Source organism: Nesoenas mayeri, assembly GCF_963082525.1.
Source record: "Nesoenas mayeri genome assembly, chromosome: 25".
Lineage (NCBI taxonomy): Eukaryota > Metazoa > Chordata > Aves > Columbiformes > Columbidae > Nesoenas > Nesoenas mayeri.
In genome coordinates, this window is record NC_137549.1 from 5731207 (window position 1) to 5868934 (window position 137728).

Here is a 137728-nt window from a genome sequence, read left to right on the forward strand (position 1 = left end):
GGGCTGGGGGCACGGGACAGACAGACCAGCCCATCCTATTTACACAGGTCAGCTTTTAATTCGGAATACTGTCTGCAATATCCTCAGTACATACATACAGTGATGGGGGACCGGGCACCCCAGGACCTGGCGCGATTCTCCACATGGGGGTTGAGAGCAGAGCTGGGCTGGGGGGCGCGAACCCGGGGCCGTGGGGAGATGCTGGTGCTGCTGGTGCTCCTGGCACGTCCAGCGCTCGGGAGTGGGGGGATGTGCTGCGTATTGGGACTGTGTCCCCTTTTCTGCAGCCCCCGCAGCGGGAACCAGGGTGGGCACGTCCCAACCCAGTGCATGTTCCTGGGGACCCCTCGCATGTCCCCATGTCCTCCCGCGAGTCCCCAGAGCCACTCGTGATGTCCCCACTCCCCCCCCGTGCATCCCTGCCTTCCTGCAGTGTCCCCAGAGCCCCGTGCCTGCCCCGGCAGCCCCCCCAGGGCGCTGGGATGTAGGAGCAGGAGCATCCCCGGTGCTTTGGGGCTGGGATCCCCATGCTCGTGGGCGTAATCCAGTCCTGGGTGGACTCGTGTCCACAGCACATGGGGACAGGTGGGGACAGGCTCCTTCACCCCGGGGTGGGGAGCTGCGGGGGGATGAGGGGTCCCAAACCCTTCGCTGGGGGTCGGGCACCCCGGTGCCAGCTCAGCACCCTGTCCCCACCAGGGCAGCTCCCCAGCCCGGTGACGTGACCCTGCGAGTGGCCTCCCGGGACGAGCCCACGTCCTCCCGCGCCTTTTCCACCCAACACTCCAGCAGCTTAATGAGGAGCCTCGAGCAGCACAAATGGGGGGGGTCCCAGCCCCGTTGCCCCACAAAGCCTCTCCCACCACACGTCCCTTCCCGTTCCTAATAAATGAGCAGCGATTGCCGGCAGAGCCGCGTGTTGGTGCCGAACTGTAGCATGGAGATCTGGTGCAGGGACACGGTTCCAGTTCAACCTCTGCCTGGGGCAGGTGAGCGGGCTGGGGGGACATGGCCCCTACTCCCCTTGTCCTGGGATGTCCATCAGCAGGACACGGGCACCAAGCGTCACCCCAGTTCGAGCCATCAGCGCCCAGCGGGTCCCGCCAGCTCTGCCTGGTCCGTGGTGCTGGGACCCGCGGTTCTCCGGAGCAGCAACACCCCAGCCGGGGTGGGGGTGACACGCTGGTCCCCAAGTGTCCCGCATCGCTGTCCTCCCCTGGCACAGTCCAGGCTGGCGCCTGTGGGGGTCGCGGGACCCTCAAGCTTGGATTTTCTCCACCGCTTTCTCGGCCACCGCTGTCACCGCCATGGGGCTGGGGACGTAGTTGAAGGGGGTGACGCGGGCGGCTCTGCTCGGGGAGCCGTGCCGGCTGGCGGGGAAGGTGCCGGCGGGCGCCTCGTGGCCAAAGGAGATGGGCAGGGTGGCCTTGGTGGGAGCTTCACCGTCTCCGGCGGCGCGGGGGGGTCCCTGGCGCGTCTCCAGCGTGGGCGAGGTGCTGGAGTTGGTCTTGGCGGTGGCGAAGTCCTCGGTCTGCACCACGGCATCGCTGGTCTTCCTGGGGCTGCCGGGACGCTCCTCCTCGCCGGCGCCCGCCAGCGGCAGGGCGGACGAGGGCAGCGTGCTCTTGAGGATGTGGGGGATGTCTTCATCTCGGATCCTGCGCCAGGTGCCCTTCATCATCACCACGGGTGGCTTGGCCGGCTGCTCGCTGGGTACCGGCTCCGTTTGCTGCCGCCGCCGCGCCGAAGCCTCGGAGCGGGCGGAGAGGACGGAGGACGGGCTGCCCGTCCGCCGCGCCACGCTGATGTTGGGCGACGATGAGTATCGCTTGAAGGGCTCGGGCGCGGGGATGCTGCTCTTCACTGGCAGCCGTGACGGGCTCTCCGAGCTGGTCCTCCGCGGCGGCTTCACCCCGGTGGGGACTTTGCCACCAGGCTGGGCCCTGGGGACAAGGGACCGCGGGCTGGGGGCCGCTGGTTTGACTGCCTTGAGCTCCTCGCAGCGGGAGGAGCAGAGGAAGACGGCGGGGAGGGCGGCGCGGCGGCGCGGCGGGGACGCCCGGCGAGGCAGCGATGCCGCCGGGGCTGCGGGGTTGAGCTCGGCGCGGTGCCGCAGCAGCAGGCTGGAGGATTCCTTGATGAAGGTGAGCTGGCGCAGGAAGCCGGAGCGATCCGAGTCGCTGCCGCTGGAGCGGGTGGATGACATCCGCACCAGGTTGAGCCGCCGGCCCGGCCCCCCGCCCTGCGCCTTGTCATCACCCCCCTGCTCCTCCAGCACCGGCATGGCCCCCCGGCCCGGCAGCACCTTCCTGCTGGGCTTCTGCATGAAGGGGATGCGCACGGGCGACTTCTGTGTCTTGGACTGCCGGGGAGCCGGGGATTTGGGGGCCGGGGCTCTGCCTGGGGGTCCCGGTGGGGATGATGAGCCGCCCACCTTGCTCGCGGCTGGGGGGCCCTGCTTGGCGAGCTGGGAGGGCGACGGCAGCTTCTTGGGGCCGTGCTGGGAGGGGGTGGAGGTGCGGGAGGAGCCCGAGGACGGGGGCCCCTTGCCGATGCGGGCGGGCGGCGTGGTGCTCCGCTTGGGCAGCGCCAGCTCCCCGCTGTCGGGGGGTTTGCCCAGCCGGTGCAGGCTCCGCGACCGCTGCTGGCTCAGCGACAGGTTCTTGGCCGGCGGCGCCGCGGGCTTGGCCACGGGGCTTTTCTTGGGGGTGGCCCGCGGGCTGGGGGCGTCCTTGGCCAGGCTGGGCATGTAGATGACGGTCCTGCCGCGGAAAACCACGGGCAGGTTGGGCACCGGCTTGGTGGGCGCCGGGCTCCGCTCCGCCCTGGCGCTGCCGCGGCCGGCGGGACGGGCACCCGGCGCGTCCTTCCTCTCCGGGCGGCTCTTGCCGTGTTCCCTCCTGGCCGTGTCCCGTCCGGCTGCGCTGCCGGCTCGCGGCTTCTCCTGCCGGCCCAGCGAGAGCTGCAGCGTGGAGCCCACCGAGAGCCCCGACACGAAGGAGAGGATGGAGTCGGACTCGGAGGAAGGCTCCCGCGAGAGGGAGGCGGCAGCCTGGTGCAGCCAGGTGACGATGGAGTTGGCTCCCTCCTGGATGGCCTGCCACTCCACGCTGTCCAGGTCGGAGCCGCGGTCGGAGCCGGCGTCCTCGCCGGGGTGGTGCTTCACCTCCGCATTCCGCTCTCTCCCGCCGGCGCCCGGCGGCTTCTGCTTGCGTTCCGCCATCCTGCGGCGAGCCGCCGGCCGCCGGCGCTTGGGCATGGCCGAGCCGATGCACTTCTGCAGCAGGTCATCCTCCGAGTTGAGGGTGCGGGAGCTGGGAGAGCCCCCCCGCGCCTGCCCCACCGCCGGCCGCGGCCGGGGGGCTTTGCCGCAGGGCTGGCCCCGCTCCTCGCCGCCGGAGAGGTTGGCGTCGCTCAGGGAGCTCATGGACGAGCTGAGGGAGTCGCATGGCGGCGTCTCGTCGGCGATGAGGTTGTTCTGCGGTTTGGCTTTCACTGGCCGGGGACCCAGCTCGGGGTCCCTGTTGGGGACAGAGCCCCCGCAGCGCTCCCCCCGGCTGGGCTGGGCTCTGCCGCCGGTCCCCCCTCTGCCCGCCGCGGGCAGCTCGTCCCAGTCCTGCTCGTAGAAGCAGTAGACGGCTTCCTCGGTCGGCGTGGTGTGGCACAGCGACTGGAAGGCCACCCCGTCCTCCTGGGGAGCGTCCTTCCTCCCGGGGGTCCTGCCGGTGCCCCCCACCTCCAGCTCCAGGCTGGCTCTGCTCTTTCGGGGGGGTTGGCCCCGCTTGCCCTCCCCGCCCTGCCCGCGGCACGCCGAGCTCAGCCGGGCGGGCGCCGAGCTGCCGGAGGCGGCTCTCCTGGCCGGGATGGCGCCGGTGCCCCCCGCCTCGCGCTGTCCCTCAGGCAGGACCCCCGTCCCCGCGGCGCAGGGGCGCTCGGCCTCCTCGGGGGCCGGGTAGCGCAGGGTCTCGTCGCTCAGCGAGGCGGCGCTGGAGAAGTTGCCGGGGGTCCCGTCGGCCGAGTCGGTGAAGGAGTCGTCGTCCCTGAAGAGGTCGCGGGCGCTGGCGCGCAGGTGCTTGGGGACGGCGGGGTGCGCGTGGGCCGGCACCAGCATGTAGACGGGGACGTGCACCGGCTTCTTGGTCTGGGGGTGCAGGACCTGGCCGGCGAGCAGGGAGCTCCGGACCTTGCGGAAGCGGGAGGGCATGGCGGAGCTGATGCATTCCTTCAGGATCTCGATGTCGTCGTCGTCGGGGGGCTCCGGGGGGTCTGCCTGCCGCCGGCCCTCCAGGTACCGCTCCTCCCGCCGCTCCTCCCGCTTCTCGTGAGCCGCGAAATTCAGGCTGTTCCTCTCCGGGAAGGTGGGGATCAGCTTGAGCTCCACGTCCTTCTGCACGTAGTGCTCGTGGAGCGGCAGCGCGCTCAGGCTGGAGGCGCACGAGAAGTTCTCGTTGGGTTTCTCCACCGTGAAGTAAACCATGGAGTCCAGGTCCTGGGGCAGCTGGAAACGCTCCTTGAAGTCGGTGATCTCCATGAACTTCTTGACGTTGTTCTCCCACTGGATGTTGAACTGGCTGGTCTCCTTCTCCGCCTGGCAGCCCAGCTCAAAGAGGGGGGTCTTGCTGCGGCTGGGGGGCATGGTCTGGCCCGGGCTGTCGGGCAGCTCGCTGGGGCTGACGGTGCCGCTGATCATCTCGCTGCACGGGTCGCTCTGGATGGAGCTGGCGATGGACGGGCTCTCGAAGCTGCCCAGGGAGCTGACGGAGCTGCAGCGGCTCATCACCAGCGGGGTCTCCTGGATGTAGTTCTCCGAGGAGCTCGAGGGCGTCAGGTCCTCCTGGCGCGATGGGGACGATTCCCGCAGGAAAACCTTGTCCCGCTTCGGGAAGGGGATGGTGATGGGTTGGGAAATGCCCACCGGCGTGGCTGGGGCCAGCTCCGCCGCCTTCTCCTTCTCCTGCCTCCCGTCCTCCCCTTCCCCGTCACCTTCCTCCATCTCCAGGATCTCCAGGGAGGAGTCGCTGTCCAGGTCGTTCTCGCTGTGGCTCTGTCCGTCCAGCACATTGTCGGCCGAGGAGAGGGAGGAGAGGGAGCTGCAGCGGGAGAAGCAGATGGGGGTGTCCTCCACCGAGTATTTCTGCACCGATTCCTGCTCCGCCGCAGCCGGTGCCTGGGCCGGCAGCTTCTCTGGGATCTTGCTCAAGCTCTCGGCCGTCTGCAGCAGCGCGGGGGGCAGCCAGGCTTGCTTTCGGCCCAGGAGGTGGCCAGCGCCGGTGGCCGCACCGCTCTTGGCCAGGGTCTCGAGCAGGGGAACGTGCTGATAGGACGGGGAGAGCTTGATGGTGCGGACCTGGGGGTCGGTGGCCAACTTAGTGCCCACCTCCCTCTTCCACTCGGGCTCCTTCTCCAGCGCCGCGGGGCTGGGGAATGTCACCGTCTTCTTGGCCCGTTCGGGCAGTTCTCGCTGCTCCGGCTTGTCCGGCTCGGCCGTGTCCCTGCCCCTGGGCACGGGGGGATCCCTCCGCTCCGGTTTGCTGCCCAGGATGCTCTTGAGGTCGAGGCGGCTCGGGCGCTTCTGGTAGCGCTGCAGCTCGTCGCGGCAGTCCAGGAAGGCGGCTTTGCTGCAGGGCTTCATGTGTTCCTTGGTGCAGTAGCCGTCGCTGGTGCTGCCGCTGTTGAGGCTGTCGTTGGACAGGCTGGTGTAGGCGGTTTTCAGCCGCAGCAGCGCCTGTGCCCGGCTCAGGCTCTCCCGCTTGGCGAAGCCGCCGGCGTCCGAGAGGCGACACGGCGAGCAGGACTGCGCCCGCGCCTCGTGCGCCTCCTCGAGGCCGTACTGCCAGTCCAGCCCGTGGTCCTCCGAGCTGAGGCTGAAGCTGTCGTCCGAGGACGTGTGCATGGTCGAGATGTCCTCCACCAGCTTGTCGATCTTGGCCACCGTGCTGGAGATCTTGTTGGCCAGCTTCTCGGCGGCCAGCGAGACGTCGTCCTCTGGCAGCGGCAGCTTCTTGGGCTCGGAGGCTTTGGCGCTGCCGTCCTTCTCCGGCTCCGGGCATCGCCGCTGCGCCAGCGCCCGCGGCAGCGCCTGGCCCTGCAGGAACGAGGAGCTGAGGAACATGGAGAGGACGGAGGCGCTGGCCGTCTCCACGCCGGTGGAGATGTTGGGCACCTCGTCGTCGTCGAAGCAGCCGGAGTCGGAGGCGTAATCCTTCACCAGGCTCTCCATGTGCCGCGGCGGCTTCTTGGCGCCCTGGCTCTTCAGGCTCTGCTTCTCCATGGTGTCAAAAGTCTCAGCCAAGTGCTTGGCATCCAGCTCGGCCTCCAGCGCCTTCTGCTTGCGCATGTAGAGCGAGGGCATGCAGGAGCCCGGCGACACTACGGCCGCGTCCTTGTACTTGGGGGGCCGGTTGGTGAGCAGGTTGCGCAGCGCGGCCGCGCTGCCCATGGCGATCATCTTGTGCTTGGAGTGGATGAGGTTGCGCAGCATGCTGACCGCCCCCAGGTCCCACAGCAGCTCCTGGTCGCGGGGGCTGCGGGCGGACAGGTTCCAGAGGGTCCCGCAGGCGTTGCTGACGATGGTGAGGCTGTGCGAGCGCAGGTGCTGCAGCAGCGTCTGCAGGCAGTTGTGGTCCCGCAGCACCTGCCTGCGGGACAGAGGGACACGGGACAACCCGCCAAAAATTACAGCTGGGAGATCAAACGGTGGAAATCAATAGCCCCCCACAGCTATCTTTTTCCCCTGAAAATAAGACCTACCCCAAAAATAAGACCTGTGTTGAAAATATTACCTACCTCAAAAATAAGACCTACCCCCAAAATAAGACCTACCACAAAAATAAAACGTGTGTTGAAAATATTACCTACCTCAAAAATAAGACATATCCCAAAAATAAGTCCTACGACAAAAATAAGACCTACTCTCAAAATAAGATCTATGTTGAAAATATTACCTACCTCAAAAATAAGACCTACCACGAAAATAATACCTATCCCCAAAATAATACCTACCCTGAAAATAAGACCTACTCCAAAAATAAGCCTTACCATGACTTTTCAGGATTTTTGAGGATGCTTGAAATATAAGCTCTACTCCAAAAATAAGCCCGAGTTACAGTTCATTTTAAAAAAGTTAATTTAAATAGTGTATTATTGTAATCAACCACTTCTTTGACATGCTTAAAAATCTCGGCTCTCGCTGTAAATATTGTTAAAGCAATTAATAAAACTAAGAACAATACAATTGGCATGATTTCTCTGATAATCTGGACAATAGCTTAGTAGTTACATTTGTTTTTTCACTGGCTTTTTGTGCCAATTAAGGCTACACGACTGCAGAGTGAGCCTTTGCTTAATTAACAAAAGGTAGCTTAATTAATCTTTTCTTAGTAAAACCATCTTGAAGAGACACAGACAAGCTTGGGGCAGAGGTGGTTTGCCCAAAGGCGTCTGTTGTTGTAAATGGGGGGTGAGGCTCTATGAGCTGCGCTGTATCGCCACAGCGGCTCCGAAACTCCGTCCTAGCGGAGCACTGAACTGAAATCGGTGTGGAATGTGGCTTTTCAGACAAAAGCCACCGTTTTCTGTTGAGATCGGGCGCCGTCCCTCTAGCGGATTGTTAAAGGTTGGACTCAGGGATCGTAAAGGTCTTTTCCAACCAAAATGATTCGATGGTTCTATGGTCGCTGTTGGATTTCAGCAGATAGCAGCGTGTCTTATTAAAGAACCTGGACCTGTAGCTGCGCAGGAATTCTTTCTCCAGCCAAACCCACCTCTTGTCACCTAACAAATGAATACTCAGAAAAAGGGGTATGACCCAGCGCCCCCCGGCCGTGGGGACGGTCCCCGCGGGTCCCTGACCTGTAATCCTCGCGCGTGGCGATGAGGCTAGAGACGTTGCGCAGGATGCCGCCGCCGCTCTCGATGATGGCCAGCGAGTTGCTCTGGCACTTGTAGGTGAGGGTGCTCACCAGGAAGGCCAGGGCGCCCTCCACCCCGCAGATGGCCGCCTTGTTCTCGGTGCTGTGCGCCGACAGGTTCCACAGCGCGCTCAGGACGCTCTTCAGCGTGGATTCCTGCCAAAGAACCACACAGAGTCCTGAGCCGGAAGGGACCCACCAAGATCATCGAGTCCAGCTCCTGTCCCTGCATATGACAAGCCCACAGTTCGCACCGTGCGATCCTCGTCAATAAAGGTGGATCACTATTGTATTATCCTCCTGGCAGTTTAGCTTTAGTCCATCATAAGGCCTGTCCTTTCTGCTTGAACAAGGCTGCCTACTGCTTCTTTCCTTCAAATTAACAAATCCCTAACAGTAATAAAAGCCCTTCCATTGGCATCTAAGCTATCTTTGGTAAAGTGTTTTTTTATTAATTGCTTTAATTTAAAACAGTTACTTTCATCTTGACACTCTTGAATTTCAACTCGAGTCCACTGATCTTGCAGCACTCTGGTCCATCACAATAAAACTCTCCCTTAAGCTGAGCTGGGCTCCGATGAGCCATGCAGTGTGCTACAGCCTTCTTGGAAGCTTGGAAGCTGTTTTCTCGCCTGAGCACTCCAGGTGCAGGGAGGGGGACATGCAGAGCTCTCACCTCCCCCAGTTTGACCACCCCGTGTCCGTCCGTCCGTCCGTGCCCCCGCGGCGCTGCTCACCTTGCCGGCGCGCAGGGCGCAGCGCGTCAGCCCGGTGACGCTGCCCACCTCCCGCAGCACCTTCTTGCTGTTGATGTCCGCCCGCCACGAGAGGTTCCTCAGGATGCTGGAGACCACCTAGGGGGGCATAGCGGGGCGGGTGGGTGTGGGGACCGTCCCCATGCCTGTCCCCCCGCCCCGGGGAGCCCCGGCACCCACCTGGTGCAGCTCCTCGCTGTCGGAGCCCAGCTGAGCCACGATGGCCTCCATGCAGCCACGGCGGGAGCACAGCGTCGCCTGCGGGAGGATGAGGATGGTGACGGTGACGCCGCATCCCCCCAGGTCCCACTCCCCACACTGCAGCCCCCCCTGACCTTGTTGACCACGTCTCCAAAGGTGAGGTTGGTGAGGGCCATCCCCGCGTAGCGCCGCAGCGCCAGGTTCAGCGGGTCGCTCGTCATCTTGTGCATCTCATAGTCCACCTGCAGCAGCTCGGCCACCGCCTGCAGCCCGCCTGTGGGGTGGGACGGGGTGACGCGGTCAGGGACGCCCCGCCGGGGATGCCGGCCACGCCACGGGGATGGCGCCCCCTCCCCGCGCTCACCCAGCTCGTTCATGGCGCGCCGGTACTCCTCGTCGAAGGAAAGCTTCATGATGGCGCAGGTGGCCTGGCAGATCTGGGGCTCGATGGGCACCGGTGCTGCAGGGAGAATCACGGAGTCCAACCATAACCCATCCCAGCACTGCCCCATGTCCTGAGAACCTCGTGTCCGTCTGTCCAGCCCTCCAGGGATGGTGACTCCAGCACTGCCCTGGGCAGCCTGTTCAATGCCCCACAGCCCTTTGGGGAAGAAATTGTTCCCACATCCAACCTCAACCTCCCCTGGTGCAACTTGAGGCCGTTTCCTCACTAAACCCCCCAGGTCCCTCAGCCGCTCCATCACCCTTGTGCTCCAGCCCCTCACCAGCTCCGTTCCCCCTCTCAACCTGCTCCAGCATCTCAAGGGCGTGAGGGGCCCAAAACCACCCCAGGATTTGAGGTCTGGCCTCCCCAGGTCCCAGCACAGGGACGGTCGCTGCCCTGGTCCCGCTGGCCACACCACTGCTGGTACCAGCCAGGATGCCGGTGGCCCCTGGGCACAGGTGGCTCCCGTCTGGCCCCACGTGTGCGCACACCGGTCACCCTGCCCCCCGTACCCGCGGTGCCTCGGCCCCCGTCCCGGCCCCGCAGCCAGTCCCAGCAGGTCTCGGCGTAGGAGCGGATCTGCTCCAGCACGTGCAGCACCCGCATCTCCTTCTTGGCCTGGCCCTCGTCGGGCTGCGAGAAGACGATGTTGTGGAGGGCGGCGTTGGCGCGCATGCGGGCATCCTTGGCGCCGGCGGGGCCGTCGGCGGGGCCGGGCTCGCCGTCCGAGCCGTGCAGGATCTGGATGAGCAGGGGCAGGCAGCCCGAGCGGCGCATGGCCAGGCAGCTCTCCTGCGAGCTGGACATGGCCAGCAGCGTGCGCGACATGTCCTCCTTGTCCCGCGTGGCCAGCATGGACAGGAGCCAGAACACCACCTCCACCTGCGGGACGGGGTCGGGGAGTCACGCGCGGTCACCCCCTCCCCGTGCAGCCCCCTGAGTTGTGGCTGCCCCTCACCTTGCCGCCCCCCTCCTCGGGGTGGGTCGGGGGGTCCAGGCTGCCGTCCCCATCCACACCGGGCGCCTTCCCACAGAGCTGCAAAGGGGGGAAATGGGGGGCAGGTTGCAACACACCACCCTCACCCCCCTGCCCAGCACCTTCCCGGTTTCCAGGAACCCCCCCATGCCGTTAAACCCGGCAGCGCTTCCCAGTTGGTGCAATTGCTCCCGTCAGCGCCAGGCTTGTGTTTTTCAGCTGGAATTGGGGTGGTCGGGGGGTCCCACAGCAGCAGGGGACAGTGCCGGGGCTGGGCACACAGCGCTGGTTGTGTGGGTTGGTGATGGGGGGGCATGCGGGGTGGGGCGATGGAGGGGCTGGGGGTGACGGAGGGGACATTGGTGATGGAGGAGACACGGGTGCTGGAGGGGATGGGGTGACAGAGGAGATGGGGTGACGGAGGGGTGGTGGGTGACAGAGGTGGCGGGGGAGCGGGGGCGGGGGGCGGTGCTGGCGGGGTGCCCGCCCTGGCAGATGCCGCGGGAGCCACCGCGGCCACCCGCTGCGCGCCATGGCCTACTTCCCGTCTCCATGGCAACTGCCCATTTCACGGTGCCCGAGCCACACAAAGCGCTGGCTGTGCCGCGCTGGCTGTGCCGCGACAGGGACAGGATGGGGACAATGGTGAGGGGGCTGCGACGGGCCCCCTTCTCCCCTCCCCAGACTCCTGCACCCCCCAGGGTGGCCCCTGGCCCAGGGGGGCTCAGCTCTGGCCCCGCTACCTGCGGCTCCGGCTGCTGCGCCTTGTCCTGCGCCTCCATCAGCTCTTTGTCAATCTGCTCCAGCCGGGACGCCCGGATCTGTGGGGACAAAGTGGGTGTTGGGACCCCTAGAACCTGGGGTGAAGGTGCACGGGGCTGGGGGCAAGGGTGCAAAGATGTGCGGTTGAGGGTGCAAAGCACAGGAGCAAAGAGCTGCGTGAGAAGGTGCAAATTGCTGGTGCAAGGAGCTGATTGCAAGGGTGCAAAGAGCTGGATGTGAGGGTCCAAATTGCTGGTGCAAGGGTGCAAAGAGCTGGATGTGAGGGTCCAAATTGCTGGTGCAAGAGTGTAAGTGGCTGATTGCAAGGGTGCAAATCGCTGGTGCAAGGGTGCACAGACCTGATGGCAAAGGTGCAAAGGGCTGGGTGTGAGGGTGCAGGGCGCTGGGTGTGAGGGCGCAGGGCGCTGGGTGTGAGGGTGCACAGGGCTGGAGAGGGCGGGATGGGGTGGGAGGGCAGCTGGACCCCCAGCGCAGGACAGGGGCAGTGAGAAGGGTCAGGACCTGCGCCCGCTGCACCATCTCGTCGGCGGTGCCGAATCGTTCCTCCATCAGCGCGCGGATGTGCTGCGCCTCGAACTCCAGCTGCTGCCGGATGAGATCCATCTGCATGGAGAACTGGGGGGGACACGAGCCGGGAGAACAGCGTGAGGGGGTCAGGTCCTGCCCGCGGCCCGGCTGGGGGTGCCAGAGTGGCCCCACTCACCGTCTCGACGTGGGGCAGCTCGTCCAGACGCGTGGCCAAGCTCTGCAGCTGCGCGTAGTACCAAACCTTCTCCTTCTCCTCCTTCTCGATCTCCCCCAGCAGGAAGCACCTGGGGAGTTGGGGAGCCCTGTCAGCACAGCCCTGACCCCCCCAGCCCCAGGTGTCCCCCCCGGGTGTCACCTCTCCCGGTCCAGCTCCTCCAGCAGCCGGAGGGTGGCCCTGTCCAGGTCCCCGGGGTCCCGCTGGGCTGCGGGTGGCCCTGGACCGTCCTCAATGCTGCGTCCGGCTCCGGCCACCTCCGGCGGGAACTTGAGGTTGTAGAGGCTGGTGATGTCCATCTGCAGGGCTGCGGATGGGGACAGCGGCGTGAGGGAGGGGCTCAGCATGGGGACACCCCCACCCTGCCTGGGTACCCACCTTTCAGCTGGTCCAGCACCTCGGTCTGCCCCGAGGACACCATCACCCGCGCCTCCTGCTCCAGCTTGCCCTGGAGATGCTTCAGGACCTCCTGGAACGGGGACGGAGCGTTGGGTGCGCCCGTTCCCGCAGCCCCAGCACGGGGGCCGCGTGTCCCCCCCCAGGTTTGTCCCCACCTTCATGTCCGAGGTCTCATTCTCCAGCTTGCAGAGGTGGCTGGAGTTGTCCTGCAGCTCGCGCCGGAGGTGGCTGTTCTCCTTCCTCAGCGCCTCCACCTGCTGCACCAGCTGCTCGTACGAGGCGATGGAGCCGGACATCTTCACCCGCTGCAGCGCCTGTGGGGGGACGGGCGGGCAGCACCCGGGGTGCTCCCCGCAGCCCCCCCGCGTAGCCCAGGGGACCCCGACATCCGCACTCCCCAGGGAAGGGACGGGATGTGCCAGCACGAGCTGGTGCCTCCAACGCCCCCCAGAAGGGCCGTCCCAGCGCGGGGTGGGTATCAGCCCCGGCCCCCCAGCCCCTGCCTGGTTTCCATCGTCCGCGGCAGCTCCGCTCTCCGCTCCCTTTGTCTCGCTTTTGTCTTTTCTGAAGCATCTCCCGCTCTGCTCCCCCCGAGCAGGGGCAGCCCCGGCCCCCCCAGCAGCGCCCCCAGCCCCGCTCCATCCCCCCAGCCCTTCTGTCCCCCGGGCCGGCCCTGCACCCCCAAACCTCCTCCTCGCCGCAACACCCGCCCCTCGCACCTGCTGGGGCTGGGGGGGCACACACAGGCATGGGGGCTCAGGATGAGGATGGGGACCCCTCGTCAGCACCCCAGCAGGTCGGGCTCGCGGCCGCGATGGCCCCGCGTCGCCTTCATCAGCGCCACGTGTGCGCACGAGTGTGCGTGCAAAGGGGGCACACGGTGGGGGTGCACGGCGGGGGTGGGGTCCCTTATTGCCCCGCCCCTCTGCACCCCCATTTCAGCTCGTCCCTCCCCGTGTCCCCCACAGCGCTGGGGTGGGATGGGGCCCGTCCCCCCACTGCAGTGGGTCAGGGACAATTAGAGCGGCAGAGATTGACCCCCCCGGCACTGCCAGTGTCCCCATCACCCGCAGCTGCTCCCTGGGATCGCTCTGCCTCCCCTGGGGGGGCCTGCACCCCCACAGCCAGCACAGAGACCCCACCAGGCAGTGGTGGGACCCCAGACCCTCTCCAGGTCCCCACAATGTCCTTCCCACCCCAGGAGTCATCCTGACCCTCCCAAAACCTGCTCCCTCATCCCTGTAAACCCCCCCCCCCCCCTCCTATCCCCAGGGGTGTGTCCCCCCTCCCCACCGCCCCGCTCTGCCCACGCTGCGCTGCCACAGGGAGACAAAGACCCCAAGGTGCAAATCCCCCCCTCCCACTGCCCTGACGGCAAATAACCCCCCCCAGGAGGAAAATAACCCCCAGCAGGGCTGGGGACAGGGATGCGGGAGGAGGGAGTAAGTGGTGGGAGGTGGCGGAAGGATGGGGGGCATGGGGGATGAGGGATGCAGGACACGGGCTGCAGGATGGACAATGAGGGATGAGGGAGGGTGGGTGAGGGCTGCGGGATGAAGGATGCAGGATGAGGATGCTCGGCAGGGCCTCCCGTTGCTACGGTGACCGCGGATGGGGCAGCGCAGGCGGGTCCACGGCCCTTCCCCAGCACCCACCAGACACGGGGGGGTCGGCACAGCCGGGTGAGGAGAAAAGCCGGGGGGGGTCCCAGGTCTGCAGGGCAGCACATCCCCCACCCCCCGGCACCCCAAACCTCTCAGCGCCGACTGAGCTGCTCGGAGAGGGGGGGCTGGGGGTTGATGTGGGGGGGTGCGAGCTCTGTCCCCCCGGGTGCCCGGGCAGGGACACCGAGCGCAGCGGCCGCAGCAGCGCTGGGATCCGCAGCCTGCGGGGAGGGGCTGGCGCGGCCACACCTGCATTTGCAAAGCGTCTAGACATGGCGGGGAGGGGGGGGCCGGGGCTGCAGGAAGGGGGGGCCGGGGCTGCAGCTCCGCTCCCACAGCCCCTGGCACCGCGGGGGTCACTGTCCCACGGGACGCGGTGTCCCCTCAGGGCTGCCGGGGCTGCAGGGCCGTGGGGACACCCGGGGGAGATTCGGTGGCTCGGGATCCCGGGGACCGGCTCCTGTGACACCCACCAGCTGCCCCCCCCATGCTCAGGGCACCCCAGACTGGCCGAGGCCGCCGGTGGGTCCTGCCAGGGCAGGTGCTGCAGCAGATCTGTGGGTGGAGGAGCAGCATCTGTGCTGCCCACCGCACCCCGCTGTGCTGCATCGTGCTGCCCGCTGCACCGCGCTGCTCACTGCACCGCACTGCTCACTGCACCACACTGCACTGGCACTGCTCACTGCACCGCACTGCCCGCTGCACCGCAGAGTTCACTGCATCATGCTGCCCACTGCACTGCACCTCACTGCATCGTGCTGCCCACTGCACTGCACTGCCCACCACATCGTGCCGCTTTGTCTGGGGCCACCTCGGCCATGCAGAGCAGGGCAGGGCTGGGGCAGCAGCCGTGCACCCCCCGCACCCCTCGGCTCCCTCCGGCCCGGTGGGGGCACTGGGGATGGGACAGGGCTGGGGACAGGGACCATGGTCGGCCCCAGCACTGCAGCATCAACCCGGCGCAGCCGCCTCCGACAGAAGCCACATCTGAGCCCCCGACCGGCTGCGCCTCCCGGAGCCCCCGGGGACATTAAACAAACAGCGTGTTGTTGTCACCAGCTCCCGCCGATCGACCCGGCGGCCCCGGGGACCCGCGACCACAGCAAACCCACCCCAGGGAGCTCCAGGCCGACCCCGCGCAGCCCCCGGGCCGGGGAGCGGTGGGGCCGAGGGCACCTGGGGGTCCAACCCGCAGCGGGGCGGGGGGAGATGCTGCCACCCCAGCGGGGCCCCCCCCACCCCCTGCCCACGGGATGGGATGCGATGGGGATGCAGATGAGGATGGGGACGGTCGCTGCTGCCTCCCCGCCTGGGGGCTCCCGGTGGAGCCCCCGCATTGTCCGGCCTTTGTCCCCGCGGTCGGGGGTAGGGGACGTGGGGGCCAGATTCTGACAGACCCTCCCGACCCCCCCACATCCCCCGGTTCCCGCCGGCATCCCCCGGTTCCCCCCCGATCCCCGGGATGGAGCCGCGCCCGCCGCATGACGGCGGATCCAGCGCAGCCAGGGCCGGGGCACCGGTCGCCGCGGGGCGGGGGGCTCAGATCGGGGCCCCCCGGTCGCATCCACCCTCTCCCGCACCCCGGCACCGCACCCCGACCCCCCCCCGGCCCGTGGGGTCCCTCCACCCCCGCCGCGCAGCCCCCCCGCTCCCCTCCACCCGCGGCCGGAGCCGCCGGGAGCCCCGGGGGTCGGGGGGGGACCGGGGGATGCCCGGGGGATGCCGGGGGGTGCGGGGGGTGCAGGGGCAGGTGCGGCCGTACCTCATCCCCGGCGGCGCGGAGCGCGGAGCTGAGCGCGGAGCTGAGCGCGGAGCCGGCGCGGCCGCGAGCAGCCGCATCCCGCCCCCGCCCCCCCCGCCGCTCCCGGTCGGGATTTTCCAGCGGCGCCGCGGCCGCGAGAGGCGGCGGGGGGGGGTCTTGGGGGGCTCCTGTGCGAGGCTACGGGAGAAGGGCCCCCCACTCCCTACCCCTCTCTCCCCAGACCGTTGGGGCTGCAGGATCTGCCCCTTCGCCCCAAATCTGCCCCCCCCGAGCCCCCGGGGCTGTCGCCGTGCCCAGGGGATCAGTCCCGGGGTGGCCGCATTCTGCCCGGTGCGGGGGGAGCCCGGGGTGAGCGGGACCCCTGGCTGATCAACCCCCACGGCCAGTCCCCCCACCCAGCTCCGGGGACACGGAGCAGGGTCTGGTGGACACGACCGGGGCTGGACTCGAGTTCTGCCCGTGGCTGTGACCTCTGATCGGTGCCACACACACACCGAGGCCACCGCCACCCACCTCCTGGCCGGGGCGCCACCCTCCCGGGGGCTCCCCGGGGACACAGGGCAGGGTTGGGGTGCTCAGAGCGCCCCAGGCAGGCAGCAGCCCCGGCCCTGTCCCCCCAAACCCCCGGCAGCGGGAGCTGCACAGGGACCATCAAGGTCACGCTGCTTAAACAAAAGAGCCCCAGTGCCCGGTGCCAGGAGACCTTGTCTGAAGGACAACAGCCCTGGCCGTGCCACAGCACCCCAGGGACTGTGTGACAACCCCTGTGCCAGCAACACGGACAAGCCACAACTGTGTGGTGACCCTGGCACATCCCGAAGTCCCAGACGCAGCCCCTACTGTCCCCTCCCCTCCATGAGCAGCCACAGTCCACTGGACCACAGCCCGGGCACCAGTGCAAGCCCGGCAGGGCACCAGTGCCGAGGCCGTTTGGTCCCAGTAGAACCAGGATGAGACCATGGCCGCGTCCCTGCGTCACCACCCGCCCGAAGGTCACGAGGTTTCCCCAGTGCAGCTCGTGCCAACACCCATCACCACAACGCAGGGAGCGCCGGGGCAGGGCTGCGGTGTCCAACACCCATCACCACAACGCAGGGAGCGCCGGGGCAGGGCTGCGGTGTCCAACACCCATCACCACAACGCGGGGAGCGCCGGGGCAGGGCTGCGGTGTCCAACATCCATCACCACAACGCGGGGAGCGCCGGGGCAGGGCTGCAGTGTCCGTGTGGGCACGGCAGCCGCGGTGACAGCGCAGAGGAAAAGCAGAGGACAAGTGTGGCAGGAGCAGCAGGATGGTGACAACCAGCCCCTCCACCTGGGGTCCTGGGGACACAGCACGGAGGCTTTCGCAGAAGACATGGCCTGAAAGGCTCCTCAGGGCTGGGGACACCCCTGGATCCAGCGTGGCTGCCCCTGTCACCCCCCAGCACCCACAGCTGCTCTCAGCTCAGACTGGATCACCCCCTTGGATCACCCAACATCGATCACCTACCTCATCCAGACCAGCAGCTTCTCCCCTGGAGCCGCGTAGGGAAACAGCCGCGACCCACCAGCTCCACCTCCCCGAAGAGCCGACAGCCCCCAAACCCCCTTCGGAACCCCAAATTTGAGATGAGAAAATCCTGGTTTGGGATCTCGCTGCCCCTGGCACCTGCCCCCAGCACAGGGGCTGGTTCCACAGCGGGGGGAACCCCCCACCAGTGACTGGTGTCACCTCCGCGTCCCTGGCCGTGCCCGAAGTGCCACAAACAGTCGGGCAGAAGGAAGCGCCTGTCACCCAGCACAGAGACAGGTGGTAGAAATTCCTTTATTTACAGGGAAAACGCTCCCCGGGCGCCTCACTTGAGCGGGATGAAGCGGGAGGAGTGGGTGGCGCCGATGCCGGGCCGGCCGTGCTTCACCGGCTTGTAGGTGATGGAGAATTCCCCCAGGTAGTGACCGATCATCTCGGGCTGGAAGAGAACAGAGACGCATGCTGCAGCGGGCGGGGGGCACAGACCCACGGCCCCCCAGCCCCCTGCCGAGGGCTGGCGCCCGTCACAGTCCTCACCCTGCGCCGGCAGAGGCCCCGGCGCTGCTGGTTTCCTGGCAATGCTGCACATGGAGCAACCCAGAGAGAGGACACACAAGCCTCAGGGGCCCTTCGCTGCACTTTCAGGTGGGATTTAACACCAGGTACAAGCAGAAAATGCCATTTAATCCCCCCAGAGGTGTCGGGTGGCACCGCCCCGCAGGTTATTCCACTCCCAGGAAACCTCACGGGTCTGTTTCGTGGCTAAAGGGCGGGCGGCAAGCCAGGGCAGCACAGAACACCGCGCACCTGCTCGCAACTGCCGCGCTATTTCATCGCTTCAGAGCTGCGCTGACGCCTCGAGATCCCCCCACGAGCAGCCCCTGCCCAGCACGGCCACCCTGCGGTGTCCCTGGGGCCAGGTCGGCTCCAAGCAGGAGCCTCAAGCTCCCCCACACACGCAGGGCAGAAGGTTATACCAAATGTTAAAAAATAATGCAAACGCCTTGAGGACGCTCAGCTCGGGAGCTGCTGCAACGCCTCACCTTGATCTCCACCTGGTTGAAGGTTTTGCCGTTGTAGACGCCGACCATGCTGCCCACCATCTCGGGGAGGATGATCATGTCGCGCAGGTGGGTCTTCACCACCTCCGGCTTCTCCATGGGCGGCGCCTCCTTCTTGGCCTTGCGCAGGCGCTTCAGCAGCGAGTGCTGCTTGCGGCGCAGCCCGCGGTTGAGCCGCCGGCGCTGCCGGGCGCTGTACAGCTGCATCAGCTGCTCGCTGGGAGGGATGGAGAGAGTGAGGCCAGAGCGCGGAGCTCCCTGGGGACCTCCAGGGTTACCAACCCAGCGACATTAAATCACACAATCATTTTGGTTGGAAAAAACCTTTAAGATCGTGGAGTCCAACCGTTCATGCACCCCCAGCACTGCCCCATGTCCTGAGAACCTCATGTCCGTCTGTCCAGCCCTCCAGGGATGGTGACTCCAGCACTGCCCTGGGCAGCCTGTTCAATGCCCCACAGCCCTTTGGGGAAGAAATTGTTCCCAGATCCAACCTCAACCTCCCCTGGCGCAACTTGAGGCCGTTTCCTCTGCTCCTGGCGCTTGTTCCTGGGGAGCAGAGCCCGACCCCCCTGGCTCCAAGCTCCTTTCAGGCAGTTCAGAGATCACAAGGTCTCCCCTCAGCTCCTGTTCTCCAGCTGAGCCCCCAGGTCCCCCAGCCGCTCCATCACATTGTGCTCCAGCCTGACACCGAACAGCGCAGACGAGCAGCGGCAGCACCACCCAGCCCGCGGGTTCTCGCGGTCTCACCGCAGCCCGAGCAGCCCCAGCGCTTACTAGGACATGTCGAGGAGCTGGTCCAGGTCCACCCCTCTGTAGGTGAATTTCCGGAAGGTTCGTTTCTTCTTCTGCTCCACCTCCGCCTGCAGCCGGGAACCAGGGAGGGAGTGTCAGGCCCGTCGGGCTCCCCGGGGAGGCCGCAGCCCCCGCTCCTTCCCGCCGCCAGGCCCAGCCCTGGGGAACCGGCCTCCCGCCGCGCTGCGGCCTAGTCCGGCCGTGCCAACCACGGCCCCGGCAGAGCCGAGGGGACGCCGATCCCCCAGCCCCCAGGGAAGAGGAGGCGCCGCTCTCCGCGACAGCGGCGCCCCCGGCCCCGGGCAGCCGTCCCCCGCGGCGGATGGAGCCCGATTTGAGTCCCCGCCACCCCCTCCCCTACCCACCATCTTGGCCGGGTCTCCTCGGAAAAGGCCGCGCTTAGGCCGGAAACGGCAGATGTCGCGAGAGGACGGAAGGGGCGGAAGCCCCGCCCCCCTGCAGCCTCTGCCAGAACTTCCGCCCTCACTTGCCTTAAAGGGGCAGGAAAGCGCTACTTTGGGACAGGGGCCTGTTCTCCCCGCTAAACCTGCTCCTCCTCCTCCAGGGCAGAGCGCAGCATCCTCCCTGTGCACCCTCAGCCTGAAGTGCGGAGCAGGGAGGGAGAAGGACCCAGAACCCGAGGCAGAGCACCAGGAGCAGGGGGTGGCACAGCAAAGCTGCTCCTTCCCCCTGCCCCAAGGTGGGACCCGACAGCAGCAGTCAGGGGGGGATCCCAGCGTCACCTTCCTGGCGCAACGATGCAGTCCTGCAGTCACACGTCCTCCAGAGATAGCCCTTCACCTTCCCTGCCACCCAGAGCAGAGCGTGGAGCAAGGACAGGTGCTGCAGACGCGGCCAGCGCGGAGGACGGACACCAAAGCTGCCCCACGGTGACACGCAGCTGCTGCACAAGGTGGCTCCTGCATCCCGAGGACACGGCTCTCCGGGTGACGCAGCCGAGGCGGAGCAGGCAAGCGCCGGCTCATCCCTCAGCACAGGCCGAAGCAGTTTGTCCCGGGCAGAGGCGAGTTTCGGTCAGGCCCGCGCTGAGCTGGACAAGCTGGTTCTGCACAGGCGTCCGGCTCCAAAACCTCTTACCCAAGAGGAGCTGGGCAGATGGCAGCGCAGCGACGACAGGCTCTGTCTGTTCCACGGGTTTGTGCTGCACCACTTTCCACGGTGCATTTCAGAGCAATAAATGACAAACCAAAGCTCAGCGAGGAGCCCAAGGGGGTGCACCACATCCCAGTGTCACCCGCACAAAGGGCTGCGGAGCAGCTCCCGGCACAACCCAAACGAACCACAGAAACACCCACCCTGAGCTACTCCAAGTCCCGATCTGCACAGTAAGATGCTCGTAAATCTGTGTTCTACCCACTTGATGCTGCTCTCAGCAGTTACAGAGAAAACCTCAAAGGGGGACAGCGATGGAGGAGAGGCGGTGAGAACACGTGTCCTGCATCAGGGCAGAAACAGGACTTGCGATCACAGCACCAGGAAAATCACCTCTGGATTTCAAAAGCGGGGAAAGAGAAACAAGACGTCCTCTCCGATACCTACACGTGCCCCCGGTAGCTGGTCAGAACGCGGCTTCACAGCACCCGGAAGCCTCGAGGTCAGAGACAGAGCAGCGCCCAACATCACCGCGACCCCCACGCCAAATCCGCTCCCGGCCAGAGCCGCCAGCACCGGGGCGGCCGCTCAGCGCCCGGAGCGCTCGCAGCGTTACCAACTCCACTCCGGCGCCGGCAGCGCCCCGGTCCACCGCAGCCCAGCCTAAGCCTGCACGCTGGCATCAAGACGTGAGTTTCAAGGCTGCCAATCAATTTCTCACGAAAACACAAATTCACAAGAAACTTTTTTCTCAAAATAAAAAAAATAATTAAAAAAATAAAATAAAATAAAATGGAGACAGGCTTGTGTTTCTAATCCAAATGTACTTCTCTTTATTCAAACCAGGGGTAATCACTGGTTAGTGCAAAACGCACCTAAATCTTTTTGCCTGAGGGAAATCTACATCTTAACAAGGCCTCCGTTAACCCCGAACGAAATCCACAGAGGATTTGAAAGCGTTTGAAGCGCAGATCTAAGGCTGCGCCTCCTAAGTGACTCCGTGCGTCGACACGTCTGCACCTGCCTCGTTACCAGTTCGACACCAGCGGGTAACAACAGCAAAATACACTCAGTAGATTTCTTTGAACTCCCAGAGTTTCTGAACCAGCCGCCCCACCACTGCAGTCGGGAGCGAGGGGGCCGCCGCTCGCCCTCACCGCCACCAGTGCTAACGGAAACCCTGCTTTAAATTAAAAAATAAGCCAGCATACATAGTAGAAAATTTCTCTTAAAAATTTCACAATCTGTAAATGTATATATTTTTTTTTTTCTTTTAAACATAAAAGTTTACAATATACGGTAAAACAAAGGCTCAGGAAAATAATTTCAAAAAAAAGAAACCTGAAGTTTTGAATTAAAGCTGAAGACATTTTTAAAACCCTGTAGTTTGAACCAGTGACATTTTCTTTATTTGTGCTGATGGGTTAGAGAAAGGAAAATGTTTAAAAACTGCAGTCCAAACACCCACAGCTTTGCCTTCAGAAGCCACCTTCCCCCAGCCCACCCCCCAAAAAAACCAAAGAAAAGGTGTTGTTACGTTTTTCTGCCATCAAGTATGTGATTGTCACAAGTTCAGAAGTCTGGGATTCCTGGGCTCGCCGGCTGCAGCTGCTCCGCGCGGACAGAGCGGACGCTAGCGCCGGTACGGGTGAAATCCTTGCACGTTGTGGTTCTGTCCTCGGCCGAAGCCGCTGCCGCCGGCCGGGGGGCCGCTGGACGGCTGCACCGAGGGGCCTCCGTAGGGAGGGGGCTGCTGGCTGGGGTCAGAGAATCCTTGTCCGAAACCACTCAAGTCTTGTCCATACCCTGGAGAGAGGGGAAAAGGCAGCGTCAGCTCCCGGCCCCGTAGCACGCACCACGGCGGCGCAAAGTCCAAACCCCACGCTGCTCCCGCCCCCCATGCGCGGCCCTGGGAGCAAACGCCTCGGCGAACATGGGAGGGTGAGCAGCTGCTGTCACCTCCCCGCATGGGAGAACAGGCCGAAGGCAGCGCTGAGGTTTTGCTTTCGGGGTAACCCTGCCCAGGCTGGCAGTTGTGCAGACGTGAAGCGGCTTGCAGCTCTGCTGCCAGCTCCTCCTCAGTTGGTTTGTTTTGGGTTGGGTTTATTGCCTAAAAACCAGTACTGTCAGGTTCAGCAGAGATGAAGGTGGAGCAAGGAGGTTTTTCCTGCGGTCTCCCAGCTCCCGTCCTGCAGCCACCGCGCTGGGCGTGCAGAGCCAGCGTGCAGAGCCAGCGTGCAGTCACGGCCTCACCAGCTGCCCTGGATGGGGAAGCACCTCCTGCACCAGAGAGACACTGGAGAAGACAACCTCCCACTCCCCTCCAAAAAACACACCACTGTTGCCTGAATATATGTTTTAATTAACTAACCAGCCTCTATTTCAATACTCAATTAAAAAAATGTAAATTTAAACATAAGGGGCAAAGTTGGCAAAGCAGAAGCCAGAAGGTTGTGATTACTGTCCCCGTTCTCCCTCCTAATGGAACCCTGGGTCCAAAGTCGTCCTTGGAAAGAACAAACACCCTGCCCCGAACTCTCGCTGGCCAGCCAGGCTACAGCGGATTTGTTGCAAGTTGAAAACACAAAGGTCCATTTGATTTCATTCTCCCTCAGCTGGAGGAACTCGAGCAGCGAGGCCGCGATGTGGCCAAGGAAGAGCCGGGCGGCTCAGAACAAACCCAATCTGGGGCTACGGAGAAAGGGTGAAGACAAAAGATACGCTGGAATTCCTGCTGCCAGCAGGCAAGACAACGAGATGTAAATTAAGGACACTGAGAAATTTAATAAAGGTTCCTGTAATTAAATACAACTCTTAATCATAATAGTGGCATCAGTGCAAGCCTCTGCTATGAAAGATGGTATTAAGAATCCTAATTACTAAGTACGTTTCTGCAGTTCTGCTTCTCTCTATGCAGGCTTAAAGCAGGCTTAGCTCTCTTAATCCAAAACAAAGTCTCTTAGCATGTCTTCAGTATTTCAATTTCAAGCTCTGCCCGTCTCTCAGGACTTGCTACCACTAATGAGCATTAAAACACATCTATCGCAGGCCTCTATTAGCTCAAAATGCTAATCCAGTCATTTTTTCAGACAGAGATAAGCAGGCAACCCGAAATACACTTTAACTGTTTGCCAAGGGGTGAGGCTCAGAGTGGAGGGGGAAATCAAGCTGTTCTCGCTGTACTCTGCAGCGTTCCAGCATTAAGTGGTGGAAACCACAGTTCTGCATTTGTTTATCACAAAGGAAACCTACAGCATAAACCTGACCAGCCAGCCATTTCAGCACCCATTGATCTCCCCCCGCTTTCCCGATCCCCCGACTCTGCGCTCCGCGCCGTGCTGAGCACGCCGGGTCACATCAGAGCCTGAGCTCAGCTCGACCAGAGGATGAAACCTCAGCAAACAGCAGCGTCATTAACACCTCGGCTGCGAGTTCTCACTTCAGCCAGCTGATACACGTCTGAAGACAATTTCACAGCGTACAGGCAATATTTTAGAGTAGATTACGAAAACACCCTCCAGCTAGAACGCTGCGTGAGCGCTGGCGAACTGTTTCTGAACACTGACTTTCTCCCGCAAGTGTCAAAGAAAGGCAGGAGGGGGAGACACACAAAGCTGAGTTTATTCCCCGGGTGGTTACTTACCAAACTGACTATAGGGGAATTCTGGCTGAGCCGTTGGGGGTTTGCTCATGTCCTGAGTTGCCTGAGACGGCGGCGGTGGCGGCGGGAAGGCGAGCGGGGCTGCCCCCGGCGTGGCGGGCGGAGGGGGGACTCCAGGAGGGGCAAACTGGTCAGGCGGAGGAGGTGGAGCACCGTAACCAAAACCTGTGCCAAAAGACACCATAAACACCATCAGGACTTCCTGCATGGCTTGAGCATGATAGAATTAAAAAAGAAATACTTATACGTCTATTAAACCCAAAGTGTTTGTGAATTCACATGCACACTTGAGATGTGAGGAAGCAGCCGCATTACTCAAGGTCTCAGGAGGAAAAGGTACCCAAGATATCCCAAACAAATGGGATCGTCACAGCAGAACGAGCGACTCCAGCTAACTGGGTGCTGTTCTCTGCCTTCTTTTTTAAAGCAGGTTTGTGACCAGACTTTGGAAAAGGTGGCCTGAGAGGTTAGGTACTGAAATCCTATTATATTTCCAGTGCCAGCAGTGACCTTAATTCCTTAAGCTCCTCTGAAAATCCCAGCCTGCGTCTGGCCCAGGTCACCGCGCAGCCATCTCTAACTTTTCTCTCAGTAATAAGGGTACACGATAAATCTAAATTAATTCAGCGACACAGATGTAGAGCAGAGAACATAACAAATGATTCTTGCACCCCAGAAGGAAGGAAACCCAAGTCACTGGCAAAAATACTTACAGCTCAGAATACACCATTTAGGCAAAACTTCTAAGGATGTTTTGGGAAAAAACATCCAGAGAAATAGGAGCAAAAGGCAGGAAGGGAAGTGGGTGACTTACTGAAGGGCGGAGGGGTGCCATAGCCCTGCGGAAATCCCTGCGGAGGGGGGAAGCCTCCGGGAGGGGTAGAGACGATGTAGGAGGTGAAGGGTGGCGGTGGCGGCGGCGCTCCTCTGCCCGGGGGCGGCGGGCCGTACCCCCCTAGAATCACACAGACAACAACAACCAAAGCGGCTTCAGGAGGAAAAGCTGCTGCTTAAGTCAGCATCCTCTAGATGGGGTAAAGCTGTTGGATATTTTCACATTTCAGACACAGTCTCAGCTGTCTGTGAATTCTTACTTTGGGAAATATTTGTCCTCCAATGTCCCTACTGTAAATAATTGCGGTTTAGAATGTAATTCCTTGATAACGAATTAGCGTGGTTGCCAACAGCAGGCTGTACGTCAGCTCCCATGACTGGTTTGGTAAGAACACACTATCTTCTCCTTCGTCCTTTCAGGACAAATTCAACCAAGCTCTTAAATGTAGGTTAAATACTACAGGAATCCACAAAATCACTGTTAATTCTTAAAGAACCTGCCCCCTGGCTCAGTGGCGTTTTTCTTTTACAAGTGGTCCCACATACCGTACTTACCAATTGCCTGTCCAGCTGGCACCCACATCCCTAGAACAGAACAAAAAAGCGACTTATACGGGCACTGAAGCTGTGTGCTGTGAAACAGGAACGACCACAGGCAGCCCCTCCTGCTCTGGCACGGGCTGGGGACCCTCCCACTGTCCCTTACAGATCTATTTTTATGGGCCTTGCTCTATTTCTGAGCCTGTAATTCTGAAAAGACTCAATCATTCAGCAAATAACGCACAGAGGAGACGCCAGTCCCCAAACTCGTGTCAGATGGAGCGTTCAAGAACTGCGAGAAACTACCCTAGTATAATGAAAACCCACTGAGAACCGCAGCAGACTACACATCCAAAGCATTTTTAATACGCTACCAGGTTCATCCGAGTTATTTTTCACATTCTTGAACCATAAAAAACCATCATCTTCTGCATTTGTTACAGCATTAAGATTGAAAGATAAATGCATTTATGTTTTCCATTAATCTTTCCAGTAGATCAGATATCGTTTTCTCGACAAATAACCACATTGAAAAATAATCTACTTTCTCAATTTGCGCAGTTGCAGATTAGCACATCTGGGCAGAATGTCAAAGCCTCAGCTGCGGCTTTCAAGTTAATAAGCACCATGGGGAAACGAGCAATCCCCGCGCCGAGGTACCATCTATTGTAGGCAGAGATGAAGCCGTGACGCTCCCTCCAGCCCCCCAGGTGAAAATTTCTCATCTATCAGAGCAAGCAAGTTCTGTTCTGTCAAACGCAACTCAATTATAGCACCGGATTTCTGCAGAAGTTATCGAAACTGTCTTTGGATGAACTCAGCATATTTATCCCGTCTTTGAAATCTTGTGGGGGTTACAGCCATCAAACCCAAAACACACGGCTGCTCCTTCCAGCCCTGAAGGCTTCAAGCTAAATCAAGAAAATTAGATGCAGTAAGTGCTCCCCGGCACCACTGCCAGCCCCATAGCTGCTTGTTATTTTTCCAGACTACATTAAGCAATAAAATCCAAAGACAAGACCATCTGTTTTTCCCTCATCCCTTTCAAATTTTCCTTTGAAACTGCCTCATCCTTGAAAACCTGGATTTCAACACCATTATTTTGTTAGGGTCTCACGCAGGCACAATCCCACAGCTTGAGCTTTCTCAGCGTTACCAAAACCCAGGTCAGTTCTGTTTGGGGAGAGGCAGAACCAAAGGGTCCAGGTGACGCTCTGCTCGGGACACGTGATGGACTCTGCACAACCCACCGTCTCCTGCACCGCGAAACAAAGGGTTTGGGGCAAACGGGTGAAGGAACAACCTCAGCACACTCGGGGAGGCCTGATGCGTGGCACTTTAGCGCTGCTATCCGTAATCCAGCAGGGCCATCCCAGAATGTCAGGGGTTGAAGGGACCTCAAAGCTCACCCAGTGCAATCCCCCCATGGAGCAGGAACACCCAGATGAGGTTACACAGGAAGGTGTCCAGGCAGGTTGGAATGTCTGCAGAGAAGGAGACTCCACAACCCCCTGGGCAGCCTGGGCCAGGCTCTGCCACTCTCACCCCCAACAAGTTGCTTCTCATCTTTAAGCAGAACCTCCTGTGTTCCCATTTGCACCCACTGCCCCTTGGCACGCGCTGGTACGCCCGAACTGGGGGCGCTCGGTACCTTGCGGGCCGTATCCCTGCTGCCAGGTCGGCGGGGGCTGCCCTGCCCAGCCGTTGGCAGCGCTCGGCATGATGCGGCTTCCCCACTGGCTGGCGCCGGCCGGCCCGGGCGTTTGGCTTTTGCTATCGCGGGGTTCTGCGCGTTTCACCTCCACCTAAACAAACAGAGGGAGCGTTCAGGAGAGGTGGGGCGGGCCAGGGAGCCCCCCTGCCCCTCACACACACCCTTCGTTACGCTTAAGACTACACTTAGCATCTTATGACTTACGGCTAAGTACTTAATTATTAAACTTAAGGCCAGTAATTTAAAATGTTTCTCAGGTACAGTATATACGATGGTAAGACATTACGAGTCCTACTGTTGAGGTATTTCATGTAAAGCACATCCTACAAATCACTGTTCCATCATAGCACAGTATTCAATGGCTTTAATCTTAAAACAGCAGTACCCTCTTACAACGGCTCTTCACTTAAAACGAGCAGAATCTTAAGCCATTTATATACTAATTTAACACTTAAGGCATGAGTTACAAAGACGACATTTTCAGTAAAAAACCTTGGAGTAAAGAGCCCGCTCTGAAAAAGGGTACTAATGCTTTAACCGTTCCAACGTGTTCGGGGTTCGTTTGAGTTACAGTTTAAACCCACCCCAGCTAACTGCAATTTCAGCTCTGCTCATACCTGAGAAACACACAGTCGTTTGGTTCGGTTTTTGTTTGCTCGTTTTTAAACTTAGGTTTTTATTTAAATGTCTAATGGAAGATAAAGACTTACCTTCCCCAGGCTAACGCTTAAAGAATCTCAATTAACTCAAACAATGTCAGAGGGAATGGATGTGATAAGAGAATCTTACATTACATCTAACAAAAAAGTAAACAAACATGCAAGTAATAAAAATGGACAGTTGAGTCAATAAGAAGCAAATCTTCATACTGTGTTAAGTCAGTGACAAAAGCCCTCCTGTTCTTAAAATTAGTAAGCCACAGCGATTAACTTATTTTATTCAAAGATAAAGTGTCCTAGTGTTCCGAGCCATCGAGTAAGTGCATTTGACCTACTTAAAATAAGCTGCACATTCAATATAAACCTCTCTCTCTCTCAAAAAAAAATCCACTTTCTGATTTAATGAAACACTCTCAGCCCTCATGCATGCTGAATTAAAGCCTTTCTTATTTTATGATTAATTTTAATGGGTGCCAGAGTACAAAGAAAATAAATCTCAATCATCAATGGGCCTGAGTAGTATGGAAAATACAGTATTCAGAATTCTTCCTGCCATGTCTTAAAGCCCATTCATGTCAGAGAACAAACAGGAAACAGGCGCCAGGCAAGGACACCCCCTAATGCCCCAAGGACAGCAGACATGACAGCCACCAAATCCCCTCCAGAGGCACCGGGGGAGCCTTCAAAGGGCCCCAATTAATGAGTCTTAACACATCTGCCGCAGGGGACGCAGTCACTGCTTACAGAAGCACAGTCCTCCTTGCAATCTTCATTTTTTTTCCCTTTCAACAACATATGGATTCGTTTCAGCAATACCTTTTTAATTACCAAAAAAAAGAAAGCGATACCATTTTTAGAGCGGGCATTAGAGAGAGCGGAGTATCCGGAGCTCATTAATCTATGTGGAAGAATCCCATTAATTTTTCAGCGAACTGCCAAAGCGAGGACTGAAAAATCCCCGCGCGATGCTCCGAGCGAGGTGAAAACTCCCCACCTGTCTAAAGCCCGGTTGACACCAAGAAATGAGGCGTCTCCATCGCTCCGAGCTGAAAGAACAGCCAATATTTCTGCTTTTTATGTCATTGAAAGGGAAAAAACAACAAAAGCAAAGCAGCTGCACTGCCCTGTGCTCCCATTTCCAGCTCCTCTGTGGCACAGCTGCCTGTTTGCAAGGTTTGGGGCAGTTCAAGGCAATTCCAAGGAGAGATGTGGCATGTAGGTAATTCAGATCCACACCGGCGCACGTTTTCTGCTCACAAACGGGCACAAAACTGCGCAGGGAGGAAAGTGGAGGGAGCAGGAACTGGTGCTCGTGATCACACCAACACTCTGCATTCAGCAGCAGACCAGCCCGCCCCCCCACCCCAAACAGTCCACAGGAATCAAATCATCATATACTGCATCATTAACCAAATCCCACTGATATCAAGAATATATCCCCTGCTAGCTAAAGAAATGCTTATGAAACATCAGCTCATTGAATGACTTTAGAAGACAATGCAAAATGATACAACGTAATAATTTCAACTAAGGGACAGTATCTTTGTGTTTCTATTCACTCTGAAAATCGCAGTTTAAACGCTTTAAAAATTGTGGATATTATAGGGTAAAGCTTGCAAGGACTCTACATTTACAAGAATTTCCTGTGGTTATTTTTCATTAAGAACCTGTTATTTTCTCTGTATAAAACTTGGGTGTCCTGCAACAATTTACTTTGCATCTATGTTGTTTTTCCACAGGTACAAACATGTTCCTTGCTGAGAAACATCAAAGTGAGCACAAAAATCCCTCCCTATCAAACACTCGTTTGCTGACAACACAGTATGAAGATGAAACAACCAGAGGTCACTTAACTGCATTGTGGTTAAATACTATATAGAGTACGTGGGTTTGTATCAAAGTTTCACAGTAAGTGACCCAATTTTTTTAAAAACCAATCCTTCACGATGTTTTTATGGGTTTTTTTCCTCTCTTTTCAGCTTTAAGATCATATAAAGGAGATTGTCTCGCACCACCTCAAAATTGGAGTATCAAATAGACATCTGAAGGAGTGGTAACTTAAACCAAGCCTTGAACAACTCCGATTTCATTGGGATTCTGGTTTTTGAACAACTACCTCCCGTCCTTGCACCCCCGAGCGCTCCAAACCGAGGTCGGCGCCGTTAATCCGGTGTGGTGTTAAGCTCTGCCCCCCAGGTCTGTCAGCACAAGGCCTCGCCCAAAGAAACCAGCCCAGCCTAAGGCCTCAGGCCTTGCAGATCTGCGGCTCTTCTCCAAATCCCAGCCCCAAACTCGCTGCCTCTCTCGCCCCTTCAAGCCACTCCGAAGACTTTCCCCACCTTCATGGATAAAGCCTCGAATTTGGATGCGCACGCTGTCCCGCCTGAAGCTGAATGAGCTCTTCAATTTGACTCGCCAGTGAAATCGCGAGTTGCCCAAGACTTGGTTCTTTCTTAAGGTAAAATAAAACTACAACTACACACTTTTTTGCCCATGATGTCGTGAAAATGCATGTTGACAGCCTGGTCCACTGATTGTTCGTCCTCGAAAGTAATAAATCCAAAACCTAGCCAACGACGAAGAGTGAATCAAGGTAGCAGGGTGTTGTGACACAAAACAGGATGATGAACAGTATTAGGGGCGGACCAAGGGTTCAAGCAGGGGTTTCAGATAACGGAGACTTGTGTTAAAGTTTCAAAAGAAGTCAATCTGAGAAATTGCAATGGATACTTCCTGGAATTAGGCAATTAATGCCTCATCTTGATTTCAAACATGCAACTTAAACTGAGATTTTTAACTATCTTTTAATTTGATTTTATTCCTAACCCACCTACCAGGAAATGGAAAAAAAGTGCTATATAGTCATAAATACAACTGTGCCACAGGATTGAAACCAAAATACTTGTGGGACAGCAGATTAAAGTCAAGCAACTTTGCTGCTCCTATCTTTGATCCAGCCTAGGTTCCCAAGGAAAACGTCTTCTGTCCCTGTTCCCCAAAGCTGCAAAGCAACTTCCTCCCATCCCTTTCCCCGTCTTCCAATTAGGGAATATTTTCCGTGGAAAATAAGAAAGTCGTCTTTGAAATGTAGCTGTTAAAGCATGAGAAATTTTACCACTCCGTGGATGAATGAGAAGCTTCAGAAGCTGACAACCTAGATCAGAGGTTCTCAAGTTTCCCACACCTTAGCAAAGCACATCGTGGCTGTTACTCCTGCCAGCTACAGCAGTGCTGCTTAGAGCGCGACACTTGTCGTCACGTCCCTTCGTCTGTTTTATTCCTTCTAATTTTCTGCTGCTTTGCTCTTGAAAAATCCACACGATACTTTCCAGTCCCTCTTTTTGCCCACGACAGCGCTAAGTGCCGCAGGTCCCTTTGATGTGACCACAGCCCTCGGTGGTGGCGGCTCAGCCGAATGCAGCAGCTTATGAACAAGGGAACCTACAGGTCCAACGCCTGCAGAAGACGCCAGAAAACAGGCAAAGCCCCAGGACTAAAGGGCTTCTTGGGGTCACGCTCTGAGAACCACTGCGCTCAGGTTGTAGCTGCCGATACTGCCGAGAGAGTGGCAAAATCGTGGTTAATGCCACCGAACACGGAGGCTGGTTCATGCCATCAACCACTCGCTGCCGCTGTGACAACCCGGTCCCGGGAAGGTCAGGACACATGCAGTACGTAAACTGTGCCATTCTTTGGATTAGCTAAGGGGAGAGCAATCAAAATTAGAAAGAAAAACAAGGTGCGGCATCAAAAGCATATGGAACATGGATGCATTTCTGCTTTTCTGAAACCCAAGATTTCCCCCTTGGTTTGCATTTTGCTTTGCAGCTAGTGCTGACAGCAGCCATATATTGCTCTAAAGCGTTAAACAGAAATACAGTATCTATAACAGTTAGTGTCTCTCTGAGCTTATCCAACTGGGTTGGGTAAGCCCAAAGAGGCCTATTGTAGAAAAAGTTTATATATATAAAAAAAATACACAAAGATACAGGCCAAAATAGATTCCAGCAGGTCAAATTCTGCTGTCAGCAACAAGAGCAAAAGACATCACTAAAATAAACTTAAAATAAAAAGGAAAAAACTTAGCATTTCCCACACACAAGAGACTGGCAGTATAAACGAAGTTTGGTTGAGCTGTGATGAAAGCAGCCTCAAAGCTGAGAGCAGCATTTCATCACAATATATTTGTCTGAGGTTAACTAGAAATCTAAGTATTAGAGGCAAAAGAAAAGTAGTTGTATTTAAGTGACACGCTCAGTGTTACAGCCTTTATCTAAGCAGGCGTGGGGAAGAAAAGGGATGGACACCATCGACAGCAGAAGGCTGCTCCTTCAACTAGATTCCAAGGCTGAAGGAGGGGAACGGACCGTGGTGGGGATGGGGCTTGGAAGGGGAGAAGGAAAGAGAGGAAGAGGTCACCGAGGAAGCCAGAAACAGGAAAATGAAAAGGGCCAAACGCCACAAGATAGGGACCAGGGAAGAAATCAGAACACAGCACACAGCAAAACTCCACCAACATTAAATTTTAAATACGCTAAAAGGGATGAGGTCCGGCAGCTGTATTTTCTGAAGGACAGGACTCTATTGAAGACTGAAGAAACTAATTGCATTTAGCAGGAACCCAAGAGGACCAGGGAACAGAGCAAGGATGCTGGTTCACAGCCAAGGGGAGGATGAGAACAAACACAGCAAGAACCTGTAAATTACTTCCCAGCTGTTGGTTTAGCCAGGAATTGAAAGCAGCAGCAGCAGAGACTGCAACAAAGCCACTGTTTCTTTTAAGATGTAAGGAGGCTGCGCTTCTGCTTGGGACTCTGCAACGAACGGGGATGAAAGCAGAGCGGGGAGGGACTGCGAGGAGCCGGGATGACTCGAGTGCTCAAAGACGCGCCGGCAGCTCCTCAAGGACATCGCTGCGCTCTGCCGCCAGCCCAGGCTGCTTCCCAGCAGGAGCTGGAGCCTGGCGGATGCTGCGGGGATTACAACACGGAGAATTCTTCCCTCCTCCTACCAGCAAACTAGTACAGAATCCCAAAATGTCAGGGGTTGGAAGGGACCTGGAAAGCTCATCCAGTGCAACCCCCCCATGGAGCAGGAACACCCAGATGAGGTTACACAGGAAGGTGTCCAGGCGGGTTGGAATGTCTGCACAGAAGGAGACTCCACAATCCCCTGGGCAGCCTGGGCCAGGCTCTGCCACCTTCACCCCAAACAAGTTTCTTCTCAGATTTCAGTGGAACCTCTTGTGTTCCAGTTTGCACCCACTGCCCCTTGTCCTGTCCCTGGTTGTCACCAGCAGAGCCTGGCTCCATCCTCCTGACACTGCCCCTTTCCATATTGATCCCCGTGAATGAGTCCCCCCTCAGTGTCCTCTTGTCCAGCTCCAGAGCCCCAGCTCCCTCAGCCTTTCCTCACACGGGAGATGCTCCACTCCCTCCAGCATCTTGGTGGCTGCGCTGGACTCTCTCCAGCAGTTCCCTGTCCTGCTGGAACTGAGGGGCCACAACTGGACACAAGATTCCCGCTCATCCAGCCCGCACTCCCTCAGTTCAGCTGTGAGGATGCTGTGGGGACTGTGTCAATGCCTCACTCAAGCCAAGGGAGATCACGTCCACCGCTCTGCCATCATCCATCCATCTTGTTATGTCCTCATAAAAGTCAATGAGGTTGGTCAAGCACGACTTCCCCTTGGTGAAGCCATGTTGGTTGCTCCTAATGACCCTCTTATCCCTGATATGCCTTGAGATGGCACCAGTAACGTGCAGTAAGGGATCTGCTCCAAACACGAGGATAACAAAGGTAACGGAAGAAGGTGAAATTCAGAATGATACAAGCAGAAGATGGCAGCGAAGCGGCTTTTTGAATGTTGTAAATACAGCTCTCACGTTAGAGGACGGGGACGGAGCCAGCAGGGCCCTGTGCCACAGAACACAGGTCAGAAGGGAAGAAGGAATGTGCTGTGATCAGGAGAACCCACCGCAGGCTCCCAGCCTTCCCCAGGGATTCACAAGGCCAGTTTTGGAGATGACAGTTAGTTACCACGCTACGGAAAATAATGTAACAGAGCAAATGAAAGCCAGCGCAACAGGATTCAAGAACACTGAAGAAGTCAGATGAACTAAGGGAGAAAGTATTCGGATGGAGACAGAGAGGTTCCCAAAACTGGACACATCTGCCCTTCTGCTTCAAGCTACCACCAGGGAAGGGGACCCAGAAGCCTCATTTTGGTATAGCTTTAAGCCGAGAAGCCATTAATTGAGACCATGATTAATCCAGACCAGGTAGGATGTTTTAGTACCTTTTGCTCAGAGGCTGCAAGGCTGGGATTAAATACTTCAAAGATATAGATGATACAATAATTACTGAAATATTTCAGAACTTCAGCCCCAAATTGTGCTCAGATGCCCGTATCTTAGTCTCCACTGCCTCCTCTATTGAAAACCAGATGCTCTGGAGCATTTATATAGATGAATTTATGTCCTACTTAAATAAAAGGTATCTGTTGAAAGAAGATTAAGATAGCTACAGCAAGAAAACAAAACAAAAAAACAAATATATTGAAACTTCGTTTACACTCCAATAAAAGACAAAGCCCGTCCCTCCTCTGACTGTCGAACTGGCCTGTACCTCTGTGATAAATTATCACCTAGAGAGAAGAAATCTAAAGAGATATCGTTAATCACAGTCAAACAATTCACAGAGAGAAAAGAAAAAAAAGAAAAAAGAACTTACTTAACATTACCGTACTTTACTATGAAACACTTAAATATGTCACTAAGGATGTATGTCTAAATTAAAAATAAAACTAAGACTTAACAGCTTAATAAATATGAAGTGAAGAATATATTTCTTAATAATGAGTCAGAAGAGAAATGAAAGTTCAGATGGCAAACTATTCTCGAGCATGTAGAACATGCTACAAGGTGGTCAGTGCGACTGAGCTCCGGTATTTAAAATATTGCCTCTTAATTGTCAAACAGATGGCGGATGCAATGGAAGGTGGATGACATGAGACTTGCTTCGTATTTTGACCAAAGGTTCATCGCATTGGTAAACAGCCTAGTGATGCTTCCAGCTTTGTTTGGGTTTTATTAAAAAAGCCATCTAGCATACAGGGATTATATGTCCCAATCAAAAACTATATATTTCAGAATCACAGAATGGACTGGGTTGGAAAAGCCCTCAGAGATCATCCAGTCCAATCCTTGGTCCAACTCCAGCCCACTGACTAGATCAGGGCACTAAGTGCCATGGCCAATCTCAGTTTCAAAACCTCCAGGGCCGGTGAGTCCAGCCCCTCCCTGGGCAGCCATTCCAATGCCTGACCACTCTCTGCACAGAATTGCTTTCTAATCTCCAGCCTCAATTTCCCCTGGCAGAGTTGAAGCCCATGGCCCCTTGTCCTATTGCTGATGCCTGGGAGAAGAGCCCAATCCTCCCCTGGCTAGAACTGCCCTTCAGGTAGTTCTAGAGAGTGCTGAGCTCAGCTCTAAGCCTCCTCTTCTCCAGACTAAACAAGCCCAGCTCCCTCAGCCTCTCCCCATAGGGCTTGTGTTCAAGTCCCTTCCCCAGTCTTGTTGCTCTTCTCTGGCCCCGCTCCAGCACTTCAATCTCTTTCCTGACCTGAGGGGCCCAGCACTGAACACAATACTCCAGGTGTGGCCTCCCCAATGCAGAGCACAGGGGAAGGATCACTGCCCTTGTCCTGCTGACCACGCTGGTTTGGATACAGGACAGGACGCCATTGGCCTTCTTGGCCACCTGGGCACACTGTTGGCTCATGCTGAGCTTCCTGTCCATTAGTCCCCCAGGTCCCTTTCTGCCTGACTGCTCTGCAGCCACTCTGTGCCCAGCCTGGAGCTGCAGGGGGTTGTTGTGGCCAAAGTGCAGCACCCGGCACTTGGCCTTGTTGAACTTTAGCCCATTGGAATGGGCCCATTTTTCCAGTCTCTCCAGATCCCTCTGCAGAGCCTCCTGCCTTCCAGCAGCTCCACGCTCCCTCCCAGCTTGGTGTCATGAGCAAATCTGCTGATGATGGTCTCAATCCCCTCATCTAAATCATCAATAAAGATGCTGAACAGGACCCTGCAGCCAGTTCTTAACCAGAGAGTGCACTTGTCCAATCCACGGGCTCCCAGCTTTTGCAGGAGTATATGATGGGAGACAGTGTCAAAGGCTTTGCTGAAGTCCAGATAGACCGCATCTGCAGCTTTCCCCTCATGCACCAGGTGGGTCACCTGATCATCAAAGGATATCAGGTTGGCCAGACAGGACCTGCCCCTCCTAAACCCATGCTGGCTGGGGCTGAGCCCTCGTCCATCCTGAAGGTGCTGATTGCATTCAGGATGATCTGCTCCATAACCCTGCCAGGCACCGAGGCCAGGCTGACAGGCCTGGAGTTGCCAGGGTTGGCTTTGCAGCCCTTTTTGTGGATTGGGGTAACATTCACCAATTTCCAACCGTATGGGACCTCCGCAGTGAGCCGGGACTGTTGGGAGATGATGGAGAGCGGCTTGGCGAGCTCTTCTGCCAGCTCCCTCATCACCCTAGGATGGATCCCGTCTGGTCCCACAGACTTGTGAGGACCCAGATGGCTCAGTAAGTCACCAGCTATTTCCTCCTGGAATACAAGGGGGCTATTTGGCTTCCTATCTCTGTCAACCACCTCCAGAGGCCAGTTGTCCTGAGGGCCACCTGTCTCACTGGTAAAAACTGAGGCAAAGTAGGTATTAAGAACCTCAGCTGAGGGCTGGATTAGCTCAGGAAGTCTTCTATCGATGTCCCTCACCCTGGCCCCAGAAAGGCAGCAGACCTCCCCGTGGGATGGGATAATTATTTTGTGTCCTTTTTTCTTTAATTTTAAATGAAGCCATTTAACCAAAACAAAAAGCACATAATGGATGGATTCTGTTCTGTTCTCAGGTTCAGACACACTCTGAACTGGAGCACCCCCCATGCAATTACAGACATCGACATACCTTTCATGTGCAACAGGAGGAAACTCTGCCTTTCCCCCCATAGCACCTTAAGCCACAGGAGTGGCTCGAGAATCAAATTTAATTCAATAACTAGCAAAAGAAAAGAAAAAAATCCACAAATGAACATGAAACATCTGACCTTAAATGCACAGATACCAACTAAAGCTGCAGATGAAGAGTCTAAACTTGAAGTGGTATTTGCCCAGTGAATTATTCTTTTTCCTGAGGCAACGTAGAAAAAACCAAAAAGTCTACCTTTTGTGATGGTGTGAAATAGTTTGCCATCTGACTATAGGAGAGTATGAAGAAATTTCAAGGACAAACTAGATCAGCCTTTACCTCGGGGCCTCTGTTTCTCTGCGTCATAGATCATGACAACTTCAGTGACCTGGAAGAGAGAAGGGAAATTCTACTCACTCTGTGACCAGCGGGCGGCACCCCCAGCACCACCAGCACCCCCGGCCGCTGCACCAAGCGCAATCCCAGGCTGGATGCAACACAAACCAACTGGGGATATTGCTCTTCAGGAGAGTTTAAGAAAAGCCTGAGCTCATCTGTTCTGAAAAGCTGCTACACTGTGGCCTTTAAGGTCTCATCACAGTTAAGGTTTTAATCCAGCGTTATGGGCGCTACACTGTTTATAGCCTCACTATAGCCTATAAAAAAAACCCCCAAAGGTTTCTGTTTTTCAACATACTATTCATCAGTGCAGCTTCTTAAAAGATTATTTTTTCCATTTTTAAACGTTTTCACTCTCAACATGAAAAGCAGCTTTAACTGCAAACACATTAAAGAATTTCCACAGCTTCTCTGAATTACTTACTTGGATATCAGTGTGGCACAGAGCACCAGTTAGAGACGGATGCTGTAAATAGCATTACAAAAACCGCCTAAGTTACGCGAGATCAGCATCAGTGTGACTTACAAAAAAGGAGATGGAAAACGCAAGCCATTCAAGGGCTTAAAGGTTTTCATCCGAATAAGCATCACTGTGGCCACAAAACATATAGAAGAACCCCAATTTCTATACTATTGTTAAAGCTCTACTACTTACTTTAAAAAGCACTTACACTTAATGGCTGTTGCCTTCTACATTTGGTGGAATCAGCTCCACAGCTGTGGAACATGCTCCCCCATTTTTATTTACAAGTCTACTGCAGCCTTTCAAACTAAAGAAACAGTTGTTAGCCATTGCCTTTTATATATTTTAAATATTATCTTAATCAAATTTTAAATACTGTACTGCTGATAAACTTAGAGATCTTAGAGAAAGGTGATTTAAAATAAATAAATCAAAAGGCACTAAGTGCCACTCAAAGATGGCAAGTTCATGTTAGCTGGCACAGTCCTGGATTTAACTCCAGCAATCTTGAAGTTTCTCAAACTAGTTCACAGCTGAGGTGAATAGTTAGTTCAGCTCAGCAATTCACCACCTTGAAGCGGTAACAATAGTTGGGATAAATGGAAATTAAAACTACGAAAAAAACATCAGAAGATACAGTCATTTCAGTCCAACGTTATAAACTGAAATAACACCAGGTGCATTAACATGAGTAGCAGTTTGTCTCTAGGATGGAGGGTTTGGGGACAACTGAATTCAGTTGATTGTAGATGATGACTTAAGCAGCAAATAAGTTACATATCAGAGCAATAGATTTTGATAGACACCGCGATACATTTCAGGATGATGAACGTTTACTACAGTTCATCACAAAATGCTTCAGTATGTCCCTAGAGCAGTTTGTCTAAATTAACCCCAAATTTGACAGCTAGACAAAACCCGAGCAAAGGCAGCGGGGGAACATCGCGCGGCCCGGTCACTCACCACTCCGAATTTCTTGAAGTATTCCCTGAGCTCTGTCTCGCCACAGTTATGAGGAATCCCACCAACAAAAATTTTATTTGATTTATTGTTATCGCTCCTGGATCCTTTCTGCTGAATCAGGGAGGAGAGGAGAAGGAAAAGAAATCATCTGTCAGAAGGACAATCAAGTTGGCCACTTCTGTCATTTTACACTTGAGAGGAGCCATCTCTGGGCCCCAGGTCTCCTGCTCATTAAAGTGAAGCAACTGCACGTTCAGAGTGCAGAAGTTGAGTGTTCAGTTATAACCCAAATCGCTGTTCTTCAGAAGATCAGAGAACCAGGGACTGTGTTCTGAGGCCGTTTACTCACTTTATGATGAAATCACACGAGCCTGCAGGGTGCGGAACAGGCTGGGAAAGAGCGGCAGCCCTGCGAGCGCAGGGCCAGCCAGCGGCTCCACCGCGGGGCAAACCAACCAACATCACACCCACAACCGACCAACGCAGACACAAAATGTTCATTAACACCCCACTGGAGTCTCACCATGGACACCTCCAAAACACAATTTACACTCAAGGCCTGTGTACTGACTCTCGATTTTAAACCGAGGATATAACCCAAGGTAAGCCAAAACGTGGAAAACAGGCAGGATACACCAAGTATCTTTCCTTACCCATCCTTCCTTCGGTCTTGTCCTTTCTGGCTGCATCCCCCTAGGCGTACATGGCTTTGGATCAATCTGGAAGAAGTTCCAGTTTGGTCAGATCTCAGCGTGCAGAATATCGTTCTAAAAGTCACGTTTACAGCAGCTGAACACAGCACTGCTGAAATCCTGCTCCCCAGATCAAAGCTAGCGTCAGTACATCGCTTCTACAACGTGACACAAACCACTGAGTTAAAGCTGTCCTACAATCATTAATTATAACCAACAACAGGTTACTTTTACACTATCCAGCCTGCAAACAAGCAAGCCAGGATTTCAAACAGATCTTTGGAGCAGTCTGGAGAAAACAAACCAACACGTACACACAAAAAGCCACAAAAGCAACTTACATTTCGGCCGTCTAATGTATGAGGTCTACTGGCCAGTACTGTTCCCACACAGTTAGGATCTTTAAATTTGACAAATCCAAATCCTCGAGACTGGTTTGTTGTTTTGTCTTTCATAATTACACAGTCTACAACTTCTCCATACTGGGAGAAGTAGCTACGAAGAGTTTCTGTTAAGAAAAAAGCATACATTAAACAGAACCAGCTACTAACGTTACCAGCCTGTGTTCGCAGTTGTAACACAAAAGATAAACAACTCAAATTCAAACTCATCCTTTGAAAATTATTACATTTTACTTCCTCTAAACAAATGGTACATACTGCTTTATTTCCACTCACACACCAACCCAGCAGCATCACAGTAAAGCAACGATGAAGAATTGTTATCCAAGCTGACAAAAACTTTAACACCAAAACCAAATGGAAAATATAAACCCCAAAGTGATTCATATATATTTGAACTCTCTCCACAGAAGATTTTCTCGGTTAACAGGAGAGAGCAGCACAATCCCATCCACTGTTCCCCGTGGCTGCTCCAGAGCCGTGTGTCTGTCCGGGATTTCCTGCTCGCGAGGCCTGGCCCAAGGGCTGCGGAACACGGAGCTCACCTTGTGTCGTACTCCAGTCCAAGCCACCCACAAACAGTTTCCTGCAATGGAAGCAAATGGCAGTTTTAGGGCGCTACACCACAGGTGCTTCAGCTCATTCAATGCAGGAGTCAGCTATTCTGAAGAGGGCTGCGCTACCGAGGCCTCCAAAACACACTACAAAGCCTTTTCTTCAGGAGAATTCACTAGTCTTTGTGACAACCATCTTCTCTTTCATGAACAGAAAAGCCCAGGTTTCTCCACAGCTCTGATGTCCAGGTATTAGAGAAGGCAGTGTCGCTTGGAGAGATCATTACAATAGTCAGAAGGGAAAAAAAACCTACACAGAACACCACACCAAGTACATTTACCTCCTCTTCTGCAGCAGAAAGGAGTTCCAGCACAGAACACTTCATAGCTCAGAAAATATGTAAAAGCCTCACTGAAATGATTTGGAAAGTGATCCAGGAGCACCATTCCAGTCATTCTACCTGGTTAAGCCCACACCCATCGCAATGGGATGGTTGGGTTCCTGTCAAGGCCTGGACTGTGGGCTCTGCGGTACTTACAGGAAAACAGCTGCAGGGTCCACGCGGTTCCAACTTAGGGATGAAAACAAAATTCAAAGCTTCTGAGATAAAGCAAATTGACAGAAAACCAGACATCCTAGTTGAAGTACCCAAGTTCATTCCACTGAGCCCTCTGTTCTCACACTACTGTACTGGTAAAGTCCTTAAAGTGCTGTTCAAAACAAACAAAACCCCTCCACCCACTCCTTTTATCACCCATTCCTTTTGTTATTCCCTCACCTAGAAAGACCAGTCAGAATCACTTTTGTCTACCATTATCTTCTAGTTACATGAAAGCAAGAGTACAACTCCCAAGTCTAAGAGAGAAGGCAAACTTGTGAGGCAAGTAGCACTAATTCAGCTCTTAGTCATGAAACCATTTCACAACTTGGAGATATCTCCAAATAGACGAGAAAGTCACGGCTAAAACCCAAACTGAACCCCACACGTGAAACTCAGGACAAATCAGATTTAACACTTTTTCTGAAAGAGGAGCCAAATCTGAACCGTGTCATGCCGAAGCACACCAAGGCCTGGCCAAGCGCAAGAGGAGGAGCAGGGCGATGCAACAGCACCAGCTCTGCAACTCCTTATCAGCTCCAGGGTGTGACAAAACGGCCATGCAAAGTCACTTAGTCCATAATCAAAAGTGAGTTCAAAGCCACCTCAACACTTGGCTCTTTGCAGTACGAAGCAGCAACTCAAAAGCTCTTCCGTTAATAGTCTTACGGGTCTGCAAAGCAAATTCTGGGATAGTTCACCTTCGGAGGACGCCCTCAGTCCTCCAAAAGAACTGCAGCCTGCTTGTCTTCTGCTCACCCTCAGTACAGCTGAAATGTGGCTGGGAATTAGTGCAGCTTCACTGAAACTGAGAAAGTTGAGGTTCTCCTAACAAACAAAAAAACCAAACTTCCTCCCACCTGCTTTAAGAAGTAAGAAATGGGCCACACGGGACAGAGGGCACTGGCGAAGGACAGCCCTGCAGCGCCGGGTCCTGCGCAGGAGGGAGCGGAGACAAACCCGCAGTGCTTTTCACTTTGATTCACTGTGATCGGCACCACGTTGTGACCCTTTGCAACAGCCAACAGCGACTGAACTGCGGCCTCGGAGCGCACAGACACCGCACGTGAAAACGGGGGGTGACTAAATTCTGTATGACGCAGCACACGCAAGTCTTGTTCCGTTTAGGCAATTTTATTTCTAAGTCACTATTTGAGAGGTGAAACAAATTGTACCTTAAAAAAAAGGACCAACTTATGCACACATCAAAGCAGCTTCTTAAGCACGCAGACAATAACCACACCGGTGTGCACGGTGCTGCAGCAGCGGCTGCATCTGCTCCTGCGTTATCAGAACGTGTCCAAGCGCAGGCCTGGCCGCTATTGCTCGGCCCACGATGACCAAGTTTTTCTCAAGGACAGGAAACTCGCTCCACCTCCTTCCCCTGGCAAAGAGCTTCTCGGGGCACCGGGGCAAAGAACAGATTCAGCACCAGGCAGTTTTCAGCAACAGGTCACTTTTAGTGCCAGGCAAAGCTCAGCCCCCCGTCCCTTCCCCACTCTGCACACACAGAACGTGCACAAACCCACGTGCTGCTGCCTGTGCCATGATTTTCAGGTAAAGTGAGTTCTACAAGGAAATAACTTTATTTGCGAAGAGGAGAGGAGAAAGTAACCAATCCCGTGCTATATTCAGATTAAACTTTTGATAGCCCATTAGAGGCATTTTCTCAATCAACTGTATTTTGTGATTTTTTAAAAACTAAATTTGATAGCTTGGTGTGCAAGATCAATCTAAAAATACCAGTTGTATTCTGACAGAACGCTGAGCTGTCTGCAGGATTCCCTGACATTAACAGCCATCGACACCTTCCAATTCCATTATTATTTGTAGTCACCCTACATGGATTTAAACAAACAAAAAAAGCCGGGTTGCATAAGGTCAAGCACAGCAGCTGTATGTAAATACACGGCTTCTGTTTGTGTGCACAGTATAGAGTGGGAAAAGCCAGGGCTGGACACACTGAGCAACCAAGAGTTAACTAATCCTGACCTAACCCATAGATTTACACACCTGGCAAGTGGTCCCTGCCCACACTCACCTGCATCACCAGCCTCTTCCTCAGCTCTTACACCCGCTGCCTCTCATCAAACTTGGCATTCAAACAGCTTGTGGGTGGTTATTAAAATCACGCCATCAGCTGGAACCTGCGGCCGCCACTGGCCTCGCACCTCCCAGCACTAACGTGGGGAGCCGGACGTGGAATAACGACTCTGACGAAGTCACAGGACGTATAACAAGTTTCAACCAAGTTTCACGAACTCATGTGTTCTGCTTCAGCTGGCTCCTGACAAAACTTTACCAGCTAATTTACTATTTTCTGCCATAAATGTGTCTGTCACCGGAACGGCTAACCCCAGAATGAGTAAGAAAGCATGCAAGGGTATTTTAAAAGTGCCAAAAACTCAACAAAAGCACAAACTCTTTGCCTATGTAAAATAACCTGGCAGTTTGACCAACATCTGTCATTTCTCTTAGCACCGTCCAATGAACTACATCCTGTAGGACACAACGATCTCAAGAGCAGCACTTTCATTTTGTAATTAGTACTTCGGACTATTTGGAACAATGAATAACACAAGGCCCTACCTACTCATACTGACGTGACTCCAAGGCCTACAGCCTCCTAAGTATTATTTCACTTCAAATCCCCGTCTAGAAAAGCACTTACATTTGTAGCTTCCTATTAAGACACCTTTCAAACCAGAACTTCCTTCACACAACTACAAACAGTTGACTAAACTGCACTTTATTCTACACTTTTCACTTGGGCACTTTTGGGGGAGGAAAACAAAATCACCATCTCTGATTAAAATCCGATCCTTTCAAATCTGATTACAACTCAAAAGGATCAAAATCTAAGCGGTCTGCAATGGGAACGAGCCCTGGGCCGGCCAGGCCTGCTCGGGATGGAAGTTGAGGGTATTTTGGGAGTCCGTCGCAGCCTGCGCTCGCCACGGCACGCAGATCGTTAGGCACACAGCTCATTAGGCACCAGACAGTGACTAAGGCCCAGGAGCAAATAAAAACACTTTTTGAGCAAAACCTACACATTTCAACGTGCCTTGCGCAACACGTGCTGTTTGCAGCAACACGTTACATTCAAAACGGTTATCCCGGCTCTGAGATTTTTAAGACTATACAAATTAAGAACACACAGAGTAAATAAGCAGCTTAGCACACGCTGGGACATCACGGGAAGGCAGACTGGTGCGTGTCCACCGCAGCTCCAAGCGAGGGGACCAGTTTACATGCTGTGCCAAAACTTGCAGTGAACGCTAAGCAGCCCGGGTTTTTTTAACTATTATTTTCTGTTTTCAGTGCTAACATACCGAGTCTCCAGCCTCTCCATGTAAATGTCACAAAGCTTTAGAACACAGCACCGAGGCAGAATAACATTAAAAACGTGCCCGAAGAACCAGACCCACGGCAGGGTAGCGGCTCGGAGGAGCCGCAGGACGGCTGGGAAGCCTTTAAACGGAACGCGGCGCTTTCTGCCCGCAGCTCAGCAGCGGAGGGAAGTTCGGCCGGGCAGCTCCGGGCGCCGGGGCCCGAGGGGACGCTGCCGCCCGCCACCTTTGTCCGGTCGGTCCCCCCCGGGAGCAGCCAAGGTCCCGGCCCCTCCGGCCACACGGCGGGGAAGCGCTGATGAGTCACCGGCGTGTTTCACAGCCCGTTAGCGGCGGGGCCGGGGGAACAACCCGCGTGTCCCCCCGGGGTGCGGGCGGGCGCGGGAAGCGCGCGGTGACCTTGGGCGCGCGCACCTGCCGCCGCAGCCCGGCGCGGGCCGGTCACGTGAGGGGGGAGCGCTCCCGGTCCGCAGGGCCCAGCTTGGCGGGCGGGACCGGCGGCGGACGGCGGGACCGGGGGGGAAAGCGTGTGTCACCCCCCCCCGGAAGTCCCGGCGCGGCCCTCGCCTCAGGGCGAAGGACAACGGGGCCCGGACCCCCCGCCCCAGCGGCTCGTCAGGCGGCGTGTTCCCCCCCGCTCCCCTCCTCACCCGATCTCGTCGGCGCCTCCCACGCTGTTCATGGCGGCGGCGCCTCGGCGGTATCCGGGGCCGCGCCCGGCTCTTCCCTCCGGCGGCGGCGGCACCAGCGGCAAGTCGCGGGCTGCGGGCGGGCGCTCGTCGCCGTCCGGCCGTTCCCCGTTTCCCCCCCCCCCCCCCCACGCCTCCCGAGCTGCGCAACGGCCGCCCCCGGCCCGGCCCCCCCCGCCGCGCGCTCGCGCTCCCTCAGCGCCGCCAACCGCCGCTGCGCGCGCACCTGCCCCCGCTACGGGGTCTCCGGGGCCGCGCCCAGGGAGGGGCGGGGCGGAGCGGCGCGCGGGGGCTGACGGGAAGGGCAGTCCGCCCGCACCACGTGCGGCCCGCGGCGCCGCAGGGTCCTACCGCCCCCCGCCCGCACGGAGCCGCAGCCCCGCATGGCCATGGCCCCTTCCTTTCTTTTCCGTTTCCTTTCCGTTTCCTTCCCTTTCCTTTCCCTTTCCGTTTCCCTTTCCCCCATCCGGTGCAGCCTGGCCGTGCCCAAGCGTGCGGGTCACCCAGCCGCGCACAGCGGCGCGCACCACGCGCAGCTCGGTGCACGCACAGCATGGCGCCAAGCCCTGCACATGGCCCTGGAGGGTGGCACAGCCCGGTGTGTAGCCCCAGCGCGGGGCACAGTGGGGCACAGCCTCCCAGGACAAGCCCGTCCCCCCAGCTGCACTGATGCAGCGCTGGCCGCTCGGGCCATGCACAGCGCGGTGCGCGGTCCCACCGACCCCTGCACCCTGGGGCCATGGGGCAGCGGTCACCGCGCAGGCAGCACGCGTGGTGGCTCCGGCCTCCCGATAAGGCTCCCGCTGCCCCGCGGGGCCCCAGCGCGTTGTGCACACTCAGCACTTTCCCAGCCCTGGCTATTTAAAGCCAGCCAAGAGCCCAGCGGCCCTTTCCCTCCCCCAGCACCGGTTGGACTTTCCTCCCCGCAGCGGCACGGCCATGAGCGCCCGGGCGGCTCAACCGATCTTCGAGGAGGGCGAGGATTGCCGGGCGGCGTGGCGGGAGGCGGCGGCCGCTTACGATGCCCCCGACGCCCACCTGGAGATCCTGGGGAAGCCGGTGATGGAGCGCTGGGAGACGCCCTACATGCACTCGCTGGCCACCGTGGCCGCCTCGAGGGGTAACGGGAGCAGCCGTGGGGTGCAGCTCGGGCGTGGGGAGCGAGTGGCTTTCCCATGATCAATTTGGGGGCACTGGTGCCCCCCTTTGCGGTGACGGTGGCACTTGTGCTCTCTGTCAGGGTGACACATTCCCCAAAGGGGCTGGGGCTGCGGGGAGGGGGGTGCAGGTTTTGGGGAAGGGTTTTGGCAGCGGCTGCTTGTTCCTGAGGTCAGTGGGGTCCAACAGCCGCTGCAGGGTGCAGAGCGGGGACAGCGGTGATAGGGGCTTGGGGCTGCTCTGGCTCCTCACCGCAGCACCCAAACCGCACCAAAACCAGCCCAATTCTGGAAAGGAGCGCAGCAGCACTCGGGTCTGGAGAAAAACTCTGGGCTGGCACAGCCTGCCCGGTGTCCCCGGGGGTCACAGCCCCCACCCCGCCCTCTCGTCCCCAGGCGGCCGTGTGCTGGAGGTTGGCTTCGGCATGGCCATCGCGGCCACCAAGGTGCAGCAGTTTGACATCCAGGAGCACTGGATCGTGGAGTGCAACGAGGGGGTGTTCCGGCGGCTGGAGGAGTGGGCCAGGGCGCAGCCCCACAAGGTGCGGGGGTCGGGGCGGCCGTGCCGGTGCGCGCCACCACGGAGCACGTGGCGCCGGCGCTCACGGCTCTGCCGTCCTGCCACAGGTCGTCCCCTTGAAGGGGCTGTGGGAGGACGTGGTGCCGACGCTGCCGGACGGGCACTTCAGCGGTGAGGAACCGCGTGGCCGGGGCTGGGGAGGGGTCGGCGAGGGGTTCCCATGGCGGAGCTCAGGGTGCAGGCGAGCACCCGGCCCGTGGTGGTGGGGACAGGGACAGGCTGCAGCCGGTGTCCCCAGGGAGCGGCACGTCGCGGGGGGCAAAGGGGTGTCAGCCCCCCGGCACACGCACCCCAGCAGCGCCTCGGGGTCTGTCCCCACCAACGGGGGTCTCGCTCTCGCTGTCCCCGCGCAGGGATCCTGTACGACACATACCCGCTGTCGGAGGAGAGCTGGCACACACACCAGTTCAGCTTCATCAAGGTAACGAGCTGGGGGGCAGCACCCCCGCCGGCTCGGGGGACACACGGGGCAGGGCTGGGTGCTGAGCGCCCCCATCCCTGCGGCAGGACCACGCGTTCCGCCTGCTGCAGCCCGGGGGGGTCCTCACCTACTGCAACCTCACCTCCTGGGGGGAGCTGCTGAAGGGCAAGTACAGCGACATCGAGAAGATGTTTGAGGTGAGGCTCGGTCCCGTCACCTCTGCCACCCCCGACACGGGCTGAGGATCATGGAGCCATCGCTGCTCCGTCCCCCCCTCTCCCACAGGAGACGCAGGTTGGGCACCTGCTGGACGCCGGGTTCAAGAGGGAGAACATCAGCACCAGGGTGATGGAGCTGGTCCCCCCCCGCGACTGCCGGTACTACTCCTTCCCCAAGATGATCACACCCACCGTCGTCAAGCACTGAGGAGCCGCCGGCGCTAACGAGGAGAGGCTGACGATGCGCTGCGGGAGAAGAGAAGCTCTGATCTGCGTTGGTGCTCATGGGAGAAGATTGAAGCTGATGGAGCTGGAGGCTCAGGCTGAAGTCCTAGTGCTCAGGGGACCCCGGGGACAAACGGACTCGCTGGTCTCCTGGGCTCTGCGAGGAACATCCCACCCTGTGCCCGTCCGTCTGTCCCATTTCCACCCAACACTCGCCCTCCGAACACCTCAACAAAGCCGCAATTCAACAGCCTTTAGAAAGGGGGCCAAGGACAAGATGTTTCCTCTAAGAACTGGATTCTTTCTAGAAATCACAGGGTGTTTTTTCCACAAACCAGCCAAATAATCACGACCAGGTGTGGGAAATGGGGCAGTTGGAGGCGTTTTGGCAGCTCCCGGAGTGGCTCCCAGGGAGGTTTCATTGCAGCCAGTTCCCATCCCACAAGCTCCTTGCACGCAGATGACGTTTCCTCTCTCTCCCCACAAGGGATAAAATCCATTAAAAAGGGATGAAATACACCACCGCTGGTTATTTGTCTTTCCAAAGTGTGTGTGATTCTGTTCCTTCCCCCCGCTGCTGGGGGAACATCGCCCCGACTCACGGACGCTGCTTTACTCCTACTACACCTTTCCCTTTTATTAGACACATTCTGATTTGAAGCATTACCAGTTTACTCGCATTATAGCGATATAATTCATTTTTGGCTGCTGTGCACACATAGAAAGGAATTAGATCCTTTGTAGGAATGATAAAGCAGGTGGGGAGGAGAAGACGAGCTCGGGGAGCCCTCGGGGTTCACCCGGTGTGTTGGTCTCAAACCTTCCTAAAAGAGCCAAAGAGCAAGTCCCAGATTTCTGGCAAGACATTTATGTGACGACAGGTAATGTCAAACCTTCTCCTTCCCTCGCAAGCTATTCAGGCCAGAAAACAACACATTTAACATCATCATATTCAATCAATTCAGTGTTTAAAGACTTAGAAACATTTTCGGTAAGAGGGAGATACTAAAGACACACGAGCCGCTTAACCAGGTAGAGGTTTTATTGAAAGGCGTGCGAGGACATGGATTTATTGTGCGTACGAGTGCGAGTGGTGAGCAGGTCATAAACACGCTGCTATTTCCTGTACCAGATCTGAATCCTCTTCTCCCGTTTGATCTTCTTCTGCAGCTGCAGGATTCCGTAGAGCAAAGCCTCGGCGGTGGGCGGGCAGCCTGGGGGCAGGAACGGGCAGCCCGTGGGCTGGGAGCCGGGGGAGCCAGAAGCCGCGGGTTCACCCCAAAGAGCCGCGATTTCCCTCTGCCCGTGCATGTCGCAGCGCGCAGAGCCGGCAACGCGGCGCTCGCTCGTCCTACCTGGCACGTAGATGTCCACCGGCACGATGCGGTCGCAGCCCCGCACCACCGAGTAGGAGTAGTGGTAGTAACCGCCGCCGTTGGCACAGCTGCAAGAGACGGCGCGGTTCAGCGTGCGGTTCAGCGCGCGGTTCAGCGCGGGAAAGAGGAGCAGGGGGGAAAGGAGACGGTGAACCCGGCGCCCGCGGGGCACCCGGCAGATGTGACAGCGAGGACGGGGCGACACCGAGGTTCACACCAATTAAACTAAAGCGTCCCATTTCCTCTGCTCTCACAAAGCAGATACTCGGAGGGTCCTTCCTCTCTACAGCAAACCCTCCTTGATTTTGGCACATCTGCACAGAGCGTTTCTAGAGCTCGTCGTGTCCCTCCAGGCCCTGGGGAACGGGCGCCTCAGCGGCACCAGGAGACGAATGAGGTGCCAGAGCCCCATGGGGACCAGATTTCTTCTAACCGCAAATTGAGATTCGGGACGTGCACAAGCGACCGACTCCGCCAGCTGCACAAACCCCGGCGCGTATCACTGGGAAGACTCTGCCGTTCCCAGTGACTCGACGGACATCGCTCTCCTCGCCCCCATAAAGGGAGTCTTGATGTAACGAGGCCCCTTTATATAATTTAAGGGGTTGGAAATACAAACGAGAAAGGGGTTCCCCTCCCTCCATCTCCCCGCTCACACCAGATTTCTCCCACGAAGCACAAGGTGACAGGGACGCCCCGGCGCTCACCTCCCCATGGACACCACGTAGCGCGGCTCCGGCATCTGGTCATAGATCTGCGGGACACAGACACGTCAGAGCCCTCCCCGTTCACACCCAGCACCCGCGGCCGCCGCCGTCGGTACCTTCCGAAGGGCCGGAGCCATTTTATTTGTCAGGGTGCCGGCCACGATCATGACGTCGGCTTGGCGGGGGCTGGCTCGGAACACCACCCCGAAGCGGTCCATGTCGTAGCGAGGGGCCGCCATGTGCATCATCTCCACGGCGCAGCACGCCAGCCCGAACGTCATCGGCCACAGGGAGCTCTGCGGCGGGAGAGACGCGCGTTACGGCCGAGGACGCGGGAGCTGCGGCTGCGCGGGTCACTCAAAGAGTTGGTCAGGAAGGAAACGGAACGAGAAAAGCTTCAATGTCTGTTTAGTCAGAGCTTCACAAACCAAAGCGGCGCCTGTTGTCGTGCAGGAGAGCAAGACCCGAGGCGCAGAGATCTGTGCGTTTGCAGCTGAACGTGACCAAAGCCGCGGAGTCTCGATGTCTCATGATGCTCAAGTGGCGCCTTGGGAACCCGCACGGGGCGGCGGGGAGGGGAAAAGCCAAACCCAAGCAGGGCAAAGCACACGGGGCTCAGGGCAGCGTCGCCTGCGCGGCCCCCGTGCGGCTCGGAGCGGCTGCTCCTGACGGGGACCATGGCAAACCCGGGGGCTTCTCGGCTGTTGGTGCAGCGCGGCTGTGCTGCTCTGCTGTCCCGCGCACCCGGCGCCACCAACACACACCCAAATGTCACCCCTGGCTGAGAAACCCAACAATCTCCCTGTAGAGAACTCCAAACTTATTTTTATCCTGAGGAGATGGCTCGAATCCATTTCCCACCGGCGCCTCAAGGCACTTGACACCGTTTCTCGCCAGCGAGCACGCCGGCCTCAGCCACTCACCCTCCGCGCCCAGTTGACCAGGTCATCGAGCTTGGTGACGATATATTCGCCCTTGCTGCTGGGGACGTAGGATTTTTTCTGGACAATGGCCGAGCTCTTCTGCTGCACTTGGAGAGAGCTGAAGACAAACAGCACAGGAGCATCAGCCTCCAATTATTGGGTGTAACTGCAGGATACAATCATGAGCCTTGAGTAACTGTGAGCCCATAAAGAACCCACGGGACGTTGCTTATGGACAATCTCACCCTCCGCCACCCCTGGAGATGTGACTATAATGGGTTTTTTCCGTGCTGTGTGGGGGATCTGTGCCGTTTGTTGCCCAGATAGAGCCCCTGCTGTGTGCCGAACCCGAATTAGAGGGCCTGATGGGCTCATAGTTATCTGTTGGCTTTGAAGAAGGGAAGACAAGATTGTCTTGGGTATGTGGGAGAGCTGCAGTGAACACAAACTCCTTTCCCCTGCAGCTCCCGGGGGGGACCCAGAGTTACCTGTCGGTGCCACCGGCCGCTGGTGTCGGATGGAGCAGCCGAGCGGGAGCAGATGTCACCGCAGCGGGGCTGGGGACACAGAAAAGCCGGCGCAGCCCCGTGTGTGTGACACGGTCACACAGCCCCCCCGAGAACCCCAGGAACAGCCACCCGGGAACCGCCACCCGGGAACAGCCCCCCGGGAACAGCCACCCGGGAACAGCCACCCGGGAACCGACCCCCCCGGGAACCGCCACCCGGGAACCGACCCCCCGGGAACTGCCACCCGGGAACAGCCCCCCGGGAACAGCCACCTGGGAACCGACCCCCCCGGGAACCGCCACCCGGGAACAGCCCACCCGGGAACCGACCCCCCGGGAACTGCCACCCGGGAACAGCCCCCCGGGAACAGCCCCCCCGGGAACCGACCCCCCGGGAACAGCCACCCGGGAACAGCCCCCCGGGAACTGCCACCCGGGAATCGACCCCCCCCGGGAACCGCCACCCCGGGAACCGCCCCCCCGGGAACCGACCCCTTGGGAACCGACCCCCGGCCCCCCCCGGGGGTCCCGCCCCGGCTCTCACCGCCAGGCCAGGACGCTGCGCCCGGGGAGGCGAAAACCTGCAAGGAGAGAGCACGGGAGAGCTCAGCCCCGGCGGAGCCATAACGGGGACAGCGAACAACCCGGCCCGGGGAGAGACCCCCGGACGAGTCGCCCCGAGGAGCTGTGGGTCCCGCCGCGCCGCGGAGCCCCCAGCCCGGGCCGGGCTCCCTCACGGCTCCCTCCCGGTCCTCCCGCAGGGGCCGAGGCCGCTCCCCGGTCCGGTCCCGCTCCCCGGTCCGGTCCCGGTCCCGCTCACCGCCCAGCGCCGCCATCTCTCCCGCAGCCCTTCAGGCAACCTCTGGGCGCGGTGCACCCGCCAAGCGGCCCCGGCGCGGCCCTGGTGCGTCGCCTCATTGCGCCCGGCGGGGAACGCGGGACGGGGCGGAGTGTTCCGCGGAAACCCGCGGGGCTGCAGCTCCAACCCGCGGCGAAACGAAGCGGGGAAGGCGGCGGGTGCGTCTCGGTGCCGCGGAGCCCCGGAGGGAGCGGGAAAAGGAAAATAAAGCGGCCGTCCCTGGGTGGGCTCGAACCACCAACCTTTCGGTTAACAGCCGAACGCGCTAACCGATTGCGCCACAGAGACCGCGCTGCTGCCGCCCCCGCCGTACTCGCCGCTGTGGGTGGCGGGACCGCGCCGGTACCGGCCGCCCCCGCCGCGTCCCGGCCCCGCGTCCCGACCCCCCGTCCCGCCCCGGCCGGGCCCAACCACCGCCCCGCCCAGGGCGCGCTCCCCAGCCCGCCGGGCGCGGCCCCGCCGGGGGGTGACGGGAGGGGGGGGCGGAGGGCGACTCGCGCAGCCGAAATAGCTCAGTTGGGAGAGCGTTAGACTGAAGATCTAAAGGTCCCTGGTTCGATCCCGGGTTTCGGCAGATGCTCTTTTTCCTGCTGGGCCTCGGGCTGCAAAAGCTGCTGCTCCCCTAAAACCACCCCCGGGGTGTTGGGGCGCCGGTAAACGTGTCACCCCCCTCCCCAAATCGTGCTCCGGTTCTTTTTAATATCCCAGGGGCACAGAGAAGCAGCAGCAGGGGCATAACGCAGCCCCTTGAGTGGGCAGTGATCAAAAGGTATGCTGGCAAATCCCCACATGAAATAAAGCAAGAGAACAGAAAACAGTAAGTTTGTTCTCTTGTACTCACCCCTATGTTTAATATAAAGTGAAACACGGTACTACACAAAACTGATCTGCACCAGATGTAAAATTGTCTGCCTGCTGGTACCAAAGACCAGGGCTCAAAAATCAGCATTTGAAATAAACGAGCACAGTCAAACAAAAGCAATGATGAGCCTTTGATTCACTTCATCCACCTTTAATTGATTTAAGACCACATAATTCTGTACATCGCGGGACTGATTCGGTCTTGAGGTATGAATAGTGACCTCCACCGCCAGGTTCCAATGGTTGAGAGGGGTCGAAGATGCCGATTCCTAAAATGCAAACCTGTCCACATTGAATCAAACTAGAAGAAGTGAGGGCTGAGATAGCAGCAAGGGGAGGGAGGAGCTCTGGGGCTCTCTGAAGACTCTTAATATTTCATGTATTTCAAGAAGCGTCCACACACTTCAAGTAGGAAGCTGAGGAGACGCCACTCTCAGAATCACAAAGAGCTCCTGCAGCACCAGCTCCTGCTGTCACCTCCTCAGTCAATGTTTGGTCTGTCACGGGAAACGCGTCCCCCCTTCCCACAAGTGGTAATGAAAATAAAGAACCTGTTCTTCAATAACATAAGGATTCCAAATTCATAAATTCATTAGAAGTGTAAATAAAATATATTCAGGTAATTACTATAGCCAGAATACACATCTGTATCCCAATATACATTTAAACTTCAATTCATCTTGTTTTCTATTGGACAAGTAAGTAGATCACACTTTCATTATTATGTAGAAAAATAAAATCATTGGTCTTTTAGCACGAGTTCTCAGGAACACGAGTTCTCAGTTCTCAGGCTGCCAGAGACCTTGAGCAAGAGCTGGGAGGGAACCACATGATTAGATTTGACACTTAAATCAGAGAGAAAAAGACAATTACACGAGTTCCTAAAATCCTGGCCTCAAACACTAAACCAGCGCTCAAAACGGGTCCACTTTTACATGGAAAAGTGATTTTTGGATTCTTCGTCCACTGATTTTTCATTGTACGATCACAACATTCCTATCACGTCCTATCATGCTATTCCGATCGCACCACCAGGCACCGGGTTTTTTCCCACCTGTTGAGATATCGAGCAAGAACGGTCAAACCCACCAGGAACGTCTGCAGAAGGGAAACCGCGCGGTCAGCAGCCGGGAAGGCACTGGGCACGTAACTCCTGAGGACAAAAGCCCTTCCTTTGTCACGTATTTGGCCAAAATAATTCATACCAAACTGCACATTACACCAAGGAGCAAAACACGTGCTGTTTGCACAAGCTCCACGGGAAGCAGCGTCTGTCACGGGCAGCTCGACGCGGCTTGGCCGGGGAAGCAGCGCGAGCTCCGGCGAGATTAATGGAGAGCAAGGGCTGAGGATGCAGCTGCAGCCGACAGCGTGAGAACGGCTACGGCTCTGAAAATATACACACGGATTTCAAAAAGCAAGAATTCCACATTTTATACAAATAACTGCTTGGTTATATACACTCAGCGCCAGCGTGACCGAGCCTGCGCTGCCGCTCAGGCGCTGTCAGCAGACGCTGCTTTGCTCTTCCACCTTTTCCTTTCCAGAATTTCTTCGTCAAATATTTCCCGCTCCCTGAAAAGAAATAGAAAGTTCTCCTGGAGAAACAATCTTGACACATTAAACAGGGTGGCACAGTAACTCCGCAACAACGTTTCCCAGGTTTACGGGTTTTGGTACACAGCTTGGCCTCACCTTGGGGAGGACACCGAACCCTCCTGCCCTCATACTCCCATTTTCCCATAGAAACAGTAAAGCAGTAAGAAAAATTCAGAGAATACTAAAAATAACAATATACCTTTTGCTCACAGATGGTCCTTTGATGTATTTCTCCTCTGCCTTCTTGTAATCGATGTCATCCAGAGCAGAAATCGCATAGATGATGGCCTAGAAAAGTATTGAGTTCATTTACACTCACGAAACAAAAAGCTAAATTATAACCAGCAATTTGAAGCCGTCTCAGTGGACAAGCATGTTTTTGGAATAAGGTTCCTCTGTCACTTCAGAAAACCGCTCGTTGTTGTCCCCCAAGTTCTTAAATAACATAAACTTGCCCTTTAACATCCCCAGGAGTACTTTTATAACCACATTTTCATTTAGTTCCTACAGAAGTTCATGCTCTCCCATTAACACTAGCGTTACTTCAACATTCACTTTTCTCAGCGTTTCATGTTCACTTACTTCAGGCAAAAGGACATCGGAAATAAATTTGATGCCATCTCCGTTTAGTCGGTGCAGGTTCTTAGTGTCTATTCCACGATAAACCTCCTTCAGGTAGTTCACCACCAGGTCGAGCTGCTCTTCATCCTCTAAATAGGTTTCGACGCAGGTGACGTACTGCCTGGAGCTGCGGAACTCCTTCAGCCACCGCGACTGCTTCCTGCTCTTCAAAATAGCCAAGAGATGCTCCTCGGCCCCCTTGGTCTTCACGATGAACTCCACGATCTTTTTATTGGCTTTGTCTCTGGCAGCCCTTGTCCGGTCAGGGAGGAGCTTCTTGCAGGGTTTCTGAGGGGAGGTTTCTGGTGAAGACTCTTCAACATCTTCCTCTGCCGTGTTTGGAAAGGTCATTTGGGCTAAACCGTGATAACCCTCCTTTCTGACCGGGTAGCCTGAGAGAAAAGCCACAATCATTCGTGCTTAAATATGCCAAACAAAGGGCTTTCTCACACACAGACTTCGATATAAGGAACTTCCTTGATAAAAGCAAAGTTTTAATCCCTCTCCTATTAAAGAAATGAACTTGACAGTGTGAAGTCACCAGTTACCCCATTGTAACAACCAATATTCATTTAACTTCTGTTTTGGGACTGAAAAGCCTTAGAGTGCAACAACAGTGTCTAGTGATTTGAACAGTTCTCCCCTCACTGGGTCTGGTGCTGAACTCAATGTTAGAGCCAAACTCACCTACCAAGAGAAAATACGAAAAGATAATGAATTCACTTACTGATGTCAGCAGCAAAGTATTCCAAGAAAGATCCCGTAAAAGAATGGCAACCTAAAAAGCCCCAAACAGGGTATTTATCAGTTTATGAAGCCAACAAAAAAATAAAGCTGAGGATTTTGGCGTTGTCTTTTCTCAGACTGGGTGGCACCATCCACCCCATCCGCTTACCCACTCTGATTCGATAGTCAGAAATGAGGCGAATACACCACTCGATTTCTTGGCGATAACCTTCTTTGGCTCGGTTCTACAAAACAAGAACCATTTACAGCCTTAAAAAGAGAATCCTGTTGAGGCTTTTAGATCCAGGGAACAGAGGTGCTAACGATAACGAATCAAAGTTTAAGATAATGAATCAGAGTTTACTTGCACTTTCCCCAACAACTTGCAGTGACATGTTCCAGGAAATACTCACTATGAGGTCCTGCTTCTCTTCACAATCAAAGTGCTTCAGATTCCGAAGAGGTACTGAGAAACTTAATGAAACAAAGCAGAGTCAGGGCACATCTCTTTATCCCCTGCAGTTCTACACCTCCCTGAAAACCCAGTTTCATAAGGAATTCTAGAACACAGGTTTTATTAGCTTTGGTTTTCATAATGAGCTAAAACTGTGGAATCTTTTAACAAATTAGAAGTCCCTGGGTTTGTAACAAAAGCACAGGCAGGCCTGTGTTTCCAGAGTCTGGGCACCACACGGAGAAAACCAGCAGCTGTCCCCAGCCCCTTCTATTTCAATTTCTTACACAAGTCGCAGCTCTTCACATCAACACCAGCCTGTCCCAGGCTGCAAACCCTTCCCTCGCTCCTTCCACAATCAACCTCGGCTTAAACCGAGAGTGTTATTGCCCCATACCAGGAAAAGAGCACAGGACGCTGACTAATAGAAACTGAAAGTTCAGAACATGACCAGCATGCATAACACTTACCCTTTTTTCTTGTCATTTGTATTCCCTTCTATCAAGAGCACACAAGCCTTTCTGTGTTTCCGCCTCACGTTTTTTACCTGTCAAAAGGATAAAGTCTCATCAGCATCCTGCAATCCCAACACGCTCACAGGGCAGGAACATTTCCCATCAACATTATCTAGTATACCACATACTTCAAGGAAGTTACACAAACAAGAAAAATTAAGTTAGCCCAAAGGAGCGTTTTGTTAGTGCACGAGGACCCACCCTCTTTCTTTCATTAGTTGGGTGCGGCTGCTCCAATTCAGGTTACAAGCTCTAAGGGCTCAGTACTCGCCCTCTGCTCCAAACAACATGTGAATTAATGACGTTCACTTTTCACATGCACATGGAAATTCACTTTTATGATTTTTGGAACGCTTCTACTGGAAGATCTTCCCCACTTCCAGGAAAAAGCAGCGAGCGGCTCTTACCACAGCTGGCCAGTACGGATACCTCCGCAGCTTGCACCACACCAGAATCCCTTCCTCAATCGGCTGTGGCTCTACGATGAAAAACAAAGCCATTTTTATTTAAGAAAAGAGTTAGCTCGCCCCCTTTCAGGAGTTCCAATTCAATGCTTTGAGAGGTTTTAATTGAGGTGACAGAGCATCCTCCACACACCCAAAATGCAGCACAGGCAGTTCTGAAAACAGGAGTTTGGACACTTCCATCCCAGTCTCACAGCGATTCGCATTTCATTCTGTTTCAAGCAGCCTTTCTGGGGCAACCAATAAATGAATTGTATTCCCAGCTCAACCAAAGCAGGCTTCGCTTTCTAGAAAGGTCAGGTTCGTTACCAGAACTCATTGCACACAAGAAGCACACACAGCCTAAAAGTGCACACCCATTTTGGGTGAAAAAGTCTCATAGAGGTACACTTATGTCTCACCTTGATGTGATAAAATACTGGGCAGCTCTTCATCCTCCTCCTCTTCGTCTACCAGAGCTGAGAGACCAGACAGGCTCTCTGAGGAAACAATCTTTGAAGCCAGATAGGAGGGTTCCAGCCCTGCCAAAAGCAGCAGGAACCCACAGTCAGGAGCAGGGAACAGGGGTTTGAAAAGCATCAGCTTCAGAACAGGCGAAACACAAAACTGAGTGACCCCAGAGCCACGTGTCACTGCGACACCTGGTCTGTCACACCACGCACACGCTCGCTCTCTGCCTAAGAGGAATAAAGATGAAAAAGGGAAAGGAAGGAGAACAGGCGGCTTTCAGAACTCGGCTCCTTCACTGACACCATCTCGTCTCTAAACTGACCCTCACCCTTGGAGAGACAGCAGAAAAACACGACCTACATAAGAAATGAGGTGATCTAGTGCAGGGTGAGAATCTCAGGTTTTCAGAGCAAAACCCTGAATGACTCCAGACAACCTCCATGTGAAACTGGTTTGTAGCCAGCACCAAAGCAACTGTATTGTTTGCTGCTCCAACTCTTAAAAGGAATGCAGCTCAAGGCCCCGTTCACAAAGGCAGCACCACATTCCGAGATGAGTCACAGCACTCAGCAATCACACCAGTTTTCCCCTCCCGAGCGCCATGCCCACCTTCATCTTCCTCAAAGTCCGGCAGCTGAAACTGCTTCACTTTATTCATGACTATGTCTGCCATATTGTTATTTTCCTCCTGTGAGTGGTTTGACGGCCCATATGAAGATTCAGGGCAACTCCTGCTCTTCCTTTGCCTGCACGAGGCCGCAGTTGCGCTGATCTCTCGCTCCCCATTCATCTGTTTTAAACCCACCGGCTTTTTCCTTCCATCTAATTGCTTCACTAGACTGTCGCTCTCACAACTGATGCTTCTTTCCAAGCCATCTGAGGCACTTTTACAAGAGGAATCTGGCACCATCTGACCTCGGGCGCTGGTCCTGGCAGGTACTGCGGTGTCAGACGCGCAGGGGATGGAGAGAGGAGACCCCTCCCCTGCGAGGGGCTGCGCTTGACCGGGGAAATCACCCCCACCCTCCACAGGGGACCCTGCACCTCTGCAGCTTTTTCTCCCTTGCTTGCTTTTTCCCTCCTTGGGCTTTGGGGAGACTTTGCTTCCTGCTTTCGGCTTGGTCGTTAATCTGGGCTCTTTTTTTTGCAGTCTCGGTAATGATTTTGATTCTGGTGTTCTGCAGTTTGGCCTCTCCAAGTTTGATGTATCACGCGAGTCCCCAGCATCGCACTCAGGACGGTTTGTTCCCTCTTCCAAAACAGAAGAACCCGTCTGCTTTGGGGGTTTTGCGTCAGTCTTCAGGCTGCAGTTACTTCTTTGTCCTTTTTTCTTCCTGGAAGCCTCAGGCTCCTGCTTTTCTCTGGTGTGAACAAGCGATCGACACCTGCGAACCGGGGTAGATGGGGGAGATCCCACGTTGTTCTCCTGGGATAACCGAGGGTTTGGTCCTTCTGAAGGTGCCACTTGTCTGGCTGAGCCGTTTTGATTCAAAATATCCAGGGCAATTTTAAGAGAACGGCGATATTTCAGTTCTTCCACAGCCTCAGTCGAATTATTCCTTTGAGCTGATGAAGAAGAACACACAATAAGTGCAATAAACTTTCTTCATATATAACAAATAACAGATTTTATTTATAGTAAATATTTTGTTTAAGATGCACCTTAACACTGAAATTATCTGTGATTCTTAAGTCTAAGCACAAGCTTCTAACGCCTTAATTTGATGTAAATAACACAAGTTTCTTCCCCGTTCCTTCCAATACGGGCAAGAGCGTGAGTAACTGTGACATGTTTCAGTCTATTTTCACACTTGATGGATGGAAAGGAAAGAGGGGGGAAAAGCAATGCAAAAAACCACCTCAATAAAGGGGGAACCAAGTGCTTAACTATTATTCATAGACTGAGATTTTGTGTGTATTTTCCATTCAGATTGCGTATATTTTCCATTCAGAACACACAGGAGGCAGCAGATGTTTTGACACATCCTCACCCAAGCTGGAAGCGATGCTTTCAATACGATCTTCCTTTAGAGGAACAGCGTCCGAGCGGCTCACACGGACTCTGAAAGCACAGCAAAGCCAAGTGAACCCACTGCAGTGCTCAGCGCCACTCACCCGGCAATAAATCAGCAACGTTTTTACCCCCAAATCCATTCTTTTTAGCAGAAGTTACAAAGCCAAAGAAACCACCACATGAAGAACGCCTGAACTAAGAGCCAGCACTTTGTCTATGGAAGTTCCATGACACAACATGGCCAGCTCTAAAAGATCAACAGGTCCTGGGTTACCCATCTAATCCCCTGCAAAGCAATGATCTCATTTCACAGATATCTGCAGATAAAGGGACTTTTTTAATGACTAAGAGCACAAATACTCAACAATAACAAGGACACTTAACTGTTTTTCCAGGCCAAGTATTTCAACTTCAAAAGACGCCTTCTCCTTCCCCTTAGATGTTTTCCCAGCAACTTCACTCTTGCACAAAACCTGCATTGCAGAACAAAACAAACCCCACATGCAAAATCCTTGACCAAGTCTCTTGGACTATAGGAGAGATCTAAACACTTTTGATATGAGCAGCACTGAACCAACTGATCTCCCACATCAGGGTCTTTACAGATCAGCTCTTTTTTAAAGCACAGATACGTTTATGAGCAGCTCTTACTCTCTACTACATTTAATCCATTTCTAAGTTACACCCACAATCTTTCCCTCATTTGTCCATTTGTTTTACCTTTGCTGGCCATAAACGCTTCTTCCACGTGCAAAGAATGTACTCTTGATCTGTCATGATTGTGCTTCACGCAGAAAAGGGAAATTCCAGTGTGCTCTGAAGAAAAAGGGGATAAAAAGTTGCCTGACACTTGGTCCATTCTTGTCTTTTTTTTTTTTAAGAAATACAGGACTTAAGCAGAACACACTATTACATATCATGTTACCTTTGAGATCACTGGACTAATATCACTTTGCATGCATTGTCCAAATTTAAGCTCTAATATTTTATCGTGTGGCTGTACAACATAAGGTCCCACTGAGCATGTAAGTCCAGAAAATCCTGTCACAAATAGCGCAGTAAATTCCATCACACTCCGCAGCTCCCGCTACCGAACCCCGACAACGGTGCCACTCACACCCCACAGATCCACCACCCTGCGCCAGTTTTATGCGATTTACAACTATAACGTAAACAGACCGGCTACAGAATTCCCACACATTTCTTCTAGTGCCTTAATTTTATGTAAGTAGCACAAGTTTCTCCACCATTCCTTTCAGTACACCACACAGGGAAAAGCACGAGGAGTTGTGACATGGTTCAGTCTATTATCAAACTTTATGGATGGAAAGGAAAGAGGGGGGAAAGCTGAAAGCCTGAATGGTTTTAAGAAAGACCGTTTAAGGAAACGCTCCGGTACTTACAGAGCCCAGGACTCGTGTTTTCCCCGCACGCTGGAACGCGGTCCTGCCACCCAAACACAGCGAGGAGGAGCCGTTAGTGCCGCCCTGAGCACCGAACGGCGGGGCAGGGACACTGCGAGGCCGCAGCAGCTCCACCTCCGCCGGCACCCCCGGTTTCCCTCAGGGCGGCGCGGGCTGAGCTGCCGTGAGGTGACCGCCGGGGGCCAGAGGGACGCGGGCCCAGCGCCCCCGCCCAGGGGACGCCCGCCGCGCTGAGGGACAGGCCACCCCTCGCCACCCCTCATCCAAACCCCGGCCGCTCGCCCCTGCCCGACCCCGTTCCCCCCGTTACCGAGCGCCGATACAGAGCGGACCCGGTCCCGCTGCCGCCGCCCCCCATATCAGGCCGCCCGCCCTTCCCGTCCTGCGCATGCGCCGCCCCCAACAGCCAATCAACGACCGCCGGTTCGCGCGCGGGGCCGCCCCCTTCCCGCCGCCAAAACACAACACGGCTCCAGCCAATCACAGCGCCCGCCCGCCCGGTGGCTCCGCCCCTCTCTTTCTGTTTCTATTCCCGGGATCGGCGCGCGCGCGCCCCGCCTTCCGACGACGTCACTTCCCCTCTCGCAGGGGCGGCGGTGTGCGGGCGCCATGGCGGCGGGGCCGTGCCGGCCGCGTCAGGCCCGGTCACCGGTCCCTTCGCTGCCCAGGTTAATCAAAGGCACTTTTTCCAACTCAGCGTTACAAGGCATTTGTCTTTTTTTTTTAAAAAATGATTTTTAAATTTAATTTAATTTAATTTGGTGAAACGACCCCCGGTGTGGCCGGTGCGGACTTACGGCCAGAGATAAAAGGCGAAACAAGCGGGAGAACCGCAGAGAAACCAGCACAGAGGGAGCTGGAAACAAATCGGCTGCTGAAAATGGGTTGAAAAACCCAAAAAACACACACACACACCCAAAAGGCCTTGGACAAGCTGGTGTTTGGCCCTGTCAGCTTCCAGCCCTTGTCTTGAGAATCAGAGTGAACACGGAGCCCATGGTACAATGTTCGGTACTTTATTAGCTGTCTACGCTTCCTCATAATTACCTGCGATACCCAAAATGTCACCACTACACGGAACTAGAAGTTATTAAAACACACTCTGGAAAGGGCGTGCAGAGCAAAACAGCACCGGCTCCCAGGAGTACGTTGTTTTCTTACCATTAAGTACTGACATTTGTGAAATAACACTCTGTTGACGTGACAAAGAGGCAAACCCCTTCGCCTGGTCTTGTTCTTGCAGTGCTCCCAGCTGAAGACACTTTGTTACTCCCTGTTGTTTGGTTAATACCTTATTTCCCTTCATCCCGCGGGCTCTGGGGGGTGCTGAGCCTGGTCCTGTGAGGCGTTTAAATCCGGATTTCATGTCGAAGGATATAAAACAGTCATTCGAGACCTGGGTTAATAAACAACGTGGTTAAAGTTGGAGTTGGAGGCCCGAGGACAGGGAGCGTCAGCCCGAGCGGAGGATGAAGAGCGGAGTTCACGCGGGAAGGTTTAGCCCTCTGTATCAAAACAAAAGAGAGAAACCAGCTGCAAAATGCAAAGCAAAATAGTTTTCCCTTGCTGAAACGTTCTCCCATGTTATCAGCGTTCACTTTCTCCAAAGCGACACCTTGTTGTTCACCTGCTTCCCCGCTGAGGATATGGCCCTTAGTTCTGCTTCAGACCGAATATTTTTCCTATTAAAAAACCCTCTAGAACATCTGATTTGTGCTCTGTATTTGGCTTTACAAGCCAAATGAGCTCCATGCGGAATGGATCAGCCCTTCCACGTGCTCCTTCTGATTTCTGCTGTAAATAATGGTGACAGCCGCGCTGTGACGTTCGCCTCCCGCTGCTCTGACAGCGCTGTGACCCCCACACCCGCCGGCGCTCCGGAATCGCCGCCTTCGGCTGCAGCGAAATGCCCATTTCTGTTTGCAGCCTCTCCTTTAACAACCGCTCAGTTCTGCGTCACCAGCCGGGAAAAATCAAACACGTGTCCAAATTGTGTTCGTTTCCAGATGAGGATTTTTGCCCGATCGTGTTGGACGTGCGCGGCCCAGCCCGCGAGCGCCGCGGTCACGGTCGCGGCCTCGGATCAGCAAACCGCCGGCACCGCGGAGATTCCTGTAATCCCCCACGCAATATGGCTTTTCCTCTCCCATTACTTGTCCTGTATGAAAATCTGCAAACGCTTATCCTGCGGCTTGGTAAATAACTGCCTAAAAAAGTCGCTTTTCAAGAAGTTTGTCAGCTGATTTCTTATAAAAACAAACAAACAAAATACGTATAAACTCATTGTCCTCAGGGAACAACAGCACCGTCACACGTTACAAAATCTCACAACATGCTGTAGAAAGTTGCATTGTTCTTCGTTAAAACTCATATAAATCACACCCTGGAACGTCACCGTGGCGGCCGGACGAGCCAGCACTCCCGGGCTGTGACAATCCTGCCGCCGTCACACATCCACAACACTGAACGTGGGGACAAATGAAACTGGAGCGGAACCAAAGCACGAATCGAGCTGAGATCATCTGCCATCTGGAGGGAATAAAGGAACCGCTGGCAAACGCGTTTTCTCCGGATTGGATCGAGCAGCCAGGTCCAGCGGCTCCTCCAAACCCCGTCTGACGGAGCAGCAAACCCCTGTCCCAGCAGCTGCAGGGTCGGTGGGCAGTGACACCCCGGTGACAACCCAGCGATGATCCAGCAGCGATCCGGATGCCCCCTCTGCAAACAAACCCTTCAGGACTATTTACAGGAACGTACAGAACTCTGTTGCAAAGCCAACTCGCTGCCTTTGTAGGGAAGGTGTCAGAAATCCTTTTTCTGCTGTTTCCTCCTCATTTTCAAGCCACTTGAGATCTTTTCGAGCCAGAGCAGCCAAAACTTGTGAATTTGTTGGAAGACTGAGTCACCAGCCTCGTTTCCTCCGTCAGGTCCGTACAGACACAAACTCACGGCACTGGCAACAGGACACTGGATGAAGACGCTTCACGCAACAGAGCACGGGATCCCAGTGCCCACCCACACTCGGGGGGCTCCTGTCCCCCCAGCCCCACTGCCAGCGTCCGGGGCTCGGCAGACGTTGCTGTCACAGCCGCGGTGAGCCGGCAGCCGCGCCGGGCGCTTTAGCTCTTGCAGCCGGTGCCGTTCACGGGAACCTCGGCCACCGCGGGGCAGTCGCTCCGGAAAGCCTCGAGCTCCTCAGTGGCGGTGGCTTCGGGGCCAGCGGTCCCTGTCCCCGGGGGGAGGCTGGCGCCCTGGGGACCCCCCTGGCTGCGCCCACTGCGGGAGCAGTCGTGGTGACCGTGGTTGCCCAAGCGGCTGGAAGCCACCACGGCTTTCATGGCAGCCTGTCGCAAAGGCACGGGGGGGAAAGCCATTGTTAGTCCCTGTTTGTCCCCTCCGACACTCTTCCCGAGCCCCTGGAGGGGAGGTCATGCCCTCCAGGGATGCAGCTGCACAAGGAGCCGCTCTGTCGTCCTTCACCCCTCCCCAAGCCACCCCCCACACTGCCACATGTCACTGGACGTTCATCTGCTTGGGGCAGGGGATCCTTAGAGCCCAGCAACGGCAGCTCCCGGTGGTCCTGGCCGTTTGCACGAGGGGACGCGAACATGAGCCACGCCAGGGCTCGCGGGGCCGCTTCTCCCTACCTTCAGCTTCCTCCTGGCGTTAAATTCTTGCATTTTCTTCTGCGTGCTGTCCATGTGAGCAAATTTAGCAGCTTTCCCGGTGACCCAGGGATGCTCCAGAGCCTGGGAGACGGTCAGTCTCTTCTGGGGGTCCAGGACGATCAATTTTCTGACCTGTAACCAATTTCAGACACACAAAAAAGCTTCATTTGATAAACGCCCTGAGTTTTGCCGTCTTCTCAAGCGCTGTTCTGGAGGTTCACGCTCAGCAGCCCTGCGCTCCAGTGCTGCCTCGCTCACCAAGTCCTTGGCGTTGAGGGAAACCTCGTCCCACCATGGAGACACGAACTCGTAGTCGCAGGTGAGGATGCGGCTGTACATGTACTGGTCCCCGCGCGGGTCGAAAAAGGGCTCGAAGCCGCAGAGCCTGCGAGGGGGGAGAGAAGAGCTGCCCCCCCAGCCTCGCGGCATGGCTGTGCCGGTGTGTGCCGGCGTTCCCAGCGGGCTGAGGCAGAGCCAGCGGTTCCACCGCGTGCGGGATCAGGGAACGTTACTCACAGGATGTAGGTGATGACGCCCACGGACCACAGATCCACTTCGGGGCCGTATGGGCCCCCATGGAGGATTTCGGGGGCTGGAAACAGAGTTTGGGGTTCAAACACATGGATGTGGGGAGCTCCCGGCAGCACGGCCGCGGTGGGCACCTCGTGGTGGAGGAAACACCCCCAGGCAGCGGCAGCGTGTCCCAGCGCGGTGCAGCGTCCCTGCGCGGAGCTGTGCGCGGCCTCGGCTGGGGCGCAGCACCCCCCGGTCGCCCCCACTCACCGCAGTACCCTGGTGTCCCGCAGACGGTTTTCATGGTGTCCTGCTCATCCACGATCTTGGAGAGCCCGAAGTCACCTTGAGGGGCACAGGAGAGCGGCAGTGCCGTCAGGGGGAGGCACCATCGACTCCCCCGGTGTCACAACCCCTCCCGGGGGTCCCTGGCAAACCCACCGATTTTCAGGGGCGCGTCGGGGGACAGGTCTGCGTAGAGCAGGTTCTCTGGCTTCAGGTCGCGGTGGACGACTCCGTTTTCATGCAAATACTTCAGAGAGAGAGAAATCGGGATGGGGGGAGGAGGGGAAGGGCCGGGAGGGGCCTTGTTGGCCTTGGGCAGAATTCGGGAGGCATTGGTCTGGTACCGGCACAACCACGGGACCAACTGGCCTGATTGTCCCTTCGGAAGCACCGAACACCAGCAGAACCGGAGCTGCCGGCGCGGCTGCGGGGGGACGGGAAGGACCTTCTCAATGTCTGTTTTTAAACCTTCCCGTTGCCATAGAAACCCCATCGCCAGCCAAGCTGGGGTGCAGAGCAGCGCTGACCTTCCTCCTCCCTCCTCATCCCGCCCCAAATGCGGGGGGAGAGGAGGATCCTCCACCAGCAACGCCTTCAGGGGGACAAAATGCTGCTCCCCAGGGATATTTGGGATGGAGCAGCTCTGGGTGCCTCTCCCAGGGGTATTTGGGATGGGTGCAGCCCCCAGTGCCTCTCCCAGGGGTATTTGGGGTGGGTGCAGCCCCCAGTGCCTCTCCCAGGGGTATTTGGGGTGGGTGCAGCCCCCAGTGCCTCTCCCAGGGGTATTTGGGGTGGGTGCAGCCCCCAGTGCCTCTCCCAGGGGTATTTGGGGTGGGTGCAGCCCCCAGTGCCTCTCCCAAGACAACGTTACCGAAACAGCCTCCAGGATCTGCTTGACAACGTGGGCCGCGTCCCGCTCGCTGTAGAAGCCCCTCTCCACGATTCTGCAGGCACACGGGGTCAGTGCAGCAGCCCCTGCCCCCCCAGACCCCCCATCAGCCCCCTCCATCCCCATCCTCCCCCCCACGAGCTCTGTCCCCTTGCCGGGAGCCAGGACGGGGCTCGGACGTACCTGTCGAAGAGCTCTCCTCCCGTCACCAGCTCCAGCACCAGCGCGATCTCAGCAGGCGTCTCGAAAATCTCCTTCAGCTTGATCTGCAAGGGCGACAGGAGGGATGCAGGGCCAGGTTTGCCGGGGGGGTCACACAACCACTGGGGTGTGAGGGGCTTATCGGGGCAGCCGCACATCTCCCTCCTCGCCTCTTTATTTGTTCAAATGTGATTTCTTTTAACTCTTTGCACCAGCCCTGCTCGCTGAATTGTGTGTTAAGGACGGCGCTGGGAATGGGAAGAGATGGCCACGCGGCGCCTTGATCGCTTCTCCAAGCTCGTTAGCTCACCAAAAGCTTTTAATTTCTCATGGGAGTGACCCCCCAAAGCCCTGTCCTTGTGCCCCCGGCACGGATCCTGCGCCCCAGCCCTTGTGCAGGAGACATGCACAGAGCCCCAAGGGGACAAAGCCACCTCTGGGACCCCGTGGGTGCTTTTGGGAATGGCCCTTGGACCATTTTGCAGCAGAAGAGGCTCTAAAGAAACATGAATTTTCTCCTGATTTTTGCTTTTTAGCTCCCACACAAGGTGAGATTGTCTGGGCAAGACCTTTGTGCCACTGCAGCAAATCTGGAATTAACAAGTCTCTCTTAAAAATACGTCAAAATGCAATTTTTTATATATATATATATATTTTTTTTTTTTTTTAATGGAAAACAGAAAATTTCATGCTTCTTAAGACTTTTGTGACACTGCGAATTTCATGGGGCTTTAATCATTACCTTCACAGGCTGGGTGACAAGCCGTGATACCCCGCAGGCTGAGAGACACTATGTGGCAGCTTATTGCATTATAATAATACACAGAAGCACTATAATTTTCCTATTAACTTCAAAAGTTTACAATCCTATTATCATCCGCTGTCGAGGTTGGTGCCGAACGATAGCGAGCGCAGAACGGCACCGGCGTGAGCGGTGAGACGGTGCGTCGCTGCTTCGAGAATCACTTGAACCTGGGAGTGAGCACAACCCTACGGAAAACTCGGTGATTTAACATGAAAACTGCCCAGCTGGTTCCTCCTCCACGTCTCATGAAGAGCAGAGCGCATGGAAAGAAGGGCAGAAATCGCATTTTCTGATGCATTTCTGATAACGCACCAGAGGAGCCTCTCCCCATCGTGGCCGATACCAGCTGAGCATCCTCCCGGGCTGGTCCCCATCCCGCCTGCTGCCCCCATGTCCTGGGACGGGGGAAATGACTCTGTGGAAAAGGCAGAAGCACCAAATTGCCCCAAAACGCTGAGACATCCCCAGGCCGAGCTGGCCCGGGGGCTCCGGGATCCCTGGCTCCAGCATGTTTGGCTCCATCGTCCCTGGTTTTTGGATGTTTTAGGCTTCTCTTGGCTTCCTCTTTGCGCTGAGGTTTTGGATGATGGCCGGGCGGACAGGAGACCCCCCTGGGCTCCTCCAGAGAGCAAAGACTTGTTGCTCCAAGGATGGACGTGGGCGGTGCTGGACGCGACTGTGCATGGGGTTTGGGGCCATGTCGCACAAAAACGGCAACTCAGGCGGCAGCAGCCGGTGGCGAGGGGATATCCTGCCATGGCCAATGATGTCCTGGCCATGGCCCAGTGATGTCCCAGGGATGTCCTTGCCATGTCCCAGTGGTGTCCTGGTGATATCCTGGCCATGTCCCAGTGATGTCCCACCGATGTCCTTGCCACGTCCCAGTGATGTCCCAGCGACTGGTTCAATTGGAGCCAGGTCTGTCTCACCCGCAGCGCCATCCCCGTGTGCTGCAGCAGCTGCCAGGTATCTTTTTGTGTTATTTTCTTGAACTCAAGTCGTCCCCGAGATGCTTTTGCAATTTGCCGGTGGAACTAAGCCGCTATTAATAAGCCTTTAGGGCAGGTGGAGGCGCGGGGGGCGCGGAGCCCCTGCCATTGCGGAGGGGCCGAGGCGGCGGCTGCGGCTCTGCTGACACCGGCGCTGATTCGATCTGCTCCTGGGCGTTGCGAATCGCTGCAGCCGAGCTGCCGTTATCCCCCGAGCGCTGAGCAAGAGAAACGGCGACCGACTGCGCCGGGACGCGGCACCCACGGCCCTGGCCGCGCCTTTTATCTCCCCTTGCAGGATTCATTACACATGGGCAATTTGCTGCAGTATTTCATTTGATCTCCTCGATGGAAATTGCTTCCCAAATGGAAATCTCAGGCCAGGAGAGGGGGGGGACAGCAGGGGGGCTGAGAAGCTCAAAGGTGCTGCAAGGACCAGGAGTTTTGTGCGGCAGTGAGTGGGGCATCACCGTGCCAGGGCAAAGGGACATGGGGCACAGGGAGGGGACATGGGGCACAGGTGGGTTCCCCAGGGGGTTATACTCACGATATTGGGGTGCGAGAGCCGCAGCAGGACCCCAATCTCCGTCCTCACGATCTTTTTGTCGATCTGGAAAGCAGAGCCTGCATGGAGGTGGCGTCACCTCTGCTGCCCCCCCCGCTCAGAGACCCCTCTCCTGCTGCACCCCCAGCCCAAACCTGGCACTTTGCAGCACCTGGGACCCCCGGATCGATGCCCGTCCCACAGCTCCGTGCCCGTCACGGTGCCCCGGCAGTGCTGAGGTGCTTTGGGAGTGGAGCAGAGCCCCCCACACACACCCTTCAGGCCCCCCCAACACTCACACCCTTCAGCCCCCCCAACACTCACACCCTTCAGCCCCCCCAACACTCACTGTCTTCTTCAGGATCTTGGCGGCGTACGGGGCGCCCGTGCCCCTCTCCTGGCAGCTGTACACCACCGAGGTGGCTCCCCTGGGGGCAGAGAGGCGGGAGGTGGCCTGGGGGTGGCCGGGATGGAGGGGGGTCCCACTCACCCCATGCCCCCCCTCCATGACCCGTACCAGCACCAGAGCCCAGGAGCTTGGTGTGCATCCCCCCCCATCATTCCCAGCTTTTCTGGATAAACCATTTTAATTAAAACCGAGTCCTACAGGGGGTTTAAATCCTTAAGCAGCTTTGATGACAGGACGGAGCCTCCTCCTCCTTGCTCACAGACACGAGAATGATCTCTGTGGGGACACGTGAGGGTCCCCATCCCCAGGCCATGGCACAGGGGGCCATGAGACCCTTCCCATCAAACCCCCAGCAACACCCTCAGCTGCTGGGGATTTTTAAATCCAGTTAATAACATTTTCTAACCCCCAGATGGTAAAACCAACCCAGCGCTTCAGGCCACGATGGGGCTCCTTTGCAGCTCCATCATCCCCACCTGGCGCATTAATTCTCACCCCTGAGTCATCGACCACATTTGAGTGCTCTTTGGCTTTACTGTCTTGACCTGTGGCTCTGCCTGGAGGCACACGGGTCCCTGTGCCCCCGCCCCAGCAAACGCGACACCGAGAGCTCGGCCCCAGGCCAGACACCGTTTTTTGCCCCAAAATCTCCGCCAGGACCGACCCCACAGCCACACGTGCCCCTTTGCTGCAGCCCCGGCTGCCGGCGCTCCCTGGGGTGCTCTTGTGGGAGAGATTTGCTTTAAAAACCAGAGCAGATTTTGCAACTCATCCAGCTGAACTTGGGAACCGCGTTCCCATGGCAACGGCAGCACCGGGTACCACGGGGCCGGGGATGCTGAGGGGCGGCAGAACCCAGCATCTCCAGACCTCACATATTTACAAACCATTTCTCTCCTTTTGCTCAGCATTTCCTATGACAATTTCGTTTGCAAATAAAAAGCAATTTGGAAAAAAACTCCTCAGGCTTGGAGGGGAGAGGTGACCATCCCCACCTTCTCCAGCTCAGGAAAATGGGCAGAAGGCTCCAATTTGAACCCAAAACGGCATCGCTGCTGCTGTGACCGCAGCAAGAACACACTTCCAGCGGCACAGAAAGCCATGAGCGTCTCCCCTGGCTGCGGCAGCCCCGCCGTCACCCTCCCGCGCGGCCTTTCCGCACGGACAATTTGCAGCCTGATTCTGCTGCTAACAGGCTGTTTAGGCGCCCTGGGCTCGGCAGTGAGGAGGTGCCGGGGCTGCTGCTCGGCTGTGCCCTGGCACGGCGCCGGCGGCCCCTCACGCCTCCCCAATTACCGCTGGATTGCTGCCGGCGCTCGCCGCACCCGGCCCCTCTCCCCGCTGGCCCCGGGAACCGAGCCTCAAATAAATATCTGCAACCAGCCCTGGCTGCGACAGGAGATAATTGCATTTGCTTTACAGAGGAACTGGAAAATGTCGAACAATGGGATTTGCCGAGAGAGCCTGGACCAGCGGCAGGGGCACGTGCAGCCCGGCCAGCCAGCCCTGGTGTCCCCTGCCCCTGAGGACTTACAGCAGGACCTCTAATAAATAAGTCATAAGAGCCTTTACCAAATATCCTGTGACTGCCAAGGCAGGTCCCCTCTGAGGCATCGCACACCCCACAGCCATGGGGACACAGCAACCCTCCATTCCGCCCGCAACCCTCCATCCCTCCCACATCCCTCCCGCATCCCTCCCGCATCCCTCCATCCCTCCCGCATCCCTCCTGCATCCCTCCCGCATCCCTCCATCCCTCCCGCATCCCTCCTGCATCCCTCCCGCATCCCTCCATCCCTCCCGCATCCCTCCCTCTCCCCACCGGGCCAGTCTCTGCCCCGATTGGGACACACTCCATGCCAGGTGGGCTCCTGCGCCCCCACCAGCCCCTGCTGACCCCCCGCCAGCCGGTACCGTCCCAGCTCGGGGCCCACGACGTAGAAATCTTCCAGGGCCGTCTCCCGGTGGGACCCATCGATCCAGTAGTCGCTGCCGGTGTGGGAGGAGGGCATGGTGGGCCGGGGGCGGCGGGGTCCCGCCAGCTGCTGGGAAGAGGAAACTCAAACATCGCCGCGGCCCCCCCGCCTCGCTGACCCCCACGTGCGCACGGCCAGATGGCCCAGCAAAAAGCAGCGCTCGGGATTATGGAGCGAGATGAAGTCACAGCCACAAATCTCCTTCCCAGCACGCACGTATGCTGCCTTTTGGGAGATAATACCCCCCACCTGTGTCGTTTCCCCCCCCAGATTTTCGCACCAGGCCCGCACACTCCTCCCATTCCTCACGCCATCCCCATCCTTGGCTTTGCAGAGCCTGGCAGGCCAGACCTTGTGCCCAGAGCCCAGGCTGTACCCCAGACTAACACACCGGGGTATTTGCACCCCGATTCCTGCAGTCACCCCCAAAGCCACCTTGACATCAAGCACACACCCCCACAGCCCCTTGCCCTTTGCAACCCCATTATGATTCGGGTCAGATTTGGGGACCCAGCACATACCGTTAGCTGCGGCGTCGCTGCGCGGCGGAGCCGTGTCCCCCTCGGCGCTGCCTCATCCCCGGAGCGGGGTGGCTGTGCAGAGGGTGGGCGATGGGTGCGGGGGCCGCTCAGCCCTCGCACACCCCGGTGCTGCTGCTGTGCCCGGCTGCAGCCTCCCGGGCCCGTGGTGCCAGCCGGGGATGGAGGGATGCAGGAACGCGGGGATGGAGGGATGCAGGAACGCGGGGATAGAGGGATGCAGGAATGTGGAGATGGAGGGATGCAGGAACGTGGGGATGGAGCGATATGGGGATGGAGGAACGTGCAGATGCAAGGACGCAGGGATCCAGCGATGCGGGAGTGGGAGGATGCAGGGATGCTGGAACGCAGGGATGGAGGGATGCGAGCGTGGAGGGATGTGCAGATTCAGGGACACAGAGATGCAGGAACGCAGGGGTGTGCAGGTTCAGGGATAGAGTGATGCAGGAACGCAGGGATGCAGGGACGGAGGAAGGTAGGATGCGGGGACGGGGCTGCGGTGCCCGGGGACCCTCCCCGGCAGCATCACCGTCTGGCTCCGCGTTCCCGGCCGGCTCGGTCGTGCCACCCCCCGGCCCGACGCCGCCACTGCACCGCGCCCGCCACCCCCCGGTACCGCGGGCCGGGTCCTGCCCCCCGGCCGGGCAGCAGCCACGGCTCCGCAGCCTCCCCGGGGCCGGATCCTGCGCCCCCGGGAGCACCCGGAGGCCGGTACCCCCCCGGGAGCGCCCACCCCCGTGTCCCGGAGCCCCCGGGCGCTGCCGGGCGCTGCCGCACGGTGACGCCGTCGCCCACCGGATGGGAGCGGGGGCGGGCGGGCTGGGATTGGAGCTGAGTGAGGGTGGGGGTTGGGTTTGGGTGGAGGACGGGGTGGGAACGGGGTGAGAATGGGGCGGGGTGGGGCCAGGGGTGGGATGGGATTGGGGTGGGAGTTGGGTGGGAATGGGAATAGGACGGGATTGGGATTGGGGATGGGTTTGGAATGGGGAATGGGATGGAATGGGGAATGGGAATGGTGACAAGACGGGGGTGGGATTTGGGATGGGGATGGAAATGGGGATGGGACTGGGATGGGATTTGGGATGGGGATGGGATTGGGGTGGGATTTGGGATGGGAATGGGGTGGAATTGGCAATGGGGACAGGGCCGGGGTGCGGGTGGCCTGTGGCTGGGTCTGTCCCCACTGCTGGGAGCCCCACGGGGTTTGTGTTCCACACAGCGAAGGTACCGGAGCAGGATGTTCCTCCTGTACCTACAAGGGGAGGAAACCTTCAGCATCACCCCCCCGCCCCGCCATCAGCGGCCAGCACCGCGGCTGCCGTCGCCACGGGGCCACCCAGGCGGGGGCTCCTTCCCAGCCCCCCCGGAGCTGTGAGCCGGGAGCAGATTTGTATGTTTTGCCATTAAAAATGAGGAGAGAGCGGCCTGTGGAGCAGCGACATTCCCTGTGAGAGCAACGGGTGCCGATGGGGCCCGGGGACTCCGCACGGCCCCCCCCCGGCTCGGACAGCAGACCCACATGAAAGGCCGCGCTGGGAAGGTCTCGGTGGTACGAAACGTTCTCCTTGTAATGGGTTTCCCAAGTATTTATTAGAATATTTTACCATATCTGAGGGAGGCGAACTCAGCCGTGCTTGATCTAGTCTGGTTGCAACTCCCTTTTGAAAGGGCTGTTCTTGAAGGAGTGACCCGCTAAGTGAATAAATTGGCTCAGTCCTGGTATGGAGTGGAGATAAGGGCGGGCTGGAAGAGGCTGCTTTTGTAATTAATATTTATCACTCCATCCAGAACAAACAAACCCCCCTGTTCATCCCCAGCCCCGCATTTGTGTTTAGAGAGCAAAGGGAGCCACTTGCCTTCGGGAACCTGGAGACGCGTCTCTTGTCCCCATTGGGACCCCCGCCCGGGGGCAGCCCTGGCGCCCACCTGTGGAACCACCAGCCCGGGGCTGCCCCATGGACCGGCCCGGGGGGAACGGCTGCGGAAATCCTCCAGCCTTTGTCTGCGGGGAGGAATGAATGATTTTGTTCTCGTTACACTGGGATAAAACCCATTTCAGAGCGGCATAAATTTAGGCGCCTGAAGTCGCTTTTTTTTAACATCCCAGGAAACATTTCTCTCCCTCTCTCGCCCCTTCCCACATCATTTCTGTCTCGTGCAGCCACCAATGTTGTGGATAAAGCACAAGATGGAGGGGCACCAACCAAAGTACGCGAGGGGGCTGTGCAGGGTGTGGATCCACCCCTGCACCAATGATGGGACATCGAAGCCAGAGCAGGGACCCCCAATGTCCCCCTGAACCCCCCGAGGCACCAGCACCAGGCTGGGGGTCACCGGCAAAGCAGAGCTGGGACTGGTACCCACGAGAGGGGCCGGCAGCCGCCTCCCGCCACCGAGCGCTGCTCAATTGTTTGGAACATAAAATGGAAATTAATACATACGGTTAAAGTCCCCCCGGCATCCCGCCCCCACCTCCCGCGCCGCGCGCCTTGTTAATTGAATGGCACGAAGCAAATGAGGTCAGAGCTCACTGCAGCCAGACAAGGACACAGAAACGCATCGCGGCGAGACGGCTCTGTCTACCTGGCCATGTTTAGCATTCCAGCCAGGAACTGCTTATTAAAAACCTAAGAGAAGCTTAAGCATCCCATTAGAGACTCGCTGGGCTGCAGTTCCGTCCCTCGCAGACACGGGCGTGGGTAACGGGGACTGGAGCCGGGATGGGGTTTGTACCCCCGCTGTGGGGCCGTGTCCTTCCCCGGGACCCTTTGGTGTGTGGCAGCAGCATCTGGGGGTCTCTTGTGCACCTGGAGGCAGAGAGTGGGAGAGAAGCAGCCGGCCGTGCCTCAGTTTCCCCAGCCCGCACAGAGGGCCATGGGCGCTGAACCTCCCCGTTTTTGGGGACGCTCACAGCTCCGTCCCAGGCACCGACTCCTGCTCTCGAGCCAGACCTTGCTGCTTTTGCTTGGAAAAGACCCTCGAGGTTATCGGCTCCAACTGTCAACCCAACCCCGTCACCCCAGGGCAGGCGGGTGGTGGCACTTGGAGCTGCTCCACGTCCCGGCCATGGGCACCGGCGTCCCTCACCCATTGAACACCAGAGCCCACCCGGCGCCTCCCCTCACCCAAGAGGCTCGGCCACCCGGCATCTCCCTCCTTACACAAAGGCAGCGTCTCCTGTGCCGCCGCTCGCCCTCCTCTTCCTCCTGCTCTCCTTTCTCCCTTTTTTTGCCTCCAAACACAAGAAATGAGTTGTCTTCCCACAGATGTGACTAAAAGCACTCTGGAAATGTCAGCCACTGCTGGAAAGGGACTCAGATAACATTTAGCTTTAGGTAAGAGAGTAGATTTTCTCCGCGCTAATTCATATTTATAAGCTCTCCTGTTCCCGGGGAGAGCGCGGCACTGATAGCACTCGCTGATTGCCAGCGAGTGGAGCAGGGAATTGTTTTCATATCTGAGATTAAAGAGCGGTTTCTGCTCCCAGTGGCACCCGTGTATTTACGCTGGTCATTCTCAATTCGTTCTTATAAGATTAAGACTGGAAATGGGAAACGGTTCCACATTGCGGAGCGCAGGGGGACGGGGCAGCGCCGGGCGGTGGGGACAGTTTGGTCCTTCGCGGCGGACGGGGGACGGACGGACGCAAACCTGCCATAGATTAGGTGAAAGATTTAGTTCTATTAGTATTATTTTTCGCCGCATCCCGGGGTTCGTGTCAGCCGATTAAAAGCAAACAAGTAAAGCCCTTCTTCTCCACGGTGGATCAAGGATTTGGGAACTTTTAGAGCTTTATTTAGTTTTTATCTTTTGGAAATGATGTTTGCGAACTGTCTGAGCAGCTCCGGAGAGAGTCGGCGCATAAACACGGGGGGAAAGAGGAAAACGGGTTGTGTTGGGAGTTGTAGGGCCTGGAATTAGGGGGAGGAAGGGGAGGAAAGAAAAGGGGGGGAGGAGGCAGCAGGGGAGGCGGGAGGGACCGGGGTGGAAAGGGAAAAAGGCGAAAGGAGAAACAAGACAATGGCAGAAGGCACCCCGGGGACTTCCTGAGAGCTTTTAGAAATTCAAAATACGCCTTAGAGCCTCAAAGCTGTGTCAGTCACAGCCCGGGCGCAGGGATCACGAAGGCTGCGGCCAAACAATACCAGATTGTCTGAGGAAGGTGGGAAAATCGGGGGTCTCAGCGGCTCCCGCTCGCCCCGGCGGTTCCGCTCGTCAAGCACGCGTTCCACATGAATCAGCTCTGGACAGAGCCGCGGCATAATCCCCGCCAGCCTCGCTATGACAACTTGAAGGAGAATTCGGCGCCTGAGTGACAGCAGACGGAGAACTGACAAGGCAAAGGACCGCAGGACTTTCCTTCGGCTTTTTGTTTTCCCCTTTTCCCCCTCTTTTTCCCCTTTCTCTGCCCTCCCCTTTCCCCCCGGTAACTCTTTTTGGGGGCGCACACGTGTCCGTGCGCTCATGTCCCCACGGGTGTCCCCACGGGTGTCCCCACGGGTGTCTCCGCGCCGCCGGAGGGGCCACGGGGGCTTCGCTCACTCCCTGCAGCCCAAAACACCCCCCGGGCCTTGCCATGGGGACCCCCCACTCCAGGGATGCTCGGGAGGTCAGTTCCCTCTCTGCCCACGTGTTTTGGGGTGTCAGCGCATCCCGGGTGGGTTTGGGTGCGTGGGGAAGGGGTTGGGTGGCGAGGGGCTGCTCACAGAGAATAGTTCAAGATTTGGGTGGTTAGGGGTGTTTCTGCAGCTAAAGGATGCACCAATCCCACCCAGACGCCCTCCCGCGCCCCTGCCTCGTTAGGCAAACACTGCGTGGTATTAATAATCATATCAAGACTAAAAAGCGCTTTTGTCACCTCTGGCTCCCGCTCCTTTTCGGGCTCCCCTGTTCCGGTTCCACACGCCTGCTCGGGGAAGCAAGAGGTAGAAAGGAAACTAATTAAAAATTGCCAGTGTCTTATGTTGGAGCATTTGGGTGCGTTCAGCAGTGAAAGACGAGCGTCTTGTTGCAAGGAAATCAATTTTACAGTTACAGGAGCAGAATAAATAGAGGTGGTGCGTTAAGGCGGGAGGATGCGCAGGGGCTCCGAGGGGTGCGGGACGAGCTGTCCCGGGGGTGCTCTGGGCACCCCCATGTCCCTGCCCTGGTGGGAAACCGGTCCCCAAAACGCGACCCTGAGCGTCACACAGGGCCGGGGGCAGCTCCGAATCCATTCCCCGCCCGCGCCGCACGAGCCCCATCTGTATTTTATTTACATCGCCTCTCTCTCTGCAGGCATGTGGCTAAAACCTATTGGTTTCGCGCACAATTTCATTGTCTTTTTTGGGGTCAGGAAGACGGTAAACAAGCCAATTACCCTTGGCGGGGGTTGAGCGGCTCTGGGGCCCCCGATGCTCAGGACGCTGATGGGCGCGGGGGGATGACGGAGCAGCAGCCGGGGGCCCAAAACAAGATGACTTTTATGCTAAAGTGGCCACGGGGGTCCACACCGGGACCCCGTTTTGCCACCACCGGGGTCTCCGCTGCTCGCGGAGCTGCCACCGTGACCCCTCCTGCATCCCTTCCCTCCCCAGCGGGATTTGCTTTGCTCTGCTCATCGCACCAGGACAGCGCCGATCCCTAATCCCCAAATCGTGCCTTACCGGTTTTACATACATCTCTAAGCTCCTCATAATAGATTTATTTCCAAAAAAGAAATTTTAAAAAAAGGGAAGGAAATACAAACCCCTCTGTGGGTTATTACAGAATATGATTGTTTTAATTGAAAACTACTCGGGGCGCAGAGGGCCGGATCCCCACGGTGTAACTTCTCGGAGGGACGAGACACCTGTGACGGGTGCAGGATCTGCCCCATCTGCTGAAACACCCGAAAAACCTGGGGGGGGGGTTGCAGCCCCCATCGTGTCCTCGCACAGCCCAGGAGAGGCTGAGGATCCCCACACATGGGGGGCACCCCTGCAAACCCCCTTTGCTGCGGACAGGCCGTCCAGCCCAGCCATGGCTTTTTGGGCGAGCGGCAGCGCGAGCCATGCGGCTGGGCCGGGGTTGCCTCGTTTGCTGCACCTCATTGCAAATAGATGGGGAGGAAAATGGAAAAACACATATTTGGGGTGACGGGGAGAGGGACAGTGGGTGCCGGGAAAAGCCAGGGGGACAAACCATCACTGCGCCGGTGGAGCAGATGGAGCCAAAACGGGGGTCCAGTACCTCAGACCCCACAGGCAGCTCCTGCCCTGCACCCCATAGATGGGCTCTGCTGGGCCATCACGGGTGCCAGCGTGGCTGAGCGGCCGCATCGTTAAACAAAGTTAATTAAGTTGCTGAGATGGTTTTTTGGAGTTTGCTCGGCTGGGATTGTTTTTTGGGAGAGAAGTTGCCTTGAAAGCTCAGTTCTCTGGGTCTGGGGAGAGAGGAAGGTCTCCGGGTGAATTAGCATTTATATAGCTGTGCCTTGCATTTCAAAACCCCCTTTATCTTTATTAGCACCTAATAAAGACAGAGCTTTGCTCTAATTCATAATTATAGCGCTGGATGGAAATATTTGTGTTTCTATTCCCTGGGAGTTCGCTTCCAAACCCCTTGGCCAATTTGGAGCGAAAGACGGTCGGGTCCCCCTGGAGCTGGAAGAGCCGGGGTCACCTAAAACCTGGGGCAGAGCCAGGGTCACCCAAAACCCGGGGATACAAGTGTTTGCACGAGGGCTTGATTGCACTGAGCGATGCTCGCACAAGGGATGCTCACACGAGGGCTTGGCTGCCCAGAGCAAGACCAGCAGAGACCCCAACCCAGGGATCGTGCGGACACAGCGCAGGGGACCCCACAGTGGCCCTGTACGTGCCATTCCCCACCTTTCGGAGGTGGCTCCAAGGGCCACGGTGGCCGCCCAGGGCCGGGTTTGGCCAGCAGCCCCCGGTGTGCCGCAGCCCGGCCGCGCGCATCTCGTTGTGGATTCTCAGCACTCCCCGGCACAAATGGGTTTAAACTACCTTAAGTGTTTCAGCAGGGAACGGGCGCTGGCGGTGTAACACTGTATTACCGCAGCATTAGGAGCAAAGTATTGATCCTAATCCCCTGGTTCAAAAATAGGATTATCAGAAGGGGAGGGGAGGGAGGGGGTGCGGGAGGATGCCCCGGCAGCCCCGGTCCCTGCGGCAGAGGAAGGGACCGGGACGGTGGCCGCTGCCCGGGGGTCGCTGCATCCAGCGCCGGCCGCTCCTCTCCCCACGGGGATTCGGGCACCCCGGGCTCTGCGGGAGGGGTGAAGCAGCATTGGGGTGAGCGGCAGCTGCTGTCACAGGGTTGTCCTCCCGCAGCTCCTGGCGGCAGTGACCATGGCATTGGCGGTTCCATCTGACTGTCTCCAGATGCATATTTCCATTACCTGGCCCCTGAAAAGCCATCTTCCCCGATCGATACCCGTGCCTTTATTCCTGATTGATTGATTGACCGATAGAGCAAACCACCACCAGTGCAGCCCCCGCTTCCCGGGCCTGGGGGGGCTTTACTGGATTCTCACTACATTTTTCTCTTGCTATTACACTTGTTTTACCCTTGGCTGCCCAGCGAGGGGGAACAGACCCGGCTGCACGGGGATGGGGCTGAGCAGGGCCGAGGGGGATGCACCAGGGAGCAGGATGCACCGCCAGCAGGTTGCACCAGGGACCAGGATATCCTGCACCAGGGAGCATGTTACAGAACAAGCAGGTCACACCACAAGCAAATTGCACCAGGGAGGAGGTTGCACCAGGGAGATGCTGCCAATGCCCTGACTCCCCCCCGCTCCCCATATCCCCAGCCCCCCGGGAGCCCCATGGCAATGAGCAGGGCAATGAATTCCCTCCTCTTGCCTGTGACACCCCGGGTGGCTGCTGGTTATCACAGATTAACGCATATGGTCGTGGCTGGGGGTGGATTCGGGGCTCTTCTGTGCAGGAGAAGAAGGGGGGGGGGGTGTCTCCGGAGCCCCCCCACCCCCTGCCCACCTCCCGCCTCCCCCATGCAGCGCTGGGATGGAGCGGAGCCCCCCGGCACGGCCGTCCCCTCCTCGGCTATTTGCTTCTCCCTGCCTGGCTGACTCTGAATACAGTTTGCATTTCACTCCTAATCTCCTCTCTTTAGTTTTTAATCCCCTCTCTCCTCCCGGGCTGCTTTTCCCTCTCCTCCCTCGCCTCCTCTCCTTCCCTCTCTCCCTTCGCCCTCCCCCCTCCCCGCAAGACAAATTACCCTTAATGATATGCTGAAGGCCATGACACCCATGTTGTCTCTTTGTCATCCTTCGCGGTGCAGCGTGAAAAGATAATACAAAATGCGGCACTTATCTACAATTGAGCGCCAAGACAACTTGCTAATCCCTTAATAACGCGGCGGCCAGGGCCCCATCGGCTGCCGGCTCCCGCCGCCGCATGCCAAATCGCCACCGCCGCTGCCAGAGAGCGGCCGTGCCCCTCGGCGGCACGGGGTGCGCGGTGCGGGCCGGCTGCCGGACCCCCGGCTCCCCGGGGGGGTGGGGGCCGCACATGGGTCTGTGGAGGGGAGAAGAACTCAATAAATGGTCCCAAAAGGCTGCGGCGGGGGGATGGAGCAACGGGAGCGTCAAGGGAACGTGGGGTTAAAAGGGTCATGTCACTGTGGGCCTGATCCTGACTTTGCCCCATCGCTGCTGGTGGCTCTGAGTCCAGTCCCACTGCAAAGCAGAGCGGGGAATGGCCTCGACGGGCACCGACCCACCGCACACCAGCGCGGTTCTGGGCTCCTGGAGGGGTCAACACCCCCAGGGTCCTGCTGGGGAATGAGCATCATTGCACCCAGAGCATCATTGCACCCAGAGCACGGCCACACCTACATCTCCATACCCAAACCATCACCACGCCCAAACCATCACCACGCCCAAACCATCACCACACCCAAACATTCACCACACCCTAAGACATCAACCCCACCCAAGACAGGGACAGCAAACCCCGGGTGGGGCACCCCCTCCCCCGCCCTGACAGGCAGAAACTGCGCTTAATTTCCGGTTCTCTGTCCCCCCCCCGGCCCCGCCGTGATTTACCGCTCCCCCAGGAGCCCCCGGCTGTAAACACACTCCCCTTGGCAGCCGGGTCCCCGTAGCCGCGCTGCTGCAATGGTAATATATGATTTCAGTCCTCTTTGCTTGATGATGTCGGGATTAGGAGCCCTACATATTTTATAGAAACCTCTCCATGATCTTCCTTTATAAATCATTTAAATAGGAGTGTCTTTTCTTGGTGTGTGATATAAAATATTTACTGGCGTGGATGAAGGCTGTTCATCCGTGTTTACCCTCCCGCTCGCCAGCCCGGCCGCATCTACAAACAGCTCAGCCTGGTGCAGCGAGGAGCCGCTTCAGGGCCGGCTTAGCCGGGACACCGGGATGGTGACACCGGGATGGTGACACCGGGATGGGCTCCCAGGGGACAGCAGCTCCTGCCAAGGGGAATTTCGGGAGCCGACGCGCTCCCCCAGCTGCATTTTGATGCAAAAAAGGTGTGATTTTCATACAGCGTCCCCCCCGTAGAGCCCACCAGCCGGACCGTGCTGCACAGCCAACTCCAACCGGCAAACTCGGGGTCCCCCGGCAGCTCCCGCGTTCCCAGGGCCGGACCCCCTCAACCCAGCTCCCCCTAGCCCAGGCAGCCTTGCAGCATCCCCGCTCCATTAGCATTCATTGCAATTCTTTTCATTTGTTACCTGGCAGGGGAATGAAAACACGTTGTTCCCCCCAGCGGGGTGTTTCCTACGGCGAGCCCCAACTTTTCAATCATTTCTTGGCACCGCCGTGGCAGAGAGCGGCCCCCCCGCCCCCCGGGCAGGAGCCGGCGCTATTAAAAGGCTCACCCAGGGGCATGTATTTTACATAAGACGCCGTGTACATGCTGTGCAACATTCAGGAGGATCATGCTGGAGCAATTGGTCTGGATATAATGCCGGTTACCTTGCGAAAGAGGAGCTCGCCGAGGGGAATGGTTGCTCGCTTGGTGCCTGGGGGGGGGAAAATCGCCCCCTGGCAAAGCTCTGGGGCTGGGATGGGGATGCTCGGTACCCGCTTCACCTCTCCCTATGGCTGAGCTGCGCTCGGGATGGGGCGACGGGCCAGGGACGCGGGGTGCTGCCGAGATGCTCCCACAGCCGGGGGGCAGCAGCAGCCCCCGGCCCACCCCCGCGCGCCCCCCTCCTCTCCCCGGGGTGGGAGGAATTAACAGCTGAAGAAAACGAAATGTCTAGTGGCCTGAAAAGTTTCATTTCCCGGGCCCCGCGGAACGGCGCGGGGGGGCGGCCGCCGGCGCTGCGCGCAATTACACACCCGGCTGGCTCGGGCCGTGCAATCGATGGCCGCCGAGGGACATGGCGGGGGCCCCGCGCGGTGGCAGCCGCATCCCTCCCGAGCGCCTCGTCTCCGCAACCCCCCCGCGCTGTTTCCATAAATCATCCCCCGCCCCGAGCTGGTGTTTTCCCGGGCGCTCGGCAGCTCGTTACACGACCGTTTCTGCTCGTATCGCTTGTACCCATCAGGAGATAAGGCTGGGGACAGGGACAGCGGGAGGGAACCGAGTGAGATGTGACAGCCAGGGCGCAGAAACAAGCGGCAGGGCCGGCGGGTCCCGTTCCCCGCGCCGCGGCGCTTTCTCAGCACTTTCCCACGGTGAGCGCGGCCGCTCCCGCGGTGACGGACGCGCGTTCGTACCGAGACCGGGCAGCAGCCCCCGGAGGGAAGGGATGGAGCCTGGGAGATGCCACCAAGCCCGCGGTGAGCACAGGGTGCCGCTGTCCCCCGCATGGGACGGGACCGGGGACACAGGGTGAGCCCCGCAGCTCAGCGCAACCGGGTCTGCGCTCTGCACAGCTGCCGGGGGACGGTGGTGGCAGAGGGAGCCAGATGGCACCGCGCAAACCCCGGCAGCACCGCATAGCCCTCGGTGGCACCCTTCTGGTGCACCCCAGAACCCGAGCGCTGCGGCATCTACAAACCACATGCAAAGCACGAGGCCACGGGCCCCTCGGTCCCCCCGCTTGCGGCTGAGGATGTTTGGGGTCACAGGGCTGGGGGGCAGCTCCTGTTGGGGGTCGGGGGCTGTTTCCCTCCCCTCCCTTCACACATGCTGCTGCCTTTAAAGAGGAGATTTAAGACCTGTTTCACTTCTGCGGGTCAGCCCGCAGAGGGAATCCTGGTTTTCCCCAGAGCCAAACACTGCGAATCAGGGTCATTGCCCTTCCCGGCTGCTGAGACCCCTCAAGCCACAGGGACCCTCTTGTTTGAGGATGCAGGAGCCCCAGCCACGTGTCCCCACCCAGCCCCAGTTCAACACAACAAAGGACCAACGTGGTGTGACGCAGCTGCTGGAGCATCCGGGGCTGGACCAGGTCTCCATCCCCACGAGTCCTTAAATCAAACCACGACACCTCCACAAGACAGGGCCTGCCTGAGCCAAATGATCCCTTTCAGGCCTTAAAAACCCATGACTCAATTAATTACTAACGATGATCCATCTCAGCCTTGCGCCTGCCAGCTCGCTATTTTTAACTCTGTATTTCCAGCCCCCAGTGTTAAAAAGATAATGAGTCAGGCCTGTGAAAAACCTACCGAATGGGGCTACAAAATCACCTGTTTTGGTGGGTCCCCGCTGCGCTCTGTCCTGAGGGGCTTCTCCCCTCTCCCTGCACACTGATGGCGCTTATTCAATTAAAAAATTAGTCTTTCACCCTCTCGTGACAAACTTCAGAGCCTCGGATCAGCTGTACCAGCCGGAATTAATTAATGGTGGATTGTTCCTATTCCGCTAATTATGCTGAAATACGCGTGAAATGCTGGGAATGAACACAAAAAAAGTTTCTTTAGTACTTGAGGAGAAGAGCAGGAGGGGCTGGCGGCAAAGGACGCTTGCGGTGCCACGGCCTGGCCTCGGTGGCCTCCCGGATGTCACCTGTTGGTGGCCCGATGCCACCCCAGCATGGGGAAAAGTGCGGCAGGGGGAGACGCTGGAGCATCCCAGCCCCAAGCGCCCACCCACCGGGCTGCATCGCCTCCCATAATTAAGCACTATCAACAATTGTATATTAATTAATTGAATATCCATTATTATTCATTAACGTGGTAATTAAATCCTTCCCGTAATTAACACGCCACCCAGCAGAGCGCTCTGGCTTCGCAGCCCCATTGCACTGGGGAAAAGGGGACGGAGGTGAGATTTGTCCCCCCGGTGCTGGTGTTGTCCCCCCCACCTTGAAACAGACACCCCCCCCCCCGCCCGGAGACACAGCCCAAAGGGAGGAAAAGTCACTTGTGGAGAGCAAGGGCCTCACGAGACATTCATTTTTATTTTATTATAAAAAAATACAGAATCCCAATGGGGCGGTGACCCGGTTCCCATCAGCACGACGTCGAGGACGAAAGCGGCGCGGCCACGGACAGACGGAACGGAGACCAACACGCAGAACCCGCGCCAGGGACACCCCCAGCCCCCCAGCCCCCCCAGCACCGCTGCCACCTTCGCCTTCCCACTCTCCCAACATCGCTGTACACAATATAGATATTTATATATATAATCTATATATATATAAAACACAGACCGAAGGCCAGGTTGTGCCGGCACCGCGCTGGGTGGGTGCTCAGCGCCCGGCTGGGTGCTGGGTGGGTGCTCCCCACTCATCCCCCGGACAAACACGGTGCTTTCGCTCACCTTCGAGAGCCACGACCTGGTCTGGACACACGGGGACGGGACGGCAGCAAATGTGATTTATTGTATCGGTTTTTTAATTGGAATTTGGTTTTGGATGGGCGAGATGAGCTTATTGCGAGATTTCAGCGTCCTAGTCTAGAAAATAAAAATAAAATAAAAATAAAATAAACCCTTCCATAAAATCCATTCTCAACAATACATAAAAAAAAACGCTCACAGTTTAGCGCTGTATGTACAGGGACGGAGCCCCCGCCGGCCCCGCCGCTGCCGGACGGGCTTGGGGGGGCGCTCAGAAAAGGCGCCCGTGGTTTTGGGGGGTTTGGCCGGGTCTGAGTCCGTCACCATCGTCTCCAGGGCCACCGGTCCCCCCCGGGCTCTGCGGGACGGCCACGAGACCCCCCCAGGTGGGACAGCCCCAGGTTTAAGGCGAGAAGGGGTCGGGCCATGGGGGGGCCCCTCCTTGGGGACCTGCCCCCCCCACATCAGGCCACCCTCAGGCTGGGGGTTTTGCTTATTAATGCAAAGAAGGAAAAGGAAAGACCCCCCAACGCAGCCCCGGGGGGGCAAGGGGGTGGCCATGGGGAGCGCCGCGATGGTCCCGCACGCGGCTGCCGCCCCCCCGGGGGCCTCGCAGCCCCGGCGAAGAGCAGGAGGCTGCAGGGGAGGAAAAGCGGCGCCGTGGGCAGCGCCGGGGCCGGGACGCGCTCCGAGATCAGCGCCGCGGGGACCCGGCGCCAGCCAAAGGCCCCGGAGCGACCCCGGCTGCTGGGCGAGCGCGGCCCGCCGGCTCCCAGCGCCCGGCGGGACCCCCACGTCGGCCCCGCGTCCCGGTGCTCCGTGTGCCAGACGTCCCCGGTGTCCCTGGCGCTCCTCGTGCCGGCCCGCTGTCCCCAGTGCTCCCCTCGCTGCGTCCAGTTTGCTTTGCCACCCACAGGGCTGCCCATGGGGACAGCGGTGACATCCACGGCATGAGTGGTGGGGACAGGGTCGCCCCACCGGGAGCTCGCATCCGTTCGTGTCCCCCGTCCTGGTGTCTCCGTGGCAGGGGAAGCGCGGCGGGGTCGGCACCGCAACGTCCTGCTGCCAGAGCGCTGGCCGGGCTGCGAAGGAGTCTGTGACCACGGTGCTGTTGTCACCATTGCTGGCGTCTGTCTGTCCTGGCGCTGCCCGCAGGCACGGTCCCGGTGCCGCCTTGGCGAGGGGCTCGGGGGTGCTGAGCGCGGCCCCGCGCGGGTCAGTCTGACACGGGGCAGCCTGGGCTGAGACAGCCCCACCAATTAAAATCACAAGATTTTTGCTTTAAAAACAAAAAAATCAGCGAGGACTCCGTATTTGGTCTAGAAACGTAAAAAGCCAGATCCAACGGGGGGGCCGGAGCCCGGCGAGCCACGGTGCAGGGCCGGCGGCTCTCGGCACAGCTGTCCCGCGGGGCGCGGTGACGACGGGGACTTCACGCGGCGGCGGGATCCAGGCGAGCGTCGCGCCGGTAGCACCAACCCTGCGCGCCGGTGGCCTCCCCGGGCGCCGTCCCGCGGGTTCCGCGGCTCGCGGGCGATTCGGGGCGGCCGGGCCCCGTCCTGGGGCCGCTCCCTCCCCGCGGGGCCGCTGCCCGGCACGGCGGCGGCTGCGCTACGAGGCCAGCAGCGTCCAGACCACCGGCACCACGGCGAGCGCGGCGTGCGGGACCCTGAGGCTGCAGCAGGAGTTGTTGCTGGTGAAAATGGGCTCCGGGGACTCGTAGAGGGAATCGTCTGCGGAAAACGGAGCGAGAGAGGGAGCGGGGTGAGGGGGGCTGCTCGGTGCCCCGCGGGCCGGGCGCTGCTGATGCGTCGCCGGCAGCGAGGAGCCGGGACCACCCCCCAAATTCCCAGCAGCATCTCAAGATCAATGAGATTTTAAGACATAAAGGACCCCAGGACGCCCAGTTTTCCCGAAGCGCCCCCCACCCTCACCTCTTCCTCCACAAGGCATCGGCATAATAAATCCCAATATTATTAAACTCGGAAAAAATGATAGCAGGAGAGATTTTTTTCCCCCCTATTATGCCCCAGTCCCGAACAAAACAGAATGATTTTTTACAGATGGTTTCATTATATCGGGTTTTATTTTAAAGCCATGCAAATAAAGAAAAAGAGAAAGACATCCTTTTAAAGGGTGACATTTCGCAGGCACTCAGCCCTTCCCCGGGGAGAGCTGCTGCCATTTGCTAATTACACGTTAACAGGAGAAGAAAATTATTAATTTGTTTTTTTTAAATGGCTGAGTTATTTGATTCTGAGCAGTGGCCACTGGGCTGAGATTTTTTATTATTATTATTATTATGATTTTTTATTGTTTTTCTCCCCGATTTGAAACTCAGCGGCAAACGCCGGCAACGCACCCACCGCGGTGCAGCCACCGGCGCCGCTGGGGGACCGGCACTGGCGGTACCAGCGGGACAAAGGGCAACCGGCCCCACCACCCAGGGCCCCCCCGACCCCCCAATTCACTCACTTGTTGGCCGAACATAAACCTTCAGCTTCAGGCAGGGCCTGTCCACCACGTTCGGGGGGGTCGCGGCTGCGGAGAAGCAAAGGGGAGAGGACGGGGTGGGTTTGGGGGGTCAGTGGCTCAGCCCCTCCATGGGACAGGGACCCCCCGTGGCCGCATCAGCCCCGCTGTGCACAATGGGTGATGGGGAGGGGGCACAGACCCCCCCAGTGTCACCAAACCGCAGGGAGTGACACAATGGGACGGGGACAGAGCTGCCCTATAGCAGAGCCCCCCAGCCCCAGTTTGTATATATTATATGGCCCAGTGGGGTCCCTGCTGGTCCCAGCGCCGGTTGGGGACGGGGGGAAAGGCACCGAGTGAAAATAAGCAAGAAAGGGAGTAATCACAACAGTGGTCAATATGAGAAAACGCGATTTTTACATATATATATGTATATATATATATGTGTTTTTACAGGAATCAAATTGTCTTTTTTTTGGGTTAAAAAAGGGGAGAGCGAATTCACAACAAAGTTTCATTGCAGCGAGAGCAAGGGGGGCCGGGCAGGAGCGGTGGCAGCGGTGCCGCCCAGCACCCCGCGCACCCATTGTCCCTCTTCTCTCGCCCTCCCCAGCACATCCCTGGCGGGGAAGGTGACACGCGGTACCGGCCGCGGGCAGCCCGACGTCCCCACGTCCCCGGGGCCGGCCCGTGCCCTTGGCCCCGCGCCGGGAGCGCCAGCGCGGCCCGGGGTTAATGGCGTTCCAATTTGCCAGCTCGAGGAGGAGGTAATTTCTTTTCTTTCATGTCTGCTAAATACGGTTCCTCAAAGAGGCATAATTTCTAATGTTCCGCATGACATGAATTCTAACCGGTTTAGCAATGATCAGCTTCACCATTTACTTCTGTGTAATCTCTCCCTAACGACATTAAAAATATAAAAAAAAATAAAAATAAAACGGGGTGGGGGGGGATGGAGAGTTGTGGATGCGGTTATTGCACAAGTGACATTTTACAGGGGGAGAAGGAGAGGGGGGAAAAATGGTAATTTAATATAGATAAAAGGAACAAATTAAGTGGGCTGCAAACAGATGCTTTAGGAAAAAGGGGGAGAAATAATAAGGGAGATAAGCGCGCCGGCTGGCTCTGGCGTGAGAAGAGCCGCCCCGGCGCCCGCTGACACCGTCGAGTGCTTGGGGATCACGGCTCCCTTGTTTTGATTTTGTCTGTTTAATTATTTGTCCCCTTTATTGATGGCCAGAATCCCGGAGCCTGAGCTGGGCCACATTAACTCGTTGTTCCGGGGCTCCAGGCTCTGCTGGGGCGAGCTGCTCCGTTTGGGCTTCATTTGCTGGGGGGAAAGGGGAGTGTGGCCCCCGGAGAGCACGGGAACACATGGGAATACATGAGAGCGCATGGGAACACATGGGAGAGCATGGGAATACATGGGAACACATGGCAATACATGAGAGAGCACAGGAACACATGGGAATACATGAGAACACATGGGAATACATGAGAGAGCACAGGAATATATGGGAATACATGAGAACACACGGGAATACATGAGAGAGCACAGGAATACATGGGAATACATGAGAACACATGGGAATACATGAGAGAGCACAGGAATACATGGGAATACATGAGAATACATGGGAATACATGAGAACACATGGGAATAAATGGAAGAGCACAGGAACACGTGGGAATACATGAGAACACATGTGAATACACAGGAATACACGGAAGAGCACAGGAGAGCATGGGAATACATGGGAATACACAAGAACACACAGTAATACATGGGAACACACGGGAATACAGGGGAGAGAGCACAGGAGCACATGGGAACACATGGGAATACATGAGAGAGCACAGGAACACATAGGAAAACACAGGAGAGCACGGGAATACACGGGAATACAGGGGAGAGAATGGGAACACACAGGAATACATGGGAACACATAGGAATACACAGGAGAACGTGGGGCTACACGAGAATACATGGGAATACACGGGAGGTCCAAGGCGGCCCCTTCAGCGGTGCCTGGTGTGGCCCCATGGGGATGACACCAGCGTCCCCACCATCCTGCGCTCCCTGCAGAGCCCCCATGGCCCCCATGGCTGCCCCGCACCCATGGCCATGACCCAGCCCCGGTGACGGCTGTTGGGACCGAGCGTGGATCTGCACGTCAATCCGGAGCTGCTGGCGCTGTCGGCACATGGGCAGGGCTGGGTTTGGGGGATTTTGCAGTGTTTTGGGTCCACCATGCAAACCGAGCTCAGCATCCAGGCCGGGGCGATGCCGGGGACGTCCCCGCGGTGCACCCAGTGACCCCAGACCCACCATCGCCCCCCAGCTCCTACTCACAGATGTAATAATACTCGTGGCCGGGTCTGAACTCGAAGCCCAGCGAGAAGGGGGTGAAGAGCTGGAACTTCTCGGAGAACTTGAGGGGCCCGTTGGGGGAGTCGGGCCGGTTGCACTCCCAGCGCTTGAAGCCGCGCTGCCGGTGGTCGCAGGACGCGTGGCCCTCGTAGTTGACCATGTAGAGGACGTACCGCTCCATCTGCTCGGGCAGCGGCTCCTCGTAGTGCGGGCAGTAGATGTCCAGGTAGTCGTTGATGCTCACCTCCACCGTGTAGTCCCCGCGGTGGAACCTGCGGGAGAACCAGGGGTCACCGCGTCCCGCCGCGGCAATGCCGGCGGCCCTGGGTGCACCAAAACCTCGGTCTGACCGTGCCCCAGGGCTGGACCCAGCCCTGCACAGCTCCTCCGATCACCCCATCCCCTGCCCACCCCAACACCCCCGCTAACCCATCGAATTAACCCAGAGCCTCTTCATTTTACACCCAAGAAACCGGCACCGCTTTGGTAGTTCAGTCACAAAACAATCAGGACTCCCGGCGCCGTCGGAGCGTTGGCATCGCCGCAGCCGCGCGCCGCAATCCCAGCGTAATTGCTGTTTCTGGCTCTGATTATCTGAGAGATTAAGGGATTAGCGGTGCTGGGAACACCGCGGCGTGCCGCCCCCCGGCTCCTGGGGGCGACCCCTGGGGTCCCCGCTGTGCCGGGGGGGACGCGGCAGAGCCCCGGCACCACCAACACCACTGGCGCTCACCGGGGAGCCAACCGGGCAGCCCGGCTTTCCCCCCGGACCGTGGGGATCATGTTTTCATTGCTAATTAATTGGAGGGAGCTGTGGCGTGGCCCCCTACCAGCAGCACCCCCCACCTCAGCACGACCAGGGATGGGGACGCACCCCAAGAAGCGGCTCTGCACCCCTATGGCCAGCGGCTGGAGGGGTCAGCGCGGCGCTGGGGGGGACGGTGGCCACAGCCCCCACAAAGTGTCCCTGACCCCCCCGTCCCTTCCCGAGTCCCCTGTGCTGAGAGCGGCTCCAACTCATCACACAGGCCACCCCAAAACGCGGAGGGGGCGGTGGTGGCACAGGGCGACCCACCGGACACCCAGCACCCCAAGAAGGGAAGGGGGTGTGGCAGAGGGGGGGCTGGTGCTGCAGCCCCACCGAGCAGGCGCCGTGCGCCCCCTCCCCTCATTACCTGCCTCATAAGCACTCTGATCACACAGGGAAACGCGCTAATTAAGGAGCAGGGTTTTTCTCTCTCTCCTTCGCTCTCCTTTCCCGAGTCACTTGTGCCAACCCTGCCCCTGGCAAGGTAACATTTTAAAATGTAAAATTAATACAAAGGGCTGGGATTTACTGGGAAACAATTTTCAAACGCATACAAAACAATACCATTTTTTTTTTTGTTAAAAAAAAAAAACACCCACTATTCTCTCTGCCTTTTATTTCCAAAAAATTATTTATTTTAATGATCGTTATTAAAGCCCAAGCAAAGGCGATTGTAACAGGAGGGCTTATGCTTATCAGGGGAATAATAATAATTATTATTATTGTATTTTTGGAAAAAAAAATAAATCAACTAACTGGAAGGGCCTTCTCCAGAGTGACAAATTGCCGAATTAAAGCTGATTAGCTGTGATAAATGGCACAGACAGAGCGGGGGCTGCGGGGAGGGTCACCCGCGGCTTTGGGGGTTTGCACGGCACAAGTCGGGATTAAAGCCAGGAACAGGTTTTGGGGGAAGGACGTCCCTGTCCCCACCCTTGTCCCTGTCCCTATCCCTGCAGCTGGTGCCCAGGTGGCTCCAATGCAATGGGGATGACATTATTGTCCCCTGGGGACAGGGCTGGCCGGGGTGTCCCTGCCACCGCATTGCAGCCCCGCGGCAAACACAGACCCTAGTGGCGGGGGACGGGACGGGGACATCCCCATGAGCCACCATGGGACACCCACGTGTCCCCAGGCTCCGGGTGACTTTGTCTGCGCTCCGTCCTGGTTCTTCCTTGCTGGCGAATCCTTCTTTATGTCTCCGTTTCCCCTGCTGATTCACTCCCTCCTATAAATATTCCATTTCTGCCTGATCAAATATTCCCTCCCGGCGGCTCCGCCGAACGCTGCAACACACGCAGTCCAGGGTCCGACACAGACCGCGGTTGTGCCGCGGCACCACGGTCCCGCAAAGCCCGGCACTGATACCCACGGACAGGAGGGGACAGACCCAGGACGCAGCACCGCAACCAGCAGCACCGGCACGGACACCCCAGCACCGCGCTCACCCCGGCACGGAGCCGCCGGCGCTCGGCCACGCTCCGATAGCCGAATTTGCCGGTGGAGGCTCGCGCGGCGCCAGCCCCGCGCACACGCACGCGCGGCGCCGTCTGTTAATTTGTTCTCGTTTAAGTCACTCCGTTCGCAAAATGTCAACAGCGTTTTACAAACCCGCCACCTGGCAAGCGCGCCGCTGCCCCGCGTGCTGCCCGCAGCAGGGCCGCCGCCCGCGCTAATTAAAGCGAGCGGGATTTCAACTGTCTAAACGAGGCACAGCGCTAATTCATCTGCTTCGGAACGGGAAAAAGACAAGACGCCTTTCGGCGGGGCAGGGAAGGGCGAGCGGCCGCGGTTGAGCCAAGCGCCGGTGCCGGGCTACGCGCCCCGGTTTGGGCATGTTCCCCGTGAGCAGCGTCCCCACCTTCCCTGAGCCCTGGAGTCCCCGGGACACGGGGACACCAGCTCAGGGCACATCTGCTGCTCTTTGGCCCATCAGGAACTGCAGAAAGCGAGAGGAGACCCCGCTTGGGGACACAAACAGGTGCCGATTCACAACATTCTCAGGCCAAACAAAGCTCAGCTTTGGGCAAATCCAGGGTTCTGTGACTGCCTGGAGACACGTGGCCTCTGGGAACGAGGCCCCCGTGACACCACGGGATGGGGACGATGCTGTCACCTGGGATGATGTTGTGAGATGGGGACGATGCCATGGGACGGAGATGATGCCACCACTGGGGCAGATATACTGGACCAGGAATGATGCCATGGGATAGAGGTGATGCCACCACCAGGGTTGACACCATGGGATGGAGGTGATGCCACCACCAGGAATGACGCCATGGAACGGGGTTGATGCCACCACCAAGGTTGATGCCATGGGACGGGGGTGATGGCACCGGACAGGGGTGATGCCACCACCAGGAATGATGCCATGGGATGGGGGTGATGCCACCGGACAGGGGTGATGCCACCACCAGGCCTGACACCATGGGACGGGGGTGATGCTACCACCAGGGATGACACCATGGGACGGGGTTGATGACACCACCAGGGTTGATGACATGGGACGAGGGTGATGCCACTGGATGGGGGTGATGCCACCACCAGGGATGATGCCACCGGACAGGGGCGATGCCACCACCAGGGTTGACACCATGGGACGGGGGCGACACCACCAGCAGGGTCGATGCCACCACCAAAGGGGTTAACGCGGGAGCTTTGTTTTTCCTGACAGAGACGGATGGCGCGGCCTCCCCGCGCACCCGCCGGGATGTTACACTTGACAATCGACTACTCGCAGCTTTCAGCTCTGTCAGCTACCATTAAGCCTGGGATCCCGGCTAATTGGGTGCTTCATTAGGGGCATTCGTTACCGTTAGCGCTACCTGACAGCCCAGCCTGCTCTGCTGGGGGACAGGGAGGGGACAGGGAGGGGACAGGGAGGGGACAGGGAGGGGACAGGCGGGCTGCGGGGTGGCCTCGCTCACCCGTGGCCCCTCCGCTGCCCCCAACGTGCCTCAGTTTCCCCTGCGGGTACCAGCAGCATCTCCCCAAAACTCGCACACACGGGCAGCGATGCAGCGCGGGAACAAAGCACTTCTCCCCTGGTCTTGCTACAACCCCGCAAGCCCAGGCGGTGTCCCAAGGGTTAAATAATTCAGATTTTTCTTTCCCGAACAGCTTGAAAAGAGATATGATTGCGCTTGCTGAAATACGGGGCGGGGGGGGGGATATTATGGATGGAAAAGAGCTATTTAAGCTGAAGAACAGTGTTGGCACATAAACAAATGGGTATAAACTGGCCATGAATAAATTGAGGCTGGAAATTAGGAGGTTTGTAACAGTCAGAGGAGCGAGGGGCCGGCGGGGGGGCAGGAGGGGGTTTGGGACGGGGCGGTGCCGGGGTCCTGGGGTCCCCCCGCGCCAAGGACGCCCGTCCTCGCCGGGCCCGGCGCTGAGACACTTAAAATCTCCCCGACGCTTTCATCTCCCCAAATCTCCTTCATTCAAATCGTCACAGCGTGATCAGGAGTAATAAGCCTATTACAGAGCAAAATAACACACAGCAGCCCCCCCCGCCCCCCCGCCCAAACCAGCCCCCAACCTCGCCCGCTGCCCTCTCGCTGTCTTTTCTAAACACAACCTGATGGAAATTCGGCGGCGGAGCGGGCAGCACGGGCAGCGCGGGCAGCGCCAGCCCCCCCGCCCCCGGGAACGGGCACAAAGCGGCTCCTGGGCCGGGGGGCGGCAGGACGGGAGGACGCTCCCGCCCGGCTCTTTTCTCCGTTAATCCCGTTGCGCGGCTGGTTCCCGGCACGGCCAGGGCGGCAGCGACTCCGCGCCGGGAACGTCGGAGCTGGTTTGTTCCATCTGTTCCTCGCCCTCCTGGCCGTGCCGCGGCGCTGAGCGCCGTCCCGCGGGACGCTGCCGGCAGCGCCGGGAGCCGGACGGGGCCGTCGGGGGATTTTGGCCACGTGGTGGTCGCGGTGTCGGGCGGCAGAGCCGTTTTCCCCGCTCCGGAGCCGCCGCGGAGCTTTGAGGCAAAAGAGGCAAAAAGCCACTTGTGGGGTCTGGGAGGGGATGGAGCCGCGTGCACCCGGACACCTGGGTCCATCTCAGGGGGGTTGGACGTCCCCTCGTCCCACCACCCCACCAGGGATAAGGATTATTTTACTTTAACCATGTTGGTAAAATGTTCTTGGCGGCTGCGGGGCGAGTGTGGCCACTGCGGCGGCGGCACCAGCACCCAAATCTCCACCGGGCTGTGCCGGGAGATGTCGGCATCCTGACCCGGTGACACCGCGGTGTGCAGGGACAACGTGACACTCAAGGTTACGGCAGGAGCCTCGTCTCTCCCAGCCCCACAGAAGGAGGTGACGATGTCGCCAGTCCCAGTGGTGTCCCCGGTCCCGTGCGGTGTCCCCGGTCCCAGTGGTGCCCCCGGTCCCGTGCGGTGTCCCCAGCGCCGCGGCGGAGCGGGGAGCGCGGCTGGGGCTGCGGCTCGCCGTACGCTGTAATGCGGCCCTGAGGGACCTGCCGTACACACACCACCTAAATTATTTAATTTCTCCAAACTGCTGCACCTTTATAAATCATTAAAAGCTCCTTTTGATCTGTGTTAATGAGGTTTCCTGAGTGCGGTGGTTGGAAACGCACTCTGGCGCCAGATAGCGAATCAGCTAATTAAAAAAATAAAGAAGGAGCGAGCGGGAGCGCGGTGGGCGGGGGGGACGGACACGGCGCGGGGGCGGGGGGGCTCCCCACGACCTGGTCGCGTGGTGATGGGCGCACAGGGGCTGGTTTGGGGATACCTGTTACGTTTCCCCCTTCTACTTTCATTTCCTCGGGGACGGGCCCATCCCCGGCTTGCCACGTGTCCCGGTGGGCGAGAAGTTGGCCGGGGGGACAGTGGCATCAAGTGACATCCCGCAGGAACAAACCCAAACGTGGTGCTGGCAGCGAAGCGGTTAGATCGACTTTTGAATTCCCCCGATGGCTGAGCCCCGTGCCCACCAGCCGTGGCCGCGGGTGCCGTCCCGGGGGCTGCGGCTGGTGTGATACCGGCAGAGCGGGTGTCACCGTCACTTCGCCAGCCCTGACAGCTTTAATATCAATATTTATCTCAACTACAAAACTCCGAGCCCAGCTACATATTCAGTGGCTCGATTACAGTTATCTGGAATGATGGTGACGGCTCCGGTGGACGGGGGGTTAGTTTGGGCTTAATGCCGTTTGACAGCCCTGGTGCAGCCGCGCGGCAGAGATGGGGATGGGGACAAGGATGGGGATGGGGACAAGGATGGGGATGGGGATAAGGATGGAGATGGGGACAAGGAGGGGGACGGGGATGGAGATGGAGATGAGGACAGGGATGGGGATGGAGATGGGGACAGGGATGGAGATGGGGACAAGGAGGGGGACAGGGATGGAGATGAGGACAGGGATGAGGATGGAGATGGGCACAGGGATGGAGATGGGGACAGGGATGGAGATGGGGACGGGGATGGGCAGCACCACCTGTGCCCATCGCTCTGCCGTGAACTCCAAACTCGTTCCTTCGGAAAACTCGTGGTTTCCAGCTTTCCGCAAGCGTCGCGGCGCCCACCGGCACCGGCACCATGCGGTTATGGCGAGCCGGCACATGCAGCCTCCCGGGAGCGCCGGGGAAGGCAAAGAACTGTGGGTAATGTATGCAAATTGCAGGCAGAACCACCACTTTCCCCGGAGCCGGGGTCGGTGCTGGGCCGGGGAGCGGCCGCCCCCCAGCACTCACCCCCTCACTCCACGGTGTCTCCCTTTCCCTCCTAACGCAAACGGCAGCAAACCCCACGGAGCCACCGGCCGGGGGGACGGAGACAACGGCTCCTGTTACCTGGGGCAACGGCAGGGAAATGACGGCTGGCATCGAAATTGCCGTCATTATGTTCCAGAGCCAACGCTCCCCATTTACACTTCATTGTCAGCTTTTGCTTTAGGGAGAGACGGAGATATGAGAGGACTGGGTGACGGAGTGGGACGCGATGGGATAAGAGATAAATGGGCACACCCGGAGCTGTTATTTCAGCCTGTTTTGCAGATCTAGAGGAAGAGCAGCGCTCCCCAGTCCCCCGGGCTAAGCCTTGGCTTTATAACAGAGAAGAAAACAGAATTTGTTTAAAGGCGAGCGCCAGGCTGCCAAACCGGCTGCCAGAACGGCCTGGGTGGAACAGCTTCTCATGGGCTCCTGTGTACAAACCCAGCCTCACCTAGGCCGAGTTTATTCTCCCCTTGGCTCTTTGCAAAGCCAAACCCGAGCATCGCTCCTCGCTGCGCAGGGAGCGGGCGGACGGGCTGGGGGAGACACGGACGGGGAGCTGATGGAAAACGTGGAGGGGGAAGAAACTTGGTCTGCTGAGTATTTTCAAGGGGAAAAAGAAAAATAGAAAAGAGCAAAGAAGTTCGAAAATACTCAATTTTCCGTGTGCCAGAGCGGGGGATGAACCTGCTCCCCGGTCCTTTTTGGGGTGTTCCACTGTCCCCCCCACCCGAAGCCCCCGACCGCACCCGCTGCTGCAACTCACCCTCGTTAACATGGATGCTCGTTAGCCCAGCGCTGAGACTAATCAATACCGCCATTAACGGCCCATCCTGAATTAATGCGTTTGAACCCAGCTGGCCTTAGGATATTGGTCATTTTTCCACTTAACCTGGCAGGAGGAGTTTTTCTCACTGCTGGTGCCCGGTGACCTTCCCCCCCGGGACCCCCGGGTGCCACCGCAGCCGCCCGGGTCGCTCCATCCCCGCGGCCACAGGTGACAAACCCCGGGTCCCCAAGCCCCCCCGGCCGGTCCCTGCGCCCTCCCCGGCCCCAGGGCGGCAGCAGCCGAGCTGTGCCCCCCCCAGCACCCCCAGCCACCCTCCCCTGCCGCTCCTGCCTGCCTCGCAGTGCCTCTGGCTAAACAGAGATCAGAAATGTTAGATCTTTCTTAACATCTCCTGCCAGCACTGTCAGTGGCCCTCTCCAGAGTACCAGGGCCCTCTGTTATGTAAACACAGCACATTCTCTGTCAAAGATTAAAAAAAAAAAAGGCTCATTTGCACATAAAAGCAGCCTCTGCACTAGTTCCGGGCACTGTGGCATGTAAGGAAGACTGTAGGTTAAACTCAATAATAAAGCGAGGCGGCGCAGAGGTCCCCGCTCCGCTCCCCTCCTGCCGCGGCCACGAGGCCGGGGGACAAGGACCGGCGAGGGACGAGGATCCCGAGGGGCAGGACGGGGTGAGCAGCCCCGGCACCCCACGCTGCACCCACCCGGGGACCCCCACCCTGACCCCCACCCGACGCTCCTCTGTGCCCCCTTGTGCCAACCACGCACCGTCCCCATCACCGCGGCACGGTGACACCGTGGCACAATGACACCGCAGCATGCTGCCCCGCATCCCTGCCCACATGGTTTTGGGAGCACCGCATGTGGCCAGACCGTGAACGGGACTGACCGTGGACCATGCGCCCCAGCACAGCTCGGCCGGTGGCACCACCGGGCAGCACCGCGGGAGCAGCTCTGGCTATCGAGACACCAGGAGCTGCTCGCCTGGTCCATCGTGAACACAACGTCTCCCATTGCCAGCCCTTGGCGCAGGGCTGACACGGTGCCCGCTCCGGTAGGATGGCACCAGGGGTCTCTGGTCTGTCCCTCGGGCTCCTCGGGGAGTGCCCGTGCCCGCCAGGCTCCGGGGCTGGCGGGACACAGCCATGCGTGGCTCCGGGGCTGGCAGCACACGGCCGTGCGTGGCTCCAGAGCTGGTGGCACACGGCCATGCGTGGCTCTGGAGCTGGCGGCACACGGCCCTGCATGCCGCCAGGGCCTGCGCAAATTAAATCAGATCAGAAATTCATTGTCGGAGAGACAGCGGCTGGAAAGTGTCAGGGTAATTGTGTTAGTGCCGGCAATCCCGCAGCCATGGCTCGGCACACCAGGCCTGGCGAGCCGCGGGCACGGCCATGCCGGGGTGGGGGGATCGCCGGGGACACAAAGCCCCCCGTCCTGGGCAGGGAGCAGGCAGAGAGCACCGGGGGAGCAGGGAGGGCAGGGGGGCGAGCAGAGCTCTGCAAAACCGGGCGGCCAGATGGCTCAGGAGACGGCAGAGCCGCGGCGGCAGAAGGTGTTGACGGTGGCAGCTGACAGCAAAGGTGAGAGGGGCACCGGGCCCGGTGGGGAGGAGAGGCCACCCGTGCCCTCCAAATCGCAGCCTGTCCCGAGCCGGAGTGTGGGCACCCAAATGCACCTCGCAAAGCATGGATGCACCCCGAAACACCCAGCCTGACGTGGGTGCATCCTGTGTGTCCTGCTCCATGCACACCCTGGATTGTGCACACTGCACACGCTGCTCCATGAACACCCTTGCACTGTGCACACCTGGTCCTGTGCACACCCTGCCCCATGCACACCTGGTCCTGTGCACACCCTGCCCCATGCACACCTGGTCCTGCGCACACCCATCCTGCACCCGCTCACGTCCCCGCAGCCGCCGCAGCTCCCGCAGCCGCCAGCCCGACACGTCGCTCCCAGGCAGAGCCCAGACATGTGCCAGCCCGTGCACGAGGCCACGCGTGCTCATACGTGCTCCGGCTGCTCACGCTGAGCGCCCTAATTAACACGTCTGGCGAGGCGGGCGGGCGCTGATAACGGGCGCGGGACGGGAGCCGCTGGGGGTTATCTGCCGCCGGCAGCCGGGCCCCCCGCCGCCCGTGCCGCGCCGCAGCCCGCCGGGACAGCCAGATCAAGGCGCCCGTTTGGGGGTCTCCCACAGCGGGACGGAGTAAACAGCCCCCGGCGCTGACCTCGTTAGCGCTGCCGAGCCCCGGCACTCCTTACGGCCGGGCCTGGCACGCTGCTGGCGGAGTCCCCAGCACCGCGGCCACCGGCACTCGGCCCCATGGCACAGACAGCGGCCCCACGCCAGCCTCTCAACCCATCCCCCGTCACCTCCCCGCCATCCCGCAGAGCGAGGGACGAGGGACGGCCCTTCCTTGGGTGCCCACCTCGCCAGCCCCACCGCGGTCCCCGCCAGGTGACAGTCACCATCCAGCCTTTCCCCAACAGCTGTCACCACCCTGACCTGCAAACCCCTCCAGCTCGTACCCAGCATGCGGCAAACACCCGAGCCCGGCCACAGTGCCGCGCGGCTCACGGAGCAGCGGCCGTGGCACAGCCAGGTGCCACGAGAGCCGCACGTGGGGACAGGGGGCGGCAGAACCCCGAGCTGGCAGCTGCAAAGGGCAGCGGAGACATCAGCGTCACCCTCGGGTCCCTGAGCCGAACCAGCCGCTGCCCTGGTGCTCCCCAGAACCACGCGCGGCCATCAGCCTCGTGCCAGAGCCACCGCCGGGACCGGGCACAGACCTGCTGTGACACCGCGGCAGCAGCCGCTGCCTCCGAGCCGCAGTTTCCCCGTCCCAGGGCTGGACCATCCCGACCAGCACAGGCCCAGCAACACGAGCAGCAAACCGGGAGAGCCTTCCCCAGCCCACTTTGTTTAAAACACACAAACGAATATGGATGAATACGTATCATTTCATTATTTCAGTCATCAGGCACTGTGTTTTCCGGCAGCACCGCGGTCCAGGCGGCCGCCGGGGCCGGGGACAGCGGGCGCACGGGTGACTCTTTAACCTTGCAACACGTTAATTCGCAGGAAATTTCCCGCGAGCGGCGGGGGCGATTTCTGAGCGCGTCTGCCAGCGAGCGCGGCCACGGTAATTTGATCGGCAGGAGCCGGGGAGAGCGCTGGCCCCGCAATCACTGCAAAAAACGCCGACAAGGTGGAAATCGGCCGCCCGACGTGCCGCCAGCTGCCCCGCGGGACGCCGCGCTGGGGACAGAGGGACGCGGCTTGGAAGGACAGACACAGCGGGCACAAGCACGGCACGGGGCAGGGACCTGCCCGCTCAGCCCGCGGCCCCTGCCTGCCCCGTCACCCCCGTGTCCCCGGGGACGCCGGGCGGGAGCCAGACCCCTGGTGACCCCCAATCAAAAGGACAACGTGGGACTTTTCCCAGCCTGACGGTGACGGGCTGCGGAGCCGGCGGAGCCGTAATTTATCATGCCAACCCCTGACAGCTCCCTTTGACAGGGTCCCCGGGGGGGGCGAGCGATGCCTTTTGTCTGCCCAACAATTAATTATTTCCTGGCTAATGAGGTACTGCAAGCAGGTAGTGGTGTGTGCAGGAATGAGAGCCGCCCCCTTCACCCCCTCCCCACCACGGGACCCCCCACGGCAGAGTGGGGCAGGGGGACATGGGGGGGGTGAGGCTGGGCTTTGGAGCCCCCTGCGTCCTGCCATCCTTCCCACACTGTCCCCAGAAAGGGCACCCCAAAACGGGACAGCCCCTGAGAAGGAAGGCATGTGCAGGGAGTGGGTGCCGGTGCCGGTGGGTGGGTGCTGTGCCACGGCAGCAGATGTCGGCGATGTCAGCGTCACCGGCCGAGAGCACTTTAAGTGCCAGGCGCTGCAATCGCAGCCCCGGAGCTGATAACGGGCTGATGGGTCTGTGTTAATGGAGAAAATCCATTTAGGTTCACTCGATACTCTCCCACAGGCTTTCATTACACCTCAGGGGTCCGCGGGCCCCGAGACGGCCAAGATCACGGCTCTGCCGGTTATCTGCTGCACCACACGGCGGAGGCTCCGGCGGGATGCGGGCAGGGAGGGATGCAGGAAGGGATGCGGGCAGGGAGGGATGCGGGCAGGGAGGGATGTGGGCAGGGATGCAGGCAGGGATGCAGCGAGGGAGGGATGTGGGGAGGGATGCAGGCAGTGATGCAGGAAGGGATGCAGGCAGGGATATGGGCAGGAAGGGATGTGGGCAGGAATGTAGAAAGGGATGCGGGTGGGGAGAGATGCAGGCAGGGATGTAGAAAGGGATGCGGGCAAGGATGTAGAAAGAGATGCGGGCAGGGATGTAGAAAGGGATGCGGGCAGGGATGTAGAAAGAGATGCGGGCAGGGATGTAGAAAGGGATGCGGGCAGGGATGTAGAAAGAGATGCAGGCAGGGATGTAGAAAGGGATGCGGGCAGGGATGTAGAAAGAGATGCGGGCAGGGATGTAGAAAGGGATGCAGGCAGGGAGGGATGTAGGAAGGGATGTGCGGAGGGATGCGGGCAGGGATGCAGGAAGGGATGTGGGCAGGGATATGGGCAGGGAGGGATGCAGGGAGGGATGCAGGCAGGGATGTAGAAAGGGATGCAGACAGGGATGTAGAAAGGGATGCGGGCAGGGATGCGGGCAGGGATGCAGGAAGGGATGTGGGCAGGGAGGGATGCAGGCAGGAGGCAGGAAGGGATGCGGGCAGGGATGTGTGTGCAGGGAGGGATGCAGGGAGGGCCATGTGTGGGAGGGATGTGCCCACGAAGGCTTCAGCCCCACGCTCGTGGCCACAGATGGCAAGAGCAACACCCGCATCCCACAGCCTGCGAGGGACGGGCAGCCCGGGCAGGGGCAGACGCCGGGGCGATGGGGCCCCTCCTGAGCAGCCCAGCCCGGCGCAGCGGCGCGGGCAGGGGCTGCCGGGGCCGCCGCAGCGGGACGCGCGCCCGGGCCTGCCCCCCGCAACGGAAAAAGCGACGGAGCCGTGCGAAGAAGTAAAATAATTATCGGGAGCTCCCAGCTCGGCCTCCCCACCTGGTGCTTTCTGTTTAAGGCTAGTTAATAGCTAGTGTTCTCTGGTTAGGCCTGAATGACATTTCCAGAGTTATAATAACTGAGCTATTACTTGCCGTATTGATGCATTCCCCCCGCCGGCAGCCGGCTCATCCCGCGCCGCGCCGCCCGGCCACCGAAAGCTCCTTTAGTCAATAGCACTTCTATTTTTCATTACTCCCTGGAAATGTGGCTCTTGGAAGCTCATCCGTCATTCAATTACGCCCTGGTTCAGTCCTATCATACACGTGTCATAAAGTTCCTCAGATCTGAACTGCTGTTAATTTTCTGCGCCATCCCAAGGGGATGCCCGGGACGTGCCTGGAAAGCAACCAGGCAGCGAGGGCATGCCGGGTACGGGCGCCGGGAGCGGGGGCTGCGGCGGGGCCGGTGCCCGGTGCCGGGGGGGCCGTGCCGGCCCAGGGGCTGCGCCGCTGCCCCTCCCCGGGCGCTGGGACCGGCAGCTCCCGACCTTGGCGGCGCAGGCAATTTATTCCTCCGGCTGGTTTATTCTTTTATCAGGTGTTGGTTTAGCAGGGTGAGCTCTCCCCCTTCCCCTTTAATCCTATCGGCATCTGTGTTCAGCACGTCCGTACACAGAATAATCACCTGCCTGGCAGATTTGTCACTTCACCAGATGTAATCGGGGAACTTTTTTTTCCTCTCTTTTTTTTTTTAACCCTCCCTATTTTGTGTTTCTTGGAAGCTGCAGCTGTCGCAGCAGAACCTGCGCCAGGTCCTCGCTCCCCTGGCCCAAGCGTTTGCTTTAGAATCACAGAACTATTTTGGTAGGAAAGACCCTCACAATCGCCGGGTCCGACCCCGTTGGGCTCCGCTCCGCAGCTGCGGTTTGGCTGAAGGAAGCGGGAGGATGAGGGTGGATGGCGAACCCCACGCCACACGGCTCCATCCTCCACTACTGCGAGTGCTCGGGGGGCGCAAACTCCCAAACTGTGGGGAGAAACAAGGACAGGATGGAGCTGGGGGTCTCACTCCAGACATCCCCGGTCCCCTCTGGTCCCCAGGGCCGCTCTTGGTGAGCTGCCAGAGGAGGGACCACAGAGCTTGTGCAAACACGGAGGAGCCGCTGGCGGCTCTGCCCGACACGTCCCCGCACGACGACAAGGACCTGCAGGTCAGGTCCTTCACACGCTTGAAAGCTCCAGCCCTGAGCGGTGATGTTGTCCGGTTCCCCCCACAAACCCCCAGCGCACCGTCCCCCTGCACCCCCACACCTCCCCGCCCGGGGTCCCGGGGCTCTCCCGGCCCTGGGGACACACCGGGGGTCCCGTCCAGCCCCCGCGTCACCGCCTGGGTGGCCCCGGCCACGCCGCTCCCTCCCGGCTGCAGGACAATGACTTGGCCGAGGTCCTGCTCCTCGGCACCGCGTCCCCGCGGGATGTTTGCCCTGCGCCAGGACAGACACGCAGCGTTTGCAAACACTGCACGTCACTTGTCACCTCCCGGGACAGCTGCGCGGTGTCCCCAGCCACGCTCCTGGGAGCAGCTCCGGCCGCAGCAACGGCTCCAAGCTGCTTTCTAAGCAAACATCAGGATGCACGAGGCGCTCACCACCCCGGGACCATCGCCAAGCCCTTGGTCCTGCTGGAAAGAGCCTCCGTCCTGGCTGCTGATCCGGGAAACTGAGGCACGCAGGGGTCTGTGCATGCTCGGGGTGACACGCGTGTGCTCGGCAGCTCCCAAAGCGCAGGACAGCGGTGACAGAGACCCCCCCAGCAGCGGGGGGCAGCGGTGGAGCCGGGGGGCTCCTCTCCCCGCCCAGCCTCACGCTTCGCTCTGGGGCTCGGCTAATGACTGCTCTAATTGATCTCTGACGAGGCTCAGCTCCTTGCCAGGAGATCGATGCTGGAACCCGCTCAAGGCTTCTGCAAAAAGCCATTTCTCCCGCCCGGCCGGGCAGCACCGCCCCCCGCCCGCAGGGGAGCGCCCATCGATCGGGGGATCGATGCGGACAGCGGGGTGGAGGGGAGCGCGGCCACCGCGCGGCGGGGACGGGGCACAGACCCGCGACTGCTCCCACCCTGCGGCAAAGCCGCTGATGTGCCAGCGCTGGGGTGACCCCCCGGCCGCACCAACAGGGTTCCCCGTCACCCTCAGCCCCCTGCCAGCAGCCGGACTGCGCACAAGGCCGTTGGCGTGTGCCACCGCCAATGGCACCGGGCACAGCCCGCGGTGACAGCCACGGCCATCCTGCAACACACGGCGCTTTGCCGGGGTCACCCATCGCGGCTCCATTGACTCCCCAAAAACCCCAGGGACACCCCTGTGTGTTGCTGGAGCAGAACAGCATTCACGTCACAACCTCAGTGGAGGTGCCACTGGCACAAGTCACCAGTACACGGTGACCAGAGACGTCGGGGGTCACCAAAGCATCACCAACTTGCCGGCGCGGTGGCATTCACCGGGCACCCAGAGCTCCCTGCACCACACGCTGGGTCCAGGGTGGGGGTCCTGGGGAACCCCCTTGTCCCACTCAAGGAACCGGGTGACTGCCGGGTCCCCCCGTCACTTCCATGACCGCGTGAGGCTGGGGGGGCGCAGGGACCCCCAGCAGGGGATGGGGTGGCCACCCCAACCAAATTTGACCCCGTTTGGCGAAGGGCCGGGGTCTCCACTTCCCAGGGCCCGACGGCCCCCCCGCCCCTCCCCGCTCCTTTCACGGGGTTTAAGCCTTTTCGCTTTGTCCATTCACTCCAAGACTAATCAGATTAAAGCCCAGCCCGGCGCACCCCCCCATTCACCCCCGCGTCCCCCGGTGGGTTTTGGCAGCCGATGTCAAGGTCCCCGCACAGCCACGCCAGGGGCCGGCGGTGACACCGGGCAGCCGAGTGTCCCCAGGGAGGGGACGGGGTGGGGGGGCTGCAGGGGGACACGGGGTGACCGGGGTGGGGGCAGCAGCTCCCCCCCTGGATACTCTTTGGGGAATCTCCCCCTTCCCAGCCAGGCTTCACACCTCAAGTCACACTAAAGAAGCACCTGAGAACAGGATAGATTTACTAAAAACGCTCTATTTTCCCCCTCTTTTCACCCATAAGCCACGTGCTCCATGCCGGCCGCCCCACGGCGGGCAGCGACAGACCAGCTCGGCCCCCCCGCACACACGACAGCCAGCCCCACCGCTGGGCTCTGGGGACAGGCACCAGCACCCCCGGCGCGTCCCCGTCCCCCCGCATCGCCCCTTTGCAAAGGGAGTAACTTCCCACTCCGCTCACCTCCCCACGTGCTCCAGCCCCCCCAGCCCCGTCACCACCAAACAACCGCCCCTCCCGAACCCGAAACATTGATTTCAATCCGCTTGGGCCCAGCTCCGCACACAAATGCATTCGACACGGGCACTCTCCTCCGGCCAGGATTGTATGCAAAGGCAGTTAGGGGTCAATGAATAATTCATACTCCGCTGTCTTTCAGAATTATACTGTGGAAAAATAAATCTGAGACTATATAAAAAAAAAAACACAAGAAAGAAAAAAGCGTCGGGACGGGGGGGGGGCAGCTCGCGCCCCTTCGCCCCCTCGGCCAAACTCGGGGATGAAAGCGTCGGCGTCGCCTCTTCCATTGAGCAGCTCGACATTCAGGTCTGCGCGGAAACCACCTCAAATCCTTCCTGTGCTTTGTTCTGCCGCCTTTTCACCCGCCCCGACGGGGACGGGGCACGGGGGGGCCCCTTTGAACAAACCCACTCATGCGTTTGGCTGCTCGAGTTCAAGGGGCAGCGTGCTGGGGGGACGGGGGGCTGGCGGGGACCCCCACCCTGCCCACGCCACCTCTGCCTATCCACCGCAGGAGCGCGCGGGCGGTTCTGCCCACGCCCGAGGGTCCCGGGCTGGGGTTTGGGGTCCCGTGCCCCCCATGCCCAGGACCAGCCCCACCGGCCGCATCCCCACCGGCCGCATCCCCACGGGCTCGGGGGGCCACGTGCTCGCCGCACGATGCGCTAACGGGGAAGGAAAGGAAGCGGGAGTCACTTTAATTTGGCTATTTAAAAATAAAGAAATAACAGCGGCTTTGAAAGCCCGGAGGGGTCCCAGTGGAGGGACCTCCATCCCCCCTTCAAAGGCCGCCTCGGCTTTCTTCCCCCCGCTCGCAGCGCACAAAGGTGCTCGAGCACTTTCGTCTCTGTGGAAAGACCTTTTTAATTGGTTCCAGGCAGAAGGTTAAAATCTCTCCCCTTCCCTCCGCGCTTTGCGAAGAGGGGAAAGGGGAAAAAAGGAAAGCAAGAGGCGGAGGGGAGGGGGCTGGTACCAAGGCCGCTCTGCCCGGCTGGGGGGCACTTGGGGGCCAATGTCCCCCTTGCAGGGTCCAGGGTGGCCGAGGGTGACGGGCGGCCCGTGGTGGAGCCGAGAGGGCTGTGCTGGGCGCTGGGGAGGGAGATGCTTGTAGGGACAAGGGAGATGCTCATAAGGGACAAGGGAGATGCTCATAAGGGACAAGGGAGACGCTCAGTGCGAGGCCGCTCGACGCTCCCGTGGGAACGTGCGTTTCCAGGGTTTCTGCAGGGATTCCCAAAAAGCACATCCCGGGGTGTCCCCGCAGGGAGGGGCTGGGCAGAGCAGGGGGGTGCAGGGGGGTGTTCAGCCCACCGAGCACCCTCGGTACATCCCATCTGCCCCATCCCCAGCGAGCAGCGCGGTTGCCCCCCGTCCCCATCCCCGAGCGTCGTGCGGTGTCACCGCAGCCTCTGCCGCTCCCCCGTGCCCACCCCGGCGAAGCCGCCGCCGTTCTCCCGGCACTTGGGTTTCCTTCCACGGAAGGGGGAGTTGAGAAAAACGCATCAATTATTGAGCCGGGGCGCCGCGAACCCGCCGCGTCCCCCTTGCTCATGCCGCTCAGGTAGAGGCGCGGAGCCGCAGTCAGACACCTCTAACGCGATTAGCTGCAGGGCTCTGCCAGCCGCCTCAAGGTCAAGTGCTCCGAGGCTGACAAAAGGCACAGGCGGGCAGCGGCCGCCCCCGGGATGGGGCGCAGGGCACCGGGGACGGGCACCGGCAGCACCGAGCGACGCCAAGGGGACACCCAGGGTGGGATGGACACCCGGTGGAGCTCCTGGTGGGACTCCCGGTGGGATGGGGACACGCAGGTCCCTCCGCAGCAAAGCGACCCTGTCGTGCCGTGCGGGAGCAGCGGGTCTGGCCCATCCAGCTGCACGAGGAGCATCAATTGGATCCAGATGTTTCTCCCAGCAGCCGGAAAACGCTTCCCCCAGCCGGAAAGCGCTCGGGAGCCTCTTTCACCCCCTGGCACTGGCTGTGGTGGGGATGGGCAGCGCGGGCGAGCGCTCCCGGTGCAGCCGTAACCGCTGGTGCTGGCACGGAACCCACCGCGGTGCGGCAGAGGGACACAGGGCAGCTCACGGGGCACAGGGGTGACAATGCCAGCCGAAAAAAGCCCCGAAAGCCCCGCCTGGGAGGACCCGGCTCTCGTGTCCGTGTGCGAGCGGGTTGGGAAGCGCTGGCCGGCGGCTGCGGGTGATGCTGGACGCAGGTTACGGTCAATGCGGCTCCCGAGGGGTCTCCCGAAGGTCACCAGGACCTGTGGGTCCTTGCCTGCCCCCCAACTCACATCCTGCTGTGGGGAGCGCGCCCAGGGACACGTGTCCCCGCACGGGCCAGGGACGCGGCTTCGCGCCCCTCCGGCCCCGGAGAACACGAGAGAAGCCCAGAACCCGGCTGAAGAGCCACAACCCCAATTCACTCGCCCTCGTGTTATTTAAAGCCCATTGCAGCTTCCAAGTCCTGCGATGATGCGAGAATCTCGATTACCATTAAAAGAATGCATTTCTGCTCTTTGTGTTACGGAGAAAAGCCTAAAAACCGAACCCTGGGGATTAGAGAACTCTAGGAAGAAGAAAATATCAAATTCATGTCATTTATATTATTTAAAACCTGGCAGTTGGTAAACCAGCCTCTGGACTGGAGGGAACTGGGGCCATTCACACCTTGATCCCAGCTCCCCCTCACACCAGTGGCCTCCCAGTTCAGCACTGGGCCAACGATGCCGCCCAGGGACAGGGTGCCCAGCGACACCCCTGGGTTCATCTGCTTTATAGGGTCACGGAGGGAGGTACCAGCGCAGAGATATTGAAGCGGCGTTTCACCATCGGAAAAAATTAGAGTCGCAATATTAATTAATCCTCAAAGCACTTTACGAACATTAACTAATTAAGCCTCCCAGCCCCTCTGCGAGGTGGGGAAGGTATCACTGTCCTGGTTTCGCAGCTGCAGGGAACGGAGTGCAGAGGTGACGTGACGCGCCCCAGGTTGCTGCGAGCGGGCGCAGGTGGGACGGGGACCCCAAAATCTCGCAAACGGCGAGTTGGGGGGCAGGAGATGGGACCCGCACCCATTGTGGGGAAAGCCAGTGGAGCCCAGGCCAGAGAGTTAGAATAGAAAACGCTGAGGGGTTTTATGGAAAGCACAACCGACCCCGCGCGCTTCCAGAGCGATGAGAGAGGCCCCGGCTGGGTTATCAACCGGTGTCTCAATCCCGCAGCATCGATCCAGATAATAGCTGGCAATTGTTCAGATACAATATCATAAAGTCACTTTAACTACAGCCATAAAGCTTCCCCCGCCTGCGGCTCCCCGGGCGCTCCCCGCGAGACCCCGGCGCGGGGGGACCGTGCCAAAGCCACCGCCGGCACCGCGCGGGGGAGGACGCGGAGGGGCCGGACCGGCTCCTGTGCTCCCCGCGGCACATCAGGGTGTCCCGCTGCCCCCCCAACCGCACCGGGGTGCTGCAGACCCTGCCCCAGCTCCCCTTCACCAGCAATCACCGGCTGCTTCCTGGCCAGAGGCCAGCAGGGTTTTGGTTGCCGGCAGCCCCGGGGACGCCGCCGGCATTCCCTGCCCGCGCTGGAGAACGCCGCTTCCTCACCCGCCGCTTGCTCGCCCGCCGCTTCCCACTGCTTAATGAGCACAAAATATTTCCATGTTGCCAATTACTTGGTTCGTTTGTGCTGCTGCGGGCAGCGCTGGCGCAGGGAAAATCCCCCCGGAGCTGCCCTGGCCCCCCAGGAGCCGGGGAACCCCGGGAGGGTCCCGCAGCCCCATCCTCACCACGCACCCCCACACCCCCGGCCGCGTCCGTTAGCAGCCAGCTAATGACGTTCCCACGTCCCCAGCGTGACAGCGGTGCTGCTGTGGGAAAGTGAGACCTTCCGAGGTTCAAACCGGCCTTCGAGGGTCACGGCAAAGCTCCCGGTTTGCACCGGCGCCCGGCCCGGCTCTCCCAGTTGGGCTCCTCCAGTGTCCCCACACCGAGTCACAGACACCCCTGGGGACCAGGGTGCGACAGCGCCACGAAGGGCAGAGACCATCTCAGCTGAGGTGTGAACGCCAAGTGCGTTAAACAGCCCACAACACCCATTTCGGCTCCTCGGGGGGCTGAGCCCCCCAGTTTCACCCTGCGGATGGTTTGGGGGACGACCAGCACCAAGAAAACCCCAAGTGGCACTGTGGCCGCGTGCTGGACCTCACAGCATCCCGGCCGCGTCCATCCCGCCCCGGGGACCCGTCCCGGTGCCGCCCCGGCGGGATGTACACCGGGCAGCATCCCTCCCTGCGCCAAATTGCTGCTGCAACGGCGTCATTAGCGAAACATGAAAGCGGGTTGTTCCCGGGATCAGCGTCCCCCTCGCCGCGGCTACACCTGCGCCCATAAATCCTCCCTCCACCAGGCACCCGGCCGGGTGATTTATAAGGTGAAACAAATATTACAATGTTGAAGGAAAAAAACGCCATAAACCCAGGCAGCTGAGCTCCCCTCCCGCCGAGGACGGGACCCACGGTGCGCCCAGGGCGCCCCCGGTGACACCGGGTTGTTGCCAACCCTTGGGGCAGCGAGGGACCCCTGGCAAAGGGCCGCGGCTGCAAGGAGCCGTAACGTGTTGGGCTCCGGCGCTGCCAAACGCGCTTGGCTGTGCGATGGGTGCAGGACGCAGCGGTGGCTCCGAGCCACCGCGTCCCCATCCAGGGGAACCGTGTCCCCACCGGAGCCCCAAGGCGGCCCCTCCTCGTGCCCCGGGCTCGGCACATCTGGAGGAGAAGGAGCTTTGCAGCCAACGCCATCGGCGCCGCTCGCGGTGTTCGCGGAGCTCCCCGACGAAACTCCCGGTCACGGAGCGGGAGGACACGGCGCTGGGAGCCCCACGTCCTGCTCAATGTCTCCACGCGCTCTACAAATCTTCATTGCTTAATTTAGCCCCTGGCAGCGATCCTCACCTTAACAGCGGAGAAACTGAGGCTGGGAGGGGGAAGAGGCCGTTTGTCTCCGTGTAACGAGCTGGAAAGCGGATGCCGAGCTCGCGCCCCAGCTCGCTGCCTGAGCGATGAGAGAATCCTTCCAGCTCATCCAAAAGCCTTCTATTTTAAAAGACAACATTGTGATTTATTAGTATTATTATTAACCAGCTTTGCAATGTTTTCTGGAGCCCAGATTCCCGCTGCCACGTGCACACGTCCCCGGTCCCATCCCATCCCAACCCCGGGGAAAGCCAAAGCAGCCCCGAGGGGACGGCAGCTCATGGCGACGAGCAGCCGGCGAACCGGCACCATGGGCTGGATGTCACCTCCGGGGCACCCGTCCCATCCCCTACCCCGGGTTTAGCCTTTAGTTCCACCCGCGGTGCCGGGGTCAGCGGGACCCCGGTGCTTCAACCCCCGCGCCCGCCCGGCTCCGGCCAAACCACGACCGACCGCGGCAACGACGCCCCACAGCGACCGCGGCCAAAAGCCGCTTCTATCCTGGACAACGGTTTGGATTCTCTTTGGGAAACCAAACTGGAAGCACCATTTTGATGGCAGCCGTGCCGGAAACGCCGCGTGCTGGCGCCGTATCCCCCAGCGCTTGTACAACCGCAACACGAATTTGGCTGAGATTTGGGAAAAGCCCCTTCCCGAGGGCCGGCACGGCGGCACAGGCACCTCCGGCTCTGGCAAATTGTCTTGGTAAACATGAAATTTGGAGAAGAAACGCAAGAGGAGGCATCAGTTGGTAAAGCGCCGCAGAATGGGACGAGAAGCAGAATTGGATTCGCAAGGCCCACATACAGAAAGCGCTGGTGTTCCCGACGGGATGGGGAGAGGAGGCTGATAAAGGTTCCCTTTAATTTCAAGGCAAGGGGAAAATACCAACCAGCTCGCAAACGCTTATATATTCTATATATATTCTTTTAAAAAGTCGAACGTTTCCAAAACACGGCGCCTGTCCCAGGATGGGGGTTTCGCCAGCGCCCGCAGAGCGGGGACAGACGGACACGGCATCGCTCCCGTCTCCCAAAGGCGGAGCAGCGCCGCTGCCAGGCCCAGCCAGCGCCCCCCCCGCCCGCCCCCTCCATCCCGGGGGCTCAGCCCCACGGTTTTCCACTCAATTTCCCTCCCGCGCCGGCAGCGGATGAATCCCCCTGCCAAGGCAGCGGCCGGAACGGCAACGCCAGCCGTGCCAAGCTTAATAAGCGACCCTGATCGAGAAACCTGATAATAACTGGGATTATCGAGCTGGCTGGGAAAGAGCTTCCCCGGCTCCTGACCCCCCCGGCACGGGTGACAGTGACAGCCGTGGGGCCCCCAGGGTGGGACAGCGCGGCCAGGACGCTGCCGGGGAGCAGCGCCGGCTCATTTAGAATTAAAAAGAAATAAAGCGCAAAGCAATAAAACCCTTTTCGGATGCGCCACGCGCGGTCGGTACCTGCGGCCAAAGGGACGTGGCGACCACCCTGTGTCACTTGGGAGCAGCTGGGGACCCCCGGGAGCGTCCCCGCATCCGGCGCGGGGGCCGGCGCAAAGCTCAGCCGCCAAAATAATCCCGTCGCGGTTGGATTTGGTGCGGGGCACGAGGTCCAGGGGCTTTTTTCTCAGTGGAAACGGGATTGGAAAAGGGAAGAATTGGGATTTTTCGAGTTCTCTACAGGGTCAGGCTTGGCCGGTTTTATTTTGCTGCCAATATAAATAGGGCTTTTTAAAAATGAAAGAAAAAAATCAAGCCGGTCTAAATAAAAACCCACTAGAAGACACAGTAGGAAATCCTGCTGGAGGACGGGCAGGAATATCCGCAGCCAAGCTGAGCGCTCAGAAATATTTGTATGTGCTGTCGAAACACTTTATCTGTTTCCCAGCACATGGGAGAGTTTTGCTCGCCGTGTAATGTTAAAGGAAAAATAAACCGCTACAAATAATTTCTCCTCTTCTGCAGGAAAATAAAATCCCACAAAACTTGGTTGCTGATGCACCAGGGGAAAGAGCAAATATTTCCACTGAAATGGGGCTGAACGGCACGCTCATCAAACAGATGGAGGGGACAATTGGGATGCATCGGGAGGAGCATCGGGGGGATCTAAGGGGTCTTTCCCTTCTCCAGTCCTTACAAACCCCCCGGCAATTCATTCTCCTCTTTGCCAAAGCTGCAAAGCGGGGCCAGGGGAGATTCACGGCTTGCACAAGGTCTGAAATACAAAGTTTGATTCTTGGGGGGCGGATTCCAGGGAAGGAGTTGAAATAAAAGCACGTTCCTGCATTCCAACACACAGCACCGAGGGCTGCTGGAGGTGGCGGCCGGGGCGGCAGTGCTGGCGGTGCCGCGCCGGCGCCCGCGACCTCCGCGGCATCTCCAGGGACCCGGGCGGGAAAACACCGAGAACCCCCCCGAATGCAAAGCAGTTCCTGGGGTGGGGAGAAACACCGAGGGACGCAGCAAACGGGCAGGTCAGGGAGGTCCCGCGGGCACGGGAGCCCTGGACACATCCCGGGGGTCCCGCGCGGCACGGTCCTTCCCCACCGCCGCTGATGTTCTCGGGACTCAGTTTTCCTCCTTTGTTCCATTTTTGCGCAGGGTTGGTGCTCGGACCGCCCCGTCCCCCCCTGAGGTTTGGGACACTCCCACCCCCGGGCGCGGGGGACAAAGCGGGGGGACAAAGCGCAGGCTCATTGGAGCGGAGGCAGGTGCTGTCCCAGTCCCTTTGGAGAAGGATCCATGTTTTCCGCCCCCGTGGCGCCTGCAGCGTCGCCATACGGCACATGCCGAGCTCCTGCACCGCACGGTGAGGGCCGGGACCAGCCTGTCACCGCGGGGCGGGACGAGGGCAGCAGGGGACGGGACGAGCGGGAGCTGTCCCACATGGGCACACCCTGGTTCCAGCACCTCTTGCCAAAATTCAAGACGTGCGCTGAAGGTCACACACCTCCCTGCACGCAGGTGTCACAGCAGCGGGGACACTGGGGACCAGGTACCAGCGCAGCCCCGCGCTGGAGCGGCATCGGCAAACCCCGCGGGGCTGGCGTTTCTGCCCAGTTGCTGCCACGTCTGTGGCTCAACACGGGACTTTCGGCAAAGCCCTCTGGTCCCTGGCCACCCTTGGGGAACATGTCCCTGGCCACCCTTGGGGACCAGCAGCTCCATCACTGCATCTCACCCAAGGAAGCTCCAGTTTCCCACCCAAACCCAGCGCTGTCCCCGAGGGGCCGGTGACCCCCTCGCCGCTGCCCGTCCTGCGCCTGCCCACCCCACAGCTCCACTCTTGGCTTTTGAGTAAGGAGCCTCATTAAGAGGTAATTAGCTCTCGAACAATGGGAAGCTATTTAGCAGCCCAGCCACAGCAGCATCAACAAGCAAAGGGGGAGAAGGAGGGAGGAGAAATAAATAACTAACACCACTGCCCAGGAACAAGCCGGGGCCGTGCAGGGTGGCACCGGCACGGCATGGCGCAGCGCGGCACAGGACAGCATGGCATGGCGCTCACCAAACAGGCTCCCTCACTCTCATGGCCTCATCCCTTCCCAGCTTTGCTGCTGGGGGTGAATCAGCCCCGGCGCATCACGGCACAGGCTGGACAAGCCCCGATGGCCCCACGGGGCTGCCACCCAACAGCTCCCACCCAGCCCGCTGGGGACAGCACTGGGGACCCCAAGCCCGGTGGCTGGTGGCCAAGGGTTTGCCAGGCCGCTGGCAAAGAGTCTGCACCCACACAAAGAGCCCCGACACACCAGGGAAACACAAGCGCTGTTCTCAGGGTGTCCCCGGCATCAGAGACACCTCCTGAACTCATTTGGCAAAGACCAAGGGGCCGGCAGCGACCGCCGGTTTGCACGGGCGCTGCTGGGGCTGCGGAGCCGCACGCCGCGGCGCCGGCGCCGCTGGAAGAGCCGCTCGCCGAGACAAAACCGGGGCTGCCGTGGTTTCGTGAGGATGCTCTAAGCACAGGACAACGGCCGCATTTTGGGCTGGAGCACATGGGGCTCCGCCGGGCCACGGTGGAGGGAAACCAAACTATTATGGGCCAATGGTAACAGCACTGAGATCCACTTGCCTTCCATAAATCCCATTACAGCCAATGAAGTGGGGCGAGATCTCTGCCCCGCCGGGGGGAAAACGCCGAGGATAAAACCGAGATATTAATCATGATTTTAGAGGCCTAACACAGAAGAGCTGAAACGTTCGCCATCAGCAACGAGGAGCTATTTAAAGAACAATTGCTGCAATTTCAGAGACAACCCGACAGCTGAACCCTGCGGAACGCAGGCAGGTACGGCACGTGGGCCGCGCGTGCGCGCACGGACGGACGGACAGACGGACGGCAGGGCCAGGAGACCGTGTTCACAGACACGTAAAAACAAACTGCTTACATCCCCCTGCCCACAGGTAGATGTTGTTGTTACGTGTGTCTGGTTACAGGCGCGAGCTCCTCCCCGGGTGTCAGTGTCTTTGGGCATCTCTATTATTTTGTGTGTAAAGTATATATGTGTGTGTGTATATTTATACACACAGATGCATATATATATATATATGTACATACACAAAGGAGTACTTTTAAAGCTTTCCAGTGGTAACTGGAGGCATCTCTCTCCCCATCGCCCTTGGCATCATTCTTATGCCCCATCCTCTTTGTGCCTCCCCACACTGGGACAGGCGGGGGGACGCTGGGGGGACACTGGGGGGACACTGGGGGGACACTGGGGGGACACTGGGGGGATGGCCGACCCGCCGGCAGCACCGCGCACCCCCAGCCTGTCCCCGCATTAGGATGCGGCTCATGGCCAGCGTTTGGATACCAAATGTGCGACCAGCAGGGAAGGTAATTGCGGTCCCTGGGAAGGGAAGGGCCGGGCGACCGCCAGCGACGGGCAGAGAGAGAAAATCTTGTCAGAGGCGCCGGCCCCGTTTGGAGCTGCTCTGCTCTCCATTAACCGCGTTCGCCGCAGACCTGGGCTGGTGGAGAATCGCTAACATGGCTTAACGGGCTGGAAAAGAGGGGTGGGGAGGGCTGCGATGATCTCGGCACAAAGGGAAAAGGGAACCCATGGAAACTAAAAGAGTGGTAATCGCACAGGACGCAGCCGAGCGCCGGTGACCCCAACCACCCCGGCACCCCCGGCACAGCGTGTCCGCTCCGGGGACACCGGAATGCCCATATGCAAGAGTGACATTTCACCTTAACATCACATTGGGAGCGGGGAACAGGGTGTGTTTCTCGCCAAGGCCGGTGCGGACCCCAGGGACCAGGGGACACGTGGGGCTGGGAGCCAACCCCCAAGGTCCCAGTCTGGGCAGCCCCAATGGAGCGGAACGCGGAGCTTTGGGGACGCGGAGCTTTGGGGACACAACCCCAGGTCAGGGCTGGCACCAAACCCACCCCACCATGGGGGGACACGTCAGCGCCGCCCCCTCCAGCGCCCAATTCGTGGAACAAACCAAACGTGTGTCTTCTCTGTTCCCTCCGGAGATGGTAACGCGGGAGAAAAGGGGCACAACAGCCAACAGGCTGGGGACCACGATCCAGACGTGTCCCCTTCACCCCAGCTCCACCATCCCTGCGGCACAGACCCCTCGCTGGCTCCCAAAGGCCACGGTGCACAAAGGGACCCCCAAAGCCCGTGGCCGCTGCCCCCGCCGGCCGCAGTAAATCCCCCTGTGCTAGAAGCCGTGTCTCCAGTTGCCGGTGCCGGGATCGGGGAGTGCAGAGCAGCAGAACAGAAATCCCAGCTGTGCTCACAAAACCAAAAAAAAATACCAGAAAATAAGCCTTCCAAGGCAGAGAAATGACTTCACAGTTAAATATAGGCCACGGGTAAAATCTAGCCCATTTACAGCATTTGTATCTGTCGTGTAAACAGAGAGAGGAAAATACCAAATACTTTGCACATTTCCCCCCTCTGTAGATACAGAAACACAGGGCAGCGCGTTCGAACGGCATCTGGCTGCGGGAACACGGCCGTTCGGAATCGCTGCAACCTGCCCGGCACCCAGCAAACACCAGCCTCCCATCTCTGCCCTTCCTTGGCCTTCCAGAGGTTTCCAGCTGCAGCCTCCAGGCCGCAGTTGGGGGTCCTGGTGTGGGGACCCTGCCAGGACAGGTTCCCCCTTCCCGCTGTTCCCCATAGTGGGGCGGTTTCCCCGATGTTCGTCCCAATCGCGGGCGCCGGAGCCGCAGAGCCCGGTCCCGGTGCTGCCGTCCCAAATCGCGGGCGCCGGAGCCGCAGAGCCCGGTCTCGGTGCTGCCGTCCCGCCGGAGGATGCGCCGGGACCCCCGGTTCGACCCGCTGGCCGCGTCCTGAGGATGCGAATCCACCCCAAGAACCCCCCGCTTGAGCGGCTCCTGTGACACCGGAGCGGAACGGGGTGACCGAGGCCGCCAAAGAGCCCACGGAGGAGGACGCCGGACCCGGCGAGAGCCCCGCGGTCCAGCGCACGAGCGTCCCGGGACACGGCACCGTGTCCCACAGCCGGAGTGAAAGCGGTGTGTCCACCACGCACAGAGCAAACCCCGCAGTGCTATAGGTGGATATCAAATGGTGCAGCGTCATACAAAGATACGTTCTTCCTCCTTCGGTTATTTCCAGGATAACCCGGGGGTTACGTCCAGCAAAGCCCGAGTGACCTGTTCCAAACGCAGCCTCACAAAATCATTCTGAAAACAAAACCAAATCAACCTGTAAATCCGCAGCAAGCGGCTGAATATCCCCCCAGAACAGGCAAATTGCAGCATCCCGAGGTACCACTTATTTTTAATTTAGACGCAATTATGAAATATAGAATTATTCTAATCTGGGCAAATCATATTGACCGTGAGATTTATTACAGCCTTTTACAAAATATAGATTGTAACATAAACCTGAAGAAAAATATCCGTTGCCGGATGAGCTCTGTGGGTTCAAACAAGCATCAGGCATTTTAACCTGGGTATTTTTTCCTTTTTTTAAAAAAAAAAATAAAAATCCCTTTTGATTTTCCTCTTATTAAATGAGATGGTAGCGGAAAATAAGGAAAACAAGAGACCAGAAAAAGCACATAGACATTGTTCTTCATTTTAAGGATGAGATAGTCCTCTAGTAACTCCAGAGACAGGCGAAATAAACCCACCGCTGGGTTCAAAAAGACGCAGAAAACTCCACGGCAATTTCTCTATTTGTGACGAATAATCAGCTGCCCGGAACCCCCAGACCCGCACGGACACGCAGGGAACGTTGGGCACAGCGGGCGATGGCGACACGGGGCGCTCCCGCGGCGGGGAAATTTGGGTCACATCCCGGCGCTGCGGACGCGCCTGCTCCAGCCCACCAGCCATTGTCTGCTCTTCCTCCCATCCCCTCGCACTTCCTTCGCCCTATTTTATTTTCCCCCTTGAAAATGGTTTTCTTGCCACTGTCAGATATAGAAAAATATAAAATATATATATATATATGTGTAATAATGAACCGCCAGCTATTTTCGAGGATAAATTCAATTCTCTGCTGCCTTCTCCGTGGAGCCCGTCCTGGAGTGTCCGAGGGGGCGATGGGGACGCTGAGCCGAAGCCGCCACCACCGCCAGGTCTCGGGACACCCCTCACCCAAGGACCAGGGGTCACTTGTGGCTATCGGCACCACCACGGGAACCCTTGGGTGCTCAACGGGAGCCGCGGCCCCGGCCGCTCGGCGGTGCCACCCTTGTCACTCGGGATGCCCGAGTTTGACCCAGGGGGGACCCTTGCACACATTTGGGAGAACAAAAGAAAAGAGCCCGAAGTGTGAGAGCTGGGGGGGACCCAGAACTGCAGCCGAAAACTTTGCAATGGGCAAAAAAAAAGAAAACATAAAATAAATCCCTGCCTCTCGCAATCCCCCACAAAAATGTGAGGGAGATAATAAAATCCATATGCACCACGGGCGGCCCGCGGCGAAGGCACCGCCGCGCACAAAGGGACGGGCTCGCCCCAATTTCGGGGCGGCGCAGGGGACACGGGCACACGAGGCGGGGGGTGATGGCACCCGGTTGGTCCCCCCCCAGGGGACGTGTTGTGGCCAGATGGATGTCACCACTCACCAGGGTCCTCGGCCCCACGCTGCTTCCACTCACCAAACCGCAGCTGGGAACTTGAATGAATTGTGATGGTGTCACCAGGACGAGTCCAGGAGGGGAGAAGGTGCCACCAAGGGTCCCCTCCCTGCTCTCCCACGGCGAGGGACGAAAATCCTCCCGTTGGGGAGCACCGAGGAGCCGCCCCAGCTGCCGCTGCTCTGCCGCAGCCACGGCCACGCCGGGGGGACACGGGGACGAGGGGACAAGGCCACACTGCCCACCCACACGGCCCCGCAGGGACCCACCGGGGACAAAGAAACACCCATTTCACCCAGAGAACGGAACAGCCCAAACCTGAGGGCAGCGGCGCCCACGGCAGAACCGAACCCGGCGTCACCCCGCGACCCCCCGCGGGGGACACCGCGGGGCCAGGTCACCCGGCTTTGGGGCCAGCGGGTTTTCTATTTTCCTGCCTTTTTACAAAAGTCCTCCCAAGCGGATCCATTCCAAACCTGGTGGGTTGTGTCCGAGGGGAAGAAGAGGGTGGGGGGGTCCTGGCGGTCGCAGCCACCTGAGCCAGGAGCAGAATCCACCCTCACCGCAAACTGCCCGACAGCTTCTGGTTCCTCCAAATTGTGAACAAAGAAATACAACAGAAACGAAACTCTCACCAAAAAAAAACCCCACAAACCAACCACAACACGGATGCTTGGGAGGGAAAAAAAAATATTAAAAATAAAAATATCCAAAATGCAAAGATAGAGCAGGGAAACTCAACCAACTCCGCAGCGATTTCTTTCCCAAGACGAGAATCAAAGGGGCAGCGGCGGGGCCGGGCTGCTCCGAGCTCCCGGCGGCTTCGCCCCAACCCCGACCAGCCCTTTCCGCCGCTTCACCCCGGCCCGTTATTCCCAGCCCTCCCGCGGCAGCTCCCGACGCCTTTTGTCGTATTTCGGGCTTTTTCGCAGGAACCCTCGCCGAGCCGCCCCCGGGAGCGGGACCGGCGGGGAAACGGCACCGGCGGGAGGAGAAACTTGAACTTCCCCGAAGTTGGGCGCAGAGGGGCCGGGGGGGCCGAGCCGCAGCCCCCCCGCCCGCTCCCCCCCCCCGCCACCCCCGGCGCTGCCTCCCGGGACCGCGGGCGATGCTCCCGGGGCTGCCGCAGCCCCCGGGGACGGGGGAACTCCCGGGGGGCGGCCGGAGGAGGCAGCCCTGGCTGGGAGGCACCGCCGGGGACCCGCGCCGAGCCCCTCGGGGCCACCCAACCCGTTCACCGGAGCCAACCGGGGGCTGCAGCGGGACCTGAGCCGCAGGGGGCGGCGGCGGCCGCTGTCACCGAGCGGGCGGGCGGCTGCGGGCTCGGGGCGGGGGGGGAATAAAGCCGAAAACTTGGGCGTCGCTGCAGCCCGTTCCCCACCACCCCGGGACCTGCTCCCGCCGCCCCCGGCCTCACCTGGGGTTGCTCCGGTTCCAGTAGACAGCGTAGCGATCCGAGATAACTTTCCCGGTCTCGTCGGTCCAGACGCAGACACCGACGAGCGCGGCGAGCAGCGCGGCCGCCTCCCAGCGCAGCATCGTCCCGGCCAGCGGCGGGCGCGGCTCCGGCCGCTTCAGGGGGCGGCGGGGCGGCGGCGGCGGCCGGTGGAGCCCTGGGGCCGGCCGGGGGCGGCGGGCGGGCGGCGGGCGGCGGCGGGCGGGCGGCCAGCCCTCACCATCGCCCGCGGCCCCGGGCGCCGTCAGCGGGGAAAGTTGGGGGCGGCCGCGGTGCGGCGGCGCCGGGGCAGCCGCATCCCCGCGCCCCGGGACGGCGGGGACCGGCCGGTTCCCGCGGCGCACCCGGGATCTCCCCGGCACCCCGCCGAACTTCACCCAAGTTCCTCCGAGCCCCGCGGCGCCGCCGCCCGCTCGGTACCGAGCCCCCGGTGCGTGTCGCCGCAACCTGCGGGACGGGAGCGGGGACGGTGCGGGGCTCAACCTCCGGGCACCCGCCCCACCACCAGCACCACCCCGGGCGGGTTCCTCCGCTACCGGGGACACCGGAGAGACAAAAGGCCGGGCCGGGGAGGCCGCCGCTCCGCTCAGTGCCGCCGCGCCATGCTGCGCCCGCCGCCCGCGCCCCCCGCGCGCCGCCCCGCCCCGCCGCGCGCCCCGCCCCGCGCGCCCCGCCCCGCCCCGCGCGGGGCCCGCGCGCCGCCGCCTCCGACACGTCGTTGGCACCGGCGGCCGCCTCGTGCGCGCGCTCCCGGTTCCCCCCCCCGCCCCGAGTCCCGGTCCGACAGGGCGGGGCCCCCGCGCGCGCCGCCTCGGTCCGCGCCACCACCGGCACCGGGGGGGGCGGGGAAATGAGCACCGGGGCTGCGCAGTGCGGGTTCGGGGGGGAGATCTGCAAAGGGGGGTCACACCGGGAGGGGGGGTCACACCGCGAGGGGGTGTCTGCAAAGCAGGAGGTCACACCGGGATGGGGGGGTCACACCGGGAGGGGGGGTCACACCGGGAGGTCGTGCAGCGCGGGGGAGGCGGTTCGGGGGGCATTGCCTGGGGGAGGGGGGTCACGGGGGCAGCTTTGTGGGGGCGTTGGGAAGGGGCAACCGGGGGCTCAAGCCAAAAGGGACGAGGGTGAAGGCTGAACCCACCAAGGGCACAGACGGACAGACGGACAGCTGCCCCATGCTGGGGCCAGGCCGGGGGGGGCGGCCCCTCCTCCCCAGCGCGCGCAGACATCTCTTCACCTCTGATCCAGGGATAAAATTAAACGATAATTTGCATTAACGTATCGTTTTCCTTTGTGGAGCTCTCGGAAAACGCTGATGCGAATAACGCGGCGCGGGCGGCACCTCGGGCAGGGCCACCACCCCAAAGGGCCACCGTGTGCCACAGCCCTTGTCACCGCGCTGTGCCGCAGCGCCGGGGCCGTGTCCGGCGCCGGACAGGCTGGATTCGACCGCAGAAAATAACCATGTGGGAGAAGGCGGTTGCAGGTGAGCTGCCCGTCCCCAGCACCGGCGGCCGTGTCCCCCCCAGGACACCCTCCCGGGCTGGTGCTCGCCAGGCGGGTCCCGCTCTGCTCCCGGACCACAAGCTCAGAAAACTTCACGTTCAAATCTGGAGGAGCAGATGCAGGCGGCTCCTCCCAGGGACCCTGGTGACCCCACCGGGGTGTTTGGGCCCCCGAGGTGTCCCCTGAGCTCCCTGGGGCTCTGGAGGTGCCTCCAGATGTAAATGCGCGTCCGGTTGGCTTCACAACAGCAACAAGGTGCCCGTTAAAAGCGCCGGGAGCAGCAGCCGCACGTCCCGCTCGCTGCCCCGCGTTCTGCTCCAGCATCTCAATATCCTTGTAAATGTGTCTCCACCTAATGTGCTTTTAGTTTGGAGTTTGTGAGCTTTGAAAGGGGGAAAGAGGTCCCTTGGAGAGCACCTCCCGCGCTGCATGCAGATAGGTGGGATATAAATAAAATATGGATCGTCGTCATTACTTATTTAGCAAATCTATTTTGAAAAAAACTCGACAAACTGTGGGGCTCCGCGTCCCTCCCCTCGCCAAAAGGGAAAACAAATAAAGGCAGAATGATTTTTGAATAACTCTGCTGGGGCGTCCTCCTGCGCAGCCAACTCCTCATCCTCCACCACCAAGGTTATACATCTCTTTATCCGGCTGCCATCAAGATATTTCTCGATCAAGCCACCGACAACCAATCTTTCTCCCTGTCAGAGGGAAGCTATCATAAAGCTGTCCACTTGTCTATCAAGTTTATTTGTTTTCATTTATCAAGCCAAGCCACTAAAAGCCTTTCCGGGCACATCGACAGGGCCGGGGGGACGGTGGGGGAGCCCCAGCAGAGCCCGGCACACGGGGGGGTCCGCGGGGACCTCCGGAGGGGACCAGCAGAAAAGAGCTGCCACCACAACGGGATATTCAGGATTTGCAGCCCCTGATGCTGGACCATCAGGAGACGGTTGTGGCCGATGGAGAATCCTCCTCGGGGCTGCTGGGAGCAGGCGCAGGCACTAAGCCCAGCTCAGCCCAGCACAACAGCTCTTGCTCGGCTGGAGCTGCGGGAGGTCGCGGATCCAATTCCCTGGAAAACGGGGAGAGCACAAGGAAACAACCCAGATAATCCTCACCATCCAGCTCCCCGAGGAGCGTTCGCTCCCAGCCCGGCGCTGGTTTAGTCTCTACACGTCTGAGCCCGGCGCGGAGCCCAGCACCGGCTTTGCATGTAACGACTTTTTCTTCCCTCTGCCTTGGTAATTGGAGGAAAACATTTTCTATGGCTTTTTCTTGCCTTCTTTCTAACAGCACCACGTTGTTTTTCTTACCAAACAAAAACAACTATTTGCCTTAATTATTGCAAATCCTCATATTTCCAGCCCCCAGCTACTCTAGGGGGGCGAGGCCGGTTGCAGGGAGGTATAATTTACACCCTGCTTTTTTAACTTTAATTGTACCAGCCTAGAAATTATGGAAAATATTTGCTACCGAAACAAAAAAATTCCCACTTAAAAGGTGAAGCATCGCGGCAGAAAGGCCGGGGAGGAACGGGCGCCGAGGCGAGGCTGCCGCCTCCTTGCACAGCCTGGTTATAATTTAGCTGCAACAGGAAAAAAAGGGGCCCAGGCGGGTCCCTCGGAGCTTTGCAGCCGGAGCTCGAGCCCTCGCGCAGCCGCGGGGCCGCGGCGCGGGGGGGTCCTGGCGCAGGGGTCTGTGCGCGGCACAGCGCGGGGTCCCGCCGGTGCCCCCCAGCCCTCGGCGTCCTCCAGCACCGACCCCCCGAACGCTGGGGAGTGGGTGGGCCGGGGGGTTTGCTCTTTGGCTGCTGGCAAAGCTTTGCCTGCACCGGGCACGGGCGACGCCGCGGCACGGCTGGGGCAGATGGAGCCCGGTGCCGCGATGCCGCGCTGCGGACGGGCCGGGCTCTGCCCCAGCTTGTACGAGGGTGCTGGAACTTGCTGCTCGCTTCGTTGCTGTCCTGTGGGCTGCCGGCAGCCGGACACAAGCCCCCGGTGCCAAAACACGAGCCCTTCGTGGCAGGATGGGTGGGTTTGGTCATGGATTCAAGCCTTGGGCAGGGCTGGGGCAGCGGCCGCTGGGACAAACCTCCCCCCTGGTTGGGGAATCGGGGCTGCGGGTGAGGACCTGGGGCAGCCGGACTGAGCCCTCGCTCCTCCTGGAGCCCAAGGCTTCGCTTAAGTTCCTGGAGGAGCCAAGCCGAGCTTAGAAAACACCTGAAGTGGCTCAGTGCAGGAAAGGCAACAGCTCTTTGTGAGGAGCCTCCAGCTCCCCACGTGTGCGCTGGAGCCTTTCTCCTCTACCTGCAACCACTCGCCGCAGCCCCAGCGCCGAGCCCAGCGCCCAGCAGCCACCGCAGCCCGTCACGGGATTGGCAGGGGACAGACGGACAGGCGGCCATCCCCTCCGGCGGGCGAACAGCATGCGGACAGACGGACGGCCCCGCGGCGGGCTGCAAAGCGAGGAACAGCTTGTGCGGCTCATGTCTGCAGGCGGAACGAGCGCGCCCTGTCAGCGAGCAATACGCTGCGGCCCCGGGAATGGCTGCACCTCCCAGCTGCTGCTCCAGCGCCGCCAAGCAGGGAGGGCCCTGCGAGGGCACGTACGGCGCTAACGCCGCCAGCTCTGGCACCACCGTGGCTCCGCCGGCACCGCAGCGCGGCGGGACACGAGCTCCGGCCCGGGACACCCAGCACTGGAGCCGTGGGGCTCCCGTGGGCAGAGTTTACAGCAGCCCAAGTGTTATTTTCCCATTATAATAATTATTTCCTAAGCCCTGGGCAGGCTCAGACCCACACATTGCAAGGGGGTGGCCGCAGCGGGCACTGGCCAGAGCAGTGGGGTGGCTGTGGGGCGGCCGTGGGCCTCCTAAGCCCCAGGTGCTGCCCCCCGCATGGCGATGGAGACGCACCTCGCAGCCCCCAGCCCGCCCAGTCCCCGGCTGGAACCCCACGGTCCAGAGCTCCCAAATCTCCTGGTTTTCACCCAAAGCTGAGGCCGGCGGCAGCAGCAGCCGGAGCCGAGCGGCACCTCATTGCTTGGCCAACACCCCCCCCTAGTGCCGGTGCCCTCGGCGGGTGCCCGGGGCTGTGACCGTCACCGTGGCCTCGGTTCGCCCAGAACAAGCGCTCGGTGCAGCCTCGGCCCCCCCAGCACCCTCAGCTTGTCTGGGGGAAATCTCATATATCACTCAGGAAAACGCACAAAGACCCCCAGCCCCCAGAAGGAGAAGCAGGGGCTCAGCTGAGACAGCCGGGGACTTTGGGGGGTCTGCAGCCCCTCACCCCTCTCGGGACCCCCATCTCTGCGCAGGACAGCACACACTGTCCCCAGCAGCGCCCTGTTAATGGCTGCGGCAAGGACACGCCGCGGTGCCACGGCCACACAGGGGACCCGGCCCCTCTCCTGGCAACACCACCGGCCCCACGCTGCGCCCCAAAGCCCCCGGTGCCACGGCACCGAGAGCACCGCGCGGCCCCCGCGGGCGCCCAACTGCGCTTCAGGAGCTTTTGAATATGGAAAGCGCAGGGGAAAAGCGTTTTCTGTTCGGCCTGAACCCACCCAAGTGGAATGGGAAGGGGAGGAGGGGAGGGCAGCCCAAAGAGTTAATCCACTTTGAATTGCAGCGCGGCTCCAGCCAACACGCAAACACATCAGGGCTGACAGCTTGACAGAGACGGATTGGCAGCTCCCGAGGTGAAACATCCCGGCCCGAGCCACGGAGCCGTATTAAAGCCTGTCTTGAAGGGGCCAGGTTTCATTCTGTCCTTTTTCCACAGAGGGAAAATGAATTAAATAAATAAAGGCGAGAGGGGAAGGAGAGCAGGGAGCTGGAATGGGCCCCACGGGGGACACAGCTCCCAGGGACCCCTGGGGACGGCCCAAGGTGGGAAACGTGGCTGCTCCCTCCCCCAAACCAGCCCCGGGGTTTGTGGGGCTCCCCTGTGACCGCACGCTGTCCCCCTGCAGCCTGGACCCTGGGACAGCCAGAGCATCCTCACCTGGGACAACCAGAGAACCTCCCCTGGGACAACCAGAGCACCATCCTGGGACAACCAGAGCATCATCCCTGGGACAACCGGAGCATCATCCCTGGGACAACCGGAGCACCGTCCCCTGGGACAACCAGAGCACCATCCCCTGGGACAACCAGAGCATCATCCCTGGGACAACTGGAGCATCATCCCTGGGACAACCAGAGCATCATCCTGGGACAACCAGAGCACCATCCCCTGGGACAACCGGAGCAGCATCCTGGGACAACCAGATCACCGTCCCCTGGGACAACCAGAGCATCATCCTGGGACAACCAGAGCACCGTCCCCTGGGACAACCAGAGCATCATCCTGGGACAACCAGAGCATCATCCCCTGGGACAACCAGAGCATCATCCCTGGGACAACCAGAGCATCATCCCTGGGACAACCAGAGCACCATCCCCTGGGACAACCAGAGCATCATCCTGGGACAACCAGAGCACCATCCTGGGACAACCAGAGCATCATCCTGGGACAACCAGAGCATCCTCCCTGGGACAACCAGAGCATCCTCCCCTGGACAAGACCCCAAGGAGCTGCTGAAATGCAGAGAAATAACAAACCAGGGACGAGACAGGAACCACAGATCGATGGCCGGTGTGGGGCCGCACACCCACCCATGAGGGTGACGTGGGTGACGCAGCCCCGAGCAGGCGTTAAAACCCTCGGTTTGGCAGGAAAAGCATTTAGTGGGAAGGAAAGAGCGGGGGAAGGCGCGGCCGGCTCTGCCCTCCCAGGGCCGCCCGCCTGTCAGCCGGCAGGAATCACTGATCTACGACGGATGTCTCCCAGGGATGATAGGGCAGCGACCCTAATATTTTCTGCAGCAAGCGCTCCTGTAAGCTACCTTTGTGCTGGAATGATCGGAATTCATTACAGAGCACCCCCCGCCGCGCGGGCTCCCAGGGGAGGAATCCGCCGGCTCTCGCCAAGCCTAAATGGGATTAGGTTATCTCCCGGCACCGAAACCCAGACATGCGCAGAGCGGGGAAGGTCCCGGCGCAGCCAGCGGGGTCTCACCGGGGGGCTCCTCGGCACCGAGACACCCGCGAAGCCATCGCCACGGGTCTCTTGGGATGGGCGACAAGCGCTCGGAGTGAGGATCCGCTCCGGAACGGACACAGAGCAGAGACTCACTGGTGGCGCTGGGTCCTCAACGTGTTTAATGCTGCTGGGCAAAGAGCCCCCGCGTTGTCTGGCAGCCACCAAACCACCCTCACCCGTCAGCACCGCGCTCAGCAAAGCAGCTTTGGACCCTCGGTGCTGCTCCGGGCTGGGTTCGGGGTCTCCATGCACAGGGGCGCGGGGGCACCCGCCCTCGGCACAAGCAAAGCAGCCGCCTGGTTCGGTTTAAGCGCCGCTGCGTTCGCAACCATTTTCCCCTGTCCCTGCGGCTGCTGGATTCCCTCTCAATCATGTCAAACAAATCCAGAGAAAAACATGTTTGACTGCATCAAAGTTCAAACCTCCACCTGTCTGTGTCCCCGAGCAGAGGCCCTTTAATGCTGCAAAGATGTAAACTCCCCCAGGTCTTCATTATGTCTTACAGGCCCGATATTATATCAGATTATGGAATCATTAAACAAAAAATTGTACTCCTCGCTGTCCGGAGGGGCCTCTAGTTACCTTGTCTAAATATAACAGCATCATTTTTAACCAAGGAGCTGGTACAGTCCCTTGGGCCTTCATTATATTTCATGGGCCTGGGCTGGAATATCATCTCACTCATGTTGGAGATCTCATTCTGCGCCGGTGCCGGGGCGAGCGGCCCCGGTCCATGCTCCACGGTCACCTCGCCGGCACCGGCACCCGCTCCGAGAGCAGCCGGACAGGAGGTGGAACAAAAGATGAAGCAAAAGCGGATAAAGGGAGAAAAGCAACAGAGCCGGGGGGGGCAGGGGGGAAATCAGAGCTAGGTATGCACCCAATTATTTTAATTGCATGTAGGTGCCGTTTAGGGCTCAGCGATGCGTTGCACATCAGTGTTTACTGCTCGGAGCAGAACCAATTATGTTTGAACATCGAGGGGCTGAGAGACAGCGAATCAAGAAGGCGGCGCGCGCTGGGACCCCCCGGGCGCGGGTCTGCGCCCAGCCAGGCGTGCGCCGGGCGCCGGGGGCACGGGCAGCGAGCGCCGCGGCCCCGGCTCCGGGACGGGGCTGGCGACGGGACGGGAGCCCCGCGGCACCGCGCGGCTGCCGGCGGGGCAGAGGAGATAGATCTGTTGAGGAAAAGAGGGGAAACAAATAAAGACGTTGAAGCTGGAGTTTCCTGTGGGGTTTTGACACGAGGTGTCAGAGCTGGTGGTGCGTGCGCTCCTGTCTTTACAGTAAATAACTGTCAGCAATTAGAAGGTGGGGGGGAGCCAGGCGGCTCCAGCACGTCAGTCACAGGCTGGGGGGGAGTGGGGACAATGAGGTGGCCCCAGAGCCGTGGCCTCGGGACAGAGCTGCCCTTGTCAGGGCTTCGAAGTCCCCAGAGCTGCTCGGGAAACGTGCCATCCACCGCTGGTGACAGTGGGGACCGCGGCACCGCAGCAGTGCCAGGGCCACCGAGCGGCACGGATTGTGGAGGGACAGGGGCCATTGGGGCTGCGGTGTCACCATCCGCATCCCCAGCTCGAGGCGTCTCCGGCAGGGACCACAACATCATCTGGTCCAGCCTTTCCTGGCACAAGCCTGGTCTAGATAAGCTGGCCCAGCCCTGCCCAGCTACGCCTTAAAAGTGTCTGACTTGGGGAATCCCCCATTTCCCCGGGGAGATTATTCCAACAGCTGATTGTTCTCATGTGTCTTGTGCCTCCACCTGCCCTGTGTGCCCTCAGGAAAACCAGCCACAAGGTCCATCTGCAGAGACACGCGCTTAAATTCCCCACAGAGCGTTTGCAGCTGAAATGGTGCCGATGGAAGGGGCTGGGGGACACACCAGTTACTGGGGACACACCAGTTAACGTGCCCAGTTTACAGGTGGGAAGCCGAGGGCCAAGGGCCAACGACACATCAGCAACATCGCCCTGAGCCTCAGCCCCATCCTGCGCACCGCAGGCATCCCCATCTCACACATCCCCATCACACACATCCCCATCACACACATCCCCATCACACACATCCCCATCGCACACATCCCCATCGCACACATCCCCATCGCACACGTCCCCATCACACACGTCCCCATCGCAGACGTCTCCATCGCAGACGTCTCCATCACACACATCCCCATCGCACACATCCCCATCGCACACATCCCCATCGCAGACGTCCCCACCGCAGACGTCCCCATCACACACATCCCCATCGCACACATCCCCACCGCCGGCGTCCCCATCATCTTCCTCCTCTTCCTCCCACCAGCAGTAAGTGGCTCCAGCCCCGAGCAGCTCTCCCCTTCCCTCCTCCCGGTTCTGCACTCCCCTGTGCTGAGGAGAATCTAATCGCAGTTTAGCCTCTCCATCTGCAAGTTCTTTGACACCAATAACCTCTGCCTTTGTGCTTCCCGGCTCAGACAAAAACTCTCCTTTTCAGGTTGGCAGCAGCCAGCCGCCGAGCACGCCGGCCTTGGGGGCCGTGTAGAGCCCGGCCTTGATAAGCCCGACTTCAGAGGCTCATTAGAGCTCAGCCCCCGGAGCTGGGCCCCAGGGGAGCGGGGCGCGGGGGAGCCCCGACTCCCGTTCCTATGGCGACCGAGGATGCCGATGTTGCAGCCCGAGGCGGTACTTTTGGTACTTACAGATGAAACGGGCAGGGCAAGCGGTGCCGGGGATGAATACACCGAGTGCCGGCGATTTAATGACTTGAATTAACAACAGGAGAGCCGGCGGCTCCCCGGCGCGGGGCGGGAGAGGCACAAACTTCACCTGGTTGGGTTCAAACTTTGAACCCCTTTCCCCCCCCGCCTTCATCCTCTCCCTCATTTTAGCATCGATTTGGGCAGCACAGCAAGGACAGCGAGCTGGGACCCGTGAGCATCGACCCGATGGGTGTTGGCTCCATCGCACGCACCGGAGACCAGAGGTCAGGAACGAGCTGACAAAACCCAAACCTCCCACCCCAAGACCCCCTCCCAGGGCCCCCAGCAGCTCCAGCAGCCTGGGGACCATCTTGACCCCTTTCAATGTGGTTTTGGTTGTAGGGCAGAGCCCGGGAAGGGCTGGGAGCTGGCGGGATGCCGCAGGAGACGCTCAGCATCCAGCTGTTCAAACAGCTGGGCCTGAGGATGCTCGGAGAAAGGGAAAAGATGACTTCTCCCTGCTTTTGCCTCTCCTCACTGTCTCTTTTCTTCTTTCTCCATCACCCTCCTTTCCCCCGCACGCTCTTTCCGCTCTAGAGCGTTCTGTGCTTTACTGGGGCATTAAGAGGCAGCATCTCAAACTGTTTAGTGAAGCATTAAAGGGGCATGAAAACACTCACATTGCATCTGAGCGCTGAAAGCCCTGAAGCATCCGCGGGAAAAAAACAGCAACCTACCAATTCTGTAGAAAAAGACACATTTCTGTGCACAGCAAACGCGCTCCCAGCGCCAGACAACAGCCGCATCTCAGCCACTGCCTGACAACAGCCGCACCTCAGCCCTCGTCAGACAACAGCCGCACCTCAGCCCTCGTCAGACAACAGCCGCACCTCAGCCAGCACCTGACAACACCCACACCTCAGCCAGCGCCTGACAACACCCAAACCTCAGCCAGCGCCTGACAACACCCGCACCTCAGCCACCGCCAGACAACAGCCGCACCTCAGCCACCACCAGACAACACCCAAACCTCAGCCAGCGCCTGACAACAGCCGCATCTCAGCCACTGCCTGACAACAGCCGCACCTCAGCCCTCGTCAGACAACACCCACACCTCAGCCCTCGTCAGACAACAGCCGCACCTCAGCCAGCACCTGACAACACCCACACCTCAGCCAGCGCCTGACAACACCCAAACCTCAGCCAGCGCCTGACAACACCCGCACCTCAGCCACCGCCAGACAACAGCCGCACCTCAGCCACCACCAGACAACACCCAAACCTCAGCCAGCGCCTGACAACAGCCGCACCTCAGCCAGCGCCTGACAACAGCCGCACCTCAGCCAGTGCCTGACAACAGATGCACCTCAGCCACCGCCAGACAACAGCCGCACCTCAGCCATTGCCAGACAACACCCAAACCTCAGCCCTCGCCTGACAACACCCGCACCTCAGGCACCGCCAGACAACACCTGCACCTCAGCCACCGCCAGACAACACCTGCACCTCAGCCACCGCCAGACAACAGCCGCACCTCAGCCAGCGCCTGACAACAGCCGCACCTCAGCCAGCGCCTGACAACACCTGCACCTCAGCTACTGCCAGACAACACCCGCGACTCACATGGTTAAACGAGAAATGAGAGGATGCGGCTCTTTTCGCTGGCAAACCCCTGCCCAAGCTCAGCGACTGACCCCTGGATCCCCCGCTGCAGCGCACCGTCTGGTCCTGCTGCAGGGACCTGGCGACGGCGGGCGGATTGTGGGTGCTGTAGGTCCCTTCCATTCCATTCCATTCCATTCCATTCCATTCCATTCCATTCCATTCCATTCCATTCCATTCCATTCCATATCCCTGTGCGCTCTCCCAAACGGGGTGTCCCAACAGCTGCAGGGTTTTGGCACAAGATACACTGGAAACCACCCCCGGGGCAGCCCCATTCCCAGTGACCATGCCGGGAGCACCACGGCATGGCACGGCCAGCAGAGCCAGGCCAGGCGCCCCGGCCAAGGCACACACTGACCCCACAGAACCGCGCAGCGGCACCATCCGGCTGTGCCGGTGGGTGTTTGGTGCTGGGGACCCCGGTGTGAACATCCCAAGGTGCCCTGAGCCGCCGCTCGACTTGCTCACCCACCGGGGGAAGCGGGTAGGACGGGTGCTGCTCCCGTGTCCATCGTCTGCTCCCCTTGCCCCGGATTCGCATTTCTCTTTTGGGCAGCTCCCCGCTTCCAGCACAGACCGCGCTCTGTTCAGGTCCCCCCTCCTTCTCCAGCAATTGTCATGTTAAAATCCCCAGGACATGTTTCTGCAAAGAATTAAAAGAGGGTGAGGAAGGGATTGTTTTCCTCGGTGTCTCACTAAAGTCTCTGACCTTGAGCGTGAATAGAAAACAAGAAAAAAGGGACTTTATGCTAATATCACTCACTAAGCACAAGGGGGAAAAATAATAACGGCAAATGAAGATTATGAATGCAAATCAACTTAATAAAGAGACAGGGTCTGTGCAGGAGTCTTGTTTTGCTCTTGTATAGACGACTCACATTGTCTGGTTGCGCTGCACCCCAGGTCTAATCACTACAAATTATATCAGGATAGGAAGAGAAAAGAACAGGAAAGGTTTAATTCTCTAATTATGACATTGTTCATTCCCCGGCTCTCGGCTGCTCGTTTCGGGGCCTCGCGCACCGGCAGCTCCAAACTCACCTTCCCCAAGTTCACCTCTAGCCATTCACCCCCAGGAATCACCGCGCGGTCCGGCCGGGCTGGGGGTCACTGCACGGGGACAAGGGGACAGGGACGTCACAGCCGCGGCTCAGCGGGACGAACCATCGCCCGGCCGGTGCAGGACACCCCGCTCCCAGCCAGCCCCTGCTCAGCCTCCCCTTTCCATTCTCTCATCGGCCTTTTCAGGCGCGGTTGCCACAGCGCCACACGGGGACCAGCTCTCAGCATCCGGCAGAATGAAGCCCTGGCTCTGGCAGGGCCGGTGGGCACGATCATCACAGCGTGGTCACACCGTGGCCACACCATCCTCACAGCTTCCCGGCAGCCGCAGCCCTGCCCGGTGACACCACGGCAGCCGCGGGCAGCTCGCGCAGGGGAACCCACCGGTGTTCGTTCACAGGCTGGAAAGGAAACAGCTGGGGCTGGTCCTCGACGTGGCATTTCCAAGGCTGCAGTTTAAGTGCCGCATCCCGCGCTCCGAATGAGCCTCCGCTGTGGGCAAACCGCTCCCGGACAAAGCTCGGCTTTACAAGAACAGCCCGAGCTCAGAGCCAGATGCGTTGGGAACGGTCGCTGCCTCGTGCAGGATGCCGCCAACCCAGGGCCAGGGCAGGCTGATCCCACAGCTGCTGCTGCGCCCCCCGGGGCCACGTTTGGGGCGGGGGGTTGTGCTGCTGCCTCCCTGCGCTCAGGACAGTTTTCCCTTCTATGGTGGATTCTATGTACATGAGCCTTAGGCTGGCGTGGGAGAGGAAGTCGGGCCCCGATTCAATTTAGGACTGATAGCCGGCTCACTGGGCCAACTGGAACCCAAGTGGGGTTAATCTCGGAACTGCTGGGACCCTGTTTCCCCCCAGCACCCCGCTCTGCTCCGGGGACCCAGCGTGTCCCCAGCCTGGAATAAACCAGGACGGCTCCCGCTGCCCAGGGCTTTCAGGCTGCGGGATGCTCAAGACACGCTTTTCAACTTGGCCTGAACAGGCTACAGCACTTGCGGAGCGGCAAAAGCAGAGCAGAGGCTCCGAAAGCGCAGGCCGGGGGAGCAGGGACCTCCCCGGGCGCCGGAGCCGCCCCGCAGCGCGGGGTCACGCTTCTCCACGGGCGCCGCGGCAGCACCAGCCGTGTTGGCGTTGTCTCCATCCCGCAAACGCCCCTGCCCTCCCCTCCCCTCCCCAACATCCCCCACAAGAGGGTTTCGGCTGGGAACGCAGCTCTTTAATCTCCAGCAAGCCTTTGACAACCTGTCTCGTCCCGGCTTTTAGCTGCGCGAGAGCTGCTCGCTAATGGAGCATTAACCTTGGAGAGCTTCTGCAATTACTCCAACACTAATTCTGACAGTTTTTGGTGTATCTGTTTGTTCTTTTGACAGGCAAAAGGAATTTCTTTCTAAAAGCTGTTTGATACGTTTGAGACCTTCTGTCCACATTTCCCTTTCTTCTGCGGGAGATGGGGAGGTGGGGAGAACGAGGGGAGGTGGAGAGCTCACCTTCCGCAGACACCGACACCTCCACATACTCCCCCCTCCAAACCCCTCCCACTCCTGTTTTAAGTCACAGAAGCATTTGGTCTCTCCTGACCTCATTAGGGTAATTAGTAAACCTTTTGAAGCTGGGAGAATGGCCCTGAGCTGTGGGAAAGTGTGGAGAGCACAGAGCCTCTAAAAGGAGCATGTGCGGGTGGAGAAAAACATCCACAGCGCCAAGAGTGACGGGGAGGAGGGTGAGGAGCGCGCGGGCAGCCCCTGGAAATCACCTTAAATTGCCTCTTTTAAGAGGATGGGAATTGAGGTCCTGGTTCCACCACGGCGTCCTCCCTGTGCCTTAATCCTTCGTTCCATAGAAGGTTCCCGGCACGCTCTTTTCCACGCAGAACACACGTGTTCCAGAGGGAAAGGGGCTGGGCTGTGAGAGGAATGGGAACCTTCGCACGCTCCTCCCTTCCTCTAACAAACACAGAGAAGGTTTTCAGTGCGCTGGTCCAGCCGAGGAGACCCCCCAAGAGCGCCTCAAACCCCGCAGCCCGTCCACCGCGCTGGTGCCCATCGGGGCTCGCACCGTCAGAATCAGCGTTGACCCCAGATCTGCAGAGACGGGGAACGCACGCTCAGGCTGAACAATGAAGCCATCAGGATTATTTTAAGTACGTGAGGTTTTTTCCTTTCAAACAGCCAGGGTAATTATCCTCCAGCACTTACCAGCAGCATACGAGCGACGTAGCGAACGCTCCATCGCTCGGCTGCTCCAGACGCGGGCCGGCACCCTTTCCGAGGGAACCCTCCTGCTTCGGCGCACACAACAGGATGAACGCGCGGGCGCCCTGCGGAGCTCAGCACCACAACACGGCGGGCTGGTGGGGCTGCAGAACCCGCGGATGCCACCGCTCATCCCCGGCAGCGGCAGACGGAGAGTTCCCACCATCGCTAACAGAGCAACAGGGTCCCCGAGCACCGACAACAACAGCTGCCGGGGTTCGCGGAGCTGGAGCGGAACCCGGAGCCGCCAGCCGGCGGGGTGAGCAGGCACCACGCGTCCACACGCAGATTTGGGGCCGTTTCAGGCCAATTTGGCAGCACTGGAAGCGACAACACAAACCCCTTCCCGCCCACGCTTAGCGGGAATGGGGTGATGCAGCCCCCCCATTCACCTACATCCCAGACGTTGGTGTTAATTAAACCTGTTGGTAATTGCCTGCAAACGCCTCCCCATGGGCGGGGGGCTCTGGGAAAGCAGGAGAAACCTCCTGCCCCAGCCAGACCCACAACCCCAAACCCGCGGAAGCGTTTCCACCAAACCAGACCCGACCTCCCCATGTCCAGCCATTTCATCCCGTACAAGTTGAACCTCCAACAGGTGCCCCCGGACGCGGCTCCAGCTCGTGCCTTTGATCTGGAGACGTAAAGAAGAAAACACTGAAGTGCAACATCCGAGACGTTGGTCTCAATTTTAATTGTAGGGACATTCCTCCCTCCCTCGCGCTGCCACGCATCAGCATGCGCCACCAGCACCGCATCTCCTTTAATGTTTACTCATCCTTAGATTGCAAAAATTGTTGTGTGAATCCCTTCTTCAATTAGCTCTGGTACTCCAAAAAAAAAATATTGTTCCATCGCCAGTGCGGTTATGATCATTTCTCTCCTTTAGACTTTTATTCCCCAGTGTAACTTGAAAAGAAAACGCTTCTCCGTCCTCCCCTGCAAAGCCCCTTTAAAAATGTCTAAAACAAAAACAAGCAGCGTTTCTAAAGGAAACGCTTTGGTGGCTGAAGTGCCACTTCCATTCACCTTCCCATCATGTGAGGAAGAAAATAAAGATCAGAAGGAGGATTTAGACAAAAAGCCACCTAAGTAAAGCTAATTTCTGATACAGAAGAATCCTGCTCGTTGGGTAGAAGAGCTTTGTTGAGTGGAAGAGAAAAGACATCAGAGGAGCGACTGCAGCGGGTTTGCAAACGTTTCCAGCCCCCTTCCCAACGCGCCGCCCGAGTTCCGCACCAACGGTGGAGCCGCGGGTGCAGAGCAGCCCCGCGCCCACCGAGCACCGCAGTCCAGCCCCCGCGCCCACCGAGCACCGCGGTCCAGCCCCCGCGCCCATCGAGCACCACAGTCCAGCCCCCGCGCCCACTGAGCACCGCGGCGCAGCCCCTGTGCCCACTGAGCACCGCGGCGCAGCCCCTGCACCCACCAGCACCGCGGTGCGGCCCCCGCGCCCACCGAGCACCACGGTCCAGCCCTGCGCCCACCGAGCACCGCGGCGCAGCCCCTGCACCCACCAGCATCGCGGTCCAGCCCCGTGCCCACCGAGCACCACGGCGCAGCCCGCCCCGTCCCCCAAAGGCTCCCACGAAGAGCCCCCGGGTGCGGGGCCGGGGTTGTGAGCGCGGCTGGGGCCGCGGGGGCCGCAGCTCCATGAGACACCGTCACCCCCATGTCCCTCGAGCCGCTCGGTGAGCGGACAAGAAATTGAACCAAGCGCTTGCGACATCTCACACGATGTCCCTTGTTCCTTCCTTGTACCTTCCCCAGGACAGGGGACACGGACCAGGCAGCACAGGTAGAGCCACCTGTGACTGGAGGGACCCAACTTTGGCAGAGGGCTCTGAAACACAACAACGAAACATCTTCACCCGCACTGAAATCTACATTTCTCCCTTTTTCCCTCCCCAGGTAACCGGAGGCACTTGGGCCATCTCTCCTTCTATACAGTGAGCGCAAAACTTGCAGACTATTGTCCACACGTGCCCTAATTCATACGTGAACCCTCATTAAAAAGACAGGTCTGAGTACGGAGAGCAACACAAAGTGCTGGTGCGCGCACACGGCGCCGGGGGCCGGTCCTGCCGCAGCGGCGGTCGCGCCCTCGGCGAGCGCGGCGGCACCGAACAGCCGGGCGACATCAAAAGCATTTACCAGCACTCAGCAAACGACCCGCAGTGCCCGTTTCGAGGAAAGAAATTTGCATCCCAAGCACCGAGAGCACTTCAAATCGAGTCTGAAATAAATTGCGAACAGATCCATGCCGCCAGCTTGTGTTTGTGACCGGAATCCCAGCCACAGCCTCTCCCGGCAGAGGCGAGAGCTCCGAACGGCAGCGCCGAGCACAGACCAGGGCCAGAGAAACGCTGGGCAGGGCGGCACATCTGCAGCTAATGCTGCGTGCACAGGCCAGGGTCGTTAGTGCTAATTGGGGCCACCAGCCCCCTGAACCTGACAAGGAAGGAACATCGGGTTTACAGCCCACAGCAGCTCCCATGGACAGGGTGCGAAGGCGCGACGCCGTCCTGCCCGTGCCGGCGCTCTCCGTTAGTTCATTAACACCGCAGTTAATTTTGCAGAGCGCTCATGGGTGCAGATCGGGGGGTGCCGGTTTTCCCGGGTCACCGAGGCACATGGGCTGGGAAACACGACTTGGAGGAGAAGGGAGCAAACTCTGGGCCCGGCTTTAGTCCTGCAGGGTTTATGCGGAGCCTTGAGCCAGCCTAAGACAACGGCAGGCTCTGCTCAGACAAGCCTCTCCCTCGCTGCAGTGAGCTCTGCAGCTTCCTTCAGTCAAATTAGGGGATCCGCAAAGTTTCTCTGTCCCGGAATCACACAAAGCCCTTGTGAACAAGTGCTGACAGGGCTGCGTTAAACCCGGCTGAGACAAAGCCAGGAGCGAGAGGCAAAGAGCGCCCAAAGCGCCGCCCCAAATCCTGCTGCTCCCCCAGCGCCGGGGGCACGGCCGCGTCCTCCCACAGCTGCTGGACGCAGGATTTGCCTTTTTAAAGGAAGATTTGCCGTTTTAGAGCACGGGGATTTATTTTCAGCTCCCCCGGGTGCTGCCGGTGTGCTCGGTCTGCGAGGGCCGCCCGCAGGGACCCCCCGGCACCGCCGGCCCCTCCGCTCCGCAGAAACCCCGTCCCGTCACCGGGTTACAACACCAAAACCGAACGTCCCCAACCAACCTGCAGCCACCCAGCCCCTGGGCAGGGGACGTGGTGACACGGCCAGGAGAGCAGGGGACAGCTGGGGACACGGTGACACGGCCAGGAGAGCAGGGACACAGCTGGGGACACGGTGACATGGCCAGGAGAGCAGGGGGACAGCTGAGGACACAGGGAACTCGGCTGCTCTTTGTAACGTCCATCACCACAACCTGCACAACCGCCCTGTTTTGTGAGAGGGATGAAAAGCAGATGTTGGTACCAAAACAGCCTGAATTTAGTCCGGGTGTTAATTCTGTGCACTGAGGAAACCGGGATGTCCCCACCCAGGGGACAACAGCTCCCTCCTGACTGCCAAACGGACCTTGGCTCTTCCACTGCAGAGAGGACGGGATCCCCCTTGCAGGGATTGTCTGCACGAAACCAGAGATTAATGTCAGAACAAGGAGAAAAGAGAAGGAAGAGACTTCAGGAAAGCTCCAGAAAAGCACCAGCCCTCCAGCTCCGCACTAACTCGGCCCCACAAACAGCCCCCGCGCGGCCACGGTGGAATCGGGTGACAGAGAACGCTTTATTTCATTTGTTTCAAGATACAATGGAGGGGGGGGATGCCGTACACTAAAGTAAAACAATCAATCAATACAGGACTGGTTGCTATTTAAAAGGAAATCAGCAATTCAAGGAGGAGGTGGGAGATGAGCTCCCCACCTCTGAGAGCGCAGACACCTCGCGGCCCAGCGCTGTTCTATGGACGCCGTGGCAGGCAGCCCCGGCCACGGGCGCTTCCCGGCGCAGACCCCGCGGCGCAGACCCCGCAGCGCAGATCCCGCGGCGCAGACCCCGCGGCGCAGATCCCGCGGCGCAGATCCCGCGGCGCAGACCCCGCGGCGCAGACCCCGCGGCGCAGACCCCGCTGCAGCCGCACGTACCGGCGAAACCAAACAGCAGCGCGTTATGGACAGCAGAGCTGATGCTCGTTTCGCTCTCAGTCAATCCCAT

At 58.9% G+C, this 137728-nt stretch overlaps 8 protein-coding genes and 1 long non-coding RNA gene across 14 annotated transcripts in view; 1 reads left to right on the top strand and 8 right to left on the bottom strand.

Annotated features, from left to right (window-relative positions):
• Window positions 1–1258: 1258 nt before the first annotated feature.
• On the bottom strand, window positions 1259–12507 carry APC2 (APC regulator of WNT signaling pathway 2; the record flags this gene model as incomplete). Its single annotated transcript, XM_080359285.1, has 14 exons — window positions 1259–6638; window positions 7852–8066; window positions 8648–8764; window positions 8846–8923; window positions 9001–9140; window positions 9231–9326; window positions 9824–10193; window positions 10270–10347; window positions 11031–11108; window positions 11572–11685; window positions 11774–11882; window positions 11954–12119; window positions 12191–12281; window positions 12367–12507. 14 exons carry the CDS (start codon window positions 12505–12507, stop codon window positions 1259–1261), a joined length of 7173 nt encoding a protein of 2390 aa, XP_080215411.1.
• Window positions 12508–17430: 4923 nt separating this feature from the next.
• RPS15 (ribosomal protein S15) lies at window positions 17431–19461 on the bottom strand. The gene is made up of 4 exons (XM_080359533.1): window positions 19372–19461; window positions 18989–19074; window positions 18194–18428; window positions 17431–17589 (listed from the first exon to the last, which is right to left on the bottom strand). Exons 1-4 carry the CDS (start codon window positions 19372–19374, stop codon window positions 17476–17478), a joined length of 438 nt encoding a protein of 145 aa, XP_080215659.1. The 5' UTR covers window positions 19375–19461; the 3' UTR covers window positions 17431–17475.
• Window positions 19462–20425: 964 nt separating this feature from the next.
• On the bottom strand, window positions 20426–44727 carry DAZAP1 (DAZ associated protein 1). Of its 6 annotated transcripts, none has more exons than XM_080359554.1 (13): window positions 44577–44727; window positions 39969–40009; window positions 39364–39530; window positions 38984–39049; window positions 38331–38438; window positions 37329–37370; window positions 36845–36893; window positions 30011–30093; window positions 26806–26959; window positions 25170–25199; window positions 24595–24735; window positions 23763–23945; window positions 20426–21925 (listed from the first exon to the last, which is right to left on the bottom strand). In XM_080359554.1, the coding sequence occupies exons 1-13, from the start codon at window positions 44606–44608 to the stop codon at window positions 21753–21755; spliced, it is 1269 nt and encodes a 422-aa protein (XP_080215680.1). In that variant the 5' UTR covers window positions 44609–44727; the 3' UTR covers window positions 20426–21752. The 6 variants fall into 6 exon arrangements, with proteins under 6 accessions (XP_080215680.1, XP_080215684.1, XP_080215679.1 ...); XM_080359553.1 differs by having other exon boundaries at window positions 20427–21925; window positions 38331–38441; XM_080359556.1 differs by lacking the exon at window positions 37329–37370 and having other exon boundaries at window positions 20474–21925.
• On the bottom strand, window positions 30313–35324 carry LOC308049744. Its single transcript, XR_013923327.1, has 2 exons — window positions 33826–35324; window positions 30313–31228 (listed from the first exon to the last, which is right to left on the bottom strand). It is a non-coding gene; the product is annotated as an uncharacterized lncRNA (long non-coding RNA).
• An 827-nt stretch (window positions 44728–45554) lies between the features above and the next one.
• On the top strand, window positions 45555–47549 carry GAMT (guanidinoacetate N-methyltransferase; the record flags this gene model as incomplete). The annotated part of the gene is made up of 6 exons (XM_080359381.1): window positions 45555–45735; window positions 46169–46314; window positions 46400–46463; window positions 46706–46773; window positions 46860–46970; window positions 47059–47549. 6 exons carry the CDS (start codon window positions 45555–45557, stop codon window positions 47197–47199), a joined length of 711 nt encoding a protein of 236 aa, XP_080215507.1. The 3' UTR covers window positions 47200–47549.
• A 691-nt stretch (window positions 47550–48240) lies between these two features.
• On the bottom strand, window positions 48241–51637 carry NDUFS7 (NADH:ubiquinone oxidoreductase core subunit S7). The gene is made up of 8 exons (XM_080359397.1): window positions 51551–51637; window positions 51275–51311; window positions 50711–50779; window positions 50223–50340; window positions 49416–49595; window positions 49300–49346; window positions 48572–48660; window positions 48241–48430 (listed from the first exon to the last, which is right to left on the bottom strand). The coding sequence occupies exons 1-8, from the start codon at window positions 51564–51566 to the stop codon at window positions 48333–48335; spliced, it is 654 nt and encodes a 217-aa protein (XP_080215523.1). The 5' UTR covers window positions 51567–51637; the 3' UTR covers window positions 48241–48332.
• A 995-nt stretch (window positions 51638–52632) lies between these two features.
• Window positions 52633–61074, bottom strand: PWWP3A (PWWP domain containing 3A, DNA repair factor). Its single transcript, XM_080359409.1, has 15 exons — window positions 61028–61074; window positions 60697–60739; window positions 60014–60109; window positions 59678–59766; window positions 59271–59341; window positions 57889–58845; window positions 57231–57350; window positions 56773–56843; window positions 56321–56397; window positions 55810–55870; window positions 55566–55641; window positions 55398–55448; window positions 54632–55062; window positions 54249–54337; window positions 52633–54025 (listed from the first exon to the last, which is right to left on the bottom strand). Exons 3-15 carry the CDS (start codon window positions 60068–60070, stop codon window positions 53947–53949), a joined length of 2229 nt encoding a protein of 742 aa, XP_080215535.1. The 5' UTR covers window positions 60071–60109; window positions 60697–60739; window positions 61028–61074; the 3' UTR covers window positions 52633–53946.
• A 2762-nt stretch (window positions 61075–63836) lies between these two features.
• LOC308049663 (calcium/calmodulin-dependent protein kinase type IV-like) lies at window positions 63837–71032 on the bottom strand (the record flags this gene model as incomplete). The annotated part of the gene is made up of 11 exons (XM_080359424.1): window positions 63837–64061; window positions 64365–64517; window positions 64644–64770; window positions 64902–64977; window positions 65169–65243; window positions 65340–65430; window positions 66055–66127; window positions 66256–66338; window positions 68615–68677; window positions 68961–69039; window positions 70935–71032. The coding sequence occupies 11 exons, from the start codon at window positions 71030–71032 to the stop codon at window positions 63837–63839; spliced, it is 1143 nt and encodes a 380-aa protein (XP_080215550.1).
• Window positions 71033–85865: 14833 nt separating this feature from the next.
• LOC308049428 (uncharacterized protein) overlaps window positions 85866–137728 on the bottom strand; it is a gene marked incomplete at its 3' end in the record, with an annotated part of 56460 nt that continues 4597 nt past the window's right edge. Inside the window, exons 3-5 of the mRNA XM_080359071.1 lie at window positions 89083–89372; window positions 86730–86795; window positions 85866–85987 (exon numbers count right to left, since the gene is read on the bottom strand). Coding sequence (XP_080215197.1) covers window positions 85866–85987; window positions 86730–86795; window positions 89083–89372 — 478 coding nt within the window. The remainder of the gene's footprint in view (window positions 85988–86729; window positions 86796–89082; window positions 89373–137728) is intronic.

What these genes read in the sequence shown, in the direction of transcription:
- PWWP3A (XM_080359409.1), bottom strand. Translation starts at nt 60,070, where the DNA reads ATGACAGATCAAGAGTACATTCTTTGCACGTGGAAGAAGCGTTTATGG. An exon ending in AAGCATCGCTTCCAGCTTGG is followed by an intron (nt 58,846 to 59,270) that starts GTGAGGATGTGT and finishes CTTCTTCATCAG; the next exon opens with CTCAAAGGAATAATTCGACT. An exon ending in CAGTATTTTATCACATCAAG is followed by an intron (nt 56,844 to 57,230) that starts GTGAGACATAAG and finishes TTTTCATCGTAG; the next exon opens with AGCCACAGCCGATTGAGGAA.
- RPS15 (XM_080359533.1), bottom strand. An exon ending in CAGCTCCTCGACATGTCCTA is followed by an intron (nt 18,429 to 18,988) that starts GTAAGCGCTGGG and finishes CATCCCTCCCAG; the next exon opens with CGAGCAGCTGATGCAGCTGT. An exon ending in TCAACCAGGTGGAGATCAAG is followed by an intron (nt 17,590 to 18,193) that starts GTGAGGCGTTGC and finishes GTTCTCTTCCAG; the next exon opens with CCCGAGATGATCGGTCACTA.
- DAZAP1 (XM_080359553.1), bottom strand. Translation starts at nt 44,608, where the DNA reads ATGAACAGCGTGGGAGGCGCCGACGAGATCGG. An exon ending in GGAGGCGCCGACGAGATCGG is followed by an intron (nt 40,010 to 44,576) that starts GTGAGGAGGGGA and finishes CTTCCATTGCAG; the next exon opens with GAAACTGTTTGTGGGTGGCT. An exon ending in GCAGGGATACGGCCCGCAAG is followed by an intron (nt 25,200 to 26,805) that starts GTACCGAGCGCC and finishes GTTCTGTTCTAG; the next exon opens with GGATGTGGGTGCCAGCTGGA.
- NDUFS7 (XM_080359397.1), bottom strand. An exon ending in GCGGCCGGTGGCACCGACAG is followed by an intron (nt 50,341 to 50,710) that starts GTAACTCTGGGT and finishes GTTTGTCTTCAG; the next exon opens with CTCTCTCCAAGTGCAGCAGA. An exon ending in TGGTCAACTGGGCGCGGAGG is followed by an intron (nt 49,596 to 50,222) that starts GTGAGTGGCTGA and finishes CTCCCGCCGCAG; the next exon opens with AGCTCCCTGTGGCCGATGAC.